General features: G+C 46.1%; 4 protein-coding genes across 10 annotated transcripts in view; all 4 read right to left on the bottom strand.

Annotated features, from left to right (window-relative positions):
- Positions 1-9,396, bottom strand: part of Mcm5 (minichromosome maintenance complex component 5) — a 19,732-nt gene extending 10,336 nt beyond the window's left edge. Inside the window, exons 1-7 of one of the 3 annotated variants that reach the window (XM_027410544.2) lie at positions 9,242-9,396; positions 8,982-9,156; positions 8,665-8,791; positions 8,453-8,581; positions 4,574-4,746; positions 3,008-3,163; positions 1,592-1,758 (exon numbers count right to left, since the gene is read on the bottom strand). In XM_027410544.2, the coding sequence (XP_027266345.1) occupies positions 1,592-1,758; positions 3,008-3,163; positions 4,574-4,746; positions 8,453-8,581; positions 8,665-8,791; positions 8,982-9,148 (919 nt within the window). In that variant the 5' untranslated portion in view covers positions 9,149-9,156; positions 9,242-9,396. The remainder of the gene's footprint in view (positions 1-1,591; positions 1,759-3,007; positions 3,164-4,573; positions 4,747-8,452; positions 8,582-8,664; positions 8,792-8,981; positions 9,157-9,241) is intronic. The other 2 variants (XM_035442506.1, XM_027410543.2) reach the window with 2 other exon arrangements.
- Positions 9,397-16,207: 6,811 nt separating this feature from the next.
- On the bottom strand, positions 16,208-23,982 carry Hmox1 (heme oxygenase 1). Its single transcript, XM_027410542.2, has 5 exons — positions 23,818-23,982; positions 21,737-21,857; positions 19,963-20,454; positions 17,888-17,987; positions 16,208-16,899 (listed from the first exon to the last, which is right to left on the bottom strand). Exons 1-5 carry the CDS (start codon positions 23,841-23,843, stop codon positions 16,766-16,768), a joined length of 873 nt encoding a protein of 290 aa, XP_027266343.1. The 5' UTR covers positions 23,844-23,982; the 3' UTR covers positions 16,208-16,765.
- Positions 23,983-40,736: 16,754 nt separating this feature from the next.
- Tom1 (target of myb1 membrane trafficking protein) lies at positions 40,737-76,474 on the bottom strand. 3 transcript variants are annotated; one of them, XM_027410540.2, is made up of 15 exons: positions 76,317-76,474; positions 63,314-63,398; positions 59,700-59,778; positions 58,492-58,641; positions 58,089-58,298; positions 57,851-57,997; positions 55,047-55,163; positions 52,237-52,370; positions 51,227-51,260; positions 50,821-50,914; positions 49,091-49,211; positions 47,188-47,263; positions 43,894-43,953; positions 41,711-41,750; positions 40,737-41,599 (listed from the first exon to the last, which is right to left on the bottom strand). In XM_027410540.2, exons 1-15 carry the CDS (start codon positions 76,366-76,368, stop codon positions 41,445-41,447), a joined length of 1,554 nt encoding a protein of 517 aa, XP_027266341.1. In that variant the 5' UTR covers positions 76,369-76,474; the 3' UTR covers positions 40,737-41,444. The 3 variants fall into 3 exon arrangements, with proteins under 3 accessions (XP_027266341.1, XP_027266342.2, XP_035298396.1); XM_027410541.2 differs by having other exon boundaries at positions 41,445-41,599; positions 58,089-58,223; XM_035442505.1 differs by lacking the exons at positions 40,737-41,599; positions 41,711-41,750 and adding an exon at positions 41,829-41,978.
- A 1,613-nt stretch (positions 76,475-78,087) lies between these two features.
- Positions 78,088-122,642, bottom strand: Hmgxb4 (HMG-box containing 4). Of its 3 annotated transcripts, none has more exons than XM_027410538.2 (11): positions 122,509-122,642; positions 117,245-117,348; positions 116,504-116,652; positions 116,324-116,402; positions 114,609-115,561; positions 89,229-89,310; positions 87,346-87,410; positions 86,254-86,359; positions 85,328-85,497; positions 80,487-80,609; positions 78,088-80,050 (listed from the first exon to the last, which is right to left on the bottom strand). In XM_027410538.2, exons 2-11 carry the CDS (start codon positions 117,273-117,275, stop codon positions 80,006-80,008), a joined length of 1,803 nt encoding a protein of 600 aa, XP_027266339.1. In that variant the 5' UTR covers positions 117,276-117,348; positions 122,509-122,642; the 3' UTR covers positions 78,088-80,005. The 3 variants fall into 3 exon arrangements, with proteins under 3 accessions (XP_027266339.1, XP_035298394.1, XP_027266338.1); XM_035442503.1 differs by lacking the exon at positions 117,245-117,348 and adding an exon at positions 116,102-116,216 and having other exon boundaries at positions 122,509-122,621; XM_027410537.2 differs by lacking the exon at positions 117,245-117,348 and having other exon boundaries at positions 122,509-122,621.
- Between the last annotated feature and the right edge of the window lie 20,291 nt (positions 122,643-142,933).

Raw genomic sequence — 142,933 nt, 5'->3', positions numbered from 1 at the left:
AGGGCCCTTAGCACCAGGAGGGCGTCTCACTTGGCAAAGTTAGGCCACAGGACTATCCTAGCATCCCAAATCTCAAGGGTTCAGTGAGGAAGAGAAGGTTCCAAACAATCAGAAGGTCAGATCATGGGTGGGCAGGGTGGCACATGCCTTTAATCCCAGCACCAGCCTGGTCTACAGTGTAAGTTCCAGGACAACCACGGATACACAGACAAACTGTCTTAAAAGAACAAACACAAGCTGGGCGGTGGTGGCACACGCCTTTAATCCCAGCACTTGGGAGGCAGAGGCAGGCGGATCTCTGTGAGTTGGAGACCAGCCTGGTCTACAAGAGCTAGTTCCAGGACAGCCTCCAAAGCCATAGAGAAACCCTGTCTCGAAAAACCAAAAAAAAAAAAAAAAAGAAAAAGAAAACAAAACAAAAAAACAGGCCAGCTCACATGGCCCCTAAGGACCTCATAATACAAGTCTCTCATAATACAGATCGAGTAGAGAGCCACTGCAATTGATAGGTCACAACAGTATGGGAGTATGGGTCACATCAGCTGCTGAGGAATGGAGAAAGTAGGACCAAGTGGATTCAGAGAAGCAGGGGCCTTGGAAGAACAACCTAGGAGAAACAATGAGACTCAGACCAGGGTAGTAAGTGGACAATCCTGGGCCTGAAAGTACAACAGCCAAAGAACATGACATAGATGAGGTGGTAGGATTGGGGAGGGGGGGTGCTGAAGAGGATCTGGAGGGTTTGCAGAGGAACTGAAATGGGGGCGGGAGGCTATAGAGGAGCCAGTTTCAGAAGTGGGAAATAAAAGTGCTTAACTGTAGCCACATTAAATATAGGATGGTAAATCAAGAAGAGTTAGGTTAAGTCTGGAATATGGATGGCTAGATGAACAGGTGATTTTCCCAGTTTTAACCAAGGAAGTTTCTACCATAAGAGTATGGACACAGTACTCAGAACTCCCATCACTCTAGCCCAGAGGTGGCTCCCACTGCCCCTGGGTGTAAGCATGAGCTCTTCACTCCATGTGAGTGAGACTGGCCCCTGCATGCCATTCAACCTAACTCCTACTGGATATCAGTTACTTCCACCCCACACAATGCCTGAGTTCCCACCAGCTCCCCTCTATGCTTGCAAGACCGTTCTCTTCCACATCTCCAGTCTCAAAGCCAGTGCTGACTTACAGCCCTAATGCAGGAAGCCTTCAGACCATGCTCTAGCTCCTCTTCAATACCTTGATGGAATCAAGTAGTTCAGTGTCAGATACCTGTCTCTTAGGGCTTTCAACTAGATCCTGACTACTCAACCTTCTTTCCTTTCCAGCAACTGAGATAAAGCACAGCACACACATAGAATACACTGCATTGAGTCATGCAACTCTGCATTTAGGCAACAGAGCAGGAACTACAACTATACCAATAAATAGGTGGACATTTTGGGAGAACAAATTTTGCTTACTGTAAAAATAAACACCCTGAGATTGAGAATATAGCTCAGTGGTAGAATATTTGCCTGGTATGCACAAGGTTCTGGGTTTGAGTCCTACCATGAAAAAGAAAAGAAAAGCACATCCTAATAGTTTGAGCAACTCACCAGAGCCATCTGTGTCCACCTGGATGCCCAGGACCCGGATATAGGAACTCCGGATGCCCACACCCACCCTGTCCCGGCCCTTGCTGGAATTCAAGCCAAACTTCTTGATGGAATAGATGCCCATGATGGTGACTCTGTTCCCAGGAACAACCTTGTCACACAGGTACCTGAGAAAAGTGCAAGAAAAGCAAGTGGGCAACAGTGTGGTCAGCTTAGCATTTCTACCCCAAGCATCACTATCAAGTTGGCTCAATCCTCACAGGGCTTAGAGGAAGGGGACCTTTCCCTACTCCTACTACCCTGCTACCTACCCATGTCTGTCTGGTTGGCAAATACAGTGTTTGTGATGCTGAGCTGACTTTCACTGAACCCAGGACGTCATGCGTTGTGCTGGTAGAACTCAGACTTCAGAAATCCTAGATCCATTTTATCTGTAGCCAGGTTCAATGGGTATCTCATTTCACCTCTTAGGAGACACTTTCTCCCCACACCCTTCCAGACTTCTTGCAAGGACCACTCTCAGTTTCTGCCTCTGACACACTCCCTAAACTGAACTAAGTCAATCTGCCTCTAGGTTTTTAGTCACCTCTTTCAAAATATGGTAAATGATTACAGTCTCCACATTTCCTCAGAACCATTGTGGCTTAAAGGACCAGAGAGTAGCTGTGTAAGCTCAGAAGTCACTGTGTCTCTCAGATTATACTTAATCTGACTTGTCAACTGTTGGCTAGGGCTATACACAGAGGTACCCTGTCTCGAAGAAAAGAAAAACAAAAACCAAAGAAACACAAAGGTACTGCTACACTACCAAATCACAGCTTCCCAGGACTGTTTTTTCCACCCTTGCTGTCCTATTAACCTTCTACACATTCCACACCTTAATTCTCAAGCCTTCTGGATACTCAGAGAATACTCTTAATACCCTATACTCAGTTAAGGAATTGTGTTAAACTCTTGGCATTCATTTCCAGGCAGTCTGAGATAGTCCAGATGACCCCCATCTTACTGATGAAAAAGGACACTGAGGCTTAGGTTGTAGCTTTGCCATTACATTGCCTGTACATTCTTGCCAGTGATAAAGCTGACAACTGTGCCCATTGCTCCCCAGCCACACTCAACCTCAGCTGTATGAGCATAGGGTAAGCACTCAACAGGAAGCAGGCTGAATAGGAGCTAGCACTGCTGCTGGTTATCCTGCTGTGTGCTGAAAGGGCATAGGCCTCAGTTCCACTCACAAAGTCATCTCACCTCCCCTAGATAGAGTTCCCATGTGAAATATGGGCAGACGTGCCTTGTGGACTATGGGAGACAAGAGATGACAAAGTCAATTGGAAGCACCAGACCCCATCCTGCACTCTTGCTCCAAATGCTACACCTGAGTGGCAGGTACAACAACCCTCAGCCCTGCCAACTTACCTGTCACAGTAGAGTTGCATATGCCTGGGCATCTCTCCATGAGGGACTGCATCAGGCAGCTCCTGCAGTTTCAGGGTCTGGAAGTCCACACACTTGCACTTGTCAGGCATGATGAAGTATGGGTCCAATGGGCACTTTGGGCGCCCAGCCTGATCCCTGGGCAGGGGAAGAAGAAGTCACCAGAGCTACCCTGAAAACCCAAAGGCAGGGCTCGTCCATTCAAAGAAGTCAGCTTTGAGATGCAGCAGCAATATAAGGCGGAGCTGGGATAAGTTTGGGAAAAGGCCTGGAAGAATAGTTTCCATGATGGCAAGATGCTATATTCAAAGCCAGAACTTCAGGAGTCTTGGCTTCTCCATGGCACACTGAGGTGGCACTCGCACTCATAGCTCCCTCAAGAGGCCTCTGTCCCCAAATGTGAAAGAGGGGCTACATCATCTAATCCCTTACTAAACTCTATCCACAGCCCTGGATCTTTTCCAGTGAGATGTTAGCACCTCTAGACCATTCTGAGGGTGCCCATACAATAAGTCAACCCATCAAATTCAGGTGAGGAAACACAGTGGTGAGCCACAAGTCCCTGGTCTGTGAAGCTAAGTTCCCATCAGGGTTGAAAACTATCATCACAGTATAATGGCATGCAGTACAAATAGGCCAGTGAGATGTGAGCAGATCTGTGTATACCAAATGCAAGCATAGGATAAGGAAGATACCTTTAGTGAGAGGACATATAAGGAGCCTGAAGATAGGAACAAAATGGCAGCCTGAGAGAAGACCATTTAGGCAGAAGGCAAGAGACCCAAGGTAGCTTATGGAAGGCCAAGCCACCCTGCTCTTGGACAGGGAATAGATTGAGGAGCAGTGAAGGTGAGACATGGGGAGAGGGAGGAACTACTCTGTGGCTATAGGTGAGGGTGAGCAACAGCCTAAGACAAGGCAATGTGGAAGCTGAGAAGAAACCAGAAGAGAAAGCCAAAGCAACCAGGATGCAAGTAGGGTTCGTTATATCGGAGCCAGCAAACATCTCCTATTAAGAACCATACAGTAAATAAAGGCCATGCACTGTAGTGAAACAATACACTAAAAATCAAGTAGTATGGCCATGTTCTTAGGAGGTACCAGGGACACACTGGATCTAGCCTAGCAAGCCAGTTTGCTTTAGAAAATTCCATACAAGCAGGGTGGTGTTGGCACATGCCACCCAAAACTCAGGAGGCAAATGCAGACAGGTTTCTGGGTTTAAGGCCAGCCTCATGTACAAAGTGAGCTACAGAATAACCAAGTCTACACAGAGAACCTCCCCCCACACAAGAATACATATTGACTTGATCCCCCTGGGCTGTTTCCTCCACAACCTTGGGTGAACATCCACGTGGGGCAACCAAATGAAGGAGCACCATGCCAGGTTTGTAGCTCCTGTCTGACCCAAAAATATGGTACTACTCAGTCCTTCACAGAAGGCCTATAACAAGTGGTTACAGGCAGCTCTTGCCAAGGTTGTCAGCTTTTTTGAGCTGAGGTGATTCAGGTCACTTCCCCCACAGTCCCTCCTGGCCATACACTCACATATTGCACTTCCTGGGAAGGGCATAGCCCTCTAGACCTGGGCGCATGGCAATATTGGTGAGGGTATTGTGGCAGCTGCGGCACTGAATGGAAATACGGGTAGCTTTGGCACGAACCGCAGAGGCTGAGATGATGATGCCAGGGATCTTCACCAGGTGTGACATCATGTCTGACTGTAACAGAGACACAGGGAGGCTTGATGATTAAATCAGGAAGCAATAGAAGGTACAGAGGAATGACAAGGGCAAGATCTGGAGGAGGTGACAAATCCATGGCTCATAGTTTAGCTCAGACTTCCCAGCTAATGTCAGGCTACCTGGACACAAGGTTCAGGAGCCTCAGGCACAGGCCCCTATTTTTAGGGGCCTTGCAGAACAACAGGGGGCTGGGGAAACAAAGGACACATGAAACACATTTTCTGACAAAGCTGAAGACCCAAACCCCAGTTCTGACAGTAATTTCCTGTTATACCAGACAACAGAAATGGAGTAGAGGCCCAGGTACTAGTTCAAGGTCTGTCACCAGCCCCTCTTTAACACTAATTTTTTGTTGTCCGTCCTTCACCCCAACCCCACCCCAAGACACGGTTTCTCTGTGTAGTTTTGGAGGCTGTCCTGGGACTCACTCTGTAGACCAAGCTGGCCTCAAACTCATAAAAGATCCACCCGCCTCTGCCTTCCAAGTACTGGGTTTAAAGGTGTTTCTAACACTAATTTTTAAATATGATGTTACCATGGTCATGTTACCAAACCCAGGATTATACATATACACCAAGAAGCAAGGTTCAGCTACCTATCTTACAGTTGCCAATTAAAATAGCCAAATTAATAGTAAAAAACAGAAAAGAGAGATTTATCCAATAAGACCACATTAGGAAGAGAAGAGTGTAACCCTGTCTCCTGAAATGAGATTGCTTTAGAGCCACAGATGTGTCTACTTAAGCAATTGACTAGGTTGCATGGTCCCACCCATCGCTGACCTCTTTCCTGAAGAGGAGTTTCCACTGATGCTTCACCTTTTCTTTCCCCCATATGAGATTTCTGAGGAAATTCCACTTTCCTGGGGCCCATTGTTTTAATAGTCTGATAGGTAAGATGCCTCTTAGAACATATTCATTTCTGCTGGGCCATGTAGTTATGCTTTAAAAAAATGATTCCAGGGCTGGAGAGATGGCTTAGGGGTTAAGAGCACTGGTTGTTCTTCTAGGGGACCTGAGTTCAATTCCCAGCACCCACATGGTGGCTCACAACCATCTATAAAGGGATCTGATGGCCCCTTCAGTCGTGCAGATGTACAGGAAGACAGAATACTCAAATAAATAAAATAAATAAATATTAAAAAAATGATTCCTTGAGATGGGCATGGTGGCACACACCTTTGATCCCATCACTTGGGAAACAAAGGCAGGTAGATCTCATTGGTCTACCTAGTGAGTTCCAGCATAGCCAGAGCTACATAGAATGAGACCCTGTCTCAAAAAACAAAAAAATAAAAAATCCTTACTTCCAGGGATATATATTGCTAACAGTTTCAGAAGAAATGACATTATGATCAGACTTGTTTCAAGAGCTCCGTGACCCTCAGGAGGCAGAGGATGGCAGATATCTGTGAGTTCAAGGCCAGCCTGGTCTAGAGAGTGAGTTCCAGGGCAGCCAGGAGCCAGGACTACACAAAGAAACCCTGTCTGGCTACACACACACACACACACACACACACACACACACACAGAAAAAAACCCTGTCTTGCCTTAAATCCCAGCACTTGAGAGGCAAAGGCAGACGGATCTCTGTGATTTCAAGGCCAGCCTGGTCTACAGAACAAGTTCCAAGACAGGCTCCAAAGCAATACAGAGAAACCCTGTCTCAAAAAAAAATAAAAATAAAAAATAAAAACCTGTCTTAAACAACAACAAAAGAGTTCCAAGGACTTCTAGAATCAGAAAGATCGGCCTGGTACGAATCATTAAGCTGGATTACAACTACCAAAGGACTCTCATCCTGTTCTTTACTATCTACAGTGAGACACTGTCGCATATTCTGTTGCTTTCTGTACCAGCCTCACCAGAGTCTACAGGACTGGGATAATCTCCCCATCACTTCTCCACCTCAGTACATCTTGGGCTAGATAAAGAGAACAGATACACGCATAAAACTGGGATTCTTAAACTATGAAGAGGCTACAGGAATGCCAGTGATAGGATGTAGTACAAAGCACCAACAGCATCCACCAGCATTTCTGCTCAGTATGTCAAACTGGAAGGCAACCAGACCTTTGAACCAACCCCCAGGTTCCAAACAATATACGTGTCCATCAATGCAGCTAAGCAGACCACAAGACAAGTCTACAAGGTCACACATTCTTCTACAGGACAACCAGCCCTTCCTCTTCCACAAGCTAGTAAATGAGAAAGAAATTACATTCACAAGTGTAAGGAGGAGTGTTCTGTAGTAAGACTTAAGATCCTAACAACGTAATATAACATTTGTTCCTTCCTGAAACCCAAGCCAAGAAATCTGAATCTAAGACTACACATTCAATGATATCAAGGACTTTGGTTTATTTTATTAAATATGTAAGGAACCCCTTTAAAAATTACAAACTGGGAAGGGGCTCACAGGATGGCTCAACGGGCGAAGGCACTTGCCACCAAGACCAAGTACCTAATATCAATCCCCAAGACTCTCATGATAGAAGAGAACAGATTCCCTCATGTTATCTATCACACTGCATCATACATAACTGTAATAAAAATTGCACATTGAAGCATTTGAGGATAAAATGTAATGTGTAATTTACTTCAAAACCCATTTTGGGGGTCTGGAGTGATTGTTCAGTGGTTAAGAGCACTACTCCCAAAGCATTACCACATGTACTGTTCTTTTGATCTTCAACAATGCTAGGATAGAACAGCAATGATTCTCATGTTGTCTTTCCTGCTTCCATTTCTGCCTACACTATAAATCCTCTTCTACATATCAGCTAGACCTTTTGAAACTCAGGCATCAGGGTCTAATCCCCAGCCTCATAAAAAGATGGAACCAGGACCTGTAAGCTATCTCAGCAAGTAAAGGCACCTGCTTGCCTCCAAGGTTGAGTACCTGAGACCAATCCCAGGAACTCCAGATGTGGAAGAAATTTGGACTCCCCATGTTATCCTCCACTCTCCACATTCAAGCTCAGGCGGCTCCTGAGCTCTCTTTGCACAGCTTTCTTCCCATTCCTCCAAACAGGCTACCACTGTCAAACAGGCTACCCACTATCACCCCAGAGCCTCTGTACCAGCTGCTCCTTAAGCCTGGAATGCCCTTCCAGGTTTTGACCTGGCTAGCTACACATTATTCAGCTTCAGCTCCAACATTTCTTTTGTCTACTCCCCATCCCTCTTAGCCATGGCCACAGCATCCCCCATTTCTTTTGGTCTTTTTTTTTTTTTTTTTTTTTTTTGGGAAACAGGGTCTCAGTATGTAGACCAGGCTGACCTCTGCCTCCCAGTTACAGCTGGTATTTGTTTTTCGAGACAGGGTTTTTCTATGTAGCCCTGGCTGTCCTAGAACTCACTCTGTAGTCCAGGCTGGCCTTGAAATCACAGAGATCCGCCTGTCTCTGCCTCCCAAGTACTGGAATTAAAGGCAAGAGCCACCACTGCCTGGCTACGGTTGGTGTTTACTAGTTTTTCAGTCTCCCCAATGGCTAGGAAGTCACTGTTCTTTCTCCCAGATTCAACTCTGCCTTCCCTTAGGACATCTGAGGTCATTTTACACAGAAGGTCACGGGCTCACTTAAGTCAAGTGTTTCACTGAGGGTTATACATCCTGTGCCCCAGGCCTTCTACACCACACAGCAGCCATGCCACCCTGACTGGCCACTCAATAGACCCACCTTCAGAATCCGAATGCTGGATGGGCTGGCATCTGACTTGAGCATGACCTGGATGTCCTGGAGCAACTCATCACCCGCAGGTCGGGGCCGGGTCACCTCATCAGCTACCTCCTTGGCAGCTTCCTCAAGCTGAAGAAGAGGAAAGGCGTAAGCTGCTGGTGACATGACAGGGCCAGCAGGCTTTGGGAGACTCTACAATGGATGCTACTCACCAGCTGCAGGTGCTCGGCTGGCTGTTTGTACAAGTAGTCGGCCAGTTCCTCGTCAAAGCTGGCCAAGTCCTCCATCTCCACCTCGATCCAGTATTCCCCCAGGTTGTAATGCCGCTTGAGTTCATCCCTGTAGCGGCCAACAAGGGGGCAGGCAGGGAAGGTTCATTGGGGAGGAACCGTCAGCAGTACACACACCCCTGGCATCACCGCCTCCACCTCTCTCAACACCGTACTCACGGCCATGAGACCCTTCAGCCCCGCCCAAGGGCTGCCAAGCAAAGGCGTCCTCCTAAGAACGGCTCAGAGAGCGGCCCCACCTGTACTTGAAGGTGAAGCCCGTGCGGTCGGTGCCCACTCGGTACTGCCGTAAGAACTCTTTGAAGCGCTTCTGCAGCTGCGACTTGCGTGCCTGGCCCTCGTCGGCGCCGGGGTCGCCGCCAAAGCTGTCGCTGTAGAAAATGCCGGGGTCGTCGAAGCCCGACATGACTGCACCTGGGGCGGGGAGACAGAACTGAGCGGCTGCCGGGTCTCGTCGGCCTCAGCCCGGGCCTCCCACACCGTCCCTAGGCTCCCTCACCTCACCGCCGCGCCACACGAAACACCGCTCCCCCAGGTGACGCCGGCTTTCGCGGGAAAAACCGGCCTCGGCGTTCGTCTGCCGCGGCGTCTGCGCTCCCATTGGCTCGCCCAGCCTCGCGGCCAGCTATTGGGCCGCTCTGCGCCCGCCGAGTCCCACCTCCCAGCCGAATTCCCAAAATGATTGGCTGTGAGTCTTGCTGGCGTCACGCACCGCCTCCTTCCGGTCTCCATTTTGTGAGCCGAACATTTTGGCGCGAAAAATTCTGAGAAAGAAGGAAGCTGTTGACTCTGGCGCGAGCCGAGCTGGGCAAAGATGGCGGACCGTCAGCTGTGTGTGTGTTGGGTGGCGGGGAAGGCGCGCGCGCGCGCGTGTGTGTGTGTGTGTGTGTGTGTGTGAGAGAGAGAGAGAGAGCTTTGTGCACGTCTCGTGTGTGTGTGTGTGAGAAAGTTTGTGTACGTCTCGTGTTTGTGTGAGAGAGCTTTGTGCACGTCTCCTGTGTGTGTGTGTGTGTGTGTGTGTGTGCTTTGTGCACGTCTCGTGTGTGTGTCTGTGTGTGTGTGTCTGTGTGTGTCTGTGTGTGTGTGTGTGTGTGTGTGCTTTGTGCACGTCTCGTGTGTGTGTCTGTGTGTGTGTGTCTGTGTGTGTGTGTGTGTGTGTGTACCTCTCTTAAGACTTTTAGACCTTGCCAGGAAGCCGAGCCTGGTGGCTCAGGTCTGTCAGCCCCGCTACGGGAGGATCGCAACTTGAAGGCCTCAAGACTTGAAGGCCTAGAAGACTCAAGTACAAAGATGAGGCTGGAGAGACGGCTCAGTGGTGAACAGCACTTGCTGTTCTTGGAGAGGACCCAATCTCGGTTCCCAGCGCCCACGTCAGGGGCTCCCAACTGCCTGTAACTCTAGCTCCAGGGGATCTGGCGTCCACTCTGGCCTCTATGGGCGGTGTAAAAATCTCACTGCTCTTGCGGAAGACCTGGGTTCTTTTCCCAGCACCCACATCGGGCATTTCACAAACCTGTAACTCTAGTTCCAGGGGGTCAAATGTTCTCTGGCCTCTGCAGGCACGGGCATTTACTAATTGGATACACACAAAGCTCACACAGGTATACACAGACACACAAGTAAAGGGTATGGTGATTTGTTCTAGCATTTGAGGAGGCTGGATGAAAGTGGGGAAAGGAGTGTTCATTGGTTAAGAGCACCAGCTGCTCTTCCAGAGCACCGTGGTTCAATTCCCAGCACCCACATGGCAGCTCACAACCTGTCTATATCTACAATCCCAGGGGAATCTGACACCCTCACATAAGACAAAACACCAATGTACATAAATAAAAAAAAAAATAGTAACGTAGATACTGTATGAGAAAAGTCATTCCTTTCGGAGCTACTGGGAGAAAGTAGAATGCCTGAGAGGTGTCTTTTGGCCCCAGCCCAGCAGGAGGTGCCAAAGTGCTGTCCTAGGCAGCTCACCTGCCTGCCCCTAGAGAGGCCAGATGCTATCAACAAACCTAAGCTGCCAAAGGCGTTTTCTTTCATCCAAATTCAGGTGAATGATGACGATGGTGGTGGTAGCAAAAAGTTTTTAATTCTTTGGCAATGCTTAAAACATTCCAAATTTATGACCAAATTTCCAAATGAAAATCTTGAAAAAAATGTCAAATCTGTCACAGCAACACTAGTGTAATTTACCCTTGATTGAGTTCCTACCATCCACATGAGCAAGTGGAAGGAAATCTGTGCTACAGCCACTCGGATGTGTATTTACAGAGAGTAAAGTATGAGCATTTTTATAGTTTATAAAAAATATCAAGTAAGGGCTGGAGAGATGGCTCAGCGGTTAAGAGCACTGACTGCTCTTCCAGAGGTTCTGAGTTCAATTCACGGCAACCACATGGTGGCTCACAACCACCTTGAATGAGATCTGATGCCCTCTGCCGGCATGCGGGCAGAAGACTGTATACATAATAAATAAATAAATAAATAAATAAATAAATAAATAAATAAACTTAAAAAAAAAATACCAAGTAAATCAAGAGATTTGGCACATTCTATTTTAAGTTGCTTTATTCTCTTTTTGACCAAAATCTAGGCCCTAAGTGTGTTCTCAACAGTTGTCACCAACAGCAGGGGTGTAATTCCACAGGGTTGGCTGGGGCCTCCCTCAGATGGGATACTTGACTTACTGCACAGAAAAGTGTTTTAGAAAGAGTTGGAGTGTTGAACAGTCAGTCACTGGTCAAAAAACAGACAGTCCACCGGGCATTGTTGGCGCACGCCTTTAATTCCAGCACTCGGGAGGCAGAGGCAGGCAGATCTCTGTGAGTTCAAGAGCGAGTGCCAGGACAGCCTCCAAAGCTACACAGAGAAACCCTGTCTCTGAAAAACAAGAAAGAAAAAAAGAAAGAAAGAAAGAAAGAAAGAAAGAAAGAAAGAAAGAAAGAAAGAAAGCAAAGAAAGAGACAGTCCTGGAGAGATGGCTCAGCAACTAAAACCCCTGACTGCTCTTGCATAGAATCCAGGTTCAGTTCGAGCACGTGTGGTGGTCACAACCATCTGTAACTCTAGTTTCAGGAGATCTGATGCTCTCTTCTGGCTTCTACAGGTACCAGGTATACATGTAGTAAACATGTAGATGCGGGCAAAACAGTCATACACATAAAATATAAATATATCCTCGCTGGGCAGTGGTGGCACATGCCTTTAATCCCAGCACTCAGGAGGCAGAAGCAGGCGGATCTCTGTGAGTTCGAGACCAGCCTGGTCTCCAGAGCGAGGGCCAGGATAGGCTCCAAAGCTACACAGAGAAACCCTGCCTCGAAAAACCAAAATAAATAAATAAATTGTTAAAAATTAATAAATTGGCAGGTGGTGGCAGCACACACCTCTAATCCCAGCACCCAGGAGGCAGAGGCAGGTGGATCTCTGTGAATTCCAAGCCAGCCTGGTCTAAAGAGTGAGTTCCAGTACAGCCAGAACTACACAGAGAAACCCTGTCTTGAAAAACCAAAAGTAATAATATAAATAAATAAATCTTAAAAGAAATGGATAGATGCACTTAAGGATAGGCACATGCCTATATAAGTGCTTCAAATCTGTTAGACAGGCAACTTGGGGGCTTTGGAGTTCAGCTGCTTATAGAAGTGAACGCTAAAGTGGGATGTGCTGGTCTACTCATTTCCTTACCAAAGATTTTCTCTCTTGTTTGTTTTGCTTTTTTGTTTCTCGAGACAGGGTTTCTCTGTGTATCCTTGGCTGTCTTGGAACTAGCTCTGTAGACCAGCCTGGTCTCCAACTCACAGAGATCCACCTGCCTCTGCTTCCTGAGTGCTGGGATTAAAGGAGTGCACCACCACCACCCAACTGTTTGTTTGGTTTTTTAAGTTTAAGATATTTGTTTTATCTATATAATAGAATTTTGCCTGCATGATTGTTTGTGCATCAGGAGATCTGAGAGCCCCTGTAATGTATGTTTCGTGAGCCACTGTGTGGGCACTGGGAGGGAACTGAGCCATAATCTCTCCAGCCCCCTATGTTGAAATTCTTGACCAGTCTGCAAGAAATGTGAGCCATATTCAGACAGGTGAAGGTGGCTGGACTGTTTCCCTGCCTATTCCTGCCTCAGCTCTATCTATAAAGACTTGAATAACCATTGATATTTGGAATGGCTCAAGGCCATATCTCTAGCCAGAGAAAACAGAAAGTGACAAAATTATTGTCACTGTTTGCTCCAGCCAGTCCCCTAGGATAGGACCTGTTGCCCAGTCTACATGAGAAGATAGAATCTGGACTTTGATCTTTGCCTGCTGGGAGGCACAGCTGGTCTCAAGATGTCTTCATTGACTAACCCTTTGTAATTCTCACTGCCTTAACTCTATTCATCCTTAATCCCTTTCTAGTCCATCAACCTACCATTAAAGGGCCCAGAGAAGACTGGGGTTGTGGCTTAGTAAAATTGCACTGAATTGGTATGTGGAAGGTCCTAGATCTGGTCTCCAGCACCACATGCACTGGAAAGTAAAATATTCATTCCCCATTGCACAAGTAGAAGCTGAGGTTGTAGCTCAGTGGTAGAGCCTTGCCTAATGTGAACAAAGCTCTAGATTTGATTCCCAGCACTGAAAAGAAATGGGGAGGGATAGCTCAATTTATGCTGGATTTTTTTTCTTGTTACAAATTACTCTTTGAAGTCTGTCCAGTTTTAACTAGTCTCTGGTTTTGTTCATCTCTTGACAACTGATAGAAAGTACTTAACTATTCTTTTGTGGAATTCAAAAAATAGTTTCTCTTTGTTCCCTCTTCCTTCCCTTTACTTCCCTACCCTTCAGGTACTATGTGTGAACCCAGGGTATCCCACTAGGTAAGCGTTCTACCACTGAGCTACATCCCCAGCCTTTTGTTTTATTTAACTTTATATGTACGGATATTTTGTTTGCGTATGTATCAGTGCACTACCGAAGGGACCAGCTCCCCATTTCGGCAGCCATAACAGCCGAACACGTGCTTGTCTGACCTTGTCTTAGTCACTAGGAGGTTAGATGGCAAGGAACCAATCAGAAGTTAGCTGGTGGTGCTATGCTTTACGGCTCTGGGTGTGCTTTACGGACAAGTACACAGCAATGACCCACAGAGCATAGCAACCACTCTGGGAGGGCCTATGGGGTTAGCTCGTTAAACAACTATAATAAAGCCTCATGCAGTTTGCATCAAGTTTCTGCCTCCGAATGGTGATTGGGGTGGCCGAGGTCCTGGGCTGAGATCCTGGAGGCCTGAGCTTCCGGGAGTCTTACACTACATGTGTGCCTGGTACCCAAGAAGGACAGAAGAGGGTGTTGGATCCTCTAGAACTAGAGTTACAAACTGTTGTGAGCCACCATGTGGGTGCTGGGGATCAAACTAGGGCCCTTTGTAGGAGCAGGCAGTGTTTTTAAGTGCTGAGCCATCTCTTCAGAGTCTCCCCTTCAACTTTTCTTATTTTATCACAATGAATACATTCACAGATGAGGAAACTGAGCCCATTGCTATCTGATGTTTATGCTTTGCATATATCTATATCTCTAGCCTTAATTTCATATAGAATGGCTTCTGGACCTGGTTGTATGCATATCTGAATCCTCCTGGATATCTTTCTTGTATGGTGACCTCGGTATCCTACCTCTTGGCATAAAGCTCTGAGCTCTGTGACTAAGTACCTCCATGGCGTTCTGGAGTTTCTGCATCTCTGTATTTCCATCATCAGCAGAAGAAGGCAGGTGTATTGCTCATTTTTCCCATGAGTAAAATGAGATTCGAAGCAATGTGCCCAAGATTGGTAATAGAGCCAATACAAGGTACAAAGATCTGCCAACTCCCCAGACGTCTGGTACTGGTGGTACAAAGTAGGTATCTTGTCCCCTGCTCTGCCTCCAGTGAACAGTTTCACTTTCCCATAGTGGGAACTGTATGTTTAGTGTTTGCATGGCTTTTATCACCTGGGTTGAAATCCTTCCTGACATTGGGCAGGTTTGCTGTGAGGATTTATACAAGCATGGCAGATGACTCCCACAGCACAAGAATCAGAAGACACTGGCTTCCCTCTGCATAAGAGAGCTGTGGTGATGGAAGGACTTTGGATTTAACATGTTTCTCAAGACACAAGGGTGAGGTCACAGGTGGTGGATCTGAGAGGTTAAGTGACCAACTCCAAAGTAGAGTAGATGGTTCAGCAGGTAAAATGCTTGCTGCCCAAGCCTGAACTCAATCTCTGTTACATACATAAAAGTGGAAGGACTGTCTCACACTGAGTACATTACACACACGCACAAAAGTGAATAATTGAACCCAGGTATTCGCCTCTCTCGATAAGTACCATTATTCAGAGCATAACAACTTTACCCCAACATCTGCCCATTTCAGCCTCAGTAAATGCTGAGTATTCGGGCTGAAGCAAAAGGCCAGTCAGGCAGTGTGTGTATGTGTGTGTGTGTGTGTGTGTTTGTAATCCTAACACTGGGGAGGCAGTGAAGTGATAGGCCAGTCAGGCATAGTGTGTGTGTGTGTGTGTGTGTGTGTGTGTGTGTGCTTGTAATCCTAGCACTGGGGAGGCAGGGACAGGAGGATCCCTAGAACTTGCTGACTAGCCAGCCATTCTAACTGAATCAGTGAGCCAGAGGCCGTATGAGACACTGTCTCTAAATAGAAGGTGGACTGGCCAGGCATGGTGGCACATGCCTTTAATCCCAGCACTTGAGAGGCAGAAGTAGGATGATCTCGTTGAGTTCAAAGCCAGCTGGTCTACATAACATAACAAGTTCCAGGACAACCAGTGAGATCCTTTCTAAATAAAAACCAAGGTGGATGGTTCCTTAAAAACACCTGAGATTGACTTCTGTCCTCCACATGCACACCTGCATCTGCACACACACAAACACATACCCCCACACCCACAGTCAATAAGATCTGTCCAACTGCTTAAAGCTCACTTCCATTGTCAAGCACAGTCCAAGATTGCAGCTACCAATGCCACCACCACCTGCCCCCTGGCCAAGCACTGAAGAGACAAAAGAGTAGGGCCCGTTTCATGGACAACAGAGACATTAAGATACTTCTAGTGGGGCTGGAGAGATGGCTCAGAGGTTAAGAGCACTGACTGCTGTTCCAGAGGTCCTGAGTTCAATTCCCAGCAACCACATGGTGGCTCACAACCATCCGTTATGAGACCTGGTGCCCTCTTCTGGTGTGCAGATATACATGGAAGCAGAATGTTGTATACATAATAAATAAAATAAAAAGATACTTCTATTGACTGTTAGATAATGTTATTTATTATTTCACACAAAAGTTGGAGACCAAGGTTACAACTATTAAATACCTCTTTCCCACCCACCCCTCAAAAGACAGCCCAACTTTGTTAGAAACACACACACACATACACAACAAAATACCACCATTCAGGTGAGATGCGGGAAATAATAAAAAGAAACACAAGACCCAACATCTTTGCACACTGATATCAACATGGCCATGACACCAGAGGAAAACAGTCACGGCCAGTTAACACGGATGCCAACAACAAAGGGCACTGGGCTCAGAACAGCTGCTACTTCAGGCCATGTTTTGTTTTTTTCTTTTTCTTTTTTGGTTTTGAGACAGGGTTTCTCTGTGTAGCTTTGGAGCATATCCTGGCACTCGCTCTATAGACCAGGTTAGCCTCAAACTCACAGAGATCCACCTGCCTCTGCCTCCCAAGTGCTGGGATTAAAGGCATGTGCCACCACCTCCTGGCCAGGCCATGGTTTTGGGGCTCTACAGGAGTTGGGGCTGCTGGTTTCAAAGTTCAGGTCACTGGCTGGATATGCTTTTGGTGAGGGAAAAATGTGTCAAGCATCTCCCTCCATTGCAGAGAGAGAGGAGGGCACAGGGAGGGGTCTAGGAGCCTCAAAAGTTTCTTAGAGCCCCAAGAGAAGACAGCCAGGCAAGATTCTCTCCTACAGAAGAGAAGGCCCTTCATGGATAGAGTTCACAGCCCCCGGGGGCTAGCACATTTGCTTTACATGGCATAAATTCCCACTGCCACTGTTGCCATCAGAAAGCTAAGAGTCAGGACCCATCGGAGGAGTGGTGCCTGGGATGAGCTAGTGCTGATCTGGGGCTTCCCTCTGGATGTCTCTGCAGGTGTAGAGTCTGAAAGAGAAAGATAGAAAAGGTCAAACACATGCAGCCCTGGCTATATGACATTAAAGTACACAGAGTAAAAGGATACTTAGTGTGTCTGTCTCCAGGACAGTTCCAGGCCAAGACCACAATTCTGCTAAAGCATAGAGTGTCCATCTTCAAAGCTAGGAGCTCACTTATTCTCAAGCTGTTCATCCTTCATGCCCAGTCATTTCTATCAAGGAAAGTCCCCTGACTCAACCAAGTAGCTAACTCCATCAACTGGCCACATTTCAGCCCACTAGAAACAATACTAGTAACAGGGCCATTATTACCTCTCCCAGTTGGGAGAGCCTTAGGCATAAAGTGGGTTAGGATGGCATTGAGCAAGACAGCTTCACATAACCTGTCCTGCCGCCCATACTCTCATCACCCACTCCCTGTGCCACACTGTCCCAGAAGTGACAGGCTCAGGGAAGGCACGTGTTTAATCCCAGCATTTGGGAGGCAGAGGCAGGCGGGTCTCTGTGAGTTCGAGGCTAGCCTGGTCTACAGAGGGAGTACCAGGATAGGCTCCAAAGCTACACAGAGAAACCCTGTCTCGAAAAACCAAAAAAAAAAAAAAAAAAGAAAAGAAACACAATCCTGCCTATTTGTAAAAGGTTGAGACAAGAAGATTGTTTGATCCTAGGGTTTGAGGCCAGCCTGGGTAACCTAGTCTGACTGCCTCAGAAAATGCTTGGGGGGACTGTCCTAAATAAAGGATCTCTGCACCAGTGACTTCTAAGGGATTTCTGTACACTTCAGCCAATGCAACTATAGCCCAACCATCTGATTTCCCAATGTGGGGAAACTGAGGTAGAAGGCCTTACAGCTCACCCAGTCACCCTGGGCCCTTTTGTCTGTACACTATTTCTAATTTAAAACATTCAGAAAAGAGGAGAATAAAGAAATCACAGAGACAGTAGCTGGGCCATGTTCCTGCCAAGAAAAGCCAGAAGCAAGAGGGCACCTTTACCTTGCACCAGGCTACCAGGCCGCTGGCGAGGGCCCTCCATCTGTGAGGGGCTCTGATCCTTGTGGTCCTGTGTCAGCAGCTCCTGGAGCTCCTCAAACAGCTAGAAGATAAGACATACTGCCATGTTAATTTGACTCAGTGGTGGCCCCAGCTGAAGGCAGAGCTGGAAGCATGCTATGAAATATTGTAGAAACGACACAACTTAAGAAAATGATCTCCCCCCAAGAAAAAAAAAAAAACAAAAACAAAAACAAGCCAGGCATTGGTGGCACACACCTTTAGTCCCAGCACTAGGGAGGCAGAGGCAGGCGGATCTCTGTGAGTTCAAGGCCAGCCTGGTCTCCAGAGCGAGTGCCAGGATAGGCTCCAAAGCTAAACAGAGAAACCCTGTCTCGAAAAAAAAAAAAGAAAGAAAAAGAAAACTATCACACACCCATGCATTTTTAACCTACCTCATGAGATATGATGGGTTTGGTTAGTTCCCCTGCATGTGCCTTCCCAATGCTATCTGTACCTCCACCTGGTCCCCACCAGTAAGTAATAGCTGTCCTGAATCTGGAGTTCAGGATTTTATGTGTATGCCCACAAGGAGGCGCCATTTCGCCTCCTCTGAAACACTTGAATGTGTGGTGGCCGTGCAACATAGAACCTGCTGTCTCTTCTGGACATTGGTGAGCTCATCCTTGCTAAATCGTGTGCCATACAGGTCCCTAGACTGTTCTTCAGGTGAGAAAACCACAGCTCCTGGAGTAGGGCTTGCTTGAGATTAACTAGGGGTCAGGATCAAGACCCAGCTCTCTGCTGGGCTGAGTCTTTTTGTTTGTTTGCTTGCTTGCAGGCAGGGTTTCCTCTGTGTAGCCCTGGCTGTCCTGGAACCTGGCTGTCTGTAGACCAGGCTGGCCTTGAACTCAGAGATCCCCCTGTTTCTCCTCCTCAAAGAGTGCAGGGATTAAAGTATGTGCCACCACCACCCAGCTTCATATTCTCAAAAAGAAACAGATAGTCTAGATGTGGCTGAATTTAGAGATTTGAAATGGTAATTCTCTAACAGGTGCTTGCCTGGTTAACCTTTTAAGGGATCCCAGGCTGGAGAGTGGGGAGTCAGGAGGTCATGAATTGGAACCCTGACCACCATAGCATCCCATCAACAGGACACTATACCCATCCTGCTCATCTTTCAGCGTCTTGCTCAAAACCAACTTTCCTAGGAGCTAGAGAGCTGTTTCAGAGGTTAAGACCACCAGTTGTTCTTCCAAAGGACCCGAGTTCAGTTCCCAGCATCCACTTGGCAACTCACAACTGTCTGTAACTCCAGCTCCAGAGGATCTGACACCTTCAAACATGCATACATGCAGGCAAAACATCAATGCACATAAAAAATAAAATAAATCACTACAAGACCCACATTTTCCTTTTCCTTGTATTGAGGCATTTGCAGAAAGAAATGAGATACCTCTGTGGTGTGTAGAAAGATCTCCAAAAACAAATGCCACCTGAATCATTTCAGACTCTGAAAACCTTACAATGCCAACCTGTCTATGCACAAATGCACAAGTACCCTTACAGTCATGCCACTGTCACAGGATGCAGTCTCCATGATGGTCATGTCCCACAACACGAGCGCAATGACATCACTGAGCTTACCCTATAATAGCCCTTCCACATGGTCTGAAATGCATCAACTTTCTTGCCCCTCACACCTTGAAGATGGATGCTATCATTATCTCTATTTTTTTTTTTTCTTTTTGGTTTTTTGAGACAGGGTTTCTCTATGGCTTTGGAGACTGTACTGGAATTTGCTCTTGTAGAACAGGCTGGTCTCGAACTCACAGAGATCTGCCTGCCTCTGCCTCCCGAGTGCTGGGATTATAGGTGTGCACCACCACCACCCAGCCATTATCTCTATTTTACAAATAGAAAAACCGAGGAAAAGGGAGATGAAGAGATTTGTCCACAATTACCTAGCTAGTAAGCAGCAAAACAGCTCCCTAGTCCTAAGTTCTTGCACTTAACTGTGACCCTGGGACTCTCCCTCCAATAACAGGAATGTGGCTTGAAGGAACAGTGGGGCTCACCTCAATGTTGAGCAGGAATGCAGTCTTAGCCTCCTCTGTCACCCTGTGCTTGACCTCAGGTGTCATCTCCAGAGTGTTCATTCGAGCACGATAGAGCTGTTTGAACTTGGTGGGGTTGTCGATGTTGGGGAAGGTGAAAAAGGCCAGGCCCTCACCAGAGCTGGGCAGACCCAGGGCCTTCTGTGCAATCTTCTTCAGCACCTGGCCCCCTGAGAGGTCACCCAGGTAACGGGTGTACGTGTGGGCCACCAGCAGCTCAGGATGAGTGAGCCCCACCTCATGGAGGTGGCTCACATAGTGCTGTGTGGCCGGTGTGTAAGGGATGATCTTCTGCCAGTGGGGACCATACCAGAAGGCCATGTCCTGCTCCAGGGCAGCCTTTCGGTGCAGTTCCTCAGGGAAGTAGAGCGGGGCATAGACTGGGTTCTGCTTATTGCGTTCTATCTCCTCCTCCAAAGCCGAGTAGATGTGGTACAAGGAGGCCATCACCAGCTGAAAAACAGAACCAGTCTCTCAGGTCCCTAGAAGACCCCTTCAAGGCTTCCTGACCTTACCACCCCACAGTCCTCTCCCTCTCCACCTAGTCCAGTGTTCTCTATTGTGTGTCTCATATTTTCTTTTTCTTCTCTTTTTGATTTTTTGACACACAGTTCCTCTGTGTAGCCCTGACTGTCCTAGTCTCTTCTATAGATAGACCAGGATAGTCTTGAACTCAGACATCTGCCTGTCTCTGCCTCCTGAGTGTTGGGATTAAGGTTGTGCACCACCACCACCCAGCTGTATCTGGTGTTTCCTACTGACATCAGTTTACAACTGTGCCAGAAAACAGCAAAATCAGAGCCTATTATGTCCCTGCGGTCAAAACCCCATTTCTCAGATGAGTTCAGGAGATTAAATGGGACAGACAACCTCACTGTGAGAACAGGATACTGGAGGGCTAATGAAAACTTCCCCTTGCCTTCAGAAACAAATTGGAGTTGAGTTAAAAAATCTAGGTATAGTGGTACATGCCTGTGGTCCAAATACCCAGGAGACTGACTCAGGAGCATTCAGAGTGTCTGAACTATGTAGGGAGACTGTCCAATAATCCAAGAACCAGGATTGTAGGTCAGTGGGAGAGAACCTATCCAGCCCGTGCAATGCCCTAATTAACCAGGTCAAGAGTACATGCTCTGAAATTAGGTCATCTTTGTTTGGTTTTGGTCTTTTCCACCTAACGCTGACTGTATAGCCTCTTAACCTCTCTGGGATTTCCTCTTATCTACTCCTCAACATTGAGACAACATAGAATAAGTGTTCACTTAACCATCCTGCTGCCCAGGCTCCCGTCAGCATCACATAGCAGGCCAAGAACTTGTTGTGTGACCCTCTCCTCTCTTCTCTGAGCTAGTGTCAAAATTAGTAGGATGACTTCCTTGGACAAGTCTTCATCATCCCTAGCTCCAACCTCCCATTAAATTACTGGCTTGAGCCCTGAGCATGTGTGCTTTATCCTCTCCCAGTGCTCTGGCCAACCTACATGTGTAGGGAGTCACCCTAGCCCCACCCAATAGTCCTGGGGCAGGTACCAGGTGGACCTGGGGACTCGCCCAGAGGGGCGTGGTGAAGGAAAGCCGGGGTGACGTAAAGGAGCTTCTTAAGGGGCTGCATGTGGGGACGCGGGACTCTTTTGTTCTGGCCGCGCTGGCTGGGTTCTATAACCTAGCTCTGGCCTGTGTTTCACCCTGCTGTCTTCTGAAATAAAGAGACCTTAATCCTATATACATGCACATACCTTAAAGCCTTCCCTGGTCACCTGGCCCTTCTGAAAGTTCCTCATAAACTCAGCATTCTCTGCCTGGATATGCACCTCCTTGGTGGCCTCCTTCAAGGCCTCAGACAAGTCCTTGGGCATGCTGTAGAAGAAGGGAAGACAGTTAGTAGAGGGTGGCTATGGTTGGTTCTTCCCAAGCTAAACCCAGAATGCTGGGACCTCATCCTCACTGACTGGACTTGCAGATAGGTCCAGCCTCCAAGCTAGACCAAGCCATGGTCTTAAACCATGCAAATAATCGTCAGCCATTAAATACTATGGGATGTAGCTCCCAAAAAACACAAGGAGAATTCCTATTCTAGTTATTCCCAGTGAAGGGAGGGAAGGTATAGCCTAACCTCAGAGAGGGGTCAGACCAGCCCAAGGACCATGCTCAATCAAGGGTAGATTGTTTTGTTTTGTTCTGTTTGTTTTTTGAGACAGAGTTTCTCTGTTGCTTGCTTGCTTGCAGGCAGGGTTTCCTCTGTGTAGCCCTGGCTGTCCTGGAACTCACTTTGTAGAGCAGGCTGGCCTTGAACTCAGAGATCTGCCTGCCTCTGCCTCCTGGGTGGTAGGATTAAAGGCATATGCCACCACTGCCTGGCTAAAGGTACCTAGATAAGCTTTTAGACCCAATGTGAAGGCATTTCTTTCAAAAAGTTTCAATTACAAATTCACAACCAGCTGGGCATGGTGGTGTAGCATTTAATCGGAATAATCAGGAGCAGAGGCAGGCAACCTCTGTGAGCTTGAAGGCTGCTCTATTTACATGGTGAATTTCAGGACCGCCAGGACTATATAGGAAGACAAAAAAAGAAAAAAAAAAAAAAAGACTTGCACTCGTACACACATGCACGTCACAGCCAAGTGTCTGCATTAAACAGTCTTTGTAATCCAGCTTTACTCAAAGGAGTTCTGCAGCCAGAGTATTTGAGAGTTCAAGGCCAGCCTAGACAACTTAGTTAAGACACTGTCTTTAAATAAAAAAGGGCTGATGTTGTACCTTAGTGGTAGAGTGCTTGCCTGGAATGTCTGAAGTCCTAAGTTCAATTTCTAATGCTAAAAGGACAGGGGTCAGGGGTGGACAGTAAAGGCTCTGCCAGTAAAGCCACTTGCCACCATGCCTGATAACCTCATTTTCCTTGAAACCCACTTGGTGGGAGGAGAAAAATGACCCCCTCAAGTTGTCCTCTGACCTCTACATGTTTAGTGCGGGACATATGTGGCCACTCTACGTGCACAATAAATAAAACACAGTGGTGGTGGCGCACACCTTTAATCCCAGTACATGAGAGGCAGAAGCAGTGAGTTCAAGTCCAGCCAGGTCTACAAATCAAGTTCCAGGACAGTCTCAAAAAAAAAAAAAAAAAAAAAAAAAGAAGGAGGGAGGGAGAGGGAGGGAGGGAGGGAGGAAGACAGACAGACAGAAAGAAAGAAAGAAAGAAAGAAAGAAAGAAAGAAAGAAAGAGAGGAGGAAGAAAAGCCAAGTATGGTGGTGGAGCATCTTTAGTTTCAGCACTCGAAGGCAAAGGGAAGTGGATTTGAGTTCAAGGCCAACCTGGCCTACAAGTTATAGGACAGCTAAGACTACATAGAAAAGAAAAAAGAAACACGCACACGCACACGCAATCCTAGCCTAAACCCCTCTAGTTCTGCTACTGCTGCCTCCCGGTGCCTTGCAATGCTCCTGTGAGGTTGAGAACTACACAACCAAGATTATGTTCAGCCTGACAAGTAACCACTCCGCGCCAGCAGGAGAGTAAAGCAGGACTCCCGCCCCCCCCCCCCCCCGCGCGCCATCAGGAGAGTAAAGCAGGACTCCCCCCACCCCCCAACCCGAATGGATCCAGGACACAGCATTGTGCTCACCAGCCCTCAAACCTGGATACCACAAGGACACTCCCATCCTGTCACCCACAGGGTGCCAGAAGGGTGAATCACATTTTCCCCTTCCAGCTGCCCACGGCTACAGGTAGAATGGGCGCTAACTTGTCCCCTCAGCATTCCCAGGCTGAACAGGGGACGCAGGTCGCCACACTTCTCGTCCCCATGCAGCTGCTTGCCTGTCGGGCTGTGGTGGGCGTTCCATCACCGGACTGGGCTGGCTCAGGCTGGTTCTGTCCGCTTTAGGCTCCCGGCTATGCTCGATATGGCTCGGCTCCGGCAGGCTCCACTCAAAGGTTGTCTACGGAAACTCTGGAGGCTACAGGCGACTGTGAGCAGCTGCCCGAGCCAGCCCTTTAAGTAAGCGGGTCACGTGGCCGCCGCCCAGCTGAACCCGAGTTCTGGCTTCTGTTGCAACACCACGCCCCGGGGCGGGCTGGCCTGGTCTGCAAGGCGATAAGTCATATGACCCTGGCAAGCACTGTTACAGGATCAATAGAGAAAGAAAAGACAAGAAAAGGAAAGGAAAGGAAAGGAAAGGAAAGAACTCCACCAGAGACCCTGGCAAGCACTGTTAACAGGAGAGAGAGAGAGAGAGAGAGAGAGAGAGAGAGAGAGAGAGAGAGAGAGAGAGAGAGAGAGAAACCCAAGGGCTGACTTTACAGAACAGGGCAGAGGCTGAAGATAGGATGTGAATTCACTGTCCCAAGAGGACTCCACATTCCCTGAAAAGCAGCCTGCATATCTTCTGCCTGCAAATGGTGTGCACAGGATAAGTGGCTATGACTTCTGAAAACCAGAAGGTGCTTCCCTGAGTGTTCTGGAAAGGCCATCTTCCCCAGGGTGGATGGAAAGCAAATGGGCAGGGACTTTGTGCTGTAAATCCCCAGGGCTGGCACATGGCAGTTAATAATAACGGCAAGAATGAGGCTGGACAAAGGCTCCTGATGGGAATGGGGATACTGTTATTTGGCTGTCATGGGACTAAGCTTCCAGAAAGGACTGAAACTGAGCTATGGTCACAAAGTGCAGTCCTAACCATCCTCTGCCGAGTGCTTGCTGTGTGCAGAAGCTCAGCTCATCTCCACAGCAGCCCACAAGATCAGGCCAACCGCCATTCCCATCGCTTTTGTCTACTTGACTCTAATGAGGAACAGTGAAGTCAAGGAATTTTCTTGTCACTCAGTTATATTGTTGGCAGAACAAGGATTCTAGCCCTGGTAACAGGATGCCAGGCCTCCCTTCTAAACACCCTGTCCCAAGCCCTGTCATGGAGGGTCCAGGAGTTTAGGGGGAAATAATGGGAAATCTGTAGATTTAGAGGACCCCAGAAAATGAAACTCATACCGTGAATCTCCTTTTTAACATGGGGAGCTGGGACACCCAAAGAGGGAGGCACTAACTCAGGCTGTGGCCCTATCAGAGACACAACCTTTGCTTACCCTGAGTTTCTGACTCCTGGGGTCTGGCTTTTTCTCTGGAAGCCTCAGATGTAGCTAGAAGATAGGCTACATAGAATCTAGCAAAAGAAGCAGCCAGACCAGGCTGTTCTGGTCTCTTCCCAACCTCTCCCATCGCCCCTGAGCCCTGTGCCCTGACCCTAGCCCGCCAGGCCCACACTGACTCAGCTTCCTGGCTTTCTTTGCCTCACGCAACCAAAAGACCCTAGTCTTTTTTCCTGCTTCAGTGGCTAGCTGAATACCTACCCCTCAAAGACATCTACACCCTCACATCAAGACCAAAGGAAAATTCTGAAGGCAAATGTGAGACTGTTCTGGACCATCCCTCAGGATCCAGGGTCATTACAAAGTGCCTGATGGATCCAGATGCAGTTGGTGGATGAGGAAAGAGGGGCAGAAGAGAACAGGAAGATGCTGGCCTGCCTCCAATAAAGGTGGGGGACATGCACAGGAGGCTGACATGCACAGGCAGCCTCAGGAAGCTAGAAAAATGGGGGAACTATTGCTACAGGAGAGCCCAGCCTTACTCAGGCTCTACCCCACACCCATCCCATCTCACAGGCTTCCTTGGTGGATTTCAGGAGAGACCCCTAAGAGAGGGGTCAGCTGTAACTCCAAAGCTTTCCAGCTAGCAGATGGATTGCCAGTGTCTGTAACTGAGAGGAATAGGGTGAACAGCAGCAACTCTGTGTGCTCCATGTGTGTGGTGTGCGGTGTGTGTGTGTGTGTGTGTGTGTGTGTGTGTGTGTGTGTGTGTATGTGTGTGTGTTGTGTCTCTGTGTGTGCGTTTATGTGTGGTGAGGGGATGTGGGAGCGTGTGCATGTGTGTAGGGGTGTGGAGAATGTGAGAGTGTGTGCACAACAGTTTGAAGTGTTTCAGACAGGGCCTTACAAACAATTTAGAACCAAACAAGAGGCTTCTGTACCTTGCTAGAAGTTTCATTTCCTCCTGCCTGAGGCTAAAGCTGCCCTTTTACCAACTAACTATTCAGAGGAAAGCTGAGGAAGCAGAGGGTGACTCAGCAAAATCTGTCTTCCCTTTGTCTGCAATCCCCCTCCCAACCGTGACACAGCATGAAAGCAGCTACAAAGCGGTGGGGAAACCACAACTCAGCATTGGGGGGAGGGGTGGCGGCAGCGGTGAGGACAGTGGAAAACAAGGTCCAGGCTCTGGGTGGGCTCTGGTGTCCTGGGACCAGGATGGAGTTCTTTGTGCCTTTTGTCCCAATTAGATGACAGGGAATTTGTGTGGGTATCTTCAAGCAGGAATCCTCCATTGAGGGCATGTTGACTACACCATGCCTGAGACAGACCAGGAGGGGACATGTCTCCAGCCCTGTAAGGCAGGGGACTCCAGTGGGGGATGAGCAGCCTATATATACACTGTGTGTCAACAGAGCAGATAGCCCAAAGCTGAGAAAACTCCCAATAGCCTGCCTGATGACAAGAGGGTCCATAAGTAAGGTAGAAACCCTCTGACAGGCAGAGAAATACGTGCTGCCACATGTAGGACAGAAAAAGAGAATTCCTAATGAAACAGCTGCCCAAAGAAGAGAGACAGGACAAATGGCAACTGACCCCTGGTAGAGAGCCCCATGATAAACCTCACATACACAGACAGCAGACAGCTGGATCCCGAGGCAGTAACAGAGGAAGCTGCCCACCCCTGGTGAACACCTGTCCTGTCAATGACTCCCTGCTGCCCCTGGGGTAAAGTGCAAGCAAGGCCTTTATCCAGGCACAGCTGGCCCCTGAAGATCTAGCTGAGCCCACCTCTCTGGCAGAAGACTCTCACTCCATTCTTCTCCCTACACCAAGCATTTCAGACTCATAGGAGGGCCTTCCAGCCCTGGACCAGCAAGACTGTTATCCTCAGGGTTGATAGCCTCCCCTAAAATATCACTTTTGCCCAGAGACTAGTGTAGGTGCATGCCTGTAACCCAGCACTTGGTGGGTGGAAGAGGGAGAAACAGCCAATTCACCAAAGACGTAGGAGTTACTGTAGCAAGCTTTTTTTGTCAGAACCAACAGCTCACAAATAACAACGTGTGTGTGTGTGTGTGTGTGTGTGTGTGTGTGTGTGTGTGTGTGTGTGTGTGGTGGGGGTGGAGGGATGTGAAAGTGTATGTGTGGGGGGTGTGGGAGTATGTATATGTGTGCAGGGGTGGGGGTGGGAGTGTGTATGTGTGTAGGGGTCTGGGGTGTGGGAGTGTATGTATGTGTGTGCATGCCAGTTTGAAGTGTTTCAGACAGGGATTTACAAACAATTTAGAACCAAACATAATTTATTAATTATGAAAGCTAGGCCTTAGCTTACACTTGTCCCAGTAGCTCTTATAAATTAAATTAACCCATTTATATTAATCCATGTTCTGCCACATAGCATTGTGTCTCTTCCATCTTGTACCTCCTGTTTTCTCTCCAGGTCTCCCTGGCAAATCTGCTTTTCTTCTGCCCAGAGCTCTCTCTGCCCAAAAGCCCCACTTGTACTTTTCTGACTAGCTATTGGCCACTCAGCTTTGGACTACACCAATTACAGCAATCCGTCTTCATATGGTGTACACATAATCCAACAAGCTACCTACCATATACCCACTAGGTATGAGAAAGAACACCAAAGAACAAATTCAGCCCACAAATTCACTCATACTTACTAGAAGGGCTTAATTAAGAAGATGCATGACTCCCTATTGCTAGTGAAAACTTTTTATTGAGGGTGATTAGAATGTTGCCCTAATAACATGCTGTTTTAGCCAAGGATTATTTTGAACTGAAGATAATAAGGCCCCAAAAGCTCTGTGCTCTTCACTCCCTCACCTACCCCAAAACAGGCTTAGCATCATCATAGTAGATAAAAAAATTAGATTTTCCAACCCCAGAGAAAGTCCCTAAGATGTCTTTTATTTTAATTATTATTTTATTTTAGGTGAATGGGTGCTTTGCTTTCTTTTACTCATGTGTACCACATGAGTACCTGGTATCTAAGGAGACCAGAAGAGGGTATTAGATCCCCTAGAACTGCAGTTAAGGATGATTGTAAACTGTCTGCCTCCTGAGTGCCTGGAGGGATTAAAGCTATGTTTCCCCAGACACAGCTTCACTTGTCTATTTGTTATTGTTTTATTTCCATCCAGAGAGCCTAGGAGGTAAGGGGCAAAGGTCCCTAGATCAACCCACTCTAATGTTAGAGTTTCTTCAAGCACTAAATATCCACCTACTGTCTAAGCAAGGTCTTAGATTTTAGAGACCATTCAGGGTTGTTCATGGAATCTTTATTTGTCATAGTCTCAAACTGGGATAACCTATATGTCCCATAGCAGGTGGCTGGATAAACATGAACAAATAAACAGGAAGGAACATGCTCAACACCACATCTTCAAAATAGTTATAAAGGCACATGCCTTTAATCCCAACACTCGGGAGGCAGGGGCAGGCGGATCTCTGTGAGTTCGAGGCCAGCCTGGTCTCCAGAGCGAGTGCCAGGATAGGCTCCAAAGCTACACAGAGAAACTCTATCTCGAAAAACCAAAAAAAAAAAAAAAAAAAAAAAAAACTAATATAACCTGCCTCTGCCTTGTGAATACTGGGATTAAAGACATATGTTACCACATATGGTATCTTGGTCTTTTTTCAACTAAGCTTTTTATTTATTTATTAATAGTGGTGAACATCTTTAATCCCAGTGCTTAGGAGGCAGAGATAACTGAGTTCCAAGTCAGCAAGGGCTATATAAATGAGAGCCTTTTTTTTTTTTTTTTTTTTTTTCCCCTAAGCCTGTAGCACAAAATAATTGCTGTGCCAAGAGGCTGGGTATAAGTGCAATCCTGACCACGGGAGTTCACTCTCTGGAACCCTTGAAAAGTTGGAAGGAGATAACTGACTCTACAAAGTCATCCTCTGACCTCCACTGAGTGCTTGCCATCACACACACACACACACACACACACACACACACACACACACTAATAAATAATAATAATAATGCAATTTAAAGCATTTTTAAAATGCAGAAATGGCATACTTGGCTGGGTGGTGGTGGTACATGCTTGGGGATTGCTGTTTCAAACTAATTTATTAAAAGCAAGGTTTCATGTAACCCAGAGAGATTCGAACTGATCCTCTTGCTATCACTTTCTGAGTGCTGGGATTACAAGCCTGTACCACCACAGTTGGTGGGTGCTGGTGATCAAATCAAGGCTTTCTTGCTTGCTATGCAAGCACTCTACCAACTGACCTTAGCATTCAAACTCTAAATGTAAAGCCCAGGGATGTCAGTGTAGATGGACAGTAGAGTACTGCCTAGCTTGTGTGAGGCGCTGGAATCAATTTGCAACACTGGGGAAATGTTCTTTTTTTAAAATTCTACATACACACATTATATAAGCGCAGACTGTGCCCAAATCCTGTGCATTTGATGGACAGCTTTGTTGTTTCTGTCCTCTGTGTTCTCCTTAACCTCTGCTTTGTCACCTTGATGTGTTTGAAAAACACAAGCCAGCTGTGTATGAGCCTCCATAGCTCTCCACCTCTAAGGGCTGGATCTGAGCCTGCACCGTGGTGGCCCGGCTCTGCAGCCCCGAGCACGTGCTAGCCCAGCACGTTTGCTCTCCTTCCTGCCAGGACTCCACCTCTAGGGTTCAATCCGGAGCAGCTCGAACCATGACTCAGCGAAAACAGACCTCGGGACCGTGACTCAGCACCACGTTGCCCGGGACCGTGACTCAGCACCACGTTGCCCCGGACCGTGATTCGGCACCACGCTGTCCCGACCTTGACTCAGCACAAAAGCCTCAGCCCGGGATTGGATTGCTCAAATCCTAATGGATTGCTTTGGACCACTGAGCGCGGGGCCAAGTCAGCCCAGGCTGGGGCTCAGTGAGAGCAGCTGGCTCACTTTTGCACTCTGGCTTCCCCTCCTCCTCCCTCCCTGTCTGAGCCCTGGAAGTTTGTGTAAGAGAAGTTGTCTGCGGACCCCGCTTAGAGCCTCAGAAGCATGGGACCAGCTGCAGCTCCATACACTTGCTTGTCTTAAAGCTGCTCAACAGGCCGGGCTTTTTTGTTTTGTTTTGTTTTGTTTTTCCAGACAGGGTTTCTCTGTGTAACAGCCCTGACTGTCTTGCTGCCCTGGAACTCATTCTGTAGACCAGGCTGGTCTCGCACTCAAGAAGTTCGCCTGCTTCTGCCTCCGAGTGCTGGGATTAAAAATTTGCACCACCACGCCCATCTATCGATGTCCTTTTTAATCCCAGTTCTTGGAGGCGGGTTTCTGAGTTCCAGGGCAGCTTGGTCTACAAAATGAGTTCCAGGACAGCCAGGGCTCCACAGACAAACATTGTCTGGAAAAACAAAACAACAACAAAACCCTGCTCATCAGGGAGGAGTCTGAAGACAGAATGCAGGCAAAGGCTGACAGAGATGAGGTCCTCTGTATGTAGCCATGTGACTGCCCAGGGTGTGGTCCCGAGGTTCGAGGAGCTGGGCATCACTGCCCTGCACATCAGACTCTGGGCCACGGGAGGAAACAGGACCAATACTGTTGGACCTAGGGCCAAGTGAGCTCTCAGCTCTTGCACACTCAGGCGTGAAGATTAGGCAGATTGAGGATGTCACCCTCATCCCCTTTTACAGCACTAGATGGAAGAGAGGGCTCATTGTGGTCGCCCTCTGTGAACAGGGCTTCTCAAGTTATTTTCTGTTGAGGGCTGGAGAGATGGTTCAGTGGTTGAGAGCTCTGACTGCTCTTCCAAAGGACTAAGGTTTAATTCCCAGCACTCAATAGCAGTTCACAACCATCTGTAACTTCAGTTCCAAGTGATCTGACACCGGGAGTAATTAAATAAATAACTGTAGTTTTGAGGACTGAACTCATGTCAGGCTTGATGGCAAGTGCCCTTACTCAGGAAGTCATTTTACTGGCCCCTCTTCTTCCTTTTATGTTGCTGGAACTTGAAACCAAGGCTTTGCTTGGGGATAGCAGTAGCTTTAGCAGCCCAGAGCCCTAAGGCCTCTACTGCCAGCCCCTGATGAACACAGACACAAGTGTGTCCAAAAAAGCAAAGCATGCTCTTTCCCTCAGTGCTGTGTCATCCTTTCCTCCTCTTTGCACTTCCTTTTTCTTCCTCAGCCACACTAGCCCAGCTGCTTTCCCTTCCCCAGATACCAGTCAGCTTCCACAGTTTAAGCAGGCAACCATGGGGGCAGAGATATATCAGTTCTTGCTACCACAAACACACTGCTTACAGACCGGACACCAGGATCATAAAGCTGGGGGTAGAACTTGGGTCAGGATCAACCCAAGTGGATGATGTCATGTGATGGGGGTGAGAGGTAGCGACTATGTAGCATCAGTCATTGTGCTCTGAGATTGGCTACTGATGGCTGGAGGGGTCTGGGGCTAGCCCCTCCTGTTTCCTAGGTGGCTTCCTTGCACAGGTGAGTCCACAAGCAGAGGCTCCTGGGAGACGCTTGGAGGACTTGAGTGCTGAGCAGTACCCAGAGACTCTAGATCTTTCTGGTCCCAAATGAGTTACTTACTATCTCTGTGACCTTGGGAAAGTTGCTTGCTCATCAAACTCATCAGTGATACAAGGATGTTATATTAGAATTCAGGGGCCCAAAGGGAGGATAGGCCATGTCACAGGTGCTGGTGTGCAGGTACTGTGGCCTTATGAAAAACAATGATCCTGACTTTAAGATGAGTGCTGGAGGGGCTGGAGCAGCAAAATCAAAGCAGCTTATTTTTCAACTTTGCAAAGAAAAGGAAAAAAAAATCTTACCCTCTTTTTTCCATAGGCTGATACTCCAGAGAATGAGAGTCTCTCCCACTCATCTAGCATAGCCCCCACCTCAAATCCTCGCCCTCCTCGGGGTCCAATTCCCCCCTTTCCTCCTAGTGAACTCAGTCATGTTGCTGATTGTACCTTTTCAACTCCAACCTAAGCAAGCAGCATCAGCCTAGTGACAGGGGCCTAGTGTCTCCGGCTTCTCTCTTATTCAGAGAACTCTAAATGTGCATCACATTGAAAATAGACCAGAATCATTTATTTCTTTTGGCCTGATGGAGCTCATATGCTTCAATTAAAGAAGTATCTGGACTTCAACTCCAACAGATTCTTACCAAGGTCTCATATAGCCTAGGCTGGCCTAGATACCAAAAATGATTTGGAGTTTCTGATCCATGTGCCTCTATCAAAGCCAGGGCTACATCCCTAATCTTCCCCTTGCAAGTTCTAATAAAAAATCAGAAGTATATAGCATATACAATAGAAGCCGGCAGTGGTGGTGTTTGCTTTTAGTCCCAGCACTTGGGAAGCAGAAGTAGGCAGATCTCTGTGAGTTCTAGGCCAATCTGGTATCCAGAGCTAGTTCCAGAATAGTCAGGGCTACACTAAAAAGCCCTGTCTCAACAAACAAACAAACAAACAAACAACAGCAAAAAGGAAAGACAGAAACCTTCTAAACAACCTGGCATAGTCCAGGCTGGTAGAAGCCCTGGGTTTGATTCCTAGCTCCCACAAGTTGGCTCACAACTTTCTGAAACTCCAGCTCCAGAGAATCTGATGCCCTCTTCTGGCTTCTCATTGGCACCAGGCGCACATGTGGTTTACATAATCCATGAAGGCAGAACACTCTTATAATAGAATAAATAAATCTAAAACCAAGCATGTTTTTAAAGCCAGTGCTGGGAGTCAGAGACAAAAGTATGGCTGGAACTCACTGGCTAGCCAGTTTAGTCCAGTTGGCCAGCTACAGGTTTAGTGATAAGCCCTGTCCTGAAAAATAAGACGTAGAGTGATTGAATAAGATACTAGACATTGGCTGGGCAGTGGTGACATGAACCTTTAATCCCAGCACTCAGGAGGCAGAGGCAGGCAGATCTCTGTGAGTTTAAGGCCAGCCTTGTCTACAAAGCAAGTGCCAAGACAGTCAAGCCTATACAGCAAAACGCTGTCTCAAAAATACAAAAAACAAACAAACAAAAAAAGACACTAGGCATTGACTTCTGGTCTCCAGAGGCACACATGCATACACATAAGAACACATACAGGAACAGGTACACACAGGAATAAGTAAAATAAAGGAAACTTGTGGTAAAACATATAATCCTACTGTCTCATTTCTAGAACTTTCCCATCAGCCCACACCAGAACCCCATGGACACCACTAAGTACCATACCAACTGACATCTATGGCTTAGTTTGTGGACAGAATTGGGGGTTGCTGGGAGAGAAGGCTCTCAGGTGGATGGTGAATGACCTAACATTGGAGGTGTGTCGATAAGATCCAGGCTTATGATTCCAAGATTGGATGCTGTGGTATGCCAGCCTATGACTGTGTGAGTTTCTGCCAGCTGCCAACAAGGCAAAGGCCAATCTCTAGTTGCTCCTGAGAAGATGGTTTTGCTGTGGGGATGCGTTTTGTGCTTCTCAGGGGATGTGTTTTGACTTGCAGTTTCCCTGCATTAAAAGCCAGCAGGGCAGTAATCAGGCTCCCCTTTTCCCAGGGCCCCAAGTCTCAGCAGGCCAACCCAGGTCCATTGCAAACATGGGTGGGGGAGAACTGTCTAATAGCCTTCTCCACTGTATGTGAGGGTAAGTCTGAGACTGTGAAGTATTTGATAATGTGATGGACACTGCTCCTGACTGCTATTGCCACCTCCTCCTCTCCACAGTGGTCCTCCAACTTGTTTTCATATGAACAATAGATCCAGGCATGGTGGCTCAAAGCCATGAATGAGTCACACATATCTAAGGTGTAATAAGCCATCTTATGATCCTTCCATTCATATTGCTATTGTAAACATAGAGAATTCCATGATGGATGAATGTCTGGTCAGGAGTTTAGGAATGACTGGATGGGAGGAGATGACACACAGGCGAGCTAATTTGTAGGAGGGGCATGTTCTAAGGGGAACAACAACCATCTTGTATGGAGGCTGTAGGGTGAGGGCACAGGACTTTGAGGTGTGTGTGTGTGGGAAAACAGCCTGTGTTCTGGGTGTTACAGGCACCAGATCCAGGAGCTTTGGCCAGGATAGAAGTTGAGTCTTTATTTGGGTGAAGGATTTGACTTTGTTGAAGTTTGAGGATGCTAGGTATTATAAAACATGGTCAAGGCCAGAGAGAAGGAACAGTTCATGAAAGTTCCTACTGCTAATTCTGGGGACTGGAGATAACCTGAATTTGATCCCTGGGATCCATAGAGCAGGAGAGAACTGCCCTGAAAACTGTGTTCGGCCTCCCCTAGCAGGCATGCACACATATGTATGAATAAGTAAGTAAATGAAATTTTAAAAGTAAACAAAAAATATCAGATTTGCATCCTGGGAGTTTAAGAGATAGCTCAGCCATTATAAGAAGTCAACTTGCACTCCCAGAGGACACAGTTTAGTTCCCATTATCCAGGTCCCACATCAGGTGGCTCACAACTACCTGTAACTCCAGGTCCAGGAAATCCAGTGACCTCTTCCAACATACACTATGCTTGTAAGCACCTAGCTATATACATACACACAAATACATATACATGCTTAATTGAAAAATTAAAATATATACCTAACAATAAAATATATGTTTTTAAAGAGCATCCTGGGAGGCAGGTATGGTGGCACATGCCTTTAGTCTCAACACTTAGGAGGTAGAGGCAGGTGGATCTTTGTGAGTTTGAGACCAGCCTGGTCTACAAAGTGAGTTCCAGGGCAGCCAGGGGTGTTATACAGAGAAGCCTTGTTTTCAAAAACAAAATAAAGCAAAATAAAGCAAAAAAAAAAAAAAAGAAAAAAAGAGCATCCTGACTGTGTGGAGGTGCCATCCTGGGGATATCAGTGCCCAGTGTGTATGCTTTGCTTTACCCCTAATAGCGGATGACAGTCTAAAGTCCTCCAAGAAGTGGGGAGGTCTGGAGGGTGGAGAGGAACTTCTTCTCTCCATGCAGCTCCAGTGCCCCAACCCTTCATAGAGCTTCCTTTTTTGTGCTGTGCTGACTCAGGCATGAACTGTCACCCTTCTTCTGTTCCAGAAAGTGCCACCGTTAACAAAAATTTGTAGGCAGAGTATCTGGGAGAACCAAGTAACATGGCACTTTAGACATTCTTCTAGTTGGCTTTGGTCTCCTCTGGCTTCTGGTGTCTCATCTCAGAGCCTGCAGACTCTGCCTGGTCCCAACTCTCTGGGGCCCTCTTGTCTTCTTCTCTCTTTTCCTTCTTTCTGGCTGTTTGTTTTGGTTTTGGTTTTTCGAGATAGGGTTTTTCTGTTTAACAGAGCTGGCTGTCCTAGAACTCACTTTGTAGATCAGGCTGGCCTTGAACTCACAGAGATCCACCTGTTTCTGCCTCCTGAGTGCTGGGACTAAATGCATGCGCCACAGTTTCCTTTCTGATTCTGTGCTCTGATGTCCTTCTTCCAGGGTAACTGGGATGCTGTGGTATTGCCCCTTTCAGGGCTTGCTGCAGCTCTTCCCTTCTTGAGTTTCCAAATCCCACAGTATGAGTCTCAACTTGAGCAGACTTGGATCCATGTCATCCAGTAGCTGCCCCAGATGTGGTGAGCCTGTTCCCAATCCTTTGGCCGCTTTGTAACTGCTCAGACAATACCACTCACTTTCATGTCCCTTTTACGAAGGAAAAGGTCTAGCCTCAGCCCAGGGGGGTGGCACATGTCTGTGATCTCAGCTTAGGAGGTAGAGGAGGAAGGAAGGATCTAGAGTTTAGGTCGGCCTCAGCTACACAGTCAATTGGCTGGCCTGGAACTTGCCTTGTAGACCAGGCTGGCCTCGAACTCAGGTGTCTGCCTGCCTCTGCCTCCCGAGTGCTGGGATTAAAGGTGCTACCACCTGGCTGTACAAAATCAATTTGAGGCCAGCGTTTACTACAGGAAACCCTGTTTCAAAAAAGGGGGAAAAACAACAGAAATAAACAAAACCCCAAACAATGGTTAGGCTCAGAATGTAAATACGAGGCCTGAAATTCTGAGTTTGATTTCAGGACCACATGGTGAACAGATAGAACCAATTCCTATACGTTCCTCTCTAACCTCTACATGCCCACTTGTGCACATGTGCACTCAGGTGTGTGTGTGTGTGTGTGTGTGTGTGTGTGTGTGTGTGTGTGTGTGTGTGTATTTAATATGGTAATAACTTAAAAACTCTTTAGTGCTCAGGAATTAGGAGCACTAACTGTTCTTCTAGAGGACCAGGGTTGGATTCTAGGCATTCACATTGCAGCTCACAAGCATCTGTAACTCTAGTTCCAGAAGGCCAGCCCTCTCTAGCCCCCATGGGCACTGTATAAAAGTAGTGCACAGACGTACAGCAGGCAAAAACACCCATACACATGAAAAACAAATGACTTTAAAACTCAGCCTCTAGGCTGGAGAAATGGCTCAGAGGTTAAAGGTACTTTTTGCTCTTACAGAGGACCCAGGTTCAGCTCCCAGTACACACACCAGTGGCTCACAACCACCTGCAAATCCAGTTCCAGGAGTTTCTGTTCCCTCTGGCCTTCATGGGCACTTGCATGTGTACTCATAACTCACCTTGAAAGTTTAACCTCGGATCTCACCAATACTCTCTTCTTGTGTTCATGTGGCAGGCACCTCAGGCTATGCTGGGAGGGTTCCTGGTGACTGGAGGTATGTGTGGGCCTATGTGCCTGTGCGCCTGGGCAACCCATCTATGACGGCAGCATGACAAATGGGCCAAGGCTGATAGAAGAGGAGGGGCTGTAATGCATCATTGATCCTCAGCTCCAGTCTATCTCCTCCAGGTCACTGCACTTTGTACAATACAGGAGAAAGCATAGGTGTCTTCTCAGGACCTGTAGCTAGCTGGTGGACTAGAGGTAGGGCTCCTGGCACAACAGTGATGAGGGGGTGAGGGCATGGGTACCAGGAGGGGATAGCAAAGACAATGGAAGTAAAGCAAGGAGCCAGTGAAAGGCCCAGGCTCAGCAGTTTGCAGATCCAGGAGCAAATCCTTCAAGGACAGTGCAGGATTAGGAGTTCATGAATGAGCATGTCCATGAGGCTGAGGCCAAGGTTGGCAAGTGTGTCTCAGAGTCTGTAGCCAAGTGGTCTGGTTATCCCCAACTCTGTCCTTTGGGTTACGGGTTCTGCCTGAGGCAGCAAGGCTGCACAGATGGAGGCTGGGCAGGTAGTGTCTCCAGTGGATGTAGTGAATATATATATATATATATATATATATATATATATATATATGCTTTTTTGAGACAGGGTTTCTCTGTGTAGCTTTGGAGCCAATCCTGGCACACGCTCTGGAGACCAGGCTGTTTTCGAACTCACAGAGATCCGCCTGCCTCTGCCTCCCAAGTGCTGGGATTAAAGGTGTGCGCCACCCCAACGCCCGGCCCAGATGTAGTGATATTTTGTTTATGATCTGACAAAATAAACCTTACCCCAAGATCATAATGCAGAGCTAAGCCATTAGTTAGCCACACACCTAAGCTACTAGGTAGCCATAGAGGATAGGCAGTGGTAGCCACACCTTTAATCCCAGCACTCAAGAGACAGAGGCAGATGGATCTCTGTGAGTTCAAGGCCACCCTGGGCTACATGAGAGTGAATCAGTCTAAAAGAGAAACAGAGCTCACACCTTTGATTCCAGCACTTGGGATGACACACCTTTAATCCCAGCACTAGAGAGGAATATCAGGCTGTCTCAGGGCAGTCTGGGGTTTGGTGGAGAGCAGTGCAGTCTGCAGTCACTCTGACTGACAAGATCACCCCTCTTTGTTCTTAGCCTTGGTAGAGGTGAGAACTCTACTTGGCTGCTTTGCTTTTCTGATCTTCAGTTTGAACCCCAATATCTGTCTCTGGATTTTTATTACTTGTGCTACATATGGGTAATACTGGGCCCAGTCTGATTACTGCTTTGCAAAAGGGAGAAACAGTAAACACAACACAAAAGTGCATATCTATACATGAATGTGCAAACAGTGATGTTCCCAGCCACCATGCATAGGCCCAGGCCCAGAATTTAGAACTTACCAACCCAACGCCATTAGAATTCCTTCTTAAAAATGTTTTTTAGATGATTTGTTTTTACTTCATATCCATTGGTATCTTGCCTTCATGTATGTCTGTGTGTGGGTGCCAGATTTCCTGAACTGGAGACACAGTTGTGAGCTGCCACGTGGGTTCCAGGAACTGAACCTGGGTCTTCTGGAAGAGCAGCCAGTGCTCTTTTTTGATTGTTTTTGTTTCTTCTAATTTTATTTGTTTGTTTGGAGATAGGGTTTCTCTGTGGCTTTGGAGGCTGTCCTGGAACTAGCTGTCCTTGAAGACCCCGCTGGTCTCAAACTCATAGATATTCGCCTGCCTCTGCCTCCTGAGTGCTGGGTTAAACGCATATGCCACCAACTCTTGGCTGTTTTTGTTTTTCAAGACAGGGTTTCTCTGTGTAGCTTTGGAGACTGTCCTGGACCTCACTCTGTAGACCAGGCTGTCCTGGAACTCACAGAGATCCACCTGCCTCTGCCTCCAGAGTGCTGCAGCCAGTGCTCTTAACCACTAACCCATCTCTCCAGCTCCCAGGATCCTTCTTGAAGTGACGCAAAAACTGGACCTTGATCTAGCTGGTCTCACTTTACCTTTAAATGCAGTTTCCCAGGGCTCTGGTGAGGGCTGCATCCAATAGGAGACAGCTACTCATAATCCCCTCCATAGTCCATTTTACTAGGGTGGGACCCTAGCCTGAATTTCACTTCCCCCTTTTTTCTTTCGAGACAAGGTTTCTCTGTGTAGCCCTGGCTGTCCTGAAACTTGCTCTGTAGATCAGGCTGGCCTCAAACTCAGAGATCCTCCTGCCCTAGCTTCCTGAGTGCTAGGATTAAAGGCAGGAGCCACCACCGAGCTGGTCTCACTTTCTTTTGAGGCCTGCTAGCTCTTCCCCTCTGCCTGTCAATCCAACCTGCTGATAGATGCTTTCCTTTCTTGCCGGTCTGGAGGGCAGCATAGTCTAACCCTGATTTCCTATCTCTACAGATGACTTGGGCTTCTTGCCTTGTGTTCTCTCCAGCCTTCTTTCTGTTTTGACACAGGTATCCTTCTGTAGCCCAGGCTAAGCCTGAAATAATGTAACCCAGGCTGGCTTTGAACTCCTAACAGCCATCTTGCCTTATCCTTCTGAACACGGAGATTATAGGTGTGATCTTCTACTTGTTTCATTCTGGGCTCTGAGGATGGCGCCATGGTGCCCTCCTGACTTCCTGAATTGTAGAAACAGCTGCAGCTGTACATGAAGAGGAACCACTAATCTGTACACCAGGCTCTACCAGGGGCATTGGAAGGTGGGCTCTACCTTCTGCTGGCTCTGGTGTCTTCCCTACAGCCTGAGAGATAGCTAGTGTCAGAGCTGAAACTTCCAGGAATCAAGTCCCTAGCTGTGTGAAGGAGGGACTTCAGATCCTTCAGACTCTAGCTCCATTCCACCAGTCAGAGAAGCAAGGGTAGGGGTTGGAAGGTATTTGTATGTACATGTACACACGTGTATATTCGTGTGTGTGTGTGTGTGTGTGTGTGTGTGTGTGTGTGTGTGTGTGTGTGTGTGTGTGGTGGTAGGGGGTTCAAACAGGGAAACGAGAAGAGGAAGGAGAGCTTCTGTGAATGCAGCACTGCTGCCATCTTGTGGCAACAATGGGGACACTGCTACTGAAGCCAGGCCATGCAAGTCAGAGCAGGACAGACTTCCAGCTATCATGGATTGGGGGGGGGGGGTAGGGGGAGACAGGCAGGGGCTTCATGAAATGCTGGCCTGGCAGCAGAGGTAGAACTAGGCCCTGTGGCCAGCCCCGCTTCACTCCTTTTGCTGGGATCAAGTCTAAAGAGGTTCAGATATGGAATGAAGGAAGCAGGCAGAGGAGTGGGCTTCAGTCCCTCTTCTTCATGACTTGTTAATTGGTCAAGCAAGATCCTTCTTATCTACCTGGACAAGGTGGTCCCACCATGGATGCTATGGGACCAGGTCATAGGTAGACAGATAGGCTTGGCCTGGACATGCACTTGGCCCTTCCTCTGCTTAAACACAGAAGAGCCAGGGCCTATGCAGGCTATCCGACTGTCCCTAGAGGGCTGGGCCAGGTCTCAGAGTGCAGGTACCAGATCCTATATGCTGACCACTGCTAGCCTTCTGCCCTCTTGCTGTAAGGGCTGGGCCAGCAGGCACCTACAGTTCAGAACAAGGCCTCTTGAGGACAGCGTAGAACCAGTGAAGGTCTGGGTGCCTACACCTGATGTACATGGCCCAGTGCAGACAGGGCAGAGTACCTGGGCCATGGCTGGCACAAGCATCCTCCCTGTGACCTGCTGCCCCAACATGCCAACACTGTCCATCAGTAGTAGGCTCCCTCTCTTGACCAATGTGCTACTGTTGTAGGATGGGCAGAAGCATGGGGTAGTAGTGTGTGAAGGAACCTGAAGAGGCTGATGCTGTCCTGTGCAGAGCAGATGGAGGCTGGATTTGTGTGGTGTGAGTATGGCTATGTGCCCACCCTGCTGGGCTGTGAGTAGTCTTAGACCATGCTACATCTACAGATGCCTCCCTCTCAGTCAGCCTCTAGCTCAAAGTAGGTCCTGCCGGCCATGAGGTCAAACTGCTTCCTGCCAGAAGCACATCACACGGGCAGGTGGCTTTCTACTTTTATTTGGGAACACAAAAGGCACCTTGCCCTGTACCTGAGGACCAACCAACAGGTGAGCCTCAGGTGGGTGGAGCCCTGCTGGAGGAATAGAGCAAGGACCGGGAGGCAGTGGAGGAACTGGGGGGTTCTGGGTGCACAGAATCCCCAAGGTCTCATCTTGACACCTAGATTGGTGAGGTCTTGCCTCACTGGGTGCAGCTTCGTACCTGGACAGGGGGCAGCTCAGCAGAGGCCACCATTGCCCACCCCAACAGCCAGCCAAAGCCTTCTTCAGGCCCTGCTCTGCAGGGGCAGGGATGGGCGAGGCTTGTGGTAATGTCTGTTAGACATATCACCTAGACTGGAAGTGTGGATTGTGGAGGGCTCCCATGGGCTTCCCTGGGAAGGAACCAGGGGAATTTCATGGAAGCAGCCTCACACCAGGTCAATCAGGTCACATCAGGTCAGCTTGTCTGGGGCCTAAGGTCTCAGCAAAGTCATAGTGGGTAGCGGATTGAGAAGGAGGCAGGACCAGTCAGGATCCCAGCGGAGGGCGGACCCATTAACCCCAGTTCATCCCACTGCTGCCCAGGCTCCAGGAGGAGAGAAGTGGGGTGACAAAACACCCCCAAGCAGCCTTAACACCAAGGGAGGGAGGGATCCCAGTGGGTATGAGAGTGCCAGGCCCCGGGCTGCAGGGTGCCAGACCCTGCATTCATAAGGCAAACAGCATATCATCATCTTTCTCCTGGGTCTTCTTCCGAGGAGCTGTGCCAAGAGAAGGTCTCGGGGGTCCCTCAGCTGAAGGGCTGGCCAGGTTGGGCAGGCGATCAGCAGCTTTGGCCCGTTCTTCCAGGAATTTGTCAAATTCTAGTGGGAAAGAGTAGGCTTGTAGGCTAGAGCTGAAGAGTGACAGGGACAGGGACAGGGACAGGACTATTACTTTCAGGGGAGGGGTAGGTAGACGGGGTGATCTGTTACCTTCACTGGTGACACCAGAGGGCTCCTCAGCACTGTTCCCCTGAGAATGCAGAGGGAAAGATAGAGGTTAGTACTGCTGGGAGTACACACAGCCTGCCACACAGTGGGCAAGGGCAGGCCTTTGGGACCAGGACCAGCATTGATGTTGTGCTTAAGTTGATCCTGGGATTAGGACATAGGCCTTGGTTCACTCCTTCCTGAGCTGCAGGGCTCCAGGTTGTTCCAATTTCTCTGAGCCATGACTTGTTTCTCCTTCGAAACAGGGAGGCTGGGTTGAAGAGATGGCTTAATGGTTAACAGCTTACATTGTTCACACAGGACCAGAGTTCAGTTCCTAGCACAAAAATCAGGCAACTCATAACAGTCTATAACACCAGTTGAGGGGAACCAATGCCCTCTTTTGGCCTCTGTTGGCACTGCACTCTCTCTCTCTCTCTCTCTCTCTCTCTCTCTCTCTCTCTCTCTCTCTCTCTCTCCTCTCTCTCTCACACACACACACACACACACACACACACACACACACAATTAAAACATAAAATTAGGGCTGGTGAGATGCTCAGTGGTTAGGAGCACTTTTTTAAATTATTTTTATAATTGTAATTAGACCAATTTTAAATTAGAAACAAGCTTCTTTTACATGTCAATCCCAGTTCCCTCTCCCTCCCCTCTTCCCCTGCCCCCACACCCCCTATCACAACCCCTTTCTGCTCCCCAGGGGTTGAGGCTTTCCATGGGGGATCTTCAGATTCTGTCTTATCATTTGGAGCAGGGCCTAGACCCTCTCTATGTGTGTAGCCTGAGAGAGTATCCCTCTATATGGAGTGGGCTCCCAAAGTCCATTCGTGTACTAGGGATAAATACTGGTCCACTACCAGAGGTCCCATAGATTGCCCAGGCCTCCTAACTGACATTGTTGTTCAGGGGGTCTGGAACAGTAGGAACACTTTTTGCTATTGTAGAGGACCTGAGTTTTGTTCCTAGCACACATGGCTGTTTAACTCTAATTTTAACTCTAGTTCCAAGGGCTCTAATGCCCTCTTTTGATCTGTTCAGATGCCAGGTACGCATGTGGTGCACATATGCACATGCAGGTAAAACATTCATACACATAAAATAAATAAATCTTTAAAAATTAAATCTTTTTATGTCAAGAAACAGGGAAGATGGGGCTGGGTGGGGTGGCGCACACCTTTAATCCCAGCACTTGAGAGGCAGGAGGATCTCTGTGAGTTCAAGTGCAGCCTGGTCTATAGAGTGAGTTCCAGGACAGCCAGTACTACATAGAAAGATAGAGGGACCCTGTCTCAAAACAAACAAACAAACACACACACACACACACACACACACACACACACACACACACACACTAAGGAAGGAAGGAAGGAAGGAAGGAAGGAAAGAAAGAAGGAAGGAAGGAAGGAAGAAGAAGAAACTGTAGCCGAGGCCAAGCTGGTGGGTGTTGGAAGCTAAGCATAAGACATCAAGCCCAGGTGTGGTGTCCAGTAGCACATTGCTTTCCTCCAGGATTTAGAGACGACTGCCTAACTCCATGGATGGAAGGCTGTTTGAGCTAAAGCTGTGCTCAAATCTGGCTGGAGGTAAGCTATATCCCATTAACCACCCAAACATGTGGGACACGGGGATGGAATGAGGCTTCTGCCTAGTCCTTGGCCTGATGTGGGTAGAACCTAAGTCTTGCTGCATGGACAGTGGCCTTTGGAAGGGAAGTGCCCAAGCTGTCTCTGGTCTTTATTGCCCACAGAGGTGGTGGCAGAAGGTGGGGGGAGAGGCCCTGATGCCAGGTTCAGGACTTCATGCCCCTTTAGAAAGTGGGGGCCAGGACCTGGGTCCCTGGTAGTTATCAGCCTTCTGATAGGACATGGGGTGATTATGATGCCTCCCTCTGAGAGGCTTCAGGTCTCCAGGGGCTATTGTGGGGACACGGTTTATAGGCCTCTTGGTTTATAACCAACACCATCTCCCAAATGATAGCTGACACATATAGGGACCTCACACCAGGAGTATGATCTGGGACAGGGAGGCTGTTGCCTGGGAGAGGATGGTGGGTGACCAGATGAAGACATATATTATATTTACCGATCTTTACCCATCATTCATCAGCCCCCGCCCCCACAAGACAAATGGATCCCTGCTTGGTAGGCAAGGAGTAAGACCCAACTTACCACGTCTGTGGACAGCCACTGCTCAATGTCCTCCATGATGCGGGCCTGGGTGGCAGGGATCTGCAAGGAAGGCAGCAGTGAGGTGGGTGGGGGCAGTGGTCTGGGTGCCAAGGAGGAAGCTGAGTAGTCCTTGAAATTCACTCACCCACCATGATCTGAGTTTCCTTTGCCTCCTGCTGGGGTACACATCCTGGGATTACCTGGTCTAGCTGCCTAGGACCATGTGTAGTGGTGCCATGCTGTGGGTGAACGAGGCTGTGGGTGAAGGAATACAGACCCAGAAGAATACAGGGACTGTGCTCCCAACAGCTAGAGTAGCAAGGGGCAAACAGGAGCTACTCCCCACATGGAGAGACTGCACATCTGATCCCAGACAAGGACAACCCTGGTCACATGTGCTCAGAGCAATGCCAGGAGGCTCTGTCTCTTGGCACCTTGGCAGTTCCAGTTAATGGCACAAGCACAAATAGTAGGCTCCAAGAGGAAGGAGGTGCCCAGTGTTCAAAAAAAGCCCAGGCTGGGCAGTTTTCTAGATGGAAACATTTGACTCTGGGCCCAAACACATGGGCTGTCACATGGTGGCTCCTAAAAGGAACAGGGCTGGGGTCTTCCTCTGTTAACAGTTTCCACAGTGTCAATCTGGTTTGGAGGTCATAAGCACAGACATGGTCTGCTATGGCCCTTGGAGTGACTCCTGGCACCTTACAAAATGTCCTTGTACTTGTCTTCTTCACCTGACAACATGACCATCATCCAGTGTATTGTCAGGAGGAGGTAAGACCAGCAGAGAGCCTGTACAGAGGAAGGAAGCCTGGGAACTCTAAGTTCCTGTTTGGTAGTTTTTAGACATAAGAGAGCTAGAGTTTCTGACCAAACCAGTTTAGGGTCCCAGCTTATCACCTAGTGCAGAGAAGAGGCGGAGGCAGCCTTCCAAGGGCAGGTGCTCTGGCAGGCGGGGTCTTCCCAGCTAACTGCTGCCCCTTGACTGCTGGAGGAAGGAGTAGTTGAATCTGAGCCTCTTCTCTTGTGGCTGCCTTGGGTCATGTTCCCCAGTACCAACTCTGTGGCCTGGTCCCTGCTCATATGCTTTGCCTGACCACTGATCATTAGGTTTTTTACACTACCACCTCTCATTTCAGGCAAAGAGCCTCCCCAGCGTGGTAAGCAGGAGGGTTCAGTTCAGGGCCAGTGGTCGGTGGTAGCCTCTTTCACCTAGATGTTCATGTGCACATATGTGACTGTGTGTGTATACACAGGTATGGTAGCAGAGTCAAGGGGATGAAGGAAGTTACCCAGGGTGCCTCACTACAGGATAACCATGATGGGAGGAGCCCAGAGCTTCCAGGGTGGGGTAATGTGAAAGTAACAAGAAAGTCCTCATCATTCCCAGGAAACCCCAAAGGATGGCCTGCATACTTAAGCTGAACAACAGCATCTGTCAGCCAGACTGGTGACTACCAAGAGCTTCTGAAGGGCACCCAAGTTTCAGAAAGACTACTCATTGGCTTCAGAGTTACCAACAGTGAAGAAGAACTTTCTAGGCTTCAGATCATGTGGGTGGTGGAGGGCTTCCAGTCCATTATGCACTGACCTCCCTGTACATAGTACACAGATCAGTAAGCCAAGCCCACTGCTGCACCCTAGGGAGTGAAGGAAGGGAATCTGGCCCTTGGTGCAACAACTACACATACAAGTTGTGAGTTCTGTTGAGTCTTGGACAAAGGCGCTGCCAGCCAGCTCCATTTTGGACTTTGATCTTGCTGTCTCATCCAGGTAGTCAGTGAATTATGTGGTCTTGCCTATAGTGAGACTTAAGCCCTTGGGAGTGGGTGCTGGCTTGGTCTTCAAAAATTGTGTCCAACAGATGGCTGCTCAAGCAAAGGGGAAAGGGAGTGAACACATGATCATGCTTGTCAGTGAGTGGAGCTGTGCACGTGTTTCCCACTGTGGGCTACAGCAAGGTGCTGTGGGAGCCTGGAAACACAACACTGACCATGCTTTTGGCGGCTGTTTGTTTGAGAAGATGCCCCTGTCTTTGAGACGCAGCAGGAGTGGACTGTGTGGTGACTCCCACGAGGGAAACATGAGGGCTTAGCATAGGGCCAAACACAGAGCATAGGCTCAAGAAGTGATGGTTCAAAAGCATGCACAGGTACAGAGGCCCAGTGCAGGTATGCTCTGCCGCACCCAGTGGAGACCCTTTGGATTCCATGAAGCCTGTCTGCCCCAGTGTTTTGTGCCTGTTCTGCTCTGACTTGAAACGGACCCCAAGCAAAGAGCTGGGAGGCACAGGAGTGCAGATGGAGAGTTCCTGGGAATCACCAGATCCTGCTCCATTTGAGTGAGGTCCCTCCTGTGCCCAAGGCTTTCTTTTCTTTTCTTTTTTTTTTTTAAAGATTTTATTTATTTTGTATACAGTCTTCTGCCTACATGCCAGCAGAGGACACAAGATCTCATAACAGATGGTTGTGAGCCACCATGTGGTTGCCGGGAATTGAACTCAGGACCTCTGGAAGAACAGTCAGTGCTCTTAACCGCTGAGCCATCTCTCCAGCCCTGGCCAAGGCTTTCAAATGGCTTTTACCTCACCTAGGACATCGTTTATGGTCCTAGCCACTCAAGAGATCTTCCCACTGGGGAGGGTGACCACAGGATGCTCAAGTGGGCATGTGGCTGCCACTCAACACACAGTCAGGAGATTAATTGGACTTAAAAGAGTGCCTAGGAGTCTGGGTTTTGGTGGCACACACCTTTGATCCCAGCACTTGGGAGGCAGAGGCAGGTGGATCTCTGTGAGTTTGAGGCCAGCCTGGTCTACAGAGCGAGTTCCAGGACAGCCTCCAAAGCCACAGAGAAACCTTGTCTCACAAGACAAACAAATAAAAAGCGAGTGCCTGGGAACTCTGACTGTTGCTCCAGGGTCTCCATTTTATTCCCCTCTGCTCACACTCCTGCTAGCCAGAGAGTGCTGCTCTCGAACAGGCTGCTCTGAACTAGTACTGCTGTTAAAGTTCCAGGGAGAGATGAAACAGGGCTAGGGGGTTACTTTGCCTGATGACCCAAGGCTGCAGGTGAAGTGGATGCAGGACCGTACTGAACACCGGTTCCTGAGGTAGGATTGGGTTGAAATCCTTGGTGCCTCCTTGGCTCTCAACTGGGAATAATCACATTAGCCACAGAGAGTCAACTGAGAGCAAAATTGAGAGGCTGTGCCCAGCCAATTCTGAGCTCATAGTGGGCCCATAGGCCCTGATTTTTGGGAGGCTCCCAGTAGAATGGGACCTCTATGCTTACCGCTCTGGTGTTCTGCTGCCGGGCATCCAGGGCCCCAGCCAGGCCATCTGTGGTTTGGGGGGCTTCATATTTGACCCTGAAAGACAGAGCAGCATGACATCAGATGCTGCCTGACCACACCAGGCTTCACAGACAACATGAGGATTGAGAGGACTGGGTGAGCCAGAGTTGGGCTGGTCTGAGCAGGAGTGGCTCAAGGCTCCTTCTCTCCAAGCCTGGGACAAGAAAAAGGAGCTCCATTTTCTGCTGTTGCGGATTATGCTCAGATATGTGTCCATAATGACATGCATCAACCAAGCATGAGAATCTAGGGATGGCATGTGATCAAAGACCAGGAACAAGATCACATATGGCTGTGACCATACTGAGCCAAGTTGAAAGACTAGGAAATAGATTGTGACCCCATGCCCACTGAGAATTTTTGAGCAGTTCCCACCTGAATTTCAAAGGGACCCATAAGTTCCTTTTTGAGTAGTTCTCATCTGAATTTCATCAATTGTGGTTCAGTTGCAACAAAGGCACAAGGACCTCATAGCTAGGGTCCAGTCCTGTCTCTGTAGGGTGGGGACCAAGCATAGTGACGGGTACAGGAAAAACAAAGGCCTAAGATGGGTACAGATGGATATGCCAGCCAAAGGGAGTGTCAAAGATGCAAATCCGCTAGCAAGTGCTTCCCCTGCCCCTGTTGTCCCCTACTGCCAGCATGAGGAAGAACTTCTGTGTATCAGGATCTGCTCCCTTTCTCACATGTGTGCCCAGGGAAGGGCCAGAGCTAAGCTCCTTCACTTTGCCTCCAAGTCTTTGCACATGCTGTTCCTAGGACCTGAGATGCTCCCTAAACCCCTGTCTGGCTTGAGCCCTCTGAAGAGCTACCTGCCCTGCCAGCCAAGCACTGTACCACACAACAACGGCCATGCATACCACTACATGAAGACTGCTGCCCTGAAGGGCAGGCTGCATGTATGCCTTCCCTGTGGAGGGATGATGGTGCAACAGTACATCCCAGCCATGCTGGCAGACTAGTTCAACAGTAGGCACTTTCCAGTTTCCCCAGCTGTTTTGTATGCTGGGGCCCATGTGGACAGGCTACACTCCTGAGTGCAGGTCCCACTAGACTCATTAGCCTTCATCTGCATAGCAGCCTTAGCAGCACCCTTAACTCCATGGCAATTGTAAGCTGCTAGTTCTAGAGTCTCTGGGCTTGGGAGTATAGACTGTTTAGGGTAAAGGCAAATCTAGTTCACAGCTCAGTGTGGACCTGCTGGCTGCAGACTGTCAGATTGTACCTGGATCTGCAGTGAGCACAGGGAATCCTCTCTGGCAAGTGTCTGCTGTTCAGTGACAAAGTTCCCAAAGACAGAATAGTCACTAAGGAGTCATGTGGGAGCAATTAGGAGGCTTCTTTAATCTAGAACTTTCCTTGGTTGTAAGAACCATAGCTGCCCACAGCTCAGCTAAGGGGGTCATAAACAAAGGGATAACATACACTAATGAAGCCAGAGTCTCCTCTGGGGATGAGGATGGCTCTGGGACAATAGCCAAGATTTGAAAGTCCCTAAGGCTTTATTAGGGGGCTTCCTTGCCCCTAGGGGTATGGGACTGGCTGCATATTGCATAAGACAGTGGGCTAGCCAGACACAAAATTTTGGACAAGAGTCTGAAGACTCTGAACCTGGTGCTGCCAAATGCTAGCCACTTGTCCTGTGGCTTATAGCTAGCCTTGGTTCTGGTTCTGGTGAGATGTTGACATCCCTTCCCTACTCATCCCTTCCTGTCTATAGACCACAGTGCTCTCCAGGCCATGCTGGACTGAACTTAGGGACTGTGTGTCTTTTTTCCTGCCTGTCCACTTCCAATCTAGATTCCAATCTAGATGGAGAGCAGGATGGAACAGGAAACTTACCCTTTCCGTTGGTCAGCCAGTGAGCTGCCCCGAGTCAGAGCAAACATGTCAAAGTCATCTTCCAGGTGACCTGAGGTCTCCAGCGACTGCAGGCCAGCTCTCACACTGCTGGAGCCAAGGTCTGCAGAGACAGAAAGGCCAGGTGAGACATCCACCTGCTCTTCCTTGCTCTGTCTGGGTCTAGGGTTGTCTGCTGAGAGAGCACTAGGGTTTAGGTGGAAGGAGGTGGGCACACAATCACTTTCTCCTGGCTGTGATGAGGATCAGAGAACAGGAACAACACTGCCTGTGACATCTGCTAGAGTAGCACTTCTCAATCTGTGGGCTGTGACCCTTTGGGGATTGAACAACACTTTTACAGATATTTATATTATGATTCATAACAGTAGCAAAATTACAGTTGTAAAGTAGCAATGAAATAACTGTATGGTTGGAGATCACCATTGCCCTAGTGGAAGAGGCTTGCCAGCAGGACAGTGATGACATCTGACTTTTCACAAGTGTAGTGTCAGTTATTCAAAGTGGGAGCTGTATGGATTCCTGGGGCTTGGCATGGAGCAGGCAGTTAATAACATTACACCCAATCCCAAGCAGGCCTAGTGGTGTAGGCTTGTAATCCTAGCCTTAGGGGAGACTGAGGCTAACCTGGGCTACAAAGCATGCTCAAGGACAGTTTAGGGAACTTTGTGAGTCTGTCTCAAAATCAAAGAATTGGGATACGGTTCCATGGTAGAGGGCTTGCTTAGCATACTTGAGGCCTTAGGCTTAATCCCAAGCACGTCACAATACAAAACACCAATGGAAAAGGAAAAAAAAAAAAAAAAAACCAAAAACCAATAACAACAAAAAGACCAGGGTGATAACTGCTCACATTTATCAAGAGTACAGCCAGGTTCACTCACCTGTAATCTCAGAATTCAGAGGACTGAGGCAGGAGGATGGAGAAAGTTCAAGGCAAACCTAGACAGGCTACTAAGCATTTAGCAACAACCTGGGTCAAGCCAGATGTGGTGGCTCACATCTTTAGTCCCAGCACTTGGGAGGCAGAGGTGGGCAGATCTCTGTGAGTTCAAGGCCAGCATGGTCTACAGAGAGTGTTCCAGGAAAGGCAAAGATACACAGAGAAACCCTGTCTTGAAAAACAAACAAGTAGATCAAAAGTCACTAAAATCAAATAAAACCTAAACTATTTACTCTTCTCAAAACACAACAAAAGAAATCAATAAATGATCTGGGAGTATAGTTCAGAGGCAGAACACTTGTCTAGCATGTGCAAGGTCCTGGGTTCTACCCCAAGTGCCACCAAAACACAGAGTGCCTCTGGCTCAGCCCTGAGGGGAGCTTGTTTCTGAGAGTCTCTAGATCTACTCTCCCAACCTTAAAGAAGGGCCCACTCCTTCTTCAAGTAGAAACTGATACCTGAGGCTGAGCAGCAGACTGAACACCCTCAGGTTGTTCAGGACAGGCTTTGTGGAGGATATCAGTGCAGAGGGATGGTCAGAGCGCAGAGGGATTTATTAGATCCAAGGGGCTCAGGGCATTCTCACAAGTTTTGACTCAAGTGCCCAACCCTGCAGCAAGATTTGGCTTGGGATCCCAGCAAAGTGAGACCTCGACCAATGTACTGCTGTTGGGGAATACAGGAAGGTACCCCCAGAACTTTGCGGCTAATTATACATTGTAACATAATCTAGGCTGGAGTGCCACTCCCCCTGTCCCCCTTTACTTACTCATTCTTGCCAGTTGGGATGAGATGTTGCTGGTGGCTGCTGGGTCAGGACCCATGTCAATCAAGTCAGCAGCTGGATCAGCTTCACTGGAGGCCTGAGATGATGGGAAATGCCTGGATGAACTTTCTGGATGCAGTGATCTGCCTCCAGGCCCCAACATCTCTGAATGGGAGTTGGAGAGCTTCTCCCCTTGCACTTGGGCTCCAGCTCAACTGTACCCTGGGAGGCTGGGAAGGCAAAGCCTTAATTCCCTTAAAGGGGCAGTGGTATAAGAAGTCAGAATAAACTTCCTCACGAGCCTAAAAAGCACCAGTACCCTGTGCAGGGCTTCAGGGAGAGGGTAAGAAGTTCCCTCTCACTTCCTATCAATACAGCACAACCTAGTCCCAGAAGAGATGCCTCTTACCTTGCCAGTCTGGCCTGTTCGGAACCGCTCAAACCTACAAGACAGAAAAGACCCTAGTCAAAAGGTCAAATTGACACAGTCCCCAGAGGACCCCCAGGGGTTTTTGAAATCACAGGTCACTACCAGGGTGATGATACACTGGTCCTCATAACAGATCCAGTGTTACTTGCTGTTCCCACATCACCACTAGCAGAGCCCCTCTTTCACTTGCACAAGGGTTGGAAATTATACAATCAGTTATAGGGCCACCCTGTAATTGTCAGCAAGAAATAAGTGACAAGAACACAGAGAAAAAGAAAGGGACACTCAGCAAGCAGAAGTGAGTGCTGCTTTGTCAAACTGTCTCAGTTACCTGCTCTACACTTAGGGAATGTGTGGGTAGCTCTCCAAGGTGGCCACTTGTCTCTAACCCTGATCTCCAAGGGGCTGAGGAGGTAGATGGAGAAGACCTTAGCGTGCATCCTGTTGGAGCTGTGGCCTGGTGTAAAGGACATCACTTCTGAATTCATCTTCTGGTCTAATGTCTCTGGGCACCTGCCTGCAAGCTGAGGTGATGACTTAGTTGAGAAACTGAGTAGCAGTGGTTGGCACTGGAATAAACTGGTGAGTTAGGGGCTTGATGCTAGGGTATTGCGGGGGTCTACCACACAGTGTATCTCAAGATGGCAAGGAGGAGGTCCTGCAACCTACTGAGCTAATGAACTGGAGAAGCTGGCCAGTTGTTGCCCTCAGGGGCCCAGCCTTCTCAACTGATTGCAAACCACACAGCAAGTGGAGAAAAAACAGAAAAGAAGCTCACCCAAATCGGAGGTGGATAAATAATAAACCCTGTTCCCAGGTAAGCAGAGAGCTCTGCTGCCTACTTTCATCACTCCTTACTACCCAAGCATCTCAGTGATGGGCAGGGAGCTGGAAGCACATGCCCCTGGTAGCCTGCTGGTGCCTGAAGAAGGCACAGGGGAAATGACTGTGGAGAAGCAAGGCCAGGGCCCAGGGTGGGGTGGGACTACCGTTCATGGCGCAGAAACACATTGTTGAGGTTGTCATTGACCATGAGCAGCTCCTCTGTCAGCTGCTCATTGGAGATGCGTGGGATGAGCTCCAGGACCCGCTGCTGCATGGCGCGGCAGGTGCGGTTGAGTTCCTGCCGGGAGAAGGGGGACATTCAGGCCACACAGCAGGACAAGGATGTCCCTCACAGATGGTACTTTAGTCTGGACCTGTTCTGGTGAAAGGGTCTTCAAGGCACCACAGAACAGCTTTTGGGGGTCTTGAAAACCTGTTTTCAAGGTCACTTCTCAGGTGTAATTATATTCTTTAATTGTGAAATAGGGTCTTACTATGTTGCCTAGGCTGCTGGTCTGGAGCTACTGGCCTCAAATGATCCACAGCTTTTGGAGTAGCTGGGACTGCTAGGCTTCACACTAACATGTAAGCACAGGAACTCACCATGTTAATGATTCTGCTTGTTTAATGGGACTGTGTGCAAACTGGAGAGTCAGGTTTCTGCCACCATATTTGTTTCCTCAAAAAACCTCAAACTCCTGGCACACGTGGTGAAGCCGCACAACCAAAATAGACTGCCTTAGACAGTGGAAGGAGAGGCCAACTTTTTATAGGTGCTCTCTGACTTCTATATGCATGCCATATAGAAGTATATAGACATGTACTCACGTGTCCTCACTCTTACACACATCATACACAGATGCTTGCTAAAGGGACAGACAAAGGCGGATGGAAGGATGACAATGATGATAGGCCTGAGGATGGGGCTGGGGATGTGAACAAGTTGTAACTTCTCTGACTGTTACCCCCACATATCCTGAGTTTTTGGCTCATTATTTTCACTGACTGACTGTTTTTCCTTTGGATAACCCTGTTTGGGGATAATTTTTGGATTTATTGAAGAGCTGCACAGAGTTCCTATGAGCCTTCACCCAGTTTGACATTTATCTAAATTAAGACATCAACATTGGTATTAACTAAACTATGCGTTCATGTTTTTTTTTTTTTTTTTTTTCCAAGACAGGTTTTCTCTGTGTAGCTTTGGATCCTGTCCTGGCACTTGCTCTGGAGACCAGGCTGGCCTCGAACTCACAGATATCCGCCTGCCTCTACCTCCCGAGTGCTGGGATTAAAGGCATGCGCCATCAACGCCCGGCTGCGTTCATGTTTTATCACCTTTTGCTAATATATTTTTTTCTGTTTCTGGATCCTACACTGTATTTAGTCATCATGTTACTGATTGGCTTTTAATCATAGTTAAACTTGTTTTGGAAAAAGAAAAATACTAAGAGGCTGGGTGTAGTGCTACGCATCTGTAACCCTGGCAGTCAGTGACTGAGGAAGGGGGATAGAGAATGCTCAAGACTTGGCTGCATGACACCTTGACTCAAAAATAAATATAACCTCCTTTGGTCTATAGGCAACGGGTAAGACTGGTCACTTCTTACCTGTCACACCTGGCCATGGACCATGGCCACATGCCAGTACACTTTCTCTCGTGAGGATCAAAGACGGGGCTCTGCACCAATCTTTGGTTTCCTGCGGCCCTTGTTCCTCACCCACTCCAGGCCAGGCCTCCTAGGGTTTCTTCATCTGCTCAGGGTGATTTTGAATGTTCCTGGGATCCCCTTTTCTTCCTCCCATTATGACCCACACCTGAGGATTATGTTCTGCTTCCTAATGGGCCTCTCTGGACAGCAGAACACAGCATGAAGCTGTTGCTCCAAGTCACAAATCTCAGCTTTGCTACCTACTAGCCATATGACCCTAAGCATGTTACATGACCTCTCTTTGCCTTAGTTTCCTGATCTGGAAAATGGGTGTGGTCAGGGTTATGAGTGAATGTATATCAAGTACCTACATTGAGCTTGACACATGCAGAGTGCGCATCATGTGGGCACTGACTCTGTGTCACCCTGCCAGCTGGCTCCAGTCTTCTGAGTAACCTAGACTGCTCATATGCACATGGACTTGGCTTGGGACAAATAAAACTATTAACAAGCCTTAGTCGACCCCCTTTGTTCATCTAGTTCTCACACTCAAGAGTCCACTCAGCTAAGGCACTCCTACCTTAGTCTGTCCCTCCCCCAACAAGTATACGGACCTCTGAACAGTCACAGGGGCATAAAGACCTGGCCTCAAACTGCTCTCTGGGGGCTGGTGGGAGAGTGATGCATGAACAGCACACTGAGCATTCTGAACATAAAACATCCTGTCCTTCCATGCATTCTGGAGACTCCTAAGCTTTGGTGATCCCTAACTTTCTTATTGCCTTCTTGATTGTCCTTTCACAGGAAGGCTGCCTGGCCCCCTTCACTCTAGTACCCCACCCCATATGAGGACAGGATCAGGCAACTATCATGACACCCAGGAGCAAAATCCAGTGTTTCCCACCTGTCTCACTCCTCTCAAAGCCCACATTGCTCTGTTCCTCTTGCTCCCTCCCTCAGATACTGTGAAAGGTGGAAATCAGTCCTTCCAGCTTCTTCCCAGTGCTGGCCATGCTATCAAGAGTGGGTGTAGGACTAGATGCTTCATATATACTACCTCATTTAATTTTCATGTCCCACTTGCATCAAAGCAGCCACATAGATGGAGAAAATGAGGGGCTATTTTGTTCAGGCTGGAAAGCAGCACAATTAAGATCTGAATTCTCATCTGATGCAAATCCAAGGTTCCTCTTTGTAAAATTTTCTATTGCTTCAGAGCTCCCAGAGAAACCAAAAGATTGCAGTGTGGGCAGGGAAGAAATAGGTGTAGATGTATACGGGGTCAGCTGGGTGGGGCTGACCCTGTAGGCAGGTTGTGTGCTCACCTGCAGTAGCTCCAGGTCTGTAGGCTCTATCTGGGTGGGCACCAGCTCTGTCAGCATCTCCGACATCACTCGCACATTGCCACTCACCATCTCCAGCTCACTGCGCAGCTTCCCAATCTGAAATGCATATAGTACGTAAGGGGAGAGAAGCCAGAATCTAGAGCCCATGCTGCTCCCACAGATGTGTGGTCCAAGAACTGTGCCACCAACACTTTCTCTGCACAACTTCTCTCCTGTCTGCTGGGGATGGTCTGTATTCAAGAGCCTGCAGAAGGTGCATCCCACCACACAGCCCCCTCTCAGAGATGCTACCAACCGCTGCCATCTCCAAAGCAGGAGCTGGGTGCAGGGGGAAGGCTGAAGGACGTGTGACAGTTGGAGGGAAATAAGCCAGTGAATGCGGTTGGAAGAACACTGGCATCTTTTGGGGCCAAGATGGCAATTAATGAGGCCCTAGGGAATGGCAGCTCTCCCAAGGGAGTAGGAAGGTTGCAGGTCCCTTATGTCTGGGAGGACAGAGTAGGCTCTAAGTCTTTCCCTCCCTTAAGAGAACTGGGATTCTTTCTTGTCTCTGTTCCATTTTGGGGCCCAGGCTCACTCAAAAATAAGTTCCAGGCCTACTTGAACATAAAACTCAGATCTAGTACCTGTACCGGTGGTCAAAGGGAATCAAGGTTCCTGGCCTGAGGACATATATAACAATGAACGTGGTCAATCAAATGGATTAGGCTGTAAAGGTCACTGTGTAGTCTTTTGTTTTATATTCTCATGGGCAACATGTCAATTTTGAATGATGAGAATCATATGAAGGCTCCCCCAAATGCATCTGGATCAAGAATCCCCTTATAATGGGATGGCTCATCAGTCTAGTGGCTAGGAGACTACATTTTGGGAAATACTAGTATATTCTAAATTGTGTGACTGCGTGACAATTTCATGATTATGACAGCAGCTATCATTTGCTGACTAGTTAATAAGTGCCAAGCACTGAACACAATATCATCACACATAGGTGCAGCTACCTTCAAGGATCTTGAGGATGAAGACATAGGCATGCAGAGACAAGTACCTGTCCACTGAAGCTGACCCCGCAGTGTCAGGCAGAATGGCTCATTTAATAACTCGGTGTGAGTGGACAAACTGTTCGTCACCAACTTGCCACTCCCAAACCCAAAGGGACCTCACCACAAAGGAGCCCAGGAGTTACATCACCACACTGCAATATTTTAACATGCCCCAAGAGGCAAAGGGGGCTATGAATTCAAACAAAAATACTCAGTTTTGTTTATCAAGAACCTTCTAGCTCTAAGCAATCAATCATTCCTAATACACAGACATTAGAAAAATTAGTTAAAACCAGAAGCAAGGTAGATAATTGTTTTGGATATCAGGGTAAATTTATAGTTTTGTAGGCTTTAATTACTGGCTTAGTATGCCAGCCTTCTCTAGTCATGGTTTGCTGTGGTGCAAGGTTTCATAACTTGTTATAAGATAGCATGGGAGTTTCTCTTTGTGGGGCTGAGACCCTGCACTGCACACAAGTGGTCAGGTGGCAGTTCTTTGGAATGAAGCTTCTGTCATCTGCATAATGTTTATGAATCTTTACCTCCAGCATGCTAGCAGCTAAGTGAAGTGTGCTTCACTGATGATGGTCTAAGATCCGTGAAGGCCTCAAGTCCAGCCCAGGACCACATCTCTAGTGACCAATGATCTAGATCACAGCCACCTAGTCTGGGGCAGGTGACCCTCTAGAGCTAGCCATAGGCTAGGGAAACTTCCCCAGAATCTCATGCTAGTCCTCCAAGCTTCTTCATGAGGCATGTGGGAAGTCTCAGTATAATACATATGCTCTTTCTCTTTTTGTGCAGCTCTCTTTCCTCTCTCTCTCTCTCTCTCTCTCTCTCTCTCTCTCTCTCTCTCTCTCTCCTCTCTCTCTCTCCCCCCACCCTTTTTTGAGACAGGGTTTTACTATGAAGCCCTGAACTCACACAGATCCACCTACCTCTGCTGTGGGATAATCCTTCTGTACACTGTGTAAATATGTATTCTTTTCATTGGTTAATAATAAAGCTGAATTGGCCTATAGCCAGGCAGGATAAGGGTAGGCGGGAAAGCCAAATGGAGATACAGGAAGAAAGAAAGGCAGAGTCTGGAGAGATGCGAGCCAGCTGCCAGATGAACAAGATGTGCTAGAGCACAGTTAAAGCCATGAGGCATGTGGCAACACATAGAATAATAAAAATGGGTTAATTTAAATGTAAGAACTAGTTAGTAATAAGCCTGAGTTGTTTGGTCAAGCATTTCATAATTAATATTAAGCTTTGGGTGACTATTTGGGACCAGGCAAGCAGGACAAAAGAAAAACTCCATCTCTGTTTACATACCTCTACTTCCCAAGTGCTGGGATGGAAGGTGTGCCACCAATCCCAGCAAGCATATAGATCCTTTAAGGTTGTCCTCTATAATTTCAATTCAGGTGAAATTCTATGTGAGCCTATTACCACAAAAATAAAGTGGAGTGGCCTAGGTGGAAGGGATGGCCTGCCTGCTGGCCATTGCCTCTCCTTGGTGCTGCACAGAGGGCTCCATGGAAGGAAGATGACAGCAGCCGAGGAGTCAGATAGACTGAAACCTGAATCCCAGCTGATTGTGATGAGCTATGTGTTTCTGAGTGAGTAGACTTTCCTATCTGAGCCTCACCCTGAACATAGGGATAATAGTATACGTCTGTGGACAAAGGAATTTCCAGTGCTAGGGGCCATATCTGATACCTTCCTGGCTCTGCCACAGGCTTGTCTATTTACCTGTTCAGGAGTTGGTGTGATGGGTGAGTCGCCCGGGAGGACAGCTGGAGTGGGCAGAGGGGTGGCATGCTGGCTCAGGTCTCCTCGCTGACTAGTGTCACAGCCCACAGAGTTCTGTCCGGATGGTGTCTCTGAACTGAACACAGTCTGGGGGGCAAGACATAGGGCAGTGAGGCCTTCCGGAAAGGCACTATAGGCCCCTCAGGATAACTCCTGCCCCACTTGAAGTTCTCCTCACCCTCTGGGGTGTGTGGATGGGTGACAACATGTCCAGGTCAGTCATGGGGAACTCCAGGCCCTTCCTTCGCAGGTCCTCATAGACAGCAACAACACCTGTCAAATCAGGCGAGCTGCGGAACGCGTCAGCCCAGGACTGAGAGGGGACAAGGGGACATGGCCGGTAACCACTGCTCACCTTCTTTTCTATGAGCCTGCCCTGCCCTGGCACCTAGACAGAGGACAAAAGTGCTTCCCCTCTTCTTCTTCCTTCTGCCCAGTCCTCTAACACTGTGCACCAGGCTCAGTAGACAGTGGTAAGTTCTGCTGCACACATAAGCAGGCCACTAGCAGACAGGGAACAGCCCCGGCACTTCCGAACCCCTTAAGGCCACTGAGCCACCCCACCCTGTCAAAGTACGCACCTGGATGAGGTTCAACACCTTGTCATGCACGATAGTGGGTGGATTGTTCTTTGGCAGGATGGTCCTCACCAGCACACTCTCTACAAAGTCCTGGCTGGCCACCAGTACATGGAAGCGGTGCCCACAGTTCTTAACACATGTTTCTAAGACCTGGAGGTCAAGGTGCCCAAGAGAGTGCCCTATCAGAGGAGGGGATATGGGCTGGCACTCTGTGAGGCCCCTCTTCTAGCCCAGAGGGAAGCTGAACAAGGAGAGGGGGTTCCAGAAGGGATCTCCTAGGACATGGGGAGGGGAACAGTGCTAGATTTGGGGGGCTTGCCTCTTAGGGGACTGGGACATGCAGAATGATGAGACAGACAGTACTCCCTTCCTACTAGACTAGGGCCTGCTGTAACATAACCCTACTTTCTAGCTCACATGGTCTAGAGTAGTGGTTCTCAACTTCCTAATGCTATAATGCTATAACCCTTTAATGTTGTGGTGAGCCCCCAACCATACAATTATTTTTTGTTGCTACTTCATAACTATAATTTTGCTGTTTTATGAATTGTAACGTAAATATCGGATACACAGGATATCTGAAATGTGACCCCCATGAAAAGGTCATTAGGCCCCCAAAGGGGTTGTGACCCACAGGTTGAGAAAGACTGGTTTAGTGTTTCAGAGGTCCTCTAGGAAGAGTCAGCGACAACTTCAGCTTTCCCTATTGGTAGGTAACACATGACTCAAGGACCAAGCACTGACCTTCTCTCCCTATGACCTAGCAGAAGCATGGTTTTGCAGGGTAGCAGGACCATCTGGATCTAAGCACCACCATGGTTGAGGCTGGAACAGGGTGTTCTCCTACCCACTCTCCAGCCAGGCTGTCCTGAACACAAGATGGATGCTTGATGCTTGGCCCATGTGGCCTGGCTCAGTGCTGTGGCCAATCTTGTTCTTAGATACTGATGTTTGTTTTATGTTCATTTTTCAGGGAGCAGTTTTAGCAGGACATGACCCCAGTATGTCTACTCCCAATGCTAAGGCTAGGAATTCCTTTCCAGCTCCCTTGCTTTGTCATCCACCTCCACCAGCAGTTCGGATGGGAAAACAGTTCCCCCATGGTGATTCCTTCCTAGTCCTCAGATGAGAAACCTTAGCATGGATGGGAGGTCCACTGGATCTAACTAAGGAGAAACAGCTTTCAGCAGACCATGGTCCAGACTCACCGTGAGGGCCAGCATGACCTCATGGAAATTCCTATTCCCCACGATTCGCTTCTTTACTGCTCGGAAGGCATCTTTGGGACTGGCAAAAAGGACAAAAAGAATGATGGGCTTAGGCATGGAACCCTTTTCCCCAGCACAAGAGGCTAAGGACCAAGCTCAGGAGACTCTGCAAACCTACAAACCAGGGAGGAGGAATCTGCCCTCCTCCCTGTGCCTGACTGTGTACCCAGGTTCTGGTTACACCAGGATACTGCTGACCCACCATGACCTTCTCAGGAAACCCTGATAGTCCGAACACCAGGAAGACCCTGGACCTACCATTATAGACTCATGTCGGGCAAGGTGTGAGTGCCTAGCTGAGAGTATTAGAATCCAACAAGTGGGGAGGGCCCAGAACTTGCTATTTCTCATGAACCCCACAGCTCCCAGGGCCTTCTGGGTGTTGACGCAAAGAACAAATGACCACAGGTAGAATGTTCTAACACCACATCTTAGACAGTTCACTATCCATCTTCCGGTCAAGTCTAACCAAGCACCTGTGTGTTCATGTATGTGTATGTGTACGTGCATGTACATACACTTCTTCCAAGGACTCTGAGACAATTGAAGGAAGAAGCAGTCTTGAGGGAGAATGGGGTGGGTCCAAAAGGCCCCTCCAGGAAGTAGCCAACACTAAAGGATGGGGAGGACAAGTGGGAGGACAGCCAGAGAGAGTGGGTTCAAGTACACGGAGAGCTTGAGCCAGGGCTTGTTGGGGAGAAACTGCTTTGGAAGGACAGAGAAGAGACAACACAGTATAGCGGAGTTGGAGGGTCAGGAGACTGGGGGTGTGTGTTGCTGTCCTCCATGTTCCGCCTGCTGACTACTCCTCCCCTAGCATTGCCAGAGCTGCTCTGCTCTGAAGGTCTTTGTTGGAGCCTGCCTGAACCTCAAACCCAAGGGAAGGCCTAGTGATCCATGAAGCTTCCAAGGAACTTTCCCCTCCAGTGTGACCTGTAATGGAACACTAACCTATCCAGGCAGAGAAGACAACTCCTAGAGAGCAGGTGGGCAGTGTCCTTTAAACACTGTCTTTCAGCAGAGCTGGCCCACTGCAGGTGCCCAGACAGAGGGGCTTTGAAGGTTATTCTGACTCTGCCTGTCTGTCAGTGCTGACCTTTAAGGGCCACATCGGGGTAGTATGGAATCCCGGTAAGGTCCTCAGCAGAAGTGAAGGCAGAGGCCTCCAGGATGGATCCCACATGGAGGCAAAGCTGTGCTGTGGTCAGTGCTACAATGGAGAGAGGCCAGAGCAGGTCCAGGAGTCTGTCCAGAAGAGTGAGAACCTGTACACAGAACCTCGGACAGCTCTCTGCTTTTCCCTGGCCAGTTTGAGGGGCAGCTGCTTCATTCAGTCCTTGATGCCAGCACTGCTATACTGTTTGGATCCCAAGTGTCTCCCAATGGCTCATATGTTTAAAAATGCTTTCATGCTCACAATGACACTGTTCAGACACTACAGACACTTTGAGGATGGGACTAGGCTGGGGGAATAGCTCAGTGGCAGTGCTTGTCTAGCATGTGCAAGGCCCTGGGTTCCATCCCAAGTGTAAGTGTGATAGATAGACAGATAGATGGAGGTGGGGGCAGGGCAGTGCTAGAACCTGCTGGGTGATCTTTTTGTCATCACAGATGTGACTTTAAAGGTCACCATGAGCCAGGCGGTGGTGCATGCCTTTAATCCCAGCCCTCGGGAGGCAGAGGGCTGTGAGTTTGAGACCAGCCTGGTCTACAAGAGCTAGTTCCAGGACAGCCTCCAAAGCCACAGAGAAACCCTGTCTTGAAAAAACAAAAATAAATAAATAAATAAATAAATAAATAAATGGCATCATGGAACCCTGGTCTCTGTAACTCTTGTTTTGTTCCCTGGCCATAAGGTGTGTGGTTGTAGCGCATCACATACTCCTCATGATGAGCAACATCAAGACTGTGGGGTAAAATAAAAACTTCAGCTCCACAGTGAATTTGAAGCCAGTGAGACCCTGTCTCAAAAACAAACAAACAAAAACCAAAGCAAACCAAAATTGAGATAAAAAATTTCTCTTTATAAGCACATCATCTCAGTTATAAAAAGCTGACTGACACAGTTGCTAACCTGTGGACCACTTTAGTGCTTGAAAAGTACTTATTCTTACTTATGGCCTATCCTGGAGAAAAGGGACAGCACTGGCAGTGGACCATGTATCCACAATGATGGAAAAAAATGTATGGCAATGGCATGATTCCACCAAAGACACAAAAGTTTAGTTAAGATTGGTGAGACCAAGAATCATGCCTGTCATTGCCTACTGCTGGCTCCTGGATGCCCTGTGCAGTGACTGGAATATTTAAAGTGCTCAAATAAACATTGGCACAGTCAATGAACTCTGAATACAATGCTTCCCCAGTTCACCATGGAGATGGGAACATTGTCTACAAAGATACTGCAATGACTTTCAGCACACCACCACAAAGCTTCCAGGCCTTTCCCGAGGCTCAGTAAACATGCCTGCCTTCTGTTTTCTTCCCCGGTGGTCTTCACATCTACCCATTTGCACCCACCCTTACTACAAGTCTAGATGCAGATGTGGGAATGAGCCACACGGCACAACCGAGGTTTCTCTGCAGTTCCCACTGCACCCCCTGCCTCCTGACCCCGTGTGTCAATCTGCACTTGACTGGGAGGATGTTCTCATTTACCAGAGCAGAGGCCTCATCCGGCTGTACTCCCTGCCTGCCATGGCTACCCACACTCCACCTCACCCTACTTTCTGGTCTACTCAAGGACTTAGACTACAGTTTTGGCAGGATTTAACAGAGCTCTGCCTTTGAGGGGAAGTCCTGGAGAGGTAATGTAACTCTTTCATGGTCTCATCACACAGTTGGCCTACATGCATTAGGCAGAGGAAGACAGGATTCCAACACCTCTCCCACATTATGTGCTTTGGCTGGGCTCAGCATTCTGAGCAAACATCATGGTCCCATAGCTAGCTGCCCGTAGGTACCCACTCTGCTCTGCAGCTCTGCTCTGCTTCACTAACTGCCATCAGTGCACTTGCTGGCAGCCCTGCTGGTTTCTAATCTCAGGGAAGAGAAAATCTGGCTGTCCCAGGACTCCAGTTCTCACCATGCAGAAAGGAACTGTGAATCTCCAGCTGGCTTTGTCCCAGGGAGGTGATGCACCAAGGGGCCAGCTGACCACACACTGTGTCTTTAGTTTTTTGGCTTTGTGAGACAGGGTTTCTGGCTGTCCTGGAACTCATTCTGTAAGACTGGCCTTGAACTCAGTGAACTACCTGGCTCTGCTTTCTGAGTGCTGGGATTAAAATTGAGGGTTACCACCACTTGGCTCACAGTGTGAGCCAAATCTTTGAACATTTCTGAGCTTTTCATCCACCTGATAAAGGTACTGGACTAGATCATGGCTCAAAGATGTTTACAATGCCATGCTGTTGTCTAGGGTCAGGATACTGCACAGTGGGGAGCTAGGGAGAATCATCTGGTGAGACACAGGTATGAATCAGTGCTACTATGTACTGTTATGGTTGGCTGTCATAGCCTGTACCACCTCCCACACTCCTCCGAAAGGACCTTACCCTTCCTCAGTCTCGTTGATGATGTCACAGATCTCCATGTTGAGGGCCCAGTCCTCACTCTGTAAGGAGCCATCTGTAGCTTTCTCTGTGAAGAAACCATGAGTCACAAAGGTTTGGGGAGTCCTAAAGGGGCAGACTCAAAGAGTGGAGAAGGGAACAGACAAGGCAGAAGATCATGAATGCTTTCTGCGTACCCAGAGACATGCTGTCTCACTTGCCACTGGATTGTACCAGCCACGGGAGGCCTTGCTTGCTCATGGACAAGGAAACTGTGGCTCAGAGTCACAAGTGGATAACGGGGGCCAAGAACTGAGGCAGGCCTGGCCTCCAGAGGGCTTGTTTGTAAAAGGGCAAGCAGAGACCTTATTTGTGTAGGTAATATGCTCCTCTTCACTTCATATTATACTTTGAGCTGGAAGTAGTCATGTGGTTTAAAACATAAAAAGTTCTGGGCTGGAGAGATGGCTCAGAGGTTAAGAGCACTGGCTGCTCTTCCAGAGGTCCTGAGTTCAATTCCCAGCAACCACATGATCGCTCACAACCATCTGTAATGAGATCTGGTGCCTTCTTCTGCCTGCAGGGACACATGCAGACAAGAACACTGTATACATAATAAATAAATAAATCCTTTAAAAAAAACCATAAAAAGTTCCAAAGAATTATTCATTGGGAAGCAACAATCTCAGTCCCTGCCCCAGATCTCATTTCTTCTAGGCCCCCACACATGATACTCATACTCTGTTCCACTTCCTGTCATGCCTGGGCTAACATAGCAAATGTCTATGTTTTTACCACATGTAAGCTGTGTAACAGTTTCTTCTACTCTCTCCCAGCATTCCTTATGGGACCTGGCTTTCCATGCCACCTTGAGGCACTTTCTCTCCATAGATTGGGCCAATGAAAGAACAGTTTCCAAGGCAGCCAATGCTCCTATGGCACTTTCTCAGAATGGCTGTGCAGTGAGTGCTGGCTGGGGATTATTCTTTCCTACTGGTACCATGCATGGCAGGCAACTGCTCTACCACAGTTACCTTCCTAGCCCAATTCTTTCTTTTAAATTGACACAAAAGTCATATCACATAAAACAACACCTTCAATTGTGTAATCAGTTGGTACAGTCATAATGTTGTGCAACCACTTCTATGCCTCATGGTATTTTCATGCTAGGGTGATCCTTAGGGGAGGATCTCTGAGCCAGGAAGCAGCTACAAAGTTCTCAAGGCCTGTAATAGGTAGGTGAGCATGGTGGCATGCAGAGGCAAGGAGAGTGAGTGTTCAAGGCCAGCCTGGTGCTACACAGCCAGTCCAAAGCCAACCTAGGCTACATAATGGGACACCATCTCAAAGAGCATCAATGGGTGAATGAAGAATTCAGACAATGTGAGGACCGTCACCAACCCTCCATGCACACACACTATCATGTCTATTATTCATGCACGACACTCACACTGTTCCACCTCCTGTCATGCCTGGGCTGGCATAGCAGATGTATTTTTACCATGTGTAAGCTGTGGGACAGGCTAATGTTCAATATTCAGAGGGTGAGAATCCTTGATGTCTGCTCGAATTCCCCACCTCCTTAGCAGTCATGCTGTCTCCTCTGGCTTACAGACACTGCCTGTAGGTGTGGTGTACTCACACACCTGCTGATCAGCCAGTTTGGCTGGTGGTGTCGCTTGTCTCACAAGGAAGACAGTCTTTATTGTTGGGTGGTGCTGATGGCTTACCATTGCATAGTTATTTGTAAGCCGGGCCCACTCCAGGCACTGAGACGCCTGGTGGACAAAAAGGTACAGTTCTTGCCCCATGGTATCCAGAACAGGCCCCGGCATACTCTCAGCAGGACGAGGAGAGAATGAGGGTGATCTCCACGTGACTGAGTGGGGCTCTGCCTCTTCCAACCTGCAGCAATGCCCCTGCTGGGCTGGGCTGGCAGCCTTCAGTTCCACCCATGGTTCCTGCAGACAGACAGATGCTTGTGTGGCCCAAACATAAGACAGGAGGCTGAGATAAAAGGGTACTTGCTTTGCCACTGGTTTATACCCAGAGGAGATGTTCAGGAAAACATCCCTTTAGAACACTAGAAGACAAGGCCATTCTTTCCACAAATATCTACTGAGTGTGGCTTTTGTGTTCTACTTCTCATCTTGAGGCCAAGTGTTCCCTTGAACAAGTTATGATTTGCTATGGAGTGGCTGGGGGCAGGGGCTGCTTAAACATGAAAGCCTGCTCCCCTTTCAAAGGCTAGCCAGATGGTTAACAGGTATTGAGTCATCCTTGACCTCAGACCTATGTCTAGTAGCCACAGCACCCTGCCAATTCCACCTCTCAAGTCTGCATTGTGCATTTTCTTCTCTCTCCTTCTCCATGTCTACACCTCCCATGAAAATGATCATGCCTTTCCTGTGCCTCACAGCCTTCCAGGGTTCCCTACTCTTTGACTACAAACCCTTCTGTAATACTTTAACCTCTTGAGCTAATCACCGGTATAATTAGTTAGTTACATAAAACACCAGACTGAATTGTCACCCCACGAGTTGTACACTACTATCTCATCTCACTAGTGAGGAAACCAAGACAGAGGGGTCAGTACCTTAAAACAGCCACCTAGGTGGGCCACAGAAGTGCTCCCCTTTAATCTCAGCACTTGAGAGGCAGAGGCAGGCTGATCTCTGTGAGCTGGAGGCCAGCCTGGTCAACATAGCAAGGCCATCCAGAGCTATAGAGTCAGATCCTGTCTCAAAACAAGACCAAAACCAAAACCAAAAACACTCAGAATAAAACAAATCACTAGCCATCCTACGGTGAAGGGTGGCTGAAGAAAACAAAACAAAAAAAACCCCTCCAGCCATCCTTTGGTAAAGCTGGTTGGCCTTTTGCCTGCCTTGCTGCCTGGCTCTCTCTAGGGCATGCTCCCTGAGGCATTCCACAGCCTCCCCTCTGCCCTCCCTGACCCCAGTCCTCTTGTTGCTGCTGCTAACTGAGTACTTTTTAAGTCTGAGAAGGGACATAGCCCTTTGGGAAGGCCAAGGGCTGGGCAGGGAAAGCTGGGAACTGGGAGTGGGGGGGAGGGCTGAGGCAGGGGCAGAAGCAGTTTAATTAGTGTGGCAAGGGTGTCACAAGATGAAAACCTGAGTGACAAGCAGTGGGGAAGGGGACTTTGACCTAAACAGGAGGGGAGGAAAAGAGGAGGTAGTGGCAAAAATAGGAAAGTCATCTGGGCATTTGAGGTGGAAGTTGGCTGTAGGGAGGCTGATGGATCTGTGCAGACCACTGCTCCCTAATCCAAGTCCTTTGGGGACTGACAGGCTACAGAATCCTGGACTGGACTCCCTTCTGACATGCCTGAGGAGATGTGCCCTCTAAGTATGGAGTCTGAGAACAGTGGTGCCATGTTTTGCTTTTTAACCACAGAAGTAACTTGCTATTTTTATTTTTATTGCTTTTTGTTTTTCGAGACAAGGTTTCTTTGTGTAGCCTTGGCTGTCCTAGAACTAACTCTGTAGACCAAGCTGGCCTCGAACTCACAGGGATCCACCTGCCTCTTCCTCCCAAGTGCGCCACCACTGCCCAGAATAACTAGGTTACTAGCTTCCCAGAGCACAATGATTGACTCCTCCACCTCTGGCTGCTGGCAGTGACTTTCAAGGGCTGCTGGGCTCCCAGCTCCTGCAGGTCTCTGCTGTTATTAAGGGCTTGCTAATGCTTAGGGATGGCAGTTCTGTGGCCAGCAGGTTGATCTGTGTTGGACCTGTTTTAGGTATGTTCTGCCCAGAGGGCCCCTGGTCTGGCACAAAGGCAACACTCCTCCCTTTATAGCGACTTGATCGGGGCAGTGGCCTGGGCCTGCTGCCATATCTCCTAACTCAAACATATTCATCTATGGGTCAAAATGAGCAAGTTCATGTCTACATGTATCAGATCAGGTTGAGCCTGACTGCTTCACAGCAGTGTGGCTTCTCAACCAGTCAATTGTCTCATGTCAGGTGAAGGCTGTGATGAACATCCGGGTCTGACTGCAACTTGGGCCAAAGGGAAGGAATGAGCCACAGCCAAAGGTCATTCATTTGGCTTTGCTCCAGGCAGTTGCTAGGTTCCTGGCCCTGCCCTCACTGTTCATCTTCAGTGGTGGCATACAATCCCTGGCAGGGACAGTAGTCCTCATGGTACCAGAGGGGCCCTGCTCTTCTGTACCATGGAACCATTCTGTAGGTGCTCAGTAGAATTACAGACAGCATTACAGCTATGGACCATTGCCTTCCTGTTGCCACATCAGCTGTCTCCTCACAATGCACAAGCCAGAAGCTGCCAAGGCTCCCATGACAGGGCTAGCTCTGGACCAGAAGCCATCATCTGCCCAGGCCTGGACTGTCACCCCCATGCCCTTCTCCTTTAATGCAATTCTAACCATCACTCTTTCTGTTGAAAAGTTATCTATAGCCTTGCTACCAAGGGTCATAATCCAAATCCAAACTTTTCAGAGACTAAGAGGAACCGAGACCCACCTTCAGATCCCCTTTTCTTTCACATTCCTGGGTGCTACCTGGAAAGTCATCTTTCATGAAGTCAGACAGCCAGTCTCTCTCTCTCTGCTATAGGGCTGTAAACTGTAAAGCAGAGATTCACATTCCAAAAGGTCTCGTTCTCAAACCCACTTACTCTTCTTTTGTTTAGAGAAAGAATCTTACATTATCATTACCCTGGCTGACCTGGAACTTCCTCTGTAAACAAGGCTGGCCTTGGATTTGACTTACTGTGTAGACAGGACTGGTTTGGGATTTACTGTGTAGACAAGGCTGGCCTTGGACTTACTGCATAGATGTTGGCCTGGAATTTACTGCGTAGGCTGCCTGGTGCTTCTTACTCTGTAGGCAGGGCTGCCTGGGACTTGTAATGATCCTCCTGTTCTTGCTTCCCACCTGAATTGCAGGCTCAAATAGACCTGTAAGCACTGTTGCATGCCTCCCAAATGCCTTGAACCATGTCTAGGCTCTGTCAAGGCTCTGGGGAGACATTGGTGAACAAGGCTAACAAGGTGCTGCCATGAGCTAACACACAGGTCAATGGAGGTTATAGTGGATAATGCAGAAAGGGAGGCTAAGTCAGCACACAGGCTGTGGGGCTAGGATGCAGAAGAGGAAATGAGTCTGCTAATCCACACCCCACCCTTACTCCACCCACACCCACCCTTACCCATCTCCTCAACCAGTCTCCTCCAGGACTATGAGATCATCGGAAAGCAGGGATCAAATGACCAGCACTCACAGAGCAAGTATCTGTGCATGAGCTCCATGACCGTCCTTTCTTGGCACCTTTGCTGGTATGTCAGCCAATGCTGAAGAAGACAGGCAAAGTCTGCTTGCTTACACTATCCCAGAGTACTGGCCACCTTGCTCTGTCCCTTAAAGGCTACCATGACTTGCCTAGCTCATAATTCTCTCAGGCCCACACTCTGGATGGCAGACAGGAGAGGGTCTTTGTGTGTTTGTGCAATAATTAATGTACTGAGTCTCCAGGCTGCCAGGTGTTTGGTTCAATGCTATGGCCTCGACACTGTTCTCCCAAGTACGGGTTTGCTGCATTTCATACCTCAGCTTCCATGCTAATGACAGAGAAGAGCTTTGTTAAGGACAGTATTGAGATGTCAGCCCATGGGAAGCTGTTTCATCAGATTTCTTGATGAGTAAACATGTTGGTTTCCTGTTGCTGGAGGCTTAAACAAGGTAAGCTGATCAAGATTCCTCTATCAGGCCCCACTGTGTGGCTTTCCTATAGGTTGGCCATGCTGAGGTACCCACAGCAAGAATTCGAGTGCCCTGGGCTTCCTGGAGTTTGGTGGTCAGGACCCAAAGCTGGGATGGTTTGAACCTTCCCATAGCTCAGCTTCCTATGGCTGAGCACTGGGCTGCTGGCCCTCGCTCAGGCTTCTGTGCTTCTAAACGTGCCCTTGTTCCTTAACTACGTTCCTAGGCCCAGCAGTAAGATCAGGTCATTTTCTGGGTACCTTGAGCCCTCCGTGCTTTCTCCTGCACTCAGTGGGCCACCCAGAGTCTCAGCTGGGTTCTTGGTCTATCTGTCCCTTCCATTAGAGTGTGATCTGGAGGCAGGTTAGATCTCATAGGTCTCCCAATTCTCTACATTGGATGAAGCCTGCGGGACCTGTTTGCTAAGTGGCTGGATGATGGCAAGGCTACACTTTCAGCACAGACACCTGTTTAGCACTCTGCCTCCCAAGTGCTAGGATCAAAGGTCTGTACCACCATACCTGGCCCAGGTCTTTTTGTAATCTGCCCATTAACACCCTCTTCCCTGATGTGAGTCGATTCTGGACATAATCCTCCTAGTCAGCACCATTCCAAGTGATCCCTAGGATGTAGGCTGGTTGTGCCAGCTACCTGGAAGCATAGTGTAGGAATCCATACATTATCTGCTCACAATGGATACTAGGGCTCTGTGGACCCCTGATATATGACATTCATGAATACCACTGCTGACCTGCTGCTGTGACAGACTCCCTCCCCTGGTTCACAGTGTCTCCCTTTTCTGGCCCCCTCCACCACTTCTAGCTACCTGAACACAGTGGAAGTCCCTGGGGCGATGCCTGTAGGCTTTATTTTCTTGGTAAAGAGACCCAAGCTGCTGGTGCTCTCCTCCTGTCCTGAGGAGGAAATTAGTATGGAGGAGGCAGGAATATAGGAGACATTAGTGGATCCATTCATTCCAGATAAACACCCAATGACTCAAGGAGAAGCTCAGTGAGTCCCTTTCAGTCCTGTGGGTCAGCAGTGAGGGGGGGGGACTAGAAATATATGATGTGAATAGACAATGCCAGTGTAGACCCTGACTTTGGCACCCAGTAGCTGTGACCCCGAGTGAACACCTTAGTCCCCTGAGCCTCATTCTTCTGCACAATAGGATAACTAAAGGGTTGTGTGAGAAGGGGATGAAACTGTGCATGCTAAGTGTGAGCACCAAGACGAATGTCACCCACTGCAAAAGTCTCAGCACAAAACCATAGTCCAAAATTTCAAGCCCTCCCATAAAAAAACCACTCTAAAATCATATAGAGTAGCCAATTTCTTTTTTTCTGTAGTCAGCAAGTTGTCTTGAAGCCTATTTTCCAAATGAACACCTCTTTTCCACATCTAGCCTGGAAAGTTCTATCTCTTTCCTGAGTTGTTGATAAGCCCCTTCCTAAAACCCTGGCTATCTCTCCTGTCATTTTTTTTTTTTTTTTTAAACCACAGGCCAAAGGGAAACCTTAAAATACCTCACAGAGGGTATTGCTTTCCTCAGGCCACATTTTTCAAGTTGATGTAACTAATAAGAATTCCTTGCTGAGAAACTTTTGTTTATACAAAGGAGAATTTACTAAACTGTTCAGACAGGAGGGAGTAAGACCATGCAAGAAATGAGTACTGGGTGACATTCTCTACCCCACTCGTGATTGTGCAAGACGTTTAGACAGACTGGGTACAGGAGGTGGAGAGGGTGCTGGGAACAGTTAGAGTTCAGAGGAATGAGAAAGGCTAGAGAGATAATTGTGTTGGTTACATGCTTGCTGTTCTTATTTAGACCCAGTTTCCAGTCCCCAGCACCATGTAAGAAGCCAGGTGGGTGGTGTGTACCTGCAATAGCAACACTGGGGAGGCAGAGACAGGATACCAAGGAGCTGCTGGACAGGTAGTCTTGCTGAATTGGTGTGCTTCAGTGAGAGCCACTCTCAAAAAAGATGAAGAGCAGTTGAGGAAGACACTCAACACTGACGTCTGACTTCCACATGTATTCATAAAAATGCACAAGAAACTGCACACACATGTGCATGCATGTACCATGCAACACACACATACAAAATAAAAGAGAAATGGAAGAGTAGAAGAGTGTGAGAGAGCATACAAATATCAGTGGGCTCATTGATGTTAGCTTGCATTCATATGATTATAGAGGCGTAGCAGATCCAAAATCTCCAGCCAAATGAGAATCAGTGACAGATGTGTCTTCTGGCAGTTTCCCTTGCTCTGGGGATGTCAGTTTTTCCAGGAAAGTCTTCAACTGATTGGGTAAGGATCATCCACACTGTAGAGGGTAGTCTGTGCCTGTCATGGTCTATTATTTCATTATTAATCTCATTGAAAATTTACCTTCACCAGGCTGGTGAGATGGCTCAGTGAGTAAAGGTGGCTGCTGTCATAACTTCATGGACATAAATGTGAAGGATAGGGCTAAATGAGTGAGTGAGCCAATTACAGGAAAACATCATGAAAATAATAATAAAGGAGGCATGCAGATACAAAAGACTAAAAGGTGGTAGATGAATGTGGCAGTTGAGAGCACTGGACCTCCCTTCATCAGAGGGTAAGCGTTAACGTGTCCTGAATCCCCAGCCTCCTTCTGAAGTGACAGCCCCAAGATAGTTCTATATTGAGGACTTTAGTTTAGCTGCTCAAGCATCACCCCTTAAGAGCAGAAATGTAGAACTTTACTCTTATTTCTCAGAGCTCCATGTAGGAACAAAACCTATTCACCAGCTCAGTCCACACAGTCAGGCTGAGCTTTATCCCCAGGAGAGCTGGCTCCATCCTACAGCCTGAAACCTGACCTGCTGTGAATGCCCTGCCGCCCAGCCACCCAGCCAGTGACTGTTCACATCACAGGGACACAAGGACTAACACAAAAGCCGCCCTGGAGTCTGGGCCCTGCATTGTTACCTTAGCTCCGTCACCAAGTATGCCCAGAACAGTGATACCACCAATGAGAGTCCCCAGCTGTGGACTCCTCTTGCCTGGCAGGCACCAGTCCAAGTGCTTCAAATGCCACACATGACACAGCAATCCCACCTGACAGGTGCTATTATTAGCCTCCTTATACAGATGAAGGACCAGAAGATAGTGAGGTTAATAACCTACTCCAGGACACAGAGCTAGTATTTTGATTCAAGGTCACCTTGGCCTTTTACTAGTATTTGTCCAGCCAGGGCATAGCCCTATGTAGACTAAGTCTCACTCCATGGAACAGGCTGGCCTGGACCGCACAGAGATTTGTCTGCCTCTGCCTCCTGAGTGCGGCATGAAAGGCATGCAACACCACACCGACAACAATAATACTTAATGGCACATGGAAATGACATAAACTCAAATTCTACAGCCCACAGTTTTATTGGAGCATGGCCACACCCATGTATTTACCTATTGTCTCTGGCTGCTCTTATGCAATAATGGCCTTGTTGAAGTATTTAACAGAGACCATATGGCCTTCCTAAGCCTTGAGGACTGACTTTGTGGCCCTTTGCAGAGTAAGCCTGCTCTAGTCCACCCTAACAGCCAATGCAAGAGTCCTCCAAGGCAACTTCTCCTTTGACCTTTACCTTTCATCAAGAGGTAGCAGGGGATCTCATTATGAACAAGGTAACTGGCACACCTCTGACAGGTCCAGAGTTGGCTGCTTAGCCCAGCACTGACTTTGTAACACCACACTGCCCCTCTGTGCCTTGTAGTACGAACTGTTCCCCATTTCAATTACGTTTCAGCTGCTGTTCAACTGTCTTTGGGGAAGGGAGGAAGTGGGGCACCTCTGTGTTTCATTACAGATGGGGATAGAAGATAGTCAGCAGTAGACAGTGACTGCCCAACATCTACAACATGGCCTAGCCTGTGTGTTTCTAGCCTATCTTCCCCAAAGGAACCTCAGAGCCCTGATGCTGGCCATTCATTTCTGATTTCTGTCCATGGGCCTATGGGTAGGCTTTGGGAATCCAAGGACAGCTCTACCCTCTGGTGTGTGTGTGTATGTGTGTGTGTGTGTGTGTGTGTGTGTGTGTGTGTGTGTGTGTGTGTGTGTGTGTCCTCTTCCCTCCCCATTTCCTCACATGGTATGGCTCACTCACTATGTTCTCCCTTTAGTCTATAAAAAACTTTCTCCTCCACCACACCTAGGAGCAGCTACATCCTTCTTTTTTTCTTTTTTCACAATCTGCTAGGTGCTAAGGCACCAGGAAAGGAAGGGATAGCTCCTGATCTCAAGTCAAGCCTAGCCTGAGGGCAGACTTGCAGGGATGGTGGCACATCTGTGTGACGGAGGTGGAAACAGTAAATGATGGTGAGATAGCAGGCGCTGGTGTTCCCTATTCCCTACACCCTCTCGCTGTGCAGGCACTCTCCGGGGAATTGGCATTTTTTACAACCACTCTCAAGCAGAAGAGTCGAAGCATACAAACTGAAGTTCTCAGAAAAGCTACTTCTGTGTTGAAGATGTTAGAAGGCTGACTGACAACAACTTTGTGATTGTGGAGAGTGGAAATGTTGCAGATCTTGAGACAAATGACCTTGCTTTAGACCCTTTATTAAGCATGTATTGCTCATCTCCGAGTTGTGATCTAACAAGTCTGTGACTATCAGGCAACACTTTTGGAATAAGTTAATAGAAAACTAGTGTCCACCAACCCAAGGGCTAGGAATGCCATCAGCTAGCACCTGAGAAGTGCAGCATAGATATTCGTGCTTTGCTGTATCCCAATTGCCTGATTTCTGGCTTACTTTTGTTTTCTGTAGCTACGAAAACATCATGAAACCATTTCCCATACTGGATCATGTTATTTGGGGTGATAGGAATCTGTGTTCCTGGGTCACAGCAATTCATATTTGGCTCAGGGATAAACTATCTCTGATTTCCCTTGAGGTGAGAGCTGTTTTGTGCCTACTGGAAGCAGAGTGACAAGAGAACAAAAGAGCAGCAATTGGAGCTGGAGTTAGGAAAGGCCGCAGGGAAGAGGTGATGGTGCCCAGTGCTCTAAGGGATGAGCCCAGCTCCTCCCAGAAGCAGACATTGTAGGCAGTGAGACCAGCAAGCATCAGGTGTATATGAATTGTGAGGACAGTGACACTGGGCCCTGATTAGCACCATTTAGTGATTGCTGTTCTCTAGTATGCCAATCATACAAGATTCTACTCTCAGGGCATGAAGCCAGACCTGAGAAGACACCATTTTACTCCTGTAGCAAAGGGAGGGGGGAGGGTCTGAATTACAGGAATGCAAGCACCTAAAACCTGGCCATCGATCATCACAGCCAGCCAGGCCCATTGGCATAGGGACAAGGTCTCTGATACTTGGAAGCTGATCAGGGAGGACTGCTTGGGTCCATAAGTTCCAGGCCAACCTGGGCAACAACTGAGACTCTATCTCAGACAGACAGATACATACCCCTTTCAATCTCCAGTACTTCTGTCTCTCTATACATGGAAGACTATGGAACACTGATATTGTTCAAGGTAGGGCTCTCTATGTAGTCCAGGCTGGACTTGAACTGAAAATAGTCCCACTTCAGCCTCCTGAGGGCTGGAATTATAGGCATGCTCCACCACACTGGGCTCTTTTACAGCCTCTTTAGTAGCCCTGGAAGGCTCATTTCAGTTGTGCTATCAATTCACTGGGTTTTTGGGTGAGTCTCAGTCTTCACCACCTTCCCTTTGTAGAACTCAATCCCCTCCCTTCAGTAACAGGACTTTGCAGACTGGTATTTTTTGTTTTGAATCAGGGTCTTATTCTGCAGCTCCATGCTGCCCTGAAACTCATTTTGTAGTCCAGGTAGCCTGAGACTTGGTGGCAATCCTCCTGTCTTAGTCTACCAAGTGCTAGGATTACAGGTGTGAGCCACCGCTTCTGGTGGCTCACACCTGTAAAATTTGTGGTCTCCTAGCCAATTGCAAAGAGCATTACTGGGAACTCCACAGATGCCAGTCTGAATCTGATGGGTCCAGCCAATTCTGACATAAAAAAGGCAGAGGGTCCAGTTGTGAGATGTAGTTAGCACTGAGGTATTGATATAGCACCATTCTGTCTGTCCAGAAGTATTTCTTGCCCAAGGAAGGCAACCTTTCAGGGTAGGAAGAGGTGTTGAGTTCTGAACAACTGATATGCACACTGAGCCTAAATAAGCACATCCAGAAAGTCTCAGGACTTTGTGGTTGGCTTTGAAGAATGGAATAATTAGCTTGTTTTTACATAGGAAGTTTGTGAAGAGGGTTGTCTTCTCTTTCCAGGTCACAAACGAGGACTCAAAGATGGGGCTTTTGCGAAGCACCTGGGTTTCAGGCACTAGCAATGCCCTGCAGAGAACTGATGAGAACCTCCAAACTTACAGCAGTGGCGGTTACAACACAAAGCTGGGCTAACGACTTCGGGGAAGCCTTGGCAGGAAGAATGCAAAGAATGCCTTAACTAAAAGATCCAGCCTGTTCAGTCTGGATCCAAGGAGAAAAGCCACCAAAAAGAATTACACAATGCTGTCGGGACCCTTCAGACAAGAAGAGGGGTCACACCCAGACCACCCATCCCTGGAGAAATGTCGCCACCTGAGTAGGTACTGGGAACCGGCACTTTCCCACGGGCTCCAGCCCCACAAGGTGGTACCACAGTGACAATGACAAGCATTAGCCATGTGTCAGGCAGCATCCTCAGTGCCTTGCGCTTAATAATGCATGTAATGATCAAACAACCCCAGGAAGGCCGGGCCACCGTCCCTTAACTACGGTCGAGGCGACGTCACACAAACCCGAGTCTCCCGACAGCGGGGACAGAGGCGTGGCCGAGCCCAGACACCTCAGGAGTCCCGGAATGTGAGGGGCCGGTGACGCGGCGAATGACCTGAGCGCGGCCAACCCGGGAGGGACCTTCGGCCTGCCCGAGCCTGGCGGCGGCGGGGCCCCACACCGGCTCACCACAGCAGTCCCTTTAACCTAAACTTTCTCCTTCTACTCCGGACCCCAGCACGCGCGCATTGGCTGAGCCACATCCGCCTCCTCTCCCTGCCTATTGGTCACCCTCAGCATCAATCCCCACACGAGGCTTCTGACTGGTCCGCAATCTTGTCAATCAGGTGAAACACAGGTGGGGCGGAGCCAAGAGCGCCGCGCCAGCCTCGCCGTCTGCCTCCCTCCTCCAAGGACTCCGACAGGTCCCCGGCCAGAGCTAGACAGGGGCGCGGCTGCGCGCGGCTCCCGGGACTCACCGATGCGTTGTCCCACCGGAGAGCTGAACGGGTTTCCCAGGAGAAAGTCCATTGCCGCAGCTACCGCTGCCACCAGCTCCCAGAATCAGGTGACAGCAACCGCCGGCGCCGCCGACCCGTCACGTGACCCGCTGGCCGGCCCGCGGGGCGGCGGCTCTGGAGCACAGCCCCGAGGCCCCGCCCTCCAGGCCACGCCCCTGAAAGGCCTCAGTTCACTCTGCGGCGGGGCCTAGAAGTCTTCACATCCGGAAACTGGGTCTCTGGCCAGGGAAAGACTTGGATCAAGTTACACAAACTCAAGCCCAGGCTGGTAGCAGGGTCTTAGCCTTTAGTCCTGGGGACGTAGCCCTGAGAGTAACAGCCTCCTTGACTTTTTGATGTCTCCCTGCTCCACGAGCCACCTGTGGGTAGCCCAGAGGAGGCAAGGGTCTGGACTTGTGCTCTCTTAAGGCAGCGAATGAACTCCATCTATGTCCAGGGCAGTTCTACTTGGCAAATGGGGACAGTGCTTTTTCTGCATCTGTTTCCCTCAGTGGTAAAGGGGGACACTATCCATAACGCTTTGAGAGTATTAAGATGACATGCAAATTGTTCAGTAATGGGCATTCAATGACGGTGATTTCTTCTTTGACTTATCCTTATAAGACATGTTTTAATTCTCTTTAGTGTGTGTGTGTCATGGTGAATACAGAGGTCAAAAATCACAACATGCAGCAATCCTCATTATGTAGGTCTCACAGACTAAACATGGCAGCTAGTACCTGTGAACCATCTCACTCCTCATACTCTGCAGCCTTTTTTTTTTTTTTTTTTAATATATACTCTCCCTAGGCTAGTCTCAAATTCAGATCTCCTGAGTGTTGGAATTACAGTCGTGATCATTAAAACCCAGCCTTTAACACCAGTTTTATTTTGTTACTTAAATTTTTTTAAAGATTTATTTATTATGTATACAGCGTTCTGACTGCAAGCCAGAAGAGGGCACCAGATCTTGACAGATGGTTGTGAGTCACCATGTGGTTGCTGAAAATTGAACTCAAGACCTCTGGAAGAACAGCCAATGGTCCCCAGCCCCCACTACTTATACTTTTTAACATGTTGTATTCTATTAACTTTTTTTAAATCATGAAAGGTCAAATTTCCACATATTTAATGTTCATAATATTACCAAACATTCACTTTGGGCCAGCTGGCTATAGACTCAGAGACAGCGAGTCTTTTTTTTTTTCCCCTTCAGACAAGACTCTGGAAGCTCCTGGGACATGGACTATATATTTTCAGCACAGGATTTTCATGCAACCCTGACAAAATACTGATGGATACTTGATTTAAGCCAATACCATAATGTATAGGGTTTCACTGGCCAAGCATTAGAGCCACAATTTATCAGGTTCTCTAGTTTTACAATATGCAAATGATACTTGGGAGCCTGAGACCCAGGATGGGTAAGAATATGAAAACTTGACCTTTATTCCAGGTTTTGGCTTAAAACTTTTTAAATATAAATTATGTGTATGTGTGTGTATCTGTGTGTGTGTATGTATTTGTGTGCTGATGCCTAAGGAGGCTCGAGAGGGTGCCTGATCCTCTGGAGCTGGGCTTTAGCTTGGGTCCTCTGCAAGAGCAGGCAGTATTCTTAACCACTGAACCATCTCTTCAGCTCCTGACCTCTTTTATCGAAAAATTAAGAGTAGAACAGAGTGAATAACAGTTTTATAATTTTATAGCAACTATGAGTAACCCAAGGGAAAAGACAGCTAAGGCTACCACAAATATTAAAAATGAGATCTTTAATATAAGTACAAAATTTTGTTTTTTATACAACTGTAAGATTTGGATCAAACCACTAGGATTTATTTAAAAAACAAAATAAAACAATGATATAAAAACAGCAAGAAGGCCTGAATCCAAAGTTTTTCTTCTAATAGTACCAAATACCACAAGTTACAGATTATTATACAAATGTGTACAAATCTTTAATACAAATACAACAGGGCTAGGTTTCAGAGGAAAATGAACACGAAAAAGCCGGTTATCACCAGGAGTTCACTGCTGTCTGTAGCAATGACAACAGAGGACTGGCTGCTTCCTGCACTATGTGTGCCTTCTTGGCCTCTCCTTCACACCCTGTTTCTTAAAGGAAACTTCTGCAGGTTCAAATGAGATTCTGACCTGTTAGCTGAAATTTAAATTTTGGTTCTTCTTGATTCAGTTCCCACATATTCCTGTTTCTTTCTCCATTTCCCAGAATACATCTCAACACTGCTCTGAACTGAGAAAGACTGGATGTCCAGAACGCCTGTGAGGCGCTAAGCTATGAAACACAGTGAGGCTATATGGGAAGGAATTAAACAGGATGGCAGCTGACTACATGGTCCCCAAAGCTTACTGTGATGCTGCCTTGTCCCATTTAGGCCAGAGGGAGAAAGCATGGTTACCTCAGCATGGTTTTGGCAGGGAAGGGAATCTCACACCAAGCTTCCAAACAACTCTGGAGTGCTCAACTATCTTTTAATGGGGAAGCAGGTCTTTGGGAATAAGGGCAGTTGGGAATTGTGACATTTCTTTCTACTTCACTTTGCTAACATTATTGAGGGCCATGAAGCTCCTTTCTGAGTCATAACACCTTAACATATGGATGACCTGGAGCTTTTAGACAGACACGAAGAAATGACAAGTCTGTATGCTCCACATGCTACTGCTGGTGGAGGCTTGTTATTAAATTATATATACAGAAATTTACAGGATAAATTAAAATCTAAAAATTCTAAAGAGTTAAATACACATAATTAAAATATATGCTCACATACACACATAGATAACCCCATTGAGAACCGAGGGTTCCTTTGTGATCCACATGTGTGAGGAATGCAGAGCACAATCTGCCCATCAGGGGAACCAGAGCTGAACTAAGAAGCTGCAGAATCTCTCAGGATTTGGTGGCCAACCAACAAAACAAAAGATACCAGCTTTGGTTTTTATAGACCAAGCCTTCTTGGCCAGCCAATGTAGGCTCAAAGGTGGCACCAACAGCTTTGGCCTCTCCAAGCTATTTCTCTGCTGCCAAGAATCACATAACTAAGGCTATCAGTGGTATCAATGACTCTGTGGTAACAATGGTTACAATAAAATTGGAGACACAGATACCTGTTTAGTAGAAATGGAATGAGTCCCCTATTAGTCCGCCTAAGCCATCTCTACCTCCCCTCAGGTCACTTTGAGTCAAATAGTTTGTAGTCAGCTGGTCTCCTCCCATAATCTTTACTATATTTCCAATTATAAGACAGGTAAGGCAAATGGTCAGTGATGGGTCTGGAGGTACAACCAAGCTTGGGGGAAAAAAAATCACATTTTAGCTGTCTATAACGAGATACACATGGCACCCAGAATAAGCCCCTAGTCCCCAAATTACACTGATTTTTTAAGGCAGATTTTTTTTCACACAAAAAAATAATCCCAAACCCACATTCATGCCAAAGTTTCCTTTTCAGCTAAACCCTTGCCATTTCATAAAATTATTAAAAGCAAAGTAGTTATAATCCTATGTATATACTGTACATTATATATATGTATAGATAGATACAAAAATTAAAAACCTACACCCAGAGATCAGTGGAGGATCTGGAACAGTCATATATACATAAACTAGCGAAGGGGTAGACAGGTTTCTGTCCCAGGCTTCTTGGAGGTCACAGTCCAGGCATGATGTAAGCAATGTTGTCCAGCGTGTTTGACTGCAAACAAGGAGAAAGGGCTCAACTGTGGCATGCCTCACTGTGGTCCCTGAGAAATGTCATGTTCAAGCGAGAGATGGGAAAGTGGGCTAGAGACACAGGCATGCTCCTGTCAGCTAGGCCAGGAGCTTCTCTGCTCATGCCTCACATTACAGCCAGCAGCAGGAAGAAGTCCCTCTGCTGCCTCTGAGTTACAGACCCTTAAGTTCTAGACTACACTGCTTTTCTCCAAAGTAGTCATGGAAATGGCATTTTTTCTAGTTCACTGAAACCACAGCATGCAGTTGATAATACAGTGTCATGTTCTGTGGGACAATATGTGATAGAAGTGCCATGTGCCACCAAGCCCCAGGAGCAGTGCTTAGTGTGCTCATTAAGGAGGCTTTCTGGCTCCCAAAGGCCACAGCCCTAAAAAGTTAAGGAAAACAAAACTCACCAAGACCTGTTTGGGACAGCCATTCAATTCAGGTAGTTGTGTGGTCAGGCATGCCAAAGGGCCAAGAGCACAGATAATGGAATCCAGGAGCACTGACAAGCTGCCGGACACTGCTACCATGCCCTGCAAGAAAAGCCGACAGTCACTGAATCACACCTGCAGTTGCTTTCTACTCTACTTTCTCCTGGTTGTCAGGTCTCCTTAAGGAAACATAGTAACAAGAGGCACTGTGGGTGCCCAGCAGAGGGTCTGAAAGGCTGGGCCCACAGGCTACTGGAATTCATCTCATGCCATCAAGCAAAATGTCAATAACTATTTGCTAAGTTTCTCTCACTGCTACACTACATTGCAACTGTACCTTCTCAGTGTTGGTCTCTTCACTCACAATCTAAAATAGATTTTCTCAGAAGGCCAAGTAGGAACTCTAATCACCACCACCACAACCACTACCTCCCCCTAAAAAAAGCCAAAACCAAAAACAAACATACAAACAAAACAACAAAACTACTCAAAACCCCTCTGCAGTCCCAGAACAGAAAACTACAAATATTTCAGTGTCCACCAAGACATCTGGCTTGGATGCCTGCCTTCTCTTCCAACTTAACAGTTTAATAGGAAGACTCTTCCAAAGTTTAAAGTAGGGCTGGAGCCTAAAGCCTCAAAGGACCTTCTTCCATCTTCCTCTGCAAAAGGCCCCACAGGGGAGGAGCAGGCACCTGCATTCTGTTCACAATGTCTCTCAAGTTACCCACCTCATTTCACTCCCTTTTACCAGGCTTTTGACTCCCATGACCCGGTACACCGCTTCTTCTGCCTCTTCTTTTGAGACAGGGTCTCACTTGTCAGTTCAGGCTGGTCTAGAACTCACTTTTTAAAAATTATTTTTTATTTTTATTTTATGTATATTGGTATTTTGCTTACATGTATGTCTGCGTGAGAGTGTCAGATCTTAGAGTTACAGAAAGTTGTGAGCTGCCATGTGGGTGCTGGGAATTGAACCCTGGTCCTCTGGAAGAGCTCTTCAGTGCTCTTAACCACTAAGCCATCTCTCTAGGCCTCTAGAACTCACTTTTTTGAAACTGATAGCAATCTTCCTGACTCATGCTCTAGCAGTAGAACTATAGTCCTATACACAATCATGTCCAGGTGACACTGTTCTTTGACAGTCTTGTAACTGCTCACAATAGTACAGGAGAGCAACATGAGGGAAAGGCCAGCTGGGCTCTATTTTAAGTACTAATAGTTGTATAAATTTGTGAAGAGGTTCAGGTATTCAATGTCTACATTAATGAACTATGTAAATCAATGTTCCTCAAAGTGTGGTATGCAATTTCAGATGGCATATATATATGAACTTTACCTTTAATAGTTACAAATCCACTACGATATTCATTAGGTAAAAATCAGGGACTGGAGAGATGGTTCAGGAGATAAGAGCACAGGCTGCTCTTATCCCTGGGTTTATTCCCTGCACACAAATGGTAGCTCACAATCACTTGTAACTCCAGCTTTGGGGAGTGGAACCCTCTTTGGCCTCCATGGACGTTGCACACTTGTACCTCGCTCACACTCACATGCACACACCTTTGGGAAACCACAGCCTAGACAGAGAATGAGGAATGATTGCTAATGGGCTTTGAGTTTCTTTCTGGGGTAATGAAAATGTTTTAGAGACAGTGATGGGCCCAAAACTCTGAAGAGTATTACCACTAAATATTACACTGTAAAATAGGTTAACTTTTGGGATGTGAATCATATTAAGGCTGTTACAAAAAGTGGATAAGAGAATCTGTAAACTCTTTCTGGTTACGGTAACCACCCATTATCTGCAGTTCCCCTTTCCCCTGGTTGTAGTTATTACTCAGGGTTCTTGGTCAGGTGGGAGGGGTTTATTATTATTTCTTTTGCAGACAGTGTTATGGTATGTACTGCATCCATTTGTGGGGTTACAGGTGTGCCCACCACTCACCCTCAATTCCCAATTCTAAACTGCCTATATGCTGTTAGAATGACATGATACAATCTCTGTCCTATGTGGACCTTGAATTAACTCTACTCAGCATATCAATGCTGAATGGAATAAAGATACCACTGTGGTATCACTATTCCCGTACATAGGTGTAAGTGATACCTGTGGGTTTGGGCATGCAGCTGGGGGTCTGTTGCCTATGGTGTATACACAAACTGTCAAAGCAGCTCTTCATACATGTGTGCATGCTTCTGACTGTTAATCACATAAAATGGTCTCTCCAATTAGACCATAAGCATCCTAAGATAGCCAACAGACAACTAGTCTGTAAATAATCTCATAAGAACTCAAAACAAAAAACAAAAACAAAACAAAAAGACATCTGCCAGCCGGGGGGTGGTGGTGGTGGTGGTGGTGGTGGTGGTGTACACCTTTAATCCCAGCACTCAAGAAGCAGAGACAGGCAGATTTCTCTGAGGCCAGCCTGATCTAGAGGTGAGTTCCAGGACAGCCAGGACTATACAGAGAAACCCTGTCTCAGAAAACAAACAAATAAATAAACAAAAAACCAAAGAAATATTTGCCAAACTAAAAGGAATTATATTGGAAAATCTGGACAATGAATGGTGCATAAAACCATTTTACAAATAAAATAACAGAAAAAGAAATTAAAAGCAGACAGAGAGAAAAACCTTCCTGGAATTACAGAAATAAAATGAAACCGGGTGTGGTAGGGTACACCTTTGATTCGTCATTCAGGAGACTCAGGTAGGTGGAACTCTGTGAATTGCAGGCAGGTTTGATCTAGGTAGTGATTTCCAAGGCTATGTACAGAGGCCCCTCTCCCAACTAATTGAAAAACTTGGAATCAGACCCGGCAGTGGTGGCACATGCCTTTAATCCCAGCACTCACTCAGAGGCAGGCGGACCTATGGCCTGGTCTACAGATTGAGTTCCAGAATAGGACTGTTTCACAGAGAAACCCTGTGTGTGTGTGTGTGTGTGTGTGTGTGTGTGTGTGTGTGTGTGAGAGAGAGAGAGAGAGAGAGAGAGAGAGAGAGAGAGAGAGAGATAACTTGTCTTTAAGATAGATAGAATGGAGAGATACCTTGCTCAGCCTAGACAAGGGTCAGCGGGGGTGAGGGGTGTGTTTGCCTTGGTCCTGCCTCAACAAGATGATGGGACACACTTAGTAGACTTCTAGGGGAGGCCTTACCCTCTCCAAGTAGCAGATGGTGGAGTAGGGGGAAATGAGGAGAGGAAGGAGGGGGAACTTGGATTGGAATATAAAAAATAAATTAATAAATTTAAAAAAATATTTAAAAGATAGAACAGATAAATACAGTCCACTTGGAATCAACAAACACAGGAAAAAGGGAAGGCAGTTCTGGGTATCTATCTGGCTTATGGGTGGAAGGGGAGGCCCTGGGCTCCATCCTCTCAGTATTACGCAAACTTGAGTGTGCTGGCCCATGTTTGCAATCCCAGCACTGGAGATAGAAGGATCAGATCATCTCCAGCAACATAGCAAGTAGGAGCCATCCTGGTTGAAAATAGCACCTCACAAATAAAGAAAGGAAGCAAGAAAGGAATTTTTTTTCTAAATGTTTAAAACATATCAGTGTGACAATGTATTATTCCAGAGAATAAAATACAAATGGGAATAAAAAACAAACAAACAAAAAACCCCAACATTGTAGAAAAAATAATAATGTTTAAATGTGAAAATTCAATAAAGATCACAGAATATTTTACTCTGGAAATACTTTTACCTTTTGGGATATCTGAGTATGTATGAGAATGCCCATATTCTTTCAACACCTGCTGAATTTTTAGAAACTAGCCAAAGAACTCAGATGTAGATTCAAACCCTGTAGCTTCTGAATCCTGTTGAATGATAATATAACATTTGCATAAAAACAAGTCATTATGACTGCACTATTGAAATGTCTCAGAGCTGAGAACTGAGCTGCCACACTGAGTTAGCTAAGGGGCAGAAATGAACACTTTCAGAAGGACAGCACTGAACAACTCAAGTGCACAGTAGAGCATCACTTATTGTCTACATTCTCCCTTTAATTTTAATCAAAAACAACAAAAACTTGTATTTCTATGTGTAAAAGCTCCTTGCCTGCCTGTATTCTGTGAACCATGTGTGCATAGTTAGAGAAGGTGTTTGGATTCCCCTGGAACTGACCAACAGTTGTCAGCTGCCTGTGGGTGCTGGGTATTGAGTCTGGGCCTGCTGGACGAGCAGCTGCACTCTTATTACAGCCCCATTTCTTTTCCTGTTTTCAGTTTTTGAGACAAGGTCTCTCTATGTAGCCCTGGCTGTCCTGAAACTCACCAGGATCTGTCTGCCTCTGCCTCCATGATATTAAAGGTGAGTGCACAGCTCTTTTCATTCTTTTGAGATGTATGTATGGGTGTTTTGCCCAGATGCATGTCTGTGCACATGCATGCATAAAGAGGCCAGAAGAGGGTGTCAAGAGTTCCCAGGACTAGAGCTGCAAGCAGTTGTGAGCACCTAACTTGTGGGTGCTGGGATCTGAATTCTGGTCTTTGGGAAGAGCAGCCAGTGCCCTGAACTCCAAAGACATCTCTCCAGCTTTTTCACTGAACTTTTTTGAAGACTAAAACCCAGCTACAGCATATCTTGACTTCTCTTAGTGCCACTGCTTCTACAGGATGGTATAATGGAATAAACTCTGATGGCCAGTAGGCAGACTCCGAATCCCTAGACATCTTTTCACTACACCATGGGTACCTGGCATAATTTTGCATTAAGTAGTTGTTCAATAAGTGAAAAAAAAATGGATCTAAATGGTATAAGATTATAAACAAGAATCCTGTTAATCAGTGCTATGCTTACCTCTGTCTCCTGCAGGCGGTGTCCAATCAGGCTGAGGGACTCTCCTAACAACTGGAGATGAGCAGCAACATCAATGGGCTCTGTCTCAGGGGCTTTGGCTGGTGAGGCTGGCAAAAGCATTGTGGTTGGTGGGGACTTCTTTTGGGGTGACAGTATTCCCACAGAAGAAGCTGAGAACAAAGGGATGAAAATTTGCCTATGGCCTTCAATGTCACAAAAATGACAATTTTCCCTCTTAAAAAACTGTATCAGACATTAGCTAACTTACATTTGTGTGCTGAAATTAGTTTGACTTCTTTTTGTGTGACCCATGAGATAAGAATAGTTTTACTTACAATTTTTAAAATTTAATTTATTTTATGTTTATGACTTTGCCTAATATGCATGTCTGTGTATCTACATATGTGCAGCGCCCAGAGGCCAGAAGAGGGCCAGAAGAGCAAGGTTGAGGCTGGGACATGAACCCTAGTCCTTTGCAAAAACAGCTAGTGCTCCTAACTGCTGAGCCATCTCTCCAGCCCCTAGTTGTATAAAGAATTGTAAGAAAAACAAACAAACAAAAATGCATGTGACTGGGAATGCACATAGCATACCACGGTTGTGGATCTAGTGTAGTCCAGGCTAGTCTACAATTTGCTAAGTAGCTTCTTAGGCAAGCTTTGAATTTGCCACTCCCTTGCTGGATTTCATGAGACAGAAGGCCCCTTACCTGGCTTACTTTCTGGATCTTTACAGCAAAGTCTGTGACTTCTTACAGTTTCTAAATTTGAACTACTTTTATGCAGCCTGTAATATTTGGCAGTATTTAGGTATCAAGGCCTACTTCTGTTATAAGCTGTTTGCTCTCCCAACTTCCTAGCACAGAAGCAGAATTCACAGGATGCTGGCGAAAATCTGTTCAAAGCACAAGAAAGAAGTGGAGCTACCTCTGACTTTCCCGGAACCTTCTGTACTGGAAGCTTTTCTTTTCACAGTTGTGGCTTCGGCTTTGTTCTGTTTATGCTGCAGATACTGAGCCTTTTGCTTCCAGATCTGCAACAGACCAGCCACACAGAACTTAAAAAGAAAGGCAAAAGGGGAAGCAGAAAGGGAGGAAGAGCTGGGAGAAGGTGGAGAGAGGACAAAGAATAACTTTGGGTCTTAGGTCATTCAAGTGGCTTCAAGCTGCTATCTTAACTTCAGGACTAAAAACATCCATTCTTCAGTGCTAAGGTCAAGTCAAAGTACTGTTAGAATACTCCAAGGTTAAATGCAGGTCACACAGCAAACATCTGGCTCAGTATGTCCATGTGGCTAACCATTTTCTCTAACCTGCCTGGCAGTGGAAAACAGCAAGCTATCAAGAATAATCTGGGTGTATCACAAAAAAAAAAAAAAAACAAAAAAAAAAAAAAACAAAACCAACAACAAAACCACTCTTCAAAGTAAGAATGGCAATTCTTGTTCCTACACTACCTTTGTACCAAATTCAGAGGGATCACTGTCTTACTGGCTCCTCTGCTTTCCTTTTTTTTTTTTTGAGACAGATTTGTTATATAGCCCAAGCTGGCCTTGAATCCACAACCTTCATGCCTAAATCTGCTAAGTGCTGAGATTACAGGTACGAACCACCAGAAGTCTTAGCTCCTTGTTCAGAGAATACACGCTGCGAATGGCTAATGAGGCCGGAGACCCAGAGTGTGGCTAAGGGAACCCCATGCTTTGCTTATCTAGAGAGTGATGGACAGTCCTCAGTCCCAAGACCAGAGCTGACTGACATTTGCAGTTGGGTGCTGTAACTTCAAATTTTCTTTTAAAAATATTTTAATAAGCTTAGCTCTTTTTGTTTTACATAAGTATGGTTTTTGGGGAAAAGAAGGCATCAGTGGATAAAGGCAGTCTCTTTATGAATAGAATACCCTGGCCCCGTAGTGGCCATGCCCCCTACTGGCCACCTCACTCCTCCTTTCTTGCTATTCTCAGGGTTATGTGGCTGGCAGGTAAACAGCAATGAAAACTAGGTAAGAAAATATACTTACCAGTTTGTCTTTTTCTGGCAACTGCTTCCATACTTCAGCCAATTTTTTACTAAGTTCCCCAAAATCTAATATAAAAGTAAAAACAAACAAACAAACAAAAAAACAGCACTGTAAGAAAACAGAAGACTGGCAAAGCAGAAACTTGGAAAAGGGTTTGTTTAGTGGAAGAGATCTTTTTCTTTTTTTCTCCAAGACAGGGTTTCCCTAGCTCTCCTGGAACTCACTCTGTAAACCAAGCGTGGCCTCTAACTCAGAGATCTTCCTGCCTCTGTCTCCCAAGTGCCACCATCCCCGGCAATGTCTACTTTCTCATAGCACCTTTGTGGCGTGGACAACCACTTTATACATAGCTCAATGAGACAGAGATATAATGTGACCCGTGTAAGGTCAGGGTAGTGTCTGCTCAATGCACTAAGTGCCAACACAGAGACAGCAGCACCAACACTACAAAACACAAGCAAGGGAGCTCAAGGCTACGATCTTGGAAATAAGATACACATTTTACATATTTATGTGCATCGATGCATTGGGTGTTTTGTTGCTGTTGTTTGTTTCTTTTGAGACAAGATCTTGCTCTATTGCCCAGGTAGGTCTGAAACCTGCGATCTTTCTGTTTGGCCCCACCCCCTCCCCCAATCCAGAGATTACAGGCATGGGCCTGGCTCCTATATCTGTTTAATCCTTCCTTCTTTTCCTTCCTTCCTCTCCCTCCCTCCCCAGGGTTTCATTGCACAGCTCTGGCTGTTCTGGAACTTGCTCTGTAGATCAGGCTGGCCTCAAACTCAGAGATCTGCCTCCAGAACACTGAGATTAAGGGTGTGGGATAACACTGCCCAGCATACTTTCCTTTTTTATTGGTTAAGAAATACACACTGGGATGATGGCTCTATGGGTAGTGTGACTGCCAGACAACCATGAGGACCTGAATTCACATTCCCCCAAACTCTCTAAAAGCCAGGTGTAGCACTGCACATCTACATTTTCAGCACTGCAGAAACACAAGAAACCTGGAGCTCACTAGCCTATATGGCCTAGCAGAACAGATGAGGTTAAATGAGAGACCCTGCCTCAAAAAGATAAGACAAGACCAACAGAATAAAGGCACTCACCACTAAGCTTGATGAACCTAAGTGTGATCATTGAGATACACATGGTAGAGAACTGACTCCTACAGTTGTCCTCTGATTTCCATTGGCATGCATACACACATGTACACACACAAAATAACACATAAATGTCAATAAAAAGGGGCCGGAGAGATGCTCAGTGGTTAAGAGCACTGTCTGCTCTTCAGATGTCCTGAGTTTAATTCCCAGCAACCACATAGTAGCTCACAACCATCATGGGATCTGACGCCCTCTTCTGGCATGCTGGTATACATGCAGACAGAGCACTCATACATTAAAAATAAAAAATAAATAAATATGGTGGAGCAGACATGGTGGCACACACCTTTAATCCCAGAGAGGGAAAGGCAAGGGGCTCTGTGAGTTGAGGACAGCCTGGAGTTCCAGGACAGCCAGAGCTACATAACAGAAAACAACAAACAAAAATACGTAAAATTGAGGTGGAATCAATTGATGAAAATACCCGACATCATCAATCTCTGGAAAAATTTTTAAAAGGCAGGGTGAAATAAAGGATTTGCATAACTGAGGAATTATAATTTGTCTTCTGTTTGAGACAGGGGCTTAACTCTGTAGCAGGGGCTCCACTCTTTAGTTCAGGCAGGCATGAACTGAAACCAAGCTGGTTTCAATTTGTATTCTAATGCTATAGGGGAAGCTGCTTGGCAATCCAATTAATTAAATGCACTGCTACAGAGAGTACAAAGTAAAAACAAAAAAACCAAAACAAAACCCAAAGCTCAGAAAGGTTCTTACCTATACCTGGATGGTCAGCCACAATGGTTACCCGATACTCTTTACAGAACACCTGGTAGGCAGACATGTTCTTCTTTTTTGGCTAGTGCCACAAAGAAAACAGAACAGGGAAAAAGTGAATTAGGATCCAACTAGCATATTTCCTATAATCTTCAGTCACAAACGAGTTTCATATTATGAACCAGCCTCCCTGAAGGAGATAATTTAATTTTTAACCTGAAGGGACCAGCTCCCCATTTCGGCTGCCATAACAGCCAAACACATGCTTGTCTGACCTTGTCTTAGTCACTAAGGTCAGATGCCTGCCCCTTTCGGCAGCCATAACAGCCGAACATGTGCTTTCCTGACCTTGTCCTAGTCACTAGAAAGTCAGATGCCTGCCTCGTGGCAAGGAACCAATCAGAAGTTAGCTGGTGGTGCTATGCTTTATGGATCTGGGTGTGCTTTAAGGACAAGTGCACAGCAATGATGTACAGAGCATAGCAATCACCCTGGGAGGGCCTATGGGCCATAACAACCAGTTGACCAATCAACACAGGGAAGCCCTCCAAGCCTGGAGGCACACCAATCCTGAGCCTGTGGATACCCCCAGACACTCCCCTTACGCTGCCCTATAAGATCTCTATGCAGACTCTTTGAACTGTCTTTCCTAGCCATCCGCCATGGCGGGTGGATGAAAGACCCCAGCTAACATGGGGTTAGCTTGTTAAACAACTATAATAAAGCCTCATGCAGTTTGCATCAAGCTTTTGCCTCTGCATAGTGATTGGGGTGACCGAGGTCCTGGGCTGAGATTCTGGAGGCCTGAGCTTTGGGGGGGGGTGGGGGAGGAGGGAGATCTTACAAACCCATGTTATTACTACCCAGGGGTTAACATCAGATCTAACTTGGGAGGTAAATGTCACAAGCTAACCATCCACGGACCTTCATTCTTATGCAAAAACCCTATGTTTCAGAATTCTTTGAACATCAAGAACTAATTCTTAGAAGATCTCTACCCTCTCTTTTTTAAAAAAAGATTTCTAGTCTTTTTGTTGTTTGTTTGTTTTGTTTTTGTTTTTTGAGAGAGGGTTTCTCTGTGGCTTTGGAGCCTGAGCTGGAACTAGCTCTTGTAGACTAGGCTGGTCTTGAATTCATAGAGATCCACCTGCCCCTGCCTCCCGAGGGCTGGGAGTAAAGGCGTGTGCCGCCGCCACCACCTGGCTCTAGTCTTTTAAATTAATTTATTTTTTTACACTCCAATCCCAGTTCCCTCTCCCTCCTCTCCTCCCACTCACCCCACCTCCCATCTGCTCCTTGGGGAGAGTAAGGCCTCCCCTAGGAAGTCTACTAAGTCTGTCCCGTCATCTTGTTGAGGCAGGATCAAGGCGCCTCTCCACTCCCCACACCCCTGTGTCTAGGCTGGGCAAAGTATCTCTCTCCTTATAGAATGGGCTTCACTAAGTCAGTCTGTGCATTAGTGTTAGATCTTGAACCCACTGCCAGTGGCCTCATTTATTGTCCCAGTCACAGCTCTATCAACACTGTCACCTATATTAAAGGAGTCTAGTTTGGTCTTATGCAGGTTCCCCATTTGTCAGATCTGAGTCAGTGATCTCTCACTAGCTCGAGTCAGCTGATTCTGTGGGTTTCCCCATCATGGTCTTGACTCCTTTGTTTATATTATTGAGCATCCCTCCCTTTGATTGTACTCCAGGAGCTTGGCCCATTGGTTAGTTGTGGATTCCTGCATCTGCTTCCATCTGTTTCTGGAAGAGGGCTCTAGCTCTCTGGGGTAGTGGATTGCAGGCTGGGGTACCCTCTCTTGAGGAGACTCATTTTCTCACCCTTGAGACTTAGAATCATAGGATTTCCTTTCCTTTCCTTTTTCTTAGGGTTTTCAAGACAGGGTTTCTATACACCAGGCTGGTCTCTACCTCTGCCTCCCAAGTCCTGGGATTAAAGCCATGTAGGAGCACTGCCTGACTAGGATTTCCCTAGTTGAGTCAGCTCAACTGTGGAGCCAGAAATGCATGCACTAAATCAATGCTTCTTTTTCTTTCTCTGGGTTGGACGTCTCATTTTGTAGCCAGTTTCCTAACCTTTGTAGTCATATTTTATTCAGACTCCAATTGTGAAAGGTGAGATAGTTAAACCTGCTGACAAGTTGGACATGGTGGTGCCCACCTTTGATCCCAGCACTGGGGAGACAGAGACAAGAGATCTCTGGTATACATAGCAAATTCCAGGACAGCCAGGGCTACATGCAGACACCTTTTCTAAAAAAGGGAGGGAGGGGAGTAGGAGGCAGATCCTGCAGACAGTTCTTGTTAGGCAGTGGCAGGAGGGGCTCAGGGCTCTGGATTTTTCACTTCACCATGTGGTGTGGTACCATTAATGCACTGGATTTTGACAGTGCCTGACACAACATAGGGGTTTTCAGAAACAAAATCTGTATTCAAGACAGTTCAGTAAAGATTCTTTATCACATTTTACAACTCCCTACTGAGGGAATGATGTTGAGTGTCCCTGAAAAAAGACAGCAGATTAAATATCTATCCAAACATCCCATTTGTGGATTAAAAAAGCAAACAGAGAAACAGATTTGCTGAGGGTCATGACTGAGTGGGCAGTTTCAGCCCCAGAAGAACTACTGTGCAAGGTGGCTACAGTGGGCCAAAGAGACAACAAAGCTTCCTCACAGAAAACGGAACAGCATCACTCTGTAAGGGCAACTTAACAGACAGATGCTTCCAACGTGGTTTTTCTCAACAAAATACTGATGGAAACTTGAGAGAACCTCAAGAACAAATGAAAAAGCAGGGGAAACACACAAACCCCTCTCTACTTTTTCACCTAGAAGCTTCAAAATATGAAGCTCTCCTCAGAGGCCCTTCTGGTCTTATAGTTAGTATAAGGACACAAACCTACAATTCAAAGCTACTGGCAACTTGTTTGCCTTAAGAGTCTGATTTGTGACTAAAACCCAAGTAACAACATGTTCCTTGTGTCACTTCAAAGAGTTGCTTGTTTGATCAGGGAAAGCCTGACTGTTTTCTTTACTGCTTGGCTACCAACACTTACTGAACTATAAACGGTGTGTTTGTCAGGAGTCTATGCTGACCTATTTGCATGCTAACCTATTTGCAGGCCTGAAATACACTAGAAGAAAAAAAATAAGTTGTACAATCCTGTACATTTCTAAATCTTTACCTCCAGCAGAAGCTATCTCACTGATAAATACTGAGATATTAAGAAGAATATGTATATGAAAACTTTCATCTCATTTGGCCATATTACAGGCCTTGCAATAGACATTATAACAATGTTGTCTCATATATGGTTCAATATTGTTACTTTCCCCCAGCCCCAAAGCCATTTAGAGCTTAACATAAAGTACTTTCATAAAATTAATCATAATTTTTGTCAACATCTAAATTCACATGCTAAAGGAAAGGGTTTCCGCTATTGTAGAGGACTGTATTTGTCATAAAGCAAACAAACTGGTATTTATCAAATAATTATACTGGGTATTGTAGAATGAGCTTCAATCCCAGATCTTACTCGCAGGAAGTTAAAAACATCAACTGGGTGTGTGTGGGAGGGATTAGGGGAAGGGCATGACACACAACAAACACGAACTTTGCTTTTAAAGGCCCACCATCTAATCTCAGCTATGTTATATACTACATGGTTGATCTTGAGTGAGCACACAAGAAATGGATAGCTTTTTAAATATGTGGCAATAAAAGTATTTATACCACGGTAGGGGTGGCTCACACTTCACAGATCTCAGCATACTGAAGAGTTCTGGACAAGTCCCAGGCTATAGTCAAGAGACCCACTCATTTATAAATATTTACTGACTATCCAACATGTGCTAGATGCTGGGAATATAGCCAGGATTGAGACACATAATCTAACGGGTAAGACATACATTTGTTGGCAGGGCAGTGGTGATGCACACCTTTGGATGCAGGTGAAAATCTGAGTTCAAGGCCAGCCTGGTCTACAAAGTAGTTTCCAGGACAGCCAGGGCTGTCTGGGGGTAGGGGGAGTCATAATAAAATGCAAAATTCAGAGAATAGCAGCAGGAATAACCCCAGCACAGTGGCAGTGCTTTGAGTTGAGGCTAGCTTAGTCTACAAAGTGAGTTACAGGGCAACCAAGGCTACACTGAGAAACCCTGTCTCAAAAAACCAAAACAACACAGAATCTGGAGACCAGCAGAGAGATCCTGACCAAACCAAACACCAGTTACACAAATGGTTTCATTTTCCTGGGTTTTAGCTTCTTTAAATAAAATGTAGATGGTTGAGGAGGTAGTATGAGGGCTAAAGTTACATTTTTAAGTTTTAATTACTATGCCTAAGAGATCCATGAAATAACGTGATCTGCAAGCCCCCTGCCCAAGGACAAATAGTTTCTGAAATGCTGGAGGCTGTTTATGGGAGATAACAAGCCACATATTTTTATTACCATAAACAAGTTTGTTTAAGCCATCTGCACCAGATGTGTTTGATCACATGTGGGCAAGAGGTTCATAGGCTGGAGGTACTCGAGGATGCATGCTTGCTCCTGATTGGACCTGATGGGAAATACAACAAATGAATTCTCAGTTTCCCTTCTTAAATCACTGCAAACCATGATTTGGGGCCATTTCCCAGGAACCTGGGTATGGACTTGGCCAGAGCCCATCCACCTGGCCAGTATTTAATTAAAGTTTGGTTCAAATTTGGCTTTAAATGGTGGCAATGGTCTTATTCTCATTTGGGATTAACAATAGCCTAGCATGCAAAGACATCTTATACCACACCATAACCTAAAGAAGGGGTCAGTTAACTGTTCCATGCTTCAGCAAGAGCTCAATGATGTTTTTATGGCAGGAAGAATTCCAAGTCATCCTCCAAGACTCTGCTCCCTGGTGTGCATGTCCTTTCGTGAACAAGGTGCTAAATAAGAAGGGCAATGGCTCCTGTATGTTACATTATACAGCAGAGATATTGCAGTCATAATTACAGCATCTAGTGAGCTGAATCTGAGTCAATCAAAAGGAAGGTTTCCTGAATGAGCCCTTAATAGACAAGCCCAGGTTGGGTGTGATGGCACATGCTTTAATCCCAACACTCTGGAGGCAGAGGCTGGTAGATCTCTGTGAACTCTAGCCCAGTAAGAGCTACAGAGTGAGACCTGATCTCAAAAGAACAAAACAAAGGAGACAAACCCACCAGGTTATTTTATTGTTATTGCAAACTGAATCAAAGTTTGTATATAAAGGTAAAAGACTGAAAAAGATCCAGGATGGTAGTAAAGAAAAGGGGGGTGTCTGAGGGCACCACACACCACAATGCTGCAGCAGTGAGTACTGCCTGGCATAGGAACACACACACACACACACACACACACACACACACACACACACACACACACACACACTGATGGGACACAGCAGAGAACCCAGAAATACAGCAATGCACTCAACTGATCTTTGAAAGGAACAAAGCACCACAATGGAGGAAAAACAATATTTTAAATGGAACAACTAGATAATCAAAAGCTACTATACCATTACTACAACCCCCCCCCAAAACCTACAAACAACTTTATATTCTTCAAGATAATTATTAATTTAATAGGCTTAAAGAGAAAACACAAAGCCAAGGGACCAGCAAGATGGCTGGGAGGTGGGGGTTAAGGTACTTGCTTGCTGCCAAACCGGGTGGGAGGAAAGAACCAATTCCTGCAAATGGTCCTTACACATACACACCCCACAAATAAATGCAATGTTACTCCCTTGTGCCCCACCCCACCCCAACCCCTATAGAACTCCTGTAAATCTTCATGACCTGGGGTATTTTAGATAAGATACCAAAGGCTTAAACCCCAGGAGAAAGAACTGATAAGTGGAACTTCCTTAAAATAAAAATAAACCTGGGTGTGGAACATATACCTATCTCAGCTTTTAAGAGATTCACTGTCAAAAACCAAAAAACTTAAACCTTTTGCTCTGCAAAAGGGACTGTTAGAAGACTGAAGCAACAGCCTGGGAGAAAGACCAAGACCTATGTGATCAGGTATTGTTCTCCAAAGTGCACAAAGAACTCTGAAATCAACAAGTAAATAGAAACTGGGCCAAAGAAGCTAAAACACACCTCACCAGTTAAGATAAACAACAATAAATGAACAGAGATGAAAAAAGGCTCCCCATCACGTCATCAGAGCAGCACATATATCAACATCGAGACACCATCAGTTCCCTGACCATACATGTTGCTGCTCCTAGGATTCAAGGTGGCAGTAGTTTTCAACTGGTAGATGTCTGAAATCTTTTTTTTTTTTTTTTTTAAAAAAACTCTGTTCATTCTCACTTCTTTTTTGCAGGAGGTCCTTTGCAGCAGTGAGGGTGTAGATGTTGCTTCCTGATGAAGCTTCCAGGTTCAGGAGCATATGGAATTGGGCCATGCCCCACCCCCCTTAACTTTCTTTGTTACAGAGGCTGGTTTGAGCCAGAGACGGGAAAGGTATCTCTTGCCTCCAGGGATCCTAAGATAGAACATGCATGATGGAATGTGTGATTCGATGATGGGCACCTCTGGTAGGTTGAAGAGGACCACCTAAGCCAGGTATAGTCACCTGTCCTGTAGCAGAAGCACGGGTTTCTTTTTATTAATTTTAGAGAGGGGAATTGTCGAGGACCAAAATTATCTATTATAAACTTTCTTGGGGTCCAAATCTCTGCTCCATTTTCCTGGATCCTGAATCTCCATTGTCTTGCAGATGCTGGCTAATTGCCACCAGATGGCATGGCCTCAGCGGAGAATGTCTCCTAGTTTGCTTTATAATAGGCCTAGGCCCTGAATGTGCCACATCTGTGCTGAGGGCTTTGTCTACATGCCTAGAGACTGTTTTTAGGTGTGCCGCCAGGGTTAAAAGAATGACTTGATAGTAGATGCTTTGTGTGGCCATCCCCATTATTGGAAAGCTATTTAGGAGGATGCTAGAATAAACTGGAGACTCCAGTTTCCACGATGGATGGAGAGCCCTCCTGAAATGACAAGATGCCCGTGTCTGCTCTTTATCACCATTGGGTAGCTAGGAGTTTCTAGGTCCACGCACCCCGACTCAGGGATGGACCCATGGCTGTTCGGATGGCCCTGATCACAGCCCCCAAGGACATCAGTCCAAAATAGATAGCCTCTGTAGCATGGGACTGATACAAGCCGGGTCCCAACAGGGTTTGGTAGAAGTGCTGAGATGATTTCAGGTGATCAGTACTTTAGTAACTGATGGCCACCTACAAAGGAGGAAGCTAGGACAGAAGAGCCCACAGACACCCAAGAACAAAAGAAATGCCTTTTCTTGTAGACTTTAGAGGGAAGGAGGGTTCTGAGCTTAGAGGGAGAAGTCTAAATTTACCATAATGTAAAGTTACTACATAGGACATAAATTATTCTACTGTGCTTCCCCCCCCCCCCCCCCGTAGCTGCTGCATGCTGAGGCTGATCTCCTACTGGGGCATCAATGTACTTGGAGGTAGGGGACATGGGGGAGATGAGGTGGGTGGGGGGAAGGTGGGTGTAGACACTTTGAAGATGGTTAAGGTGGTTTCTTGTGAACTAAATATGCCTCATCATACAATTCTTGATGCTTTCTGGTATTTACCCATTGGATCTGAGAAATCTCTCTACATAAAAGAGACACATGGATATCTACAGAAGTTTGATTCACAACTGCCCAAACTTGAGAGCAACCCATGCAGCCTGCACTTGGTGAACAAATGAACTGTGGTACAACCAGACAACAAAGTAGAATTCAAGGACAAGTTAACATTACAATCTGAAAAGGCCACTTACAAATGATTCTATGTGATATTTTGAAAAAGGCAAAATATGGAGACAAAAAAAAAGGTGAGGTAAACAGGCGAAGAACTGAGATTTTTATGGTTAAAAATAATTTGTAAGCCAGGCGGCAGTGGTGGTGTACGCCTTTAATCACAGCCCTGGAGAGACAGAGGAGGATGGATCTCTGTGAGGTCTAGACCAGCCTGGGCTACAGATCGAGTTCCAGGACAGCCAGAGACACACAGAGAAACCCTGTCTCGAATGACTTTGTGATGCTATTGCACAAGAGAGAACATTTTCCACACTCATATAAAAAGGGCAACAGTGACAGCACAAACCTATGTACACTATGGACTTGGAGAGATGAAGTCATGTCAATCTGAGTTTGGATTCATCTTTAACAAGTAAACTGGTGGGAGATGCTGACAGTGGAGGAGGCCATGCACGCGTGTGGGACGGGATATATGGGATATGCCCACATTTTTTTCTCAATCTTACTGTAATTCCAAAAAACTTTGCTTTTTTTGGACTCAGGGTCTCACTAGGTACATAGCCTTGGCTGGCCTGGAACTCACTATTTAGATGTGGTTGGTCTCAAACTCACAGCAATCCACCTGCCTCTGCCTCCAGAGGGCTGGTGCACAACCATGCTTTGCCTAAAACTGTAAAGATTTGTTCTACAAAAGTAGTTGGAAAAGTTTCTTCCCATGTGCAGTGACTGCTCACTTAGAAGGCTTAAGCATGAGTATTCCTAGTTCAAAACCATCCATAGCTACATAAGAAAACTATCTCAAGAATATTAAGAGCAAAAAAAAAAAAAAAAAAAAAAAAAGGCAAAATATTAGATGAAAAATAACATTAAAATAGAATGTCAGCTGGGCGTTGGTGGTGCATGCCTTTAATCCAAGCACTGGGGAGGCAGAGGCAAGCAGATCTCTGTGAGTTCGAGATGAGCCTGGTCTACAAGAGCTAGTTCCAGGACAGCCTCCAGAGCCACAGAGAAACCCTGTTTCGAAAAACAAACAAACAAACAAACAAACAAACAAACAAAAATGTCCAATTTGAATATGCTCAGATGGGAATGACACTTAGCAGATCATTCATTGACTTCAGTCTTGTGAGATCCTAAGCACAGGACCAGGATAGGATGAGTGAGCTACCCAGGCTTCCACTTTGCAGAACTGGGCAGGAACACATGGATGCTGCTTTAAGCCACTAAATTTGTGACACTCTATAAGTTATGCTGCAGCAGTAATCAAACAGCTCTTTCATTCCCTCTGCATGTTTAAAACTAGAAGCAGTGGCATCCAGGAAGGTAATACAAATTTGTTTTGTTTTGGGTTTTTTGAGATAGGGTTTCTCTGTGACTTTGGAGGCTGTCCTGGAACTAGCTATTGTAGACCAGGCAGGCCTTGAACTCAGAGATCCACCTACCTCTGCCTCCCGAGTGCTGGGACTAAAGGCATGCGCCACCACTGCTTGGCTAATACAAACTTTTTTAAAAGTAGAAACTGTAGTGTGGGAGGACTGAGTGAAACATGTTTGACCTACAAGACACAAAACAAGGGAAGCCCAGGACTTATAATTTTTTTTCATTTAAATAGTAAAGGTCACTTGGGGAGCTATTACAGACCTTTACTCTGCATTTGGGAGACAAAGGCAGGCAGATCTCTGAGTACAAGCCATCCTGATCTAACACTGAGTTCCAGGCCAGCCCTACACAGTAACTGTATAGTCATGTATAACTATACAAATACTCCCTGGGAACCCTCAGTCCACTGGGACCAGGGAAGAAGATAGGCTAACACACATCTTCCTCTTCCTTAGCTCTTCCAAGTCAATGCCCAGTCTCATCCCCAGCAATACAGCAGCAGAATACCATTGCAGATCCCCCTACCTCTAAAGATCGCTCCCCCTCAATCTTTTAACCTAGCCCCCAACTCCAGCAGACACTCCCAGGGAACCCACAAGCCACTCTGGCCAGGGAAACAAGTAGGCTAACTGCTGATCTTCACCTTTTCATCCACTCCTCCAAGTCCAGTCCCCTTCATCCCAGCTCTGTAGTAGACCTAATGCTGAGGCTCACTCTGTCCCATTGCCAGGGGACTAAGTAGACCCTGGTGGAACACCCTTGCTTTCCTCCTTCCTGTGGAACCCTCCCAACCCTTCCCCATTCCTGTCAATTCCCGAAGGGACCAGCTCCCCATTTCAGCAGCCATAACAGCCGAACACATGCTCTCCTGACCTTGTCTTGGTTACTAAGAGGTCAGATGCCTGCCTTGTGGCAAGGAACCAATCAGAAGTTAGTTGGTGGTGCTATGCTTTATGGCTCTGGGTGTGCTTTACAGACAAGTGCACAGCAATGACTTGCAGAGCATAGCAACCACCCTGGGAGGGCTTATGGGCCATAACCACCAGTTGAGCAATCAACACAGGGCAAAATCTCCAAGCCTGGAGGCACACCAATCCTGAGCCTGTGTGTACTCCTAGACACTCCCCTTACAATGCCCTTTAAGATCTCTATGCAGACGCTTCCCAGCATCTTTCCTAGCCATCTGTCAGGGGGGATGGATGGGAGGCCCAAGCTAACATGGGGAAGCTCGTTAAACAACTATAATAAAGCCTCTTGCTGTTTGCATCAAGTTTCCACCTCCGCATAGTGATTGGGATGGCCGAGGTCCTAGGCTGAGATCCTGGGGAACTGAGTCTCCGGGAGTCTTTCACTCCAATATCCAGAAACATATTTTACATGGAACCTCTAGTGGCCACACCTTTCAGGACCCTAGAAGAACTTCCTATAAGGCAACACAGACACCACACTCTCCAAAGAACCAGAGAGGAAACAGAAAGCAAGGAACACCACCCACCCCAAAAATACAAGACCAGATAGATACCAGAATCTAGAATTACAATCTTCCCAAACCCAGATGCCTAGATGAAAGATTCAGGCATCATGCTGGCCTGCCCCTGTCACCTGGAGGAACAGGCAGCACCCTGGTCAGGCCAGGGTTCCATGGGAACTAAGTCTGCACGCAGATGCACAGGAACCCTTTAAAAGACAGATCCCTGCCCATTTACGCTCTCTCTACACTTCTCTTTCTCTTCACTCTCTATTCTTTCTCCTCTTCTCTGTCTGCTTCTGCCTCTCTTCTCTCTCTATGGCGACCGGCCATGGCGGTCAGCCATTTACCCTGTTTCTCTTCTCTCTTAGTCTCCCTACTCTGCCAGGCCTATAATAAACTGGTTAATATGTCTAATATGTCTCTTAGTCTTATGTCTCATCCTCCTCTTTTCTTTTTTATTTCTAATTTAAGCAAAAATTTAACACTAGACACCTGCATAAAAACACAGAGACAGCCGGGTGTTGGTGGCCCATGCCTTTAATCCCAGCACTCAGGAGGCAGAGGCAGGCGGATCTCTGTGAGTTTGAGGCCAGCCTGGTCTCCAGAGCGAGTGCCAGGATAGGCTCCAAAGCTACACAGAGAAACCCTGTCTCGAAAACAAACAAACAAACAAACAACAACAAACACAGAGACAGAGCTTCTCTGTGTAGCCTTGACTGGCTTCAAACTCAGATCCACCTGCCTCTGCCTCCTAAGTGCTGGGATTACAGGTGTGTGCTACCACAGCCCACCAAAGAAAGACTATTAAAAGTTGCAATGATGAAAGACCAAGTAACACACACAAACCTATGAGAATTATAACTGCTTTCTCAATAAAGACTCTAAAGGCCAGAAGGGTCTGGACAGATGTCTGACAGACTCCAAAGACTGTAGATGCCAGCCCAGATTATTATATGCAGCAAAACTTTCAATCACAATAGATGGAGGAAATAAGATATTCCACAATAAAACCAAATTTAAGCAATAACTATTTAAAAATCCAGCCCTATAGGTGGTGCGAGAAAACTCCAACCTAAAGAGGTTAACCACACCCTAGAAACATGGGGAATAAATAATCCCAGACCGGCATATTAAGAGATGAAGTGCAACCACCACCACCAATAACAACAACAACAACAAAGTAACAGGAACCAGCAAATACCGTTTATTGATATATTTACATCAATGGTCTCAATTCCCCAATAAGACAACACAAATTAACAGAATGGATGTGAAAACAGAATCCATCCTTCTGCTGCATCCAAGAAACACATCTCAATATCAAGGATATCAGGTAAAAGGAGGAAAAAGATATTCCAAGCAAACAGACCTAGGAAGCAAGCTGGTGTAGCCATTTTAAAAGCTGAGAAAGTAGACTTCAAATCAAAACTAATCAGAAGAGATGGGGAAGGGCATTACATACTCAAAGGAAAAAATCCACCCAGAGGACATTTCAATTCCTAATATCTATGTATCAACCACAGGGCACTGTGGTGGTTTGAAAGAAAATGGCCCCCATAGGAAGTGGTGTTATGAGGAGGTGTGGCTTTGTTGGAGTAGGTGTGGCCTTGCTGGAGGAAGTGTGTCACTACAGGATGGCCTTTGAGGTCTCCTATGCTCAAGCTACTCCCAGTGAGACAGTCTACTTCCTGCTGCCTGAACAGCTGTAGCAGCTTCTGTCCCAGCACTATTGTTCTCTGCCATAACAATAATGGACTAAAAAGTCTGAAACTATAAGCTGCCACCTCAATTAAATGTTTTCTTTTGTAAGATTTGACATGGTCATGGTGCCTCTTTGCAGCAATAGAAACCCTAAATAAGACAGGCACCCAAGTTCATTAAAGAAACACTATCACAGTTTAAACCACATATTGACCCTTATACACTGGGGGTGGAACAATTTAATATTTGACTCTCACCAACAGACAGATCATCTGGTCAAAAACTGAACAAAGAAATGCTGGAACTCACATTGTTTACAGAACACTTCACCCAAACACAAAAGAATATTCCTTCTCAGCACCTCATGGAACCTTCAAAACTGATCATATACTTGGAGACAAAACAACTCTCAATAGATTCAAGAAAATTGAAACAACACCCTAAATCTTGTCTGACCAGCATAGATCAAAACTAGATATTAACAGAAACAGAAAGGTTACAAACTCATGAAAACTAAACAACGCAGTATTGAATGAAAAATGGGTCAAGACAGAAATTAAATAAAAAAAAAAAGCTGGGTGCTGGTGGCATATGCCTTTAATCTCAGCACTAGGGGGAGGCAGAACCAGGCAGATCTCTGTAAGTTCAAGGCCTGGTCTACAGAGCAAATTCCAGGACAGCCAGAGCTACACAGAGAAACCCTGTCTTAAAAAACCAAAAGAAAGAGAAAGGGAGAAAGAAAGGGAAAAAGAAAGGAAATGAAAGACTGTCTAGAATTGAATGAAAATGAATACATAACACACATTTATGGGACACAATGAAAGTGGTTCTAAGAGGCAAGATCATAGCACTGTGCCTACATAAGAAAATAGAGAGATCTCATACAAACAACAATACTTCTGAAAGCTCTAGAACAAAAAGAAGAAATTTCACACCCAAAGAAGTAGGTAACAAGAAATCAAACTCAGAGCTGAAATCAATAAAATAGAAGCAAATAATAAAAAAACCCACCAAGAATGCGTGAAACAAAAAGTTGTTGTTTTAAAAAATAATAAAATTGACAAAATGCTATCCAAATTAAAAGGCAGAAAGAGAATATTCAAATTAACAAAATCAGAAATGAAAAGGGGACATAACAACAGACACTGAGGAAATCCAGAGAATCATAAGGACGTACTTTATTTTATTTTATTGGTTTTTCAAGACAGGGTTTCTCTGTGTAGCTTTGGAACCTATCTTGGCACTCCCTCTGGAGACCAGGCTGGCCTCAAACTCACAGAGATCCACCTACCTCTGCCTCCCAAGTGCTGGGATTAAAGGCATGTGCCACCAACGCCCGGCTAAGGACATACTTTAAAAATCCGTTCTCCATCAAACTGGAATATCTAATAGAAATGGATAACCTTGTTGATACATACCACTTACCAAAGTTATATCAAGATCAGAAAGTTAACTGAAATAGATGTGTAGTCCTTACTGAAATAGAAGCAGTCACTAAAAGTCTCCCAACCAAAAAACAAAAGCCCACAGCCAAATGGTTTTAGCATAGAATTCTACCAGACTTCCAAAGAATTAATGCCAATACTTCTCAAATTATTCCACAAAACAAAAACAGAGGAAACACTGTCCAATTCATTTTATGAGGCCACAGTTACCCTGATAGCAAAACCACATAAAGCCCAACAAAAAAAGAGAATTACATATCAATTTCCCTTATGGCCATTAATGCAAAATATTCAAGTCGAATCCAAGAACACATCAAAAAGATCATCCACAATGATCAACTGGGCTTCATCCCAGAGATGCAGGGATGGTTCAGCATACAAAAACAAAAACAAAAACACACACACAATAAATGTAATCCACCATATAAACAAACTGGAAGACAAAAACCACATGATCATCTTATTAGAAGCAGAAAAGGCCTTTGACAAAATCCAACACCCTTCATGAAAAAATTCCTGAAGAGACTCGGGATACAAGGGACATACTTAAACATAATAAAGGCAGTTTGCAGTAAACTCATAGACAACATTAACTGAAATGGAGAGAAACTTAAAAGCAATTCCACTAAAATCAGGAGTAAGACAAGGTTGTCCACTCTCTCCATACCTATTTAATATAATAGTTGAAGTCTTAGCTAGGGCAATAAGACAACTGAAGGAGATCAAGGGAATAAAAATTGGAAAGGAATAAGTCAAAGTTTCTTTATAGGTAGATGATATGATAGTATACATAAGTGACTCTAAAAATTTCACCAGGGAACTCTTACAGTTGATAAACACATTCAGTGATATGACTGGATACAGGATTAACAACAACAACAACAACAAAGTAGTCCTCCTATATACAAATGACAAATGAACTGAGAAAGAAATCAGGGAAACAACACCTTTCATAATACATTCCAATAACATAAAATATCTTGGGGTAACTCTAACCAAGCAAGTAAAGACTCCTATGATTAATAAAACAAAAAACAACTTCACATTGTTGGAGAAATTGAAGAGGATATCAGATGGAAAGATCTCCCATGCTCACGGATTGATAGGATTAATAGAGCAAACACTCTTCCTACCAAAAGAGATGTCCAGATTCAGTGCAGTCCCCACCAAAACTCCAACACAGTTCTTCACAGATCTTGAAAGGCCAATTGTCAGCTTCATTCATACGGAAACACACACAAGCCAGAATAGGTACAATTCTGAGTAATAAAACAACTGTGGGAGGCATCACTATCCCCATTTCAAGTTGTACTACAAAATTATAGTGAAAAAAACAGTATGGTAAGCCAGGCGTTGGTGGCGCACACCTTAAATCCCAGCACTCAGAAAGCAGAGGCAGGCAGATCTCTGTGAGTTCAAGGCCAGCCTGGTCTACAGAGCAAGTTCCAGGACAGGCTCCAAAGCAATACAGAGGAACCCTGTCTCAAAAAAACAAAACCAAAAAAAACCACAGTATGGTACTGACACAAAAACAGACACACTGATCAATGGAATCAAACTGAAAACCCAGACATAAATCCTCAGACCCTGATTTTTGATAAAGAAGCCATAAACATACACACTGGAAAAAACAGAAAACATCTCAAACAAATGGTTAGTCAACTGGACAGCTGCATGTACAAGAGTCTAAATAGAACCATACTTATCACCCTGTACAAAATGGAACTCCAAATGCATCAAAGACCTCAACATAAAACCAGGTATACTAAACCTGACTGAAGAGAAAGTGGGGAATAGCCATGAATGCATTGGCACAGGAGAAGACTTTCTGAACAGAACACTGATAGCACAGGCACTAACTCAACAATAAGTGGGACCTAAACTGAAGCCGATATGAAGAACCCAAAAACCAGATATCAAGAAAACCCAATTAAAAATAGATTCTCAACAGAGGAATTGTAAAGGGCTGAGAAACACTTAAAGAAATGTTCAACATCCTTAGCCATCAGGAAAATGCAAATCAAAGCTACTTTTATATTTCATCTCAACCTGTCAGAATGGCTAAGATCAAAGAAGTCACATCTCATGCTGGTGAAGATGTGGGATGGGGAATGGAAGGCTGAAGTGGGGAGGATAAAGGAAGAACGGGACGAGGGAGAGAATATGGGGAAAGACAGTTAAAATTTAGGGCAATCTGAGTGGTGGTATGGAAACCTAATACAGCAGAAGCTTCCCAAAATATATAAATATATTATTACAGTGATCGAAACAAAATTGTCAAAGAATGGGGAAACAAAGTCCCAGTTGGCCATGTCTTGTCCAGTACTGGGATTGGGATACATCTAATTGAGTTGCTGGCCAAAGGGGTTCCATGGGGACCCCTAAACAACCCAGGTTATTGCCAAGACTATGGGTTGTTCTCTACAAAATGACAGCAAGGTCCCATTGCTGAAGACAAATAAATTATTTTCAATAAAAAAAAAATACAAAAACAATCAAACAAATAAAAATAAATAATAAAGGTCTGGGCCAGCAAAATGGCTCAGCAGTTAAAGGTACTTGCTATCAAGCATGATGACCTAGTTCAATCCCTGAGATGACACTGTGATGAGAGAGAACCAACTCATGTAAGTGTCCTGATCTCCATACACATTAGTAGCATACACACCAACACACATTCTAAGTGACAAGTGAAGAGTAAAGTCCAACATTCTTCTAGTGCCCCTGGCTGAGATGTTACAGGGGAGCTCTGGGAGCTTCAACGGCCTTATTTCCTCAGCAACAGCTTTATAGACCAAAATTAGGAAGATTTACTTTAAATTATGTGCATGTGCATACACACACACACACACACACACACACACACACACACACACACACGGTATGTACAGTACCCCTGGAGGTATCTGCTCCCCTGGAACTAGTTACAGGCAGTCCTGGGAGCCAAATTCAAGTCCTCTGCAGAGTAGTATGTACTCTTAACTGCTGAGCAGCCTTCTAGTTCCAATCCTAAACGTGTCTTAACTAAGACCCTTCCTTTCAAATGCCAGCACACACACACACACACACACACACACACACACACACACACACACACACACAGAGGTGGGGGGTTGTACTGGGGTATTTGTACACATGATATATGGGGTGGGGGAGAAAATCTTGGTGGCCCCACCTATCATTCATCGCACCTTAGGAATGTATATTTTGGAGTGTGACTTGGGGCCTAAATTGATAATCTGCCTTTTATAGATAGTTGCTATATGTCTCTTTCAATGTGGTAACTCACTATCAAAGTGGAATTATGATGTTCCATTTTTTTAAAAAGGCTATGTAACATAACCCTTCTAGAAAAAAAGAAAATAGAATTATGGCAGTGCTGGAGAGATAGCTCAGCATTAAAAACACTGGCTGTTCTGCCAGAAGACCCTGATTAGGTCCCTAACAGTTACATGGAAGCTCACAACTACCTGTGACTGCAGTTTCTGATGCCCTCTTCTGGCCACTATGGGGAGTAGGGATGCAAATGGTGCACAGACATACAGGAAAATACCCATACACTAACTAATTAAAAATAAAATAATACTATGGCTCCTGAGCCAATGCCAATGACATCATATGGCACCAAAGAGAAAAAGTAGGCGACACTTGGAGATACTCTGTAGGTGGAGTATCTCCAAGTGTGTTCCAAGTGAATCTTTCCCAAGGGGTTTTGACAGGAAGCTCTACCTACGACATGATGAACTTCACATGCGGACTTGGAACCTAGCCATTGTGTAAGATGCACATCCAGTCTGTGTCAAAGTGAAATTAGCACAAGCAGTTCAGAAATGCAGGGAAGGTGGATGACGTTCACTCACACAAAATGCTTGTATGAGTTCCAAATGCAAAGCCAGTTAATCCTCCCAGGGGCTGGTAACAAAGCAAGGTTAAGAAACAGCCAGCAAATCAGAGCTGGACACAGGGACTAGATCCATAAAATGGTAGCAATATCAAAACTTGGATACTAAATTACCAGAAACAAAGTACTTGTAACAAGCAAACTCACTAAATGTCCTTGGATACAATGTTACAGGCAGAACTGTTTTGGTACTTGAAGAGGTAAATCAGGGTAGGATATTTCAAAAACCAACTTCTTGATGAGCGTGTTAAATAATCCTGTTGCACTTTTTTGGATCACAGATTCAAGAAACTGATGAAAATCCCTCTTTATGATAGTAATTTAAGAGGCAGTTTCAACAATGCAATGTTGCTGAGCGGTAGTGGCGCACGCCTTTAGTCCCAGGCAGAGGCAGGTGAATCTCTGTGAGTTCAAGGCCAACGCCAACCTGGTCTACAGAGCTAGTTCCAGGGCAGCCTCCAAAGCCACAGGGAAACCCTGTCCAGGAAAAACCAAACAAACAAAAAACACAAAACCAAACAAACAAAAAACAATGAAATGTCATGGGGAGCACTACCAGTCCGCCTGAGTCTCACCATCCTTCCTTCTGTAAGTGAAGAGGCTGGGCAACAAGTCTCTACTTTAAGAATAAAGGAGCAGCAGAGGGTCCTAGGACCTCTCATTCCTTCTGCTGACCATGACTCTCTCTGATGAACTGTGAATTCCTGGAAATATTTACAACACTTACTTTTCCTTTTCAGCAAGTCTACTTCCTTCCTTCCTGTTATTTTTTCCCCTCCAAACAAACAAGCTATGGCAGACCCTGGTTCCCTCTGAAGTAAGGTATTAGATACACAAGAACAGTCTCCCTAGGAGGAGCAAGGTTGCTCAGTGGGTCTGACAACTGGAGTTCCATGCCCATAGTGGAAGGACAGAACCAGGTCTTAAATCTGTATGACCTCCACATATGTACCGTGTCGCCTACAGCTACACACATGTGCATGCGTCACACACAAGATCTTTACAAGTCCCTGTGCTTAACCTAACATATGAAATGAGTGACTGCAAAGTTTACAAATGAACATATGAGTGGAGGGATAATCTCACCAGAGAGCAGCAGATTCTTTATACTTTGGTTCTTTTTTTTTTTTTTTTTTTTTTTGGTTTTTCGAGACAGGGTTTCTCTGTGGCTTTGGAGGCTGTCCTGGAACTAGCTATTGTAGACCAGGCTGGTCTCGAACTCACATGGATCCACCTGCCTCTGCCTCCCGAGTGCTGGGACTAAAGGCGTGTGCCACCACCGCCCGGCTATACTTTGATTCTTAAAGTATTAAAAACCACTACACTTCTCAATAGGACAGATCTAACATTACGATGTTCAACGACCCACCCCCCTTTGAGGGTGTCCCTGCCTGTAATCTCAGCACTTAGAAGTCTGAGGCAGGAAGTTCAAAGTCAGCTTGGGCTACACAGAGACCTGTCTTAAAACAAAACAAAAAAACAAACAAAAAACCCCAAAGACTGGGAATGGAGATCAGTGGTAGAACAGTTGCCCACTATGCACAAGGCCTCGGGTTTGGTTCCCCAGTACAGGAAAAACAGAAGAGAACACAACACTAAAACAAATCTGATGCTCAGTAGCCATGTAAAAAGCTGTATGTATAGTGGAATGATTATAGCCACAGAGTTCAGGGGGCTGTGTTGAAATCTGGCTCCACACTTCAGAACTTCCTACTTTTGCCAATCGAGGTAATGATACTAATCGATCACGATTGATGACTGATAGATTGAATGCCTAAGAAAGCTTGACACATGCAGGAACTTAATAGATACTAAGCCTTACCATTTATTCTTATTATCCATCTATGGTTTACCCAGAGGTGCAATTTATATGACATTATATCTTAGAATTTAGTTTATCAGTAGATCAACAAGCAATGTCTGAGCATGCTGGCACCCCCCCCAATAAACAAGTAACTATAATAAAAGCATTTTAAAAGAAAGCTTCTATCCCCATGTGATTAGCTTTAGTTGGAAATCAAGATATTATTATACAATTTCTCTACTATTTCAGAGAAAGCAGGACTCAAAGCAAGCCATAAGTCCTCTCTTCCTTCTTGCATACGCATAGGAACCAGACTCACGGCTTCTCCTCGGTCCCATTAATTAATACATGGACTTACTGCACACAACTATCTGGTGTTTAATCTAGTTCCAACTATTTCCCCAAATTCTGGGTTATGCATTCCCAATGCTCCCAGACTAGATGATGATTTTAACATCTAGCATTTATTGAAAGCTGGTCATAAAGCAAGCTGTACGCAAAGTTCCCTATGGTTCTCATAGGAGAAGTGGTTTTCACAGTGCTAGGGATGGAACCTGAACTCATGGCTGTTCCACAGAGTTCTGTCCTGAGGCCTTTCCTTGGAGTTTACACGTGGTACTTGTTTTGATTTTTATCACAGCAGTTACAAAACACTCAACTTTTTACAGGCACCAGCACATCTGAAAGGAATGCAGGAAATGCTAAGTCCGGAAATGACCTGAGATAGTAGCTTCTAAGGCACCCAAGAGTTGTTAGGGCAGCAGCTTCTCTTTAAAACACCTAAACCAGGCAGCATTGCCTGAGGCAGGCCCCAAGTAAGATCTTATTCCAGTCTCCTGACACTTTCTTCCAGTTTCCTGAATTTATTCCTTCCCTTTCCTCCAGGGTTCTATCAGTGTCCTCCACTCCTGCGATCCCAACCTGCTAGCTGCTCAGTCCTAATTTACCTGTCCTTGTACAGCTCTGCCATTTCACTGTCAAACTGCCCCAGAGAACATGCCAACATGTGCCTTAGAAACCATAGTTAACTGCCTTAATTTCCATTTCAGAGACTCTGTACACTCTGACCCCATTCTACCTTTTCAATACTATCTTATCTACATACCCACTCCCCTGACATACTGACAAGACAGTCACCAAGGAGGATATCAGACTTAGTACAGAAAAGAGGGAAATGTAAAAGCCAACTATAAGGAAAGGAATTTGGCACTGGGTGAGGGAACTCTCAGGAATGAGGGTAATGAGCTTAAAAGTGTGGTTACACAGGTATGTTCATTTGTCAAAAATCATCAAATGGCTTACTTTCCAAATGAGCATTTTGCACTATGTTAAGTTTTATCTGAAAAAAAAAAAAAGGAAAAAAAAAAGAAAAAAGAAAAAAATGTCAGTAGGTGATAATCTCATTAAAGCCTGACCTTGCAGTGCATTCAATAAGTTATTACAGCAAAAGAAAGACCATGAAAAAGCCTTGAAAATGAATGCTCAACTCAAGCTGATGAAATACAAATTGAATCTGACTATGGTGGGCACACCTATAATCCCAGCACTCCTGAGTGGGTAGAAGGATCATCTCAAGTACAGGGCCAGCCAGGGATACATAGCCAGATCCTGTCTCAAAATCCAAAACCAACTAACCACCAACAAAATGTCAACTGAGAACTCTTAAATGAGGGCATATAGGGCTCACTATAAATTCCTTTAATTCTTGTTCACCAAATTTCATAAAACACAGAGGAAAAAATATTTAGTTTGAATTTGAATAGACTGGGAATATAGAAAGAAATGGGAGAGGGAGGTTGTGGGCCCAAAAGATGGACTCTTCTGGGGACACAAGGATCTGAGGTACCCAAGGGATCCAGAAGAAATACTAGGAACAGGGCTGTGCTACTTAAACACACCTCTGCATCCACGACTTCTACAAACCTCTATCCTCTTCACTGAGCTTCCTCTGATCACCTCACCCCTCCACACTCAGCCTGTGATTGTTTATAACATTATTGTCTATCTCTATCATTATGATTATATATAATAGAATCACACAGAGAATATCAACCTGGATTTCATGAAACAATTTGCAAATGAACAAAAGAAAACTTGCCATATCCAGATCTGTGCTCACAAAGACTCTTAGATCCAAGGAGTGGCTTTACACACACACACACACACACACACACACACACACACACACACACACACACACACACACGCACGCACACCACACTTAAAAGCATACTGTAGAGACCGGAAGGCCCGCCCACCCTAAGTCTGGACACACCTCACCTCTGTCCACAGTCCGCCCTCTGTCCTGCGGCAGGTGCCTGAGCCTCAGAACCCTCATCCAGTGGCTGATGGAAGCAGATGCAGACACCCACAGATATACACTAAACTGAACTCTGGATCTTAGTTGCAGAGAGGGAGGAATGAAGATCAAAGGGGTCGGTACCAGGCTGGTGAAACCAACAGAAACAGCTGGCCAGAACAAGGGGGAGCACATCGACCCCAGACTGCTGTCTGGGAGGCCAGCATGGGACTGATCCAGACCCCTGAACATGGATGTCAATGAGGAGGCCTCTGCACTCTGGGGGCCCCTGGTAGTGGATTAGTATTTTTCCCTGGTATAAGAAGGGACTTTGAGAGCCCATCCCATGTGAAGGGATGCACTCTTGGCCTGGACATATGGGGAAGGGCCTAGGCCTAGCCCAGGATGATGTGGTGGACTTTGGGGTACCCCAGTTGAGGGCCCTACCCTGCCTGGGGAGTGGAGGGTGCATGGGGTGGGGGGTAGGTTGGGGGTGGGGGAGGAGGGTTGAGGGAGAAGGGATTGATATGTGAAACAAACTTGTTCCTAATTTGAACTATTAAATAATAATAATAAAAAAAGCACACTGTATAGTGGAGAAAAGAACTTGCAAACTGCCCTTTATAGATGGACATACAATTTTCATCGCCAAATTATTTTCACTTTATTTTATTTTAAATTTTGAGTTTTGCTATGTAATACAAGCTGACTTTGAACTTGATTCTCCCAGACTCTTCTCAAGTGCCTGCTACCACATCTGACTTTTCGGTTTTTCTCCCCTCAGTCCCCACTTTGGTTTTTCCAGACAGGGTTTTTCTGTGTAGCCCTGGCTGTCCTGTGCAGACCAGGCTGGCCTCAAACTCACAGATAGATACCCATCTGCCTCTGACTCCAGAATGCTGGTATTAAAGGTATGTGACACTAGCCCGGCAGTTTTTCTTTCCTTCTTTTTCTTTTTCCTTTTGGGAAAGAGTTCTATTATGTAGCCCAGGCTGGGCATGAAATTGTAATTCCACCCCAGTCTCCCATATTCTAGGGTTCCAGGCATATACCACCATGTGGCACCCAAATTCTAAATATATTCTAAAAATAGGCTATCCTTTTCTTAGTAGCTTTTCTTTTGGATTAGAATAGAATAGCTGTTTTAGATAAAATTATTTGTACTTTCTATTATTAATAAAAAAATTCCCTTTAGGGCTCTAGTTAGTAATTCATTCATGGAATCCATTCATAATAAGACTTCCTTGTTTTATTTCTGTGCTTATAAATATATTTTTCCTTTTTTGTGGATTTTTTTTTTGATCTTGCCCACACTGGCTTTGAACTTTCCCTCCTCCTGAGGAGTGGACTGAATTGAGTTTTAAATGCCTGGTTATTGGAAATCCACCACTGCTGATGTAGTAAGCCAATCAAACTGAATTATTAAATCCAGGTTTAATGAGCAGAGCATAGCACTCCTGGGTGACCCTCAGGAGCGCAGGAGAGGAATCATGTAGCAAATATGGCTACCAGGTCTTAAGTAGCCTATGGGCGTGGCCTTGAGCAGCCCCTAGGGGAGGAGCTGATCCTTGGCTGGCTTTTCCAGGGGGGTGGGGTTTGGGACTAGAGATGGGGGAGGGAGGGTTGGTGTGGAACTTCAACCAGAACATCTCAGACTCTTTGGGTATTTGGAGGACAGGGACAGAGGTGGAGCTTCCATCAGAACATGAATGGCCATTGCTGCTTGACAAAGTTCCAGCATTTCAACTTTTCAGACTACAATTCTCCAGCACTCCTTTTTTTGTTTTGTTTTGTTTTTTTTTCGAGACAGGGTTTCTCTGTGGCTTTGGAGCCTGTCCTGGAACTCGCTCTATAGACTAAGCTGGCCTTGAACTCACAGAGATCCACCTGCTTCTGCCTCCCGAGTGCTGGGATTAAAGGTGTATGCCACCAATGCCTGGCTCCAGCACTCTTTAACTTTCACTTTAAATGATTCTTGATATGTGTTAACAGTTTCCTTATGCCTTTCTCTTCAGGAAATTTTGTGCAGGCTTTGGAGAAGGATAAGAATGTCTACAATCCCCACCACTATGAAACCATATAGCATAACTCTGCCTACTCACATACAAGTTAACACCAAGCTGCTAAAAAATTTAAATGAGTAATAACATATGCTTGATAAGTAAGGTATATTTGATAATTAAGACTTATAAATTCCTAAGGTCTATTCAGGCTCACAGTAATGTTTATCTAGCTTTGTCTTTGCTCTCTTTAAGCTTAGCTATTTGGGTAAACTAAGACATACAAAAAAACTGTAATATTCTATAATGAAATGCCTGATTTCCCAAGGTCAGGCATTTAGACAAGTCCCCATTTCCTCAGGTATTTGAAGAAGGTTCCTGCTTGCTAAAGAGACAGACAAATCCTTATCTCTAGCAAGAGGAACTTGTGACTCTTCCTTTAACATTTGACTGGTGCCTATTGTCAAGGTCAATGCTAGCTTTCTCAGCCCCTGATCTCAAGCCACACCCCAGCTCACAAGCCTCCTTTCTCCCATTTAATCCTATATAACTATAGAGTTTAAAAGGTGTATTCTTTATTCAATGAATGTGCTGGCAGCCATCTGGATTCACTCTCAGACCATGTCCTTCCCTTCTTGACACATCATCTTTGGGACCTGAGTCCCCCCTCAAAGCTGGTCTCCTGCACTCCTGCCTCAGCCTCCTGAGTGTTGGAGTTACCTGAATGGGCTGCTACACCCAGCTGAGTTTCTAAATTCCTAATAAAAATAGTTATTAATTTGATAACAGGGTCAAACAGTCTTTACCAGTTCCTAAAATACCTCTGGTTTCTCACTTCAATCTCTCTAGTGGACAGGGAGCTCCCCAAGGTCAACAACTGTGTCCTGCCCTGGAGTGATGATGCTCAGCCATTAAGGACACAGGCTGCTCTAACAGAGGACACGGGTTTAGTTCCCAGGACCCACATGGCAGCTTACAACCATGGATCATTTCAGTTCTAAAGGACTGAGGCCCTTTACTCTGACCTCTGAGGGTTCCTGCATGCACATAGTGCACATACACACACTCAGACACACACACATGAAATAAAGGCTGTATCCTGTTGGTCTTTGCACCCCAACAGAGTAAGCACTCAGGGAGAGGATGGGACAAAAAAGTATAAAGGAGTGCTCTTTCCACTAACCCACACCAGTCACTACAAAGTTGTGAGCTCCTTTTATTAACATCATCAGTTACCCACTATAGTTTAGAAGATCTCCTCCAAGATGACCCAATGGGTACCTCTTCACATTTTCAACTGCCCTGGCAGATAGTGGCTGCTAAGGGAAAGAAATAGGGTATAGCTGCTTTTACGACTTTTAAGAATGATGGTGTTTCATCAACAGGCTGGGAGAACAGCTCTATTAAGACAAGCCAGGAATAACTACACTGCTGTCACGTTTGCCCCAGACAAATCTGGCCACTGGTAATAGTTTACTCTTTGTATCATCCAATGAGCTCAATGGTGGCTTGGCTTAAGGCTATTTCCCTCTCAGGAAGAAGCTGTTTCATGAAGACCCCTTCTTACCTTTTCTCCCCTCTCTCGCTCTCTGTCTTTCTCTTCTTTTTTCTTTTTTTTCTCTCCATGTCCATCTGTGTGGAGAGCAGGAAGTGGCACGGTGGGGATACTGGGGGCAGGGCTGGGTGTCATCGAATGCTCCCGAGCAGTACCATGCTCTCGGGCAGCGCCTGCCGCCAGCCCTGAGCTTCTCTTGGTCCGGGAGTGCCGCTTCTCCTTGTGTCTATCCTTGTCCTTCTTCTTCTTGCTCTTCTTCGACTTCTTCTTCTTCTTGATTTCTCGGTAAGAATCATCTATTACCAGCTCACCAGCTTCCAGTTCCCCACCAGAGGATGACTCTGACTCTACTAGAATGGGGTCAAGTCCTGTAACGTCGAGGTTAGCACTGTGGGGTTCTGGAAGCTGGGAGGCATCAGCCCCACAGCCTTCAGGGCCAGGAGAGGAGTGTGAGTCTGAGGATGACTTGTGCTTCTTCCTGGCTGTTTTCAGGAGGCTCTGTAGCTCCTGCCCTAAGAGTAAAGCACCTTGCTCATCCCGAGCCAATTTCTTGGAGGACTTTTTCAGAGAAGCTTGTTGGGCAGGATACTGAAAAGCCTCCTCCTCCACTGAGCTGCCTCCCTTCTCCTTTGGTGAGAGAATAAGTTTCATCTTTAAGCCATCAGGCTCACGAAGAGTCAGTGTCTCTGTGTTCACATAGAGTGGCTTCATTTTTTTGGGTTTGTGCGCACTGCTGTCCTCCAGGGAGAGTTCTCCACTGCTTCCGTTGCCCTTCTTCTTATGGTGTTCCTTTCTGCTCTCCAAATGGCTTGAAGAACTGGAGGATTTCTCCCCTGCCTTCTTGGAGGACTTGGCACCTGCTGCCAGTGGGGAGGTGATAGCTTTCAACAGGTCCATTGCTGTGTCGGCAGACTGCGGGCTAGATTTTTTCTTTTTCTTCTGTGATGATTCCAAAGACGAAATGTCTAGGAATAATCAAGAGAAGTACCGTCAACAGGACAGGAAATAACTCCTAGCAAGTGTTCTCTCTTAACAAAGCACACCCACTGGCATGAGGAAAAGGCTAACAGGAACGACTCTGAAAGGAGAACCTTGGTTCCTAACATTCAGAACCCCCGTGCACTTCTTGGCTTTGTAAACTCAGCCTTTGGCTCTCGAGACCATTCTTGCCACTAAAGCTCATTCTCTTCCTTAGGTCTTCACAAGAGACAGAGAGAGCATACTTGGAATAGAGCTGTGGGATTAAGGGTAATTGCAATCTAGATTAGATTGCAGATGGAGGGTCATTGGTTCTTGTGCTGAGGACAAACTCATTCTAGTGAGAGGTTAGTCTCCTCAGCTACATGTAGAGCATAGCTAAGAAAACAGGTTTTGTGAGTGGATATATGCTGGCTGAGAAATGCCCCACAGATATGCAGAGGGCCCAAGGACTGCATCTGGCAAAGGGATGCTAAGTAACAATGGCACAGATAAGTGGATGATTCAGGGAGGAAGGAACCTGGTACCTTGTGTATCACAAATGAAGACTGTTCTTCTATGCTGAATCCTCCAAAATACCAGCCCTCCACCTCTCTCCTCCTTCACACTGGTTTATCGGCACTCAGAACAAGAACCACTGTCCTGTTAAATAGGCCACTGAGTCAGCAATATCTGGGATCCCTTCCCATACCCCGACTCCAAGAACCAGAGATGTGCACATCCCACCTGCAGCCCGCTCCCATTCTCACCTCCATAACAGTAATCATCAGGGCAGTGCTTCCTCTTCTTCTTGTGTGTGTCCGTCCCCAGGAAGAACAACTCACTGTCCTGTGGTTAGAGAGGGAGAATTGGCCAGCAATAAGATGATGAGGTAACGGTTTGGGGCTGCTCTCCTGGGATCCTGGCTTTGAAAGACATCTGGAACTGACCTTTGACTTCTTCTTGGAGGAACTCCTGACCTGTGCAGCAACTTCTTCCTCTTCCCTTAAGAAATCTTTGTAAGACCGCTTCTTTTCTCGTTGGCTTCGACCAGCTGCAAGTCCTATGTCTTCAAAGCTGTGATCACCATCAAAGCAATCTGGGAAGCACAAATTCATTTAGGGATGGAAATGACTAAAGTACATAAGCAACAAGTAAACACAACAGTCCCATTTCCAAGTTAAAGTTACACTCAGTGAGTCCTCTGAAATGCAGGGCTAAACTCAGAGGGCCAAGACGACTTCTGATGACCCGGCTTCAAACACAAGACTCAAACCCGAAAACACAATGCTTCCATGCTATGCAAATGCCCAATGTGCATCCTCAGATATGGTTTCTTAGTAGTGAGTGATTTAGCAGGTAGACACAGACTTGCGAGGGAAGGCTGGAAAGTGTAAGAATTCATGTGCTGTGCTGTGGGAGTCCAATGTGAGAGAGGTTCCTAGTCCCAGACTCATGCACACTGGAGCTGGCAAGGACTAAGAGTGCTGTGGGGATCACCCCAATAAACTAAAAGATTCTTATTTCAGACTCTGGTGTAGGAACCCCTGTCCTGGTTTTCATTTCCATGGGCCCAGTCTGGGAATGATGGAGCATCACTTGGTCTAGGCTGTGGTACCCAGTCTTGGTCTCTACATCCAGGGACTGCAGAGGTTATGCCCTTTGGGATGCTTCTGAGTAAGGGGTCATACCTTCTTTCTTCATGGAGTCATCATAAGCCATGGTGGTCCTGCAGGGCCTTTGTGAATGTGTTGGGTCACTGTGTCCAGGCTCCTTCCCGTCTACAGGACCAGGTCTGAGAAACAAAGAAGGAAAACCTTCCTGTAATGTGAAATCACTGTGGAGAAGCAACCTTCCAGGTGGAAATTCCAAGTAATCCAAGGGCTGACTGGAAGGAACACAGGAGTATCTTGTCACCTCCTCAGTCCGTGCATATACTGGAGTTGACCTTGCAGGGAGACTGCTAAGCTTAACTGGATTTAATTCATGTATTAAAAGTTGACACTTGAAGAATTATAGAAAACACTTCTTAGATTTAAAAAAACTTCCAAAATTAATGAGAATTTCTGGAATGCCAACAGGACTAATGACACTGAGACAGGGTAGAAACTGACGTTAAGTCAGAGGCATGGGTTCAACCATGGTCACAGGATACACAGATAAAGCCAGATGCAGAGGAGGACAGAGTACACCAAATACCGGAAGACCACAAAATCCTACTGAAGAGACTGGTGAGCCAATAGAATTTGCTGTGTCATAACTTAAACAGTACCTATACAGATATTAATAATTTTAAAGCCTTGCATTCTGCTGGGCTTTATGAACTTGTTCAAGCTCACTAAAATGGACATGGGCATACTTCTCAAATTTGTTGGCTATATGAAAACTTCCAACACTAACAAGCCTTTTTAAAAGAAATGCCATTTATCCACTGATGATGAAATTATGTTAAGATTTTTCACTAATTTATAAGTAATATAATTTAAAAGTTCTAAGTACTGGGTTTTGTTTTTTGACACAGGGTCTCCCTGTGTAGCCCTGGCTGGCCTAGAACTCACTATATAGACCAGACAGGTCTGGAATTTATAGAGATCCACCTGCCTTTGCCTCCTGAGCGCTGGGATTAAAGGCAGGTGTCATGTTATATAGTTCTAAGTATTGTAGAACCAAAGTAGTGGTTCTTTGTTGGGTTTTCTTTCTTTTTTTCTTTCTTTCTTTCTTTCTTTCTTTCTTTCTTTCTTTCTTTCTTTCTTTCTTCCTTCCTTCCTTCCCTTCCTTCTTCCTTTCTTTACTTTCTTTTTTTGTTTTGTTTGTGTAGACGGGGCTTTTCTGTGTAACGGTCCTGGCTGTCCTAGAACTTGCTTTATAGACCAGGCTGGGCGAGAACTCAGAGATCTGCCTGCCTCTGTCTCCTGAGTGCTGGGATCCTTAACCTATGGGTTGTGACCCCTTTGAGGGTCACACAACTTTTACAAGGGTCATATAAGACCATCGGAAAACACAACCATTTACATTAGGATTCATTTCAGTAGCAAAATTAGTTATGAAGTAGCAACAAAACTAATTTTATAGTTATAAAGTTATTTTACTACCACATGAGGAACTGTCAAAGCATTAGGAAGGTTGAAAATCACTGCTATAAAGCATTTTGGGGCATTCAAGTTCAGGTGTCCATAGTGACTTTGAAGGTGACAGAGTTACATACTGCACTGTAAAGTAAAATTCTTAAATTACCCTAAGGACAGAAAGTCTTTGAAGAATTTTTCTTCTTCTTTTGTTTGTTTGTTTGAGACAGGATTTCACTATGTAGCTATGGTTGGCTCAGAACTCACTTCTTTGCAGAATATTTAAAATAACTATTTTGAAAATGTTTTCATTTAGTTAGTCAAATGCTTAGAATTACTCATTATTTAAGATTACACATTTCTAAGTCCTGCAGATAGGTATGGAGAAAATGAAATATATTTGGGGGTGGGGGGCCCCTGGGTTAACAGGGGAAAGTTTTAAAATTTAAAATTTAAAAATTTAACAGTTCAAAATTTTTAGTGAGGCATGGTGGTGAATGCCTTTAATCCCAGCACTCTGGAGGCAAAGTTTGGTTGTTCTCTGTAAATTCCAGGCCAGTCTGGTCTACATGACCCAGGACAACCAGGGCTCCAAAGTGAGAACACCATCTCAAAAACAACAACAAAAAAGACTTTTTTGTTGTTGTTTAAAAGCCACATAAATATAGTGCACAGGTAGGCCAAAGCTGAAAACACAAAAAAAAGCAATGCCAAGGTTTCTAAGTCTAATAAATACAAAACACAAAATGAAGAATGAATTTGCTTCAGGTAAGGGAAGCCAGAGTGAAGTAAATAAACAACATGAAGTGGATTATTTAAAGAGAGCTGGCACACAACTTGCTCAAAGGGCCTTCTCATGCAATAAAGGGTGAGGATGTAGGGAGAGACCTCATGTAGAATGTTAGGATGTGTGTGTGTGTGTGTGTGTGTGTGTGTGTGTGTGTGTGTGTGTGTGTGTGTGTGTATGTATGTATGTATGTATCATGTCATCAGTTTTTCCTGTTTCAGCCTTAAATTACTATATTTCTTAATTAGAAACTGTTCTTCACTTCCTACCCAGTGGTGCTGACTTAAAGGGGAGTGAAGGTGGATCACTGGGAATGATATTTTCACCAGGTCATGCATGATTTTAATTCCAGCACTCAAGAAGGGAGAGGCAAGTGGATCTCTGCATTTGTGGCTAGCCTGGTCAACATAGTGAGTTCCAGGGCAGCCAGGGCTATTTAGGGAGACCCTGTCTCAAACAAATGAACAATGGCAACCTTTTCACTAGTAAAAAATGATGAGCTTATTTAGAAAGCCATACTGATCAACTTTGGCTTTCACAGGCTGATTCCAAGTAGAATAGCTTTAATTGTAGTTTCAGGCTTTTCACACCAGATACATTTTGGCATAAAATTCCTGAGAAATAATGCTCCCCACCCACAAACCAACAACACTCTTATTTAACCTTATAATACAGCCATCAGTGCCTGGCCCACACTGATAAACTTTTAATGGAAGCACAGGCAGGCCTGACACTCATGAACAGGCTTTCCCCTTGAGAGCATTAAAACTAATATGAAATAGAATTAAGCAATGTCTTATGGGGGGGGCAGGACTTCTTATTATAAATGAGAAAGTTATTTTCTGACTACTGTAAAAAACTGGATTTTAAAGAGGTGGGGAAGGGAACATAAAACTAGGAAATGCTCCTGAAGGCAGGTCAGCACAGACATCCTGGCTTTATGTATTAGGGTTAGGCTTGCCACTACTGGAACTTTCTCAAAAATACTGAAGAACATTAACAGGTTTATAAGACCAAATGCTCATAGGGAAAATAAGTGAGCCCTGAACACAAGTCCATTTACCAATATGTTTACCAATATGTGAGGCAGTCCAGAACGTGAAAAATACCACGGACTATCCACAGGCTGTGTAAACTGATGGGCCCTGAATTGTGGCTCAGGGTTGTGGTGGCTGACTCATTAGAGAAGAACAGTACCAGGGGAAAAATACCTCAAGCAGCAGTGTGAAAGAAAGCAGAGTTCAGGCAACATTTATACAAGATTAGATGAACCCCTGGTATTCCTGCCCAGTCTCAAATATTAGCCAAGATAAATTGAGGGTTCAGGAGTAAGAAGCAAACTAGGAGGGTTAATGAAGATGAAAAAAGTTTAGGCTTGATTTTCACATCAGAAAACAGCTACAATAAACGTTAGCAAACATAAAACAGGTGCTAAAACCCATTCTCTTGAATTCCATAATTTTGGAGTTTACAAAATTCGATGCTGTCAATTTCAGGAGGCAGGATAATTTTAAAGCTAGTGGTTGTCCTATCGTGCAGAGAAATGACAGCACAGTAAAAATAAAAGTTCACAATCTAATACAGTTTATGCCATTATAAAAAGTGAATACTTAGGAAATTTGAAAATTGTGAATTGGTTCTTCTGAGGCTTTTCTTCAGAATATGAAAAAGAAGCAACTTCGCGTCAACCTTCAAGCAAAGGCTTTTCGGATAACCCAAGTAATTATGAAAAAAAAAAACTTAAAATATTCAGAGGTAGTATTTTGTTATTTTGGAAATTCAAACTGTAACTATTAAAAAAAAGTTTCAGAAAAAGGTTTTCTGGAGGTAATCTCAGTTCCATGAATCACTAAAGAGCATCATCATCCCAGAATAGACAAAATTAAAAAAGAATAAGGAAAATCCACCCAGTAAGCTGGGCAAGGAAGGTCTCCTCCAGGCGGGAGTTTCCTCCAAGGCTGCTTTCAGGAACTCAAGATTGCCAGTCTGTGCAGGCAAAGAACCACGTCCAGCTGTTTGCAGTTTCTGAAATTTTATTGCTACTTCCAGGATGGCGCAGGTGAATTCTTCTTATTTCAGTGGGGTTCCTTCTGCCTGGAATCTCCGAATTCTTGTCATGCCCTTTCCCAAGGACCTACCTATGCAGCACTCCCAGCCCCTGCCAGCTTTGGAACCTGCAAGTCTATCTCCACAGCCAGGGATGCGCATTGAATCTTCTCATTGCAATGCAATTCAGCGGAACCACGACCCCTGCACAGTTTGGCTGACAACACAGTTAGTTCCATGAGACCAGAGATCCAAATTTTGACAAGCCACGTGCGATCAACAGGCTTTACTGCGGATGCAGTTGTTAAAATTTACTTTGCTACGAGGGAATAGAACCGGGCAGTGGCTTAGAAACAGGGCTGGGGTGAGCGGTAGACATTCTCTTCTTTAGGATAAGAATTAAAGTGATCCACAAGCAGTGGTTCTGGAAGGAGAAATGGGCCTGCATGGAGGAGACTCCAACTAAGAAGGCATGTTCAAATCGGGTCGCGCGCCAAGCGCACACACAGTCCCCAGGACCACCGTTCCCGGGGTCCGCGCCGCGACACCCCGGCAGGGTTACTGCCACAGCTAGTTCAACAAAGCTCTGCGCGGCGCAGGCAGCCGCCCGCACCCTCTCCGGCTCGCCGCGCGCCCAGCCCTCTCGCCCGCCCCGGGACCTCTCCTCCGGTGCTGACAGCCCCCGACAGCCCGCGCCCCGGGTCCGCAGCCACGCTCCGCCCGACCCGGCTTCCCGCGTCCCGTCGGCCTCCGCACCCGAGCGCCGGGCGGCGCGCAGCGCAGGGGGGCGGCGGGCGCGGTCCGGGGCGCCGCCCCCTCCCCCCAGCTTTCCCTTCCCCAGCTCCGCCGCCCCTCAGCGGCGCCCCAGCCCCTGCGCCGGGGCGGCTCCGGCCGCTACTCCAGTCCCGGCTTGGCCCCCGAGGTAGGCCGCGGCGGGCCTGAGGAGCCTCCGGGACGGTGTCGCGGGGCCGGAGCGGCGGGTGGAGGCCGGGCGGGGCCGTGGCCGCCCCGGGGTGGGGGTCCGGCCCGGTCTGGTGGGGGCTCCGCTCGTCGCTACCTTCACTCGGCTCGCTCGGATCCCGCCTCAGCGCCGCCGACGGCCGCCATCTTGGAGAAGGAGAGAAAAGCGCGAGCGGCCAGGGAGCCTCAGTCGAGCCCAGAGCGCAGACTCCCACTGCAGCGGGGCTATCGCACTGGGGAAAGAGTGTCGAGCGCATCGAATACAACTTGCTGAGCGCGGTCGCGGTAGCCTTTGAGAATACACTCTGTGGCAGGTTTGGGCTAGAAATCTCCCTAAATGTATTATTTCCCACATCTTCTGATCATTTCTCAATAAAAAGCAGTTACCTTTCTGTAAAGAAATCGCAAATAAAAAATACTAGGCAACTAGATTGACGCAGTCATTCCAACACCTTCGCTGACCCAAAGTCCGCAGAACAGCCGTGCTGAAGCTCTGGAGCTTCGCTTTGCATTTTACAGGTTCTTAATCAGTTTCATTTGTATGTACTTGTCAACCACATACAAGAAACCCCGAAAACTTCAGACAATATTAGAGAAACAGTTTTCTCTGTCACAAACTCAAGGGACCTGTGCGCAGTTCTCCAGTCTTCCTGGTCACCTAATGTACCCTTGTTCTCTTTGTACCCCCAAGTCTTCTGCTTCTTAAGGCAGTGGTTTTCCCAGAATATTATGCTGTTCATTTCAAGACTTTTCCCTTTTTGTCCGACTCAGAGCCATGAAGATTAATAGTAGCATTTACTTGTAATTTAGCATCTATGCCATGTCTGGATATTAGCCCCGTGAGGTGAAGTGGAAGAACATACATTTACTTTTTTTATATACTTACTTTTGTTTTTTCAAGACAAGGTTTCTCTGTGTAGCCCTGGCTGTCCTGGAACTCACTCTGTAGACCAGGCTGACCTCGAACTCACAGAGATCCACCTGTCTCTGCCTCCTGAGTGCTGGGATTAAAGGGGTACAGCACCATTGCCAGAACATACATTTATAAGAAGTGCTGTAAACTTGTTTTATCACCAAATCGTTACACCCTACCCCACCCCACCCTATTTTCCTTTGACTCTAGCACTTGGAGGCAGAGGCAGGCAGATCTCTGTGAGTTCAAGGGTAGGAGGATATCTGTGAATTTGAGGACAGTCTGGTCTACAGAGAGTTCCAGGACAGCCAGGGCTACATACAGAGACCCTGTCTCAAAACAAAACAAAATAAAACAAAAAAACCTCTGTGTTTCTTCTCCAAGCTCCTCTTGTCATTGGCTTCATTTTCAGATCTGGTTTGATACAAAGACCCTGTTTTTCTAATATAGAATTAGAATATATTCCATGTGAAACCCCAGTCTTAGTTCCCTGAACTGTTTACAACATCTCTAGGAAGAAAGCTCTTTACTTTTCTCTTTTTTCCTGGCTTTGTCAAAGTCAAAGAAGGTAGGCATGTTTTAGGGGTGGGGGTAGGGGATGGGTCTTACTTTATAACCCTGGCTGTCTTGGAACTCACTATGTAGATCAGGCTTGTCTGAAACTCACAAAGATCCTCCTGCCTCTGCCTCCTGAGCACTAGGATTAAAATCGTGCACCACTATGCCCATTTGTTTAGCATGTTGACTTTTTTCTTTTGAAATTAAAATATAATTACATCACTTCCTCTTCTTTCAATCCTTCTCATTTATTTCTCTCAGATTCATGGCCTCTATTTTTTTAAATTGTTGTTACATGTATTTGTGTTCGTGCATGCACAATAATGGAAGCTAGAGGAAAATACCAGATTTCCTGGAGCTGGAGTTGTAGGAAGTTTTGAATGATACAATGTGGGTGCTGGGAACCGAACCCAGGTCTTCTAGAAGAGCAGTATGTACTCTTAACCTTAGAGACATTCCTTCATCTTTGTAGGATGTTCTAGATCACAATATACTCACTCCCATTCTTGGATTACTGTACAGGCATTCGTTCATTTATTGAAATGTTCCTTATGAAAAGCACAGCCTGTGTCAGGTGCTGGGTACTGAAATGGGACCAAAGCCAAGGGTACCACATTGGCTAGGAGTGGAGAGGCAGAAAACACTAATGATGTGTTATATTGGGTGGTGATGTGCTGACTGGGTAAGAGCAGTACTGGACGAAGGTAAGGGTGGGGAGGCCTGTCCTATAAAATATGACTCAGGGGAGGTTGTTGCAATGAGGTGCCTGCTGGAGCTCCCCTCAGCAGAAGAGGAATCAGTGCTTGGACCCAGGAGGTCAAGGCTCTTAGGATAAACTCAAGCTCCTCCTCAGAATCTTCACTGCTTCTGTGAGCATCTGAGCATGGCTTTCTGGAATTTGGTGAGAGAAGGTGGGAGAAGAGAGCTGACCCCTCGGAGTTCTCCTCTATCTCATGAGCACTTGTGAGTGTGCACACACACACATGCACACACACACACACACACACACACACACACACACACTAATAATAAACAAATAAATGAATTAAAACACATTAATAATAAAAATTAATGGGATACCATTATAATCATACAAAATAAAACAAACAGAAAATACAAATTGTTAAGAAGTAATTAGTTAGCCGGGCTTTGGTGGCACACACCTTTAATCCCAGCACTCGGGAGGCAGAGGCAGGTGGATCTCTGTGAGTTCGAGGCCAGCCTGGTCTCCAGAGCAAGTGCCAGGATAGGCTCCAAAGCTACACAGAGAAACCCTGTCTCGAGGGGGAAAAAATCCAAACCAAACCAAAACAAACCAAAACAAAAGTAATTAGTGAGGGTCTAGAGAGATGACTGAGAGGTAAGGGCACTAGTATAGGCAGAGGACCAGGGTTGGGTTTGTAGTACGAACATGGTAGCTTACAAACCAGTTCCTGAGGATTTGGTGTCTTCTCCTGGCTTCCAGGCACTGCATGTGCATGGGCACAGATGTACAAGTAGGTAAAACCCCCATACACACAAAATAAAAATTATCTATGTAGTGTGGGGACACGGTCAAAAGAATGACTCTCAGTAAACCATGCCTTGGGGAACTGTGAGGGAGGCTCCAGGGAAAAGACAGAGGGACTTTACCTCAAGTGCATTTTGTTCCCTGGATTGTTCTTAGGTGTGATTTTGTGCTTCATGCAACAAACATTTGCATTCAATTTATAAGACATATATATTCTTGTTGGATGTCAGAACATAGCTATAGAACCCAAATGTGGTGAAAGTATGTGCTGTCCTCAGTGTGCCCTGAATCTGGATATGGCCTTCTGCCTTGCTTTCATGCTTTCTCAGACATAATCCATGGTATATGCCAGGCAATTGTGTTTAAGTTGGTCTGTCCTGAGAAAGTTCTGGGAAAGGGCTGCTCTGTTAACATGTTTGTTTTTCTGACCTCAAACAACCTTCTATGGATCATTGCTTTCTTTGTTACATTCATGCATAAAAGTCCACTGTCACTGAAGTAGGGTGTCTACAGTATAGACTGTAGTCCTGACCTGTTCTTTCAGGTCCTCAGATCTCAATTCTCACAGACCAGGTCTGCACAGATTATGAAAGTTGACAATGTTATTCGAGACACTGAGTAGAGTATACGGTGGGAAAAGACTAGTTCCTACAATACATGAAAGATTTTCACGTGGGCATGGTAGTGCACCCTTTAATCCCAGCACATATAAGGAAGAAGTAGGCAGATCTCTGTGAGTTACAGGCAGCCAGAATTATATACTGAACCACATAGCACTCCAACTTTTAAGCATTTCTCTCACGAAAATGAAGATTTATATTCACCCCCAAACCTACACAGAAGCAATTATAGCCTAAGAACTTGTGTTATGGCTTTTTGTTTTGTTTTGTTTTGGAGACAGGATTTCTCTGTGTAGCTTTGGAGCCTATCCTGGCAATTGCTCTGTAGACCAGGCTGGTCTTGAACTCACAGAGATCTGCCTGCCTCTGCCTCCCGAGTGCTGGGATTAAAGGCATTTGCCACCAATGCCTGGCTTTTGTTTTGATTTTCAAGACAGGGTTTCTCTCTGTAATATCCCTAGCTGTCCTGGAACTAGCTCCGTAGACCAAAATGGTCTCGAACTCATGGAGATCCCCTGCCTCTACCTTCCAAGTGCTGGGATTAAAGAAAGGTGTGCATCACCACTGCCTGTTGGAATACTATTAATAAATAAAAAGTGACAAGTTCCACAGAATGAGCTGAGTGAGAAAAGCCAGTTCCCAAAACGATATAATGTTCAATTCCATTTAAACAACATTCTTGAAATGACAAGATTATGAAAAAGAACTATTAGGTGGCATATCTAATCTTTTGATTAGAACATGATATTCATTGATGAAATTCACATTCAAAATTGTGTCATCAAGTCACCAAAAGGTTTATAATTTTGTGTTGGGCTATATCCACAGTTACTCTGGGGCACATGCAGCCCATGAGCTGCAGGTTGAACACATCTGGCAGTTGATGCTAAAGAAAGGGCTGGGTTAGGAGACAAGGGGTGAAGCATTTGGGACAAAGGGACATAATAGGTTTATTTTACTATCAAATGACTCAAAAAGTGACTATCCATGAGGAAAGAAGGAGAGACTAACAGAGTGAATATGGCAAAGGGATAACTTTGGAGCATAAAGAATACATTCATTATATTGATTGTATTTTTTGGCTGGTGGCAGCATAATTCAAAATTCTGCTAAATCTCACACTTCAGTACTTGCCAATTAGAAATACCTCAGTTATTCATCAATAAAAGTATCAAAATATCGCCGGGCATTGGTGGTGCACACCTTTAATCCAAGCACTCAGGAGGCAGAGGCAGGCAGACCTCTGTGAGTTTGAGGCCAGCCTGGTCTCCAAAGCAAGTGTCAGGATGGCTCCAAAGCTACACAGAGAAACCCTGTCTTGAAAAACAAAAAACAAAAAAAAAGTATCAAAATATCATAGAAGAGACACAAATCCAATTTTTGGAAATGAAAGCTGTAATGCCTGGGATACCTAGATAAAGTGAACAGCCAATTAAATGCCAAAGAGGATCCTTAAGACCCAGCAAAGGTATCACCTAAATGAAACATACAGAGAAAAAGCCTCCTGATGAAGTTTGACTATGTGAACTTAAGATAAATGCAATCTGAGGAGCTGAAAAAGGAAAGAGAATGAATCATTATTTTATCACTATTATTATTATTTTTTAATTTAGAGAGCTATAGTGGTTAGGAGCATGGGCTGCTTCCCGAGGGCCTGAGTTTGATTTTCAGTACCCATATGGCAGTTCACAGTAGCTGTAACTTCAATTTCAGGGGAGGACTTTGATGGAGGATGTCCTTCTGTATATGCGTTTCTCTTTCTGGTTGATGAATAAAACACTGTTTGGCCAGTAGAGTTATGAAGATAGGTGGGACTAGGAGACAAGGAGAATTATGGAAAGGAAGGCAGAGAGAAACCTTGAGGGATGCCATGTTGAGGCCAGGAGGATAGGGCCCACCAGGTGTTCTCTGATAAGATAAGGTCATGTAGAAATAAATAGATTTATAGAAATAGCTTAATAATTAAGACAGAGCTAGCCAATTAGAAGCCCTAGCCATCAGCCAACAGTTTTATAAATAATATCATGTCTGTGTGTTTTTTTGAGGCTGAATAGCTGTGGGACCTGACAGAAAGAACCTGCAGCTACAGGACTTGATGCTCTCTACTGACCTCTGAGGACATCCTTTTCTTGTGGGACATAGATCTATATGCAGGCAAAAAATACACACACATAAAATAAAAATAAATTCAAGCTGGGCAGTGGTGGTGCATGCCTTTAGTCCCAGCACTTGGAAGGCAGAGGCAGGCAGATCTCTGTGAGTTTGAGACCAGCCTGGTCTACAAGAGCTAGTGCCAGGACAGGCTCCAAAGCCACAGAGAAACCCTGTCTTGAACCGCACTGCCTCCCCCAAAAGAATGGATGTCTGAAAGTTGTCCCCTGACCTCCACATGTACACCCAGGTGCACATAAGTGCCCCTATCACTATCATTATTATCATCAATTTAAATTAAAGAGAAATCAAAGATAGAACTTCCCAAACCCAAACTTTCCCCAAGGATCACCACAAGCTAGTTGCACAAACAGTAATCATGAGACAGTGCTAAAAAGCAGCTAGAAGAAAAGAACTGTGTGCAGGAAACATTGAACACGGTATGTGGACTGCTGTCATTGGAAGGTCTTCTTGCAGGTTTCGATGTTGGCCATAGGCTTTTGGAGCCTGAATTTTGGGAGACAGCTTTAGTTTTCCTGCCCTCTGCCTGAAGGCTGAAAATTCTGGCTCATGCCCAGTCAGTCATTCATAGAACAGAACCCAGAAACTCTCTGAATGCATGCACAGCCTGTATATGCACTGCTCAAACAGTAGTAGCTCAGAGCCCTCTGCTTAGAGGGTCTGGCTTCCTCTGAGGAATTTCCAGATTGTTCCAGGTTCCTATATATACCATTTTGCTTCAGTTACACCTCTGCTTGTCCTAGCACCTTCCCTACCAACCTCATGACCTTTAGAATATGCAGTGACATGGATCTCTGTGCCTAACTCTGCCTCCTCACCTTTCCTGCTTTATGCTTGCATTCAGGAGCCATGAGGAAAAGGTCTGGTTCCAAGGTGACCAGCAATGAGTTCTCTGAGGAGGATGTACATCCATGTTTTGTCTTCAAGGGACATCTTCAGTGCTGGGTGGCCAGACTACCATTGGTCCCTAAAGACACAAACCTCAGGACTGAGTCTAGATCACTGGTCCAAAGACCCATTAAATACTCTTTAATTTCCAGTGTCGTCGTTTGCTGAAGCTTCGGGAAATAAAAATTCGAATCATGGGCTGGAGAGATGGCTCAGAGGTTAAGAGCACTGACTGCTCTTCCAGAGGTCCTGAGTTCAATTCCCAGCAACCACATGGTGGCTCACAACCATCCGTTATGAGATCTGGTGCCCTCTTCTGATGTGCAGATATACATGGAAGCAGAATGTGTATACATGATAAATAAATAAAATCTTTTAAAAAATTCGAATCACAAAACTCAATAAAACCCAGGTGGAGTTTACTGGAGAGGGGGAGCAAGGAGATGGGTTGGTGTTGGCCATCTGGAAGCAGAAATTTAAAGATGGGAGGGCAAACAGGCGATAGGCACTTGTTTGAAAGGGAAAGCTTGCACATTCATACAGAGTCCTTATTTAGCCATGTAATGCATGACATAACCACACAACGAAGGGCCCTTTGAGCTGTCTAAGTATCTGCTGAATGCCATTGTGCATACCCTGCCAGTTGTCAGGGGGCGGGGTCAGCATAATGCCAGGATATCAACATGCCCATCTCTTCTTATTATTAAAAGATGGGTGATTAAACAGGGGGTATCAGGTAGGGCAGGAATATGGGATGTGAAATCATAAAGAACTGCTTCCAGCTGACTTAGGGGGCATTGACCATCTTTGTGTCTGTGGGAACACCTGAAAAAGCTGGTAGCCAGTTGTTCTATTGCAGTCCAGACTCTATGAAACTTCCCTGGTGTCTCTTGGGCTTGTTAAAGTGTTGGCAGAGCAGAGGACAAGGTTAAGTTTTAGGAAAAAATTCTCGTAGGTCCTGACACTTGAGGGAGGGGGGAGGTATCTGACCTGTTTGAAGTGAATCCAAGCGACTTTTAGCTTTTACCTTTACATAAGCAAACCTTAAAGTACCTGTTTCTTTCTCATTATCATGGCATCACCTTTACATTCACTCAGGAGGCACAGGTTGATTTGAGGGCACCTGAGCATGCTTGATGATCTTTGTGTTTTCAAATCCATGGCTACAGCTTGGTAGTCCTGTAACAACAGCTAATTGGTTGGATTAGGAGTTCTGAATGAGTTATTGGGGGATACATAGAGAGGATATTGATGAGCAGGGTGTAATTAGTGGAAACAGAGAACTCAGATCAGCCTGAGGGGAGGAGGATGGGTCAGGAAGGAAAGTATATGGGGTTCCCAGTCAGGCACAGTGTGGTTGTAGGGGTGAAGCCCGTCTGAAATAGGGGACAAGGTAGCTGATCTCAGTGTCTTCCGAAGCGTAAGGGAACAGGGTCCGGTTGCAGTTGCTGTGTATGAGGGGTGAGCTTCAGGTGGAGAAGCAAAGGGTTTGAGTTGGGATAAGTAAATCCAGTGGGGGGAGGCCCTCAAGCTTAGCAGCTGTTGGAGTTACAAGAATCACCTTGAAGGGGCCCTGCCATTTAGGGGAAGGGGTAAGAGGCGTTGGTCTAGAGGAGAGAGAAGGACCTGGTCCCCGATGTTAATTGGGGATGGACAAGGGTTGGTACATGGTTGAGGTAGGGAGTGGTCAGTAAAAGTTCCATAGGAGGCAACGGAGATGATAAAGTAAGGGTGTAAGCAGGTGATCAGCGAGAGGTGAGGGTTTAGGTGAGAGACCAGGTGTTAGAACCGGCCGTCCATACATGAGTTCAAAGGGTGAGATGGAAAGGGTCATTTGGGGAGAGCTCTGAACCTGAAAAGAGCCAAGAGGCAAGAGTTTTACCCAGTCAAGGAGAAGATCCTGTGACATTTTAACAAGAAAATTTAAAGGAATGGTTAGTTTGCTCTACCTTCTCTGAGGACTGGGGTGGTATGGGCTATGAAAATGCCAAGGTGTGCTGAGAGCTTTAGCTAGGGTTTGGGAGATCTGAGAGGTGAACACAGGACCATTATCTGACTGAAGAGAGGCTGGAATTCCAAACGGTGGAATAATTTCCTGAGAAGGATGTCAGAGACTGTCTGGGCCTTTTTGTTAGTGGTTGGAAACCCTTCTGACCATCCAGAGAAGGTAGCAACTAATACCAGGAGATCTGACTGTGGGCAGTGGGTAAAGTCAAGTTGCCAGTGAGTCCCTGGGAGAAAGCCCCTGGCCTGGTGGGTAGGAAAAGGGAGACCACAATACCTGGAGTTAGGGTCTGACATCTGGCAGGTTTTACAAGAGGCAGTAATAGTTTTAAGAAATTCAAGTCCTAGCCAGATGGTGGTGGCACATGCCTTTAGTCCCAGCACTCGGGAGGCAGAGGCAGGCAGGCAGATCTCTGTGAGTTTGAGACCAGCCTGGTCTACAAGAGCTAGTAACTCTGTCTCGGAAAACAAAACAAAACAAAACAAACAAAAAAGAAATGCAAGTCCTCAGGAGTGGGCTGGAGATGAGCATCAACAAAATGAGACAGAGCCTGACTGTTAGGGTGGAAGAGCTGGTGTAAATAGGACAGAATTTGTCAAGTGTCAGCAGGTAACTATGAGCATGTGTGTTGTAGCGTAGGACTCCCTGTGGTGGGCGAGGTGAGTCTGCCTCTGCAGCCCTAGCAGCTTCATCAGCCCAGTTGTTTCCCTTGGAGATAATGGAGCTGTCAGCCTGATGAGACCGCAGTGAATAATCCCTGTAGCTTTGGGTAGGTGGGAGGCCTTTAGCATGGCCATAATATGACCTGAGTTAGTTATGGATCCTCCTTTTGTAGTAAGTAGCCCACGCTCTTTCCAGATAGCAGCATGAAACAGGAGGATATAAAAAGCATATTTGGAGTCTGTAAAAATTTAGGGAATGTCCCTGTGCTAATTGGAAGGCATGAGTGAGGGCTATTAATTCAGTCTGCTGGTTAGTGGGAGTGCCCATGCCTCCACCACCCTGGTATCTGACACTATGCCATAGCCTGCTCTATGGGTCCCCTTATGTGAAAAGGCGCTGCCATCTGTGTACCAGGTATGGGTGGCCTGAGGTGTGCCTTTCTGTATGTGTGAAGGATGGGGTAATAGTTCTTGTAGGGTTTCAATGCAGGAATGAGATGGGGAAGAGTTAGTATTAGGTTGAGGTAGAAGATTTGAGATACTGAGGAGTGGGCAGGATTGGAAAGTAAGTGTGGCATCTTCTACTAGTGCCGCCTGGAGAGAAAGAACTCAGGAAGGAGGTAGAGTTCGTAAGCCTTTATAAATTAAGAGATGGGACAGGTTGTGGTGGGAGACAACAGTGGCTCACTAGCTGGTAGCCTAGAACTCCATGGGCATATCCCTCCTTTTCTGTTACAAAGAGAAAGACGGGTTAGGTCTGGGAGATGAAGGGCCGGTGCCTGGAGAAGAACCTGTTTGAGTTTCTGAAAGGGCTTAGTAATAGGGTTAAGGAGGGGCTCATATGGAGAGCCAAGAGCTGCCTCATATAGGGCAAGGAGAGAAAAAAGGGGGTCCAGGAGCGTAAGAAGCCAGCTATTCCTAGAAACGATAAAATTTCCTCTTTAGTAGAAGGAATTGCAAGAGACTAGATTAGGTTTTTTCTGTCTAAGGTAATAGCTTTGTGAGTTGGGGTAATGGATAGTCCCAAGTGGGTGACCTGAGGAATGGACAGTTGGACCTTGAAGGGTGAGACTCTATAGCCCCTGCTGGACAGAAAATTTAGAAGAGTGGAGGTGTCAGTTTGGCTAACTTTTAAGGACTGGCTACAAAGTAAAATATCATCTACATAAAACTGTATGAGTTTAGATTTGGGGAGAGACAGAGAGAGAATAGGTCAGAAGACAGAGCCTGGCCAAATAAATGTAGGCTGTCCCAGAATCCCTGAGGTAGGATGGTTCAGGTGAACTGTGTGGAGGTGTGGGTGTCATATATTTCGAAACTGAATGTTGAGAGGAATAAAGAAAAAGTCATCCTTAAGATCCAGAACTGAGAAATGAGAGGTCCCTGAGGGAATAGTGGAGAGAAGTATGTAAGAGTGGAGTACCACAGGATGGAGGGGGACCACTGCAGAATTGATGAGCTGGAGGTCTTGAACTCATCAGGTAGGTCCCATTAGGTTTCTTAATTGCCAGTATAGGGGTGTTAAAGGGAGAGGATGTAGGATGAAGTAGTTTTTTTCTTAGGAGGTCAGGTTTAAGTCCCCTAAGGCTCTGGAGTGGGAGTGGATTATAACTAATAATAAAGAGTAGTTATGCTAATCTACTGTAATAAAAGGCATGTGAGTGTGGTCTCTCTGGTCTCTAAATATCTCTTTGTGCATTTACCTTAAAAAAAAAAAAAGCACCTTTTGGATTTTCTTGGGCATACCCTAACTGCAAACACTGTTACTCATTTTTTTTTTTTTTTTTCTGAGACAGGGTTTCCCTGTATAGCCCTGTCTGTCCTGGAACTCTATCAATAGACTAGGTTACAGAGATCTTCCTGCCTTTGCCTTCCAAGTGCTAGGATTAAAGGGTGTGCCAAAATGCTCAGCTGCATGGCTACTCTTGTAGGATCACCATTCACTAAAACAAGGGTGACTTGAATTCACAAACTTTCTCAGCACAGCCTGGTAAGTGACATGACTACTAAATGGCATGTGTGCTGTGAATACACTAGGCAAGGAGATGACTTACCTCTGGGTAAGACATGCAAGAGTTCAGAATGCGCTGGGCATTGGTGGTGCATGCCTTTAATTCCAGCACTCTGGAGGTAGAGGCAGGTGGATCTCTGTGAGTTCTTGGCCAGCCTGGTCTCCAAAGCGAGTGCCAGGATAGGCTCCAAAGCTACACAGAGAAACCCTGTCTCGAAAATCCAAAAAAAAAAAAAAAAAAAAGAGTTCAGAATGCTAGAGTGGTGAAGGCAGGCTTTAAAACACACACACACACACACACACACACACACACACACACACACACACACACACACACTCATCAATATTTTCAGATTAAGGTTGTCCCAGGGTAACTGACACCACAGAAGGGGACATCTTGGTTAAGGAGCATTTACTGTACAAAGGCTAAATGAAGTGTCTGAGCTCACTAACAGAAGTAAGTAAATGAATGGTGAGAAGGGAAGATGCTGATGAGCACAGGAGACAGAGACTAACTAGGTAGGGCTGGGATCCCAAAGCTGTTTCAGAAGGTCCTTGTGAGGTCAGGAGAGAGTTCTGCTTCCTGCTCCCTTATTATTGCTTCTCCTAAATGATCACCTCTGCCTGGAATCTGAAGGTGAGTGCATGAATGAAACTGAGGGGAGGAACTTGTATGCCTGGTGCTTGGGATGACTGGACTGACCAGTTCATCCCTCCCTGTGCCCCATCTACTTTCTCCTTAAGAAAGACCCCATGCTAGAGCTTTGTGTACCCCATTTTCTGGGACCCACTCCAACTATAAGGAAGTGCTACCTTTTGTCCTCTTGGTACCCATCTGTGAATCTATAATAAACTTCTCTCTAAAGATCACCCTCTGTGGAGGTTTGAAAAAGAATGGTTCCATTGGGTCATATATTTGAATGCTTGTTTGGTTACCAGGGAGCAACACTAATTGAAAGGATTAGAAGGATTAGGAGATATTGTCTTGTTGGAAGAAATGTGTCACTGGGGTGCGCTTTTAGGCCTACTGTTTCTCTTTCCACTGAGGATCAGGATGTAGCTCTCAGCTGCTTCTCCAGCATCATATGTGCCACCATACTCCCCACCATGATTAACAGACTAATGTTTGAAACTGTAAGCAAGCCCCCCCGCTAAACGCTTTCTTTTGTAAGAGTTGCCTTGTGTAACGTGTCTCTTCACAGCAAAGAACAATGACTGAAACACCTTCCATGTCCCAAGAATTTCATTCTACAAATTCAGAGACCAGAACCATATGATTCCAACTCCTGAGTTAAAGCCTTCCTGGGAGAGAGGAATGGCCTCCTTGAAACTCAAAGACACCCCAATATTCTTGTATCACTGCTTCTTTACTAAAGAAATCCAGCTAATAAATGGAGAAAAATGATGGGTGTAGAGAAGAGGGTCCAGCCAAAGAAATACACTTTGGCCCTGCAACCAGAAACAAAGAAATGTACCCTGACCCTGAAACCAGTGCCAAAGAAACACACTTTGTCCCTGGAATCAGAGCCAGTGAAAGAAATACACCCTGGCCCTAAAACTAAAGCCAAAAGGCTAAAAAGGACCAGTGAAAGAAACACAGTTTGGCCCTGAACCCAGAGCCAAATCTGACCCTAACCCTATGCAGAAAACTAACCAATCCCTGAGCACGAGATCTAGCCATCCTAAGCTCAGGAACTGAAACCTGACTAATCCCCACCCTGGAAAAACTCTGCCTCCTAAGAATCGCTATATAAACCCTGTGTCTGTTGAGCTTGTGGCTATTCAGGCTGCCTGGCTGTTGGGCAGCCACTCTCCTGGATTCTTCCCTCCCAATAAATCTCTTGAATGAGGTTTGGGTGAGTCCTTCTTTCCCCCTTGCAGAGACGACCCTGGGCAGAGCAGAGTAGGGCTGTAACACTTGTAAACTTTCTCCTGGCTAAGCAGAGTTGTTACACACCACTCTCCACTCTCCCCTGGAGCAAGAGCTGAACTGTAACAACTGGGGAAACCCTCTCCTCCGAGGGAAGCCTTTCCCTGAAGCAGGGCTGTAAGCTGCTGTGCTTACTGTGAACTATGGTATTCCTTGGCTCCCAAGTGCCAGAATACCTTTCCATCCAAGCTGTAACACTCAGTATTCTGGCTGCGTAGTGGTAGCACACGCCTTTAGTCCCAGCACTCGGGAGGCAGAGGCAGATGGATTTCTGTGAGTTTGAGACCAGCCCGGTCTACAAGAGCTAGTTCCAGGACAGCCTCCAAAGCCACAGAGAAATCTTGTCTTGATCCCCTGACCCCACCAAAAAAAAAAAAAAAAAAAAAAAACACTCAGTATTCTGTGATTCCCGAGTACCAGAATACTTTTCATCCAAGCTGTAATGGGATTATGCAAGAACACTTTGTCAATCATAATAATCTATTCAGGTGGGAATGGTCAAAGACACTAATGCTACTGAACGAACATTTGAGGAGTAGTATAACCTCGAATTGATTTTCTAAAGATACTTGTTGGGTTGGAGAGATGGCTCAATGGTTAAGATCACTCAGTACCTGCTCTTCTGGAGGTCCTGAGTTCAAATCCCAGCAACCATATGGTGGCCACAACCATCTGTAATGAGATCTGATGCCCTCTTCTGGCATGTAGGCAAACATGCTGGCAGAATACAGTGTACATAATAAGTAAATCTTAACACACACACACACACACACACACACACACACACACACACAAAGTCATCACTGGTGGTGGCAGACACCTTTAATCCCAGCACTTGGGAGGCAGAGGCAGTAGACCTCTGTGGGTTCAAGACCAGCCTGATCCACAGAGCTAGTTCCAGGACAGTTAGGGCTGTTACACACAGAAATCCTGTCTTGAAAAAGAGGGGGAGGGGAGTTAACCACAAAAAGATAATACTGTAACAGTGAACCAGTTGCAAGATCTTTTTTTTTTTTTTTTTTGAGAAAGGGCTTCATTGTGACCCGTTGTGTCCAGATTTCAGAACCCCAAAAGAACCCGCCAACAAGGAGACGACTCACTGAATGCAAGGACAAAGGTTTCTTTATTGGCTCGAGGATACGAGCTGCAGCAAGGACCCCATTCGTTCGGGAACAAATGGAGTCCCCACTTTTGACTGAGAAGAGGTGTTTTTATAAAGGAAAATTGTAGGGCTAGAAGCCCCAAGATTACAGAACTTCTGTGGTTACACAGGGCAGGGCAATGGTTGTATGCTTCAGGCAAGGTACAATTAAGGAGGATACTGCAGAGGAAAAGAGTTTGTTAATTATCTCCTGGGCTGGGGACTTCTACAATTGATAACTATCTGATCCTCTTTGGACCAGAGGAATGTGGACACCATTCTAGGGTGTGATATCTGGTCTAAGGGCTTGAGTCATGTGGACCTTTGTTTAACCTTGTCTGCTGAGTTGCCTTTTGGGAACTCAAGAGTTTTCTTTTTGGGCTTTGGAGTCTGGGGTTTAGACTTTTATTAATTTTCCCCTTTCATTTCTCCCTTTGACTTTTTGCCAAATACCAATCCCTTGGTTTCTGGTGGGGAATTACCAATATATGGCCCAAATGTTAGCAGGTCCTATAAGCTACTAGCTGACAGATTTTTCTGGGGGAGTGACAGCCTAACACATACTTGCCTGACCTTGCCTTGGTCACTAGGAAGTCAGATGCCTGCCTCGTAGCAAGGAACCAATCAGAAGTTAGCTGGTAGTGCTATGCTTTATGGCTCTGGGTGAGCTTTACAGACAAGTGCACAGCAATGACATGCAGAACATAGCAACCTCCCTGGGAGGGCCTATGGGCCATAACAACCAGTTGATTGGCCTATGGGCCAATCAACACAGGGCAAGCCCTCCAAGCCTAGAGGCACACCAATCCTGAGCCTGTGCGGACCCCTAGATACTCCCCTTGCAATGCCCTATAATGTTATGATAAATCTTTAGGCCAAAAGCTGCCCGAGCCCTACTGCCACGTGGGCGGTCTCTGCCAGCCGCCCGAGTTCTGCCTGCTGCATAGATGGACAAAATAATTCAGAGACTTATATTATGTACAAATGCTGCTTGTCCAATGACTATACTTTCTCATCTGCTAGGTCAGTCTAAATTATCATAAATCTATATATTTTGTAAGACTTATCTTATCGGACACCTTCCATTCCTGTCCTCCCTTGTCGGTGGCTCACATGGCGCTGCTGGAGGATGTGAAGGGGAAAAAGGGCCACTTCCTGTTTGTCCTTGCTTAAATATGAGTCTCCTTGCTATGTCACTTCCTGCCTGGATCACCACTTTTCTACTCCATTTCTCAGAATCCTTTTTGACTACTAGTCCTGTTTAACTTGCTGCCTCATTGGTCAAACAGTACTTTATTCAACAATCAATAAAATGAACATACACAGTACATTCCCCATCACTATAAGATCTCTATCCTGTGGCATCTCGGTGTCTTTTCCCAGCCATCTGCCATGGTGGGTAGATGAAAGGCCTGAGCTAATGGGTTTAGCTCTTTAAACAACTGCAATAAAAGACTCATTGCTTTTGCATCGTAATGGGCCTCTTGGTGATTTGGGGATTCAGAATTTGGGCACTACATTTGGGAGCTCATCCAGGATCCCCAATATCTGCCATGATACCCCTTTTTGTTGAGTCACGTGGCGCTACACAAGGTAACTTTCTTTTTCTGTCTTTTGTTTCTATACTGTTTCTGTAAAGCCTGGAGGGTTAGAACAGGCTGTGTGATTGGCCAGTTTGAGGAGGTTTGTTATTTGATCTGTTCTGATCCACACCCTGCTTGCCTGCCTGCTTTTCAGTGCTGGCTTGGCAGATCTGGAGCTGTATGTTCTGTGTCAGTTTTGTGTTTTCATGTCTGCTGTTTTTGTTGATTGTGTAAATGTAAAGGTCCTATGTTGGGTTCGCTAGCGAAATCTATAAGTAGGCCTACAAGAATTAAGAGACGGAATTGAGGGGACGCCCCAATCCCTTGTTTAGGGCAGAGTTTCGGGTGGCAGCTTCTGCAGTCTGTAAAGAGGGGGTCAGGGGGCCCAAGGTCGCACAATCTGTAGAAGGGGGACTTGGTGGGACTAAGTTGCCTGCTCCATCTGTATGGGGACCCCCCAAGGGTCACCCAATCTGTAGGGGGAGACTTGGTGTGGACCAAGTTGTTCCCCATGTGACTAGCCATCTGAAATTCTGAATAGGACCCTAGTCTGTGTTACTGTGCTGTCTGTCCAAGTTTCACATTTATGCTGTGTGTTTGAACTCTCTCTGTTCTTACTGCCCATGCACGTGCCATGCGTGGGTCAGATGTATTTTCTTGTTGTCTTGAGTATGTGGCGGGACAGGAGTTCCTCTGCCACACGTTAGAGTGTGCTTTGGTGGGGTCCTCTGTCTCTGAGCACATGGTGAGGCTGCTGTTCTGAACTCCAACCACTGCTGTGGCCCTCACAGCTGAGCCTGGCCAGTGCAGGTGAGTCTACCTTTCCATCCTCACCTACCCATCTGTGAGGCATGCAAAGGGGGGCTCTCTCTCTGCCCCAACTGCCATACTGCCATGGGTCCTGGCATGTGGCAGGAGTTTCCCTGCCCTGAGCATGTGGCTTGCAAGGCCACCATTTGCCCTGCCTTCTCCATGCTCCACATGTGGTGTGCAGAATGTTGGAGCAGGGAAAACACAGGGGTCTCTTTCCCACCCCTGCATTGGCAGAGGGTCTTGGATTAACAGAAACACCCCCAGGTCTCTGCCCTGAGCACATGGAGCTGGGGCAGGTAAACCATCTGGCCTGATCTGGACATTCTAAAGAAACGGCTTTAAAGTTATTAAAAACTACAAGAAGGACTTTGGTAAGAGTTTTTATGTTGACTGAGAAATGAGAGAAAATGTAGGAGACTAAAGTAATAAAGAGGAAAAGAGAAAGAGAAATTTGTCTAAGAATGTCTAAGGGAATCAGAGGAATGAACTGAATGTATATAGAAAGTTACAGAGGGTCAAAGAAAGTCATAGAAGGTCAGAGGAAAGTTGTCAAAGGTCAATGGAAAGGTTGTTAAAAGTCAGAGAAAAAAATGTAAACTGTTATGGTTTCTCGTACTTACAAATAGTAAAAATTGGTAATATAAGTTAAAATTTTAACCATATTAAGTTAATTCTGTTTAAAAAGTTCTGTTTATTTTTTAAGTAATTTATGTATGCTTGTTTTAAAATGTTCTATCTGTTCCCTGGCATAACCTAAGTTCTGTTAATAGCATACAGCTAAAACAAATGGTGCAGGTCACTGCCATTTTGCAGCCAGCTGCATGGCAAGCTGGTCACAGGGCTGGCTGGGAGCCATTTTGCTGAAGTTGAAAAAAGATACTTGAACTGCCATCTTGACTAAAGGTTACCACATGTAGGAGGTACCATCTTATAAACAAGTTTTTCAATTAAGATTTAAATTGTTAATGCTATATATTACAGAAAGCCATGATGTTTGTGCTTTTAAAATGTTAATGTTTCAATTTAGAATATTTTTTAAGCACAGCCTGACAATGTAAAGTTCTTGTTTTATAAAAGCTGCTAATCTAAAATGTTAAATACAAATTTATGTTTTCAGAAGTTAAGTTTAAGCAAACAGCTAAAATGTGTACATGTAGCTACTGTTTAAAGAATATAAGGTCACTGTTAAAATTTTTGTTTAAATTAGAAATAAAGAAGAAAAGAGGTGGATGAGACATAAGACTAAGAGACATTAGACATATTAATTGGTTTATTATAAGCCTGGCAGAGTAGGGAGACTAAAGGAGAAGAGAAACAGGGTTAATGGCTGACTGCCATGGCTGGTTGCCATAAAGAGAGAGAGCACACATAGGTGAGAGAAGAGAAGAGCAGAGCAGAGAGAGTAAAAAAAGAGCATAAATGGGCAGGGTCTGTCTTTTAAAGGGGTCCTCTGCACCTGCATGCAGACTTAGTTCCCATGGAACCCTGGGCTGACCAGGGTACTGTCTGTTCCACCAGGTAACAATAGGGGCGGGCCAGCATAATGCCTGAACCTTTCAATCCCACCTTTACTTATTATTAAAAAAAGATGGGGTGTTAGACATGGCAGATTAAAGGAATAAAGGTGTTGAATTCTCAAGACTACTTCCTGCTGACGTGGAGGGCGTTGACCATCTTTGGGGGACCTGAGAATGTTGGGGTGCTGCAACGTGCTGGGGTAGCTGGTTGTTTCATTGCAGTCCAGGCTGTATAGAACTCCTTGGTGCCTCTTAGACCTGGCAAGATGTTGGCAGAGTGGAGGACAGCTTAAGTTTAGAAAAATAATTTTTTCTTAGGTCCTGTCACTTGAGGGGAAGATTGCAAGATGGGGGAGCGGTTCCCGAGGAGTCCCAACATGAGGGAAGGGAGTCCTGGTACCAGGGAAAGACTGAATAACTGGAGTGAATTTGACCTGTTTGTTTGGATCCAATTCAGCTCCCTGGAACTTACAAGAATCCTTAGAGTTTGTGGAAACATAGGTATTAGACACATTAGTAGCATATTCATGTTAGAAGCAACTTGGATGAAAGCATTAACATTTTAAAATTGACAGATTTTTTTTAGGACAATGAAAAACATCTTAATCTTGACCTTGTAGCTATGATCCTATAGTGGTATTGTAGAACTTTACTATGAAGAGTAGCATGAAGAATAGAGAAATCCGGAACATATTTCATTCTTTTTAATGTCTCAACTCACTTTATCATCACTTAAGCCTTTTTATCCTCAGACCTTCATAACTTTAATTCATACACCTTACATTACCATCTTAGACCTTACATTTTCAGACCTTCATAACTTGCATTTATTCATCGTGTTAGACCTTTCCATCCTCAGACCTTTGTAACTACATTTTTAGACCTTCATATGCCTTATACTTTTCTATCTTCACATAGATAAACCCTAAAATACCTGTTCCTGAAATCTGTTTTGCTTTAAGCTGGCAAGACTACCAGTCGTCAAAATAATTACAGAAATAAGGATTTACCTAGCTATCTATGTGCTTAAGGCAAGTAACTAAAACAGACAGACAGACCTCTAATGCTTCAGAGACATGCAGAATATGGCATTTAAAATGTTATTTTAAAAGTTTATAATATCAGACAGACTGCCAGATCCTAACAGTGACCCAAATTCTCCAAAGAATATTATGAGACTCCCCAGTTCCTGCACCTGGATGATGATGATGCTGACCAGTGAGCGTGATGCTCAGATGTGACACCTGCTGCCTGCCAGGAGCTGGCCAAGATTGTGGACAAAACTGCTTGACACTGGAAAATTGATTGCACCCCCTTTGCCTAGACAAAACAAGGTCAGTCTTTTCCATGTCCTTCTTCCACAGAGAGAAAAAAACTCCCACCTTATAGCCATGACTAAGACTGCTGTTCTTTGATATTTCTGCCTCCAACGCTAATGGAGAGACTTGGGTATGGCTAATTGTATATGGACTGGCTCCTGTCACTTTTTTAATAGATTAAAAAACTGTATAAAATTTTCCCTTCACAGATCTCTGAAAGTATTAATGGTTGTCAGCTTGACAGCATCAGGCAGTCAGATCCACAAGAGTATAGTCAACATGTAAGCTGATAAAGTAGTGACTACCTATTGTTCAGGCATGAGCTCAAGGTTTTTAGGTTTATTTTGGTTGCCATCTAAGTATAAACTTAAAGGGCTTTTCATCAGGCCAAAGGCACCTCTGTCCAATCCATACCTGGCTCTCTCTGGTCAGAAGAAAAATGTACATGCTTCTAGCTCAAATCTGTAGTTTTTGCTAGGATTCAAATTTATAAATATGTTCCTGCTGTTTAAACAGATATCCAGATACCTGCTTTTTTCTGCACTGAGGATTTCAATAACAGAAGTTTTAACTTCTGTTCCCAGTTTAAACATGTCTTGAACAGGATTCTGCTTATGGCAGACACATCTGAGTATCAGTTGCTGACTACAGGCTGTTCCTAAGTAGACTGTGAGCCCTGGACTTGCTGTGGATGTGAACCAGTCCAGCTGATATGGACACCCCCTGTCTCTGCAACAGAGACTGCCAACCAGAAGCTCCTGATGGATTCCCCATTGCCTAAATTCGCTTTTTGCTTTTGACTACTATTTCAGCCTTCTGGGCTCCCTAACTTCGTCCCAAAGTCGACAGGAAGTAGCATGGGAATGAATATGTCGCCCAG

This window comes from Cricetulus griseus, chromosome 3 (assembly GCF_003668045.3).
Source record: "Cricetulus griseus strain 17A/GY chromosome 3, alternate assembly CriGri-PICRH-1.0, whole genome shotgun sequence".
Lineage (NCBI taxonomy): Eukaryota > Metazoa > Chordata > Mammalia > Rodentia > Cricetidae > Cricetulus > Cricetulus griseus.
This window is presented reverse-complemented; position numbering and strand designations above follow the sequence as displayed.

Bases quoted from the DNA above. Each gene is read 5' to 3' on its own strand.
- Tom1 (XM_027410540.2), bottom strand. From the start codon at position 76,368: ATGGACTTTCTCCTGGGAAACCCGTTCAGCTCTCCGGTGGGACAACGC. The intron at 57,998-58,088 runs GTGAGGAGAACT...CTTGCCCCCCAG, and splicing joins CCATCCACACACCCCAGAGG to ACTGTGTTCAGTTCAGAGAC. The intron at 41,751-43,893 runs GTAAGTTGGGTC...CTGCATTCTCAG, and splicing joins AGTGGCTGTCCACAGACGTG to GGGAACAGTGCTGAGGAGCC.
- Hmgxb4 (XM_027410538.2), bottom strand. From the start codon at position 117,275: ATGGCTTATGATGACTCCATGAAGAAAGAAG. The intron at 87,411-89,228 runs GTAAGAACCTTT...CTTTTATATTAG, and splicing joins GGCTGACCATCCAGGTATAG to ATTTTGGGGAACTTAGTAAA. The intron at 85,498-86,253 runs GTAGCTCCACTT...CTTTGTTCTCAG, and splicing joins AGGTTCCGGGAAAGTCAGAG to CTTCTTCTGTGGGAATACTG.
- Hmox1 (XM_027410542.2), bottom strand. From the start codon at position 23,843: ATGGAACGCCCACCACAGCCCGACAG. The intron at 21,858-23,817 runs GCAAGCAGCTGC...CTTCTTCTACAG, and splicing joins CGCCCACCACAGCCCGACAG to CATGCCCAAGGACTTGTCTG. The intron at 20,455-21,736 runs GTATGTGCATGT...TCTGTTTTTCAG, and splicing joins TGACCAGGGAAGGCTTTAAG to CTGGTGATGGCCTCCTTGTA.